The following is a 144179-nucleotide window of genomic DNA, read 5'->3' on the forward strand; positions in this document are numbered from 1 at the left end:
GTGCCAGACCGTCACAACCTCTGTCGGTCTTCGTCTCAGATCCGGCCATATTTCTGGTCCAGGGAGAGAGACTGATGATAAATTACTGCTTTCTTGTAATTAACCGAAATGATGGAGGTGGCTTGTTTGGTTAGAGGGTGGAGAGAGGAGAGGAGGCTGGGGGAGGATTGGGGAGTTTCCTGCCATGGCCCAGGTGAGGTGTAGCTGGGGCGGTCTGGACTGAGATGGAGGTGACGGGGAGGGGGTGCTGCCACTGTTTATTTTCAAAGCTTCAGCTCTAGTTGTGCATTGGATGGGGAGCCACCCAGCCTCTCCCGACTACATCCCTCCTACATCCCTCCTAGTCTTCCCACTTTCTGTAGTCTGACCCTTCTTTCTACATTGTGAGTAAAAACACCAGAGCAGGATGCAGGCGCAGACTCTCACCCTCAGGGTCAGCCCCGTACAGCACCCAAAATCAGAAGTCATCAGTATAAGAGCACATGCAGCACACACGGGAACGCACACACACACAGACTGTTGGGTCTGGGCTGAGATGACAACATTGCATTTACCTCTGCTGCACAAACAAAGACAGACAATATAAATATTTAATTAACTAATCATTTATTTGTCATTTACTATTTAAAGTCAGTGGTCACTGCATCAGAGGAAAATGTATAAGGAAGACTTCATAATAACAGAAGTGATGAAAGGAGGGTGCATGGGGCGGAAGGCAACACCCCAAGGCAGGTGGACAATGTCTGTGTGAGTAGTGCACCATACTGTAACTCTGTGGCCAGAATGTCATGAGGAGGAAGGGGGAGGCAGCATTTCACTGAATGACCCTGCTTTTTGAGCAAGATTTCACATATTTCGTAAGTAGTCTTATAAACTGGGTGGTTCTGATTGGCTGACAGCCGTGGTATACCAGACCGTATACCACGGGTATGACATAACATTTCTTTGTACTGCTGTAATTACATTGGTAACCAGTTTATAATAGCAACAAGGCACCTTGGGAGGTTTGTGGTATATGGCCAATATACCACGGCTAAGGGCTGTATCCAGGTACCCCGCGTTGTGTCGTGCTAAAAACAGCCCTTAGCCGTGGTATATGGGCCATATACCACACCCCCTAATGCCTTATTGCTTAAATAACACCTGGTGGCAGTAGGTCTACTGTTGTGGTCACAAACATTTTGGGCTTGGATATGTACCTAAATGTTGCATGTATAACCATTTAGTTTGCCTCTCTGGCTTGTTAGGTCAAGAATTGGCTTTACAAAGACAATGACAGAAAAAGTATTGGCAGTTCAGTATATATTTACATATTATACTCAATGGGCAAACGCTCTCCTTCAACCTGTTTAACCTTAACTCACTTTCCACTTTCCTCACTTTAGTATTAACATTCATCCCAAAACACATCCCTTCAAGCTCTCACACACACCCTCACTTTTCCTCACTTTCCATTTGTGTGTATATCTCATTGTTTTTAAGGTACTAAGGTATTTAACAAACACATTCATTCCCAAACACACTTTCTCTCACTCTCCCTTCAAGCTCTCACACACACCCTCACTTTCTTTCACTATCACACACACACACCTACCTGTGGACATTATAAATACTGCTGAAGGAAAACAAAGAGCACGAGTTATGACCCCGGTTCCAATACCAAGATGTTGGGCTTGTTAACGTAAAACAACGGGGTGACTCACCCTATGAAGACTGCAAAATGGCTTCACAAAGGGTACGTTTCAATTTCGAAACATCGCCAGGGTTTAATGAAGATTGTTACATTATCTCTAGTCCAATATTCAGGGTGGCACAGTTCAAAGAGGAAGAAAATGGAGACTGAGTGTAGTGATTTTTGCAATGCTGAATATGATTTATAGCCTGGTCCCAGATCTGTTGGTGGGGTCTTGCCAACTCCTATGGCAAATGACCATAGGAGTTGACAAGACAGCACAAACGGATCAGGGACCAGGCTATATTATGAAGTGTTGAAGTTCATACTTGAGCAGCTAGGCACTGTAGACAGTGCAGTATAACCCTATGAGGAAGCAGGTTAGTTATGGGTTGAGTCTGAGAGGGATTCTGGACATCCATCAAACCTGCCAATGCTATCCCCATATATCAGGCTAGGAAATAGTGGTTACTGTAGCACCACCTGTTTGACAGCTTGTCATGGACGGCAATACATGAATAATCAGACGATTTGGTTCTGCATTTTTGTGAAACTCCATCTCTGGGAATTCCTTTACTTCTACTTGGAAATGTCAGTGGTTCTGTCTGACCTTGTTACTGTTCTAAGAAATACAGTGACATATTACACCAACATTTATGGAAAACAACCTAGTTCACTTTGGTTATGTGCTACACAAATGTTGAACTAACATTGTAGGACACAAACATTGATACATACACTACATGACCAATAGTATGTGGACACCTGCTTGTCAAACATCTCATTACAAAATCATGGGCATTAATATGGAGTTAGTTCCCCTTTGCTGCTATAATAGCCTCCACTCCTCTGGAAAGGCTTTCCACTAGATGTTGGAACATTGCTGTGGGGACTTGCTTCCATTCAGCTAAAGAGCATTAGTGAGGTCACTGATGTTGGGCGGTTAGGCCTGGCTCGCAGTCGATGTTCCAATTCATCCCAAAGGTGTTTGATGGGGTTGAGGTCAGGACTCTGTGCAGGCCAGTCAAGTTCTTCCACACCCATCTTGACAAACCATTTCTGTATGGGCATCGCTTCGTGCACGGGGCATTGTCATGCTGAAACAGGAAAAGGCCTTCCCCAAATTGTTGTCACAAAGTTAGAAGCACAGAGTCATCTAAAATGTCATTGTAGCGTTAAGATTTCCCTTCACTGGAACTAAGGGGCCTAGCCCGAACCATGAAAAACAGACCATTATTCCTATTCCACCAAACTTTATAGTTGGCACTACGCATTGGAATAGGCAGCATTCTCCTGGCATCCGCCAAACCCAGATTCGTCCGTCGAACAGCCTTTTGGTGAAGCGTAATTCATCACTCCAGAGAACGTTTTTCCACTGTTCCAGAGTCCAATGGCGGCTAGCTTTACACCACTCCAGCCGACACTTGGCATTCCGCATGGTGATCTTAGGCTTGATCTTAGGCTTTCCATGGCCGGCTGCTCGGCCGGCCATGGAAACCCATTTCATGAAGCTTCCAACGAACAGCTCTTGTGCCGGCGTTGCTTTGGAACTCGGTAGTGAGTGTTGCAACCCAGGACAGACAAGTTTTACCCGTTACATGCTTCCGCACTCGGCGGTCCCGTTCGGTGAGCATGTGTGGCCTACCACTTTCGGCTGAGCCATTGTTGCTCCTAGACGTTTCCAATTCACAATAACAGCACTTACAGTTGACCGGGGCAGCTCTAGTAGGTCAGAAATTTGATTAACTGACTTGTTGGAAAGGTGGTATCCTATCATGATGCCACGTTGACAGTCACTAAGCTCTTCATTAAGGCCCTTTTGTCTATGGAGATTGCATGGCTGTGTGCTCAGTTTTATACACTTGTCAGCACTGGATGTGGCTGAAATAGCCAAATCCACTAATTTGAAGGGGTGTCCACATACTTTTGTATATAACCATTACCCATAAAACTTAGTCTAGCCAGACACAATTTGTGTGAACAAATTGCAAATCCATTCAGTTTTTTTGGACTGACAATATTTAGTAAACATTCTGCAACAACATGATCTCAGAAGAAATACAATCATACCATGTGTCTGTATGTGGTTTTTACATTTGACATCGTCTCATTTATAGACACTGAGTGTACAAAACATTAGGAACACATTTTTATATTGAGTTGCACCCCCTTTTGCTCCCAGAACAGCCTCAATTCGTCGGGGTATGGACTCTATTCGTCAAAAGCGTTCCACAAGGATGCTCGCCCATTTTGACTCCAATGCTTCCCACAGTTGTATGAAGTTGACTGGATGTCCTTTGAGTGGTGGACCGTTCTTGATACAAACGGAAAACTGTTGAGCATGAAAAACCCAGCAGCGTTGCAGTTCTTGACACACGTAAACAGGTGCGTCTATCACCTACTACCATAACCCGTTCAAAGGCACTTAAATATTTTGTCTTGCCCATTCACCCTCAATGGCACACATACACAATCCATGTTTCACTTATCTCAAGGCTTAAAAATCCTTCTTTAACCTTTCTACACTGATTGAAGTGTATTTAACAAATTACATCAATAAGGGAGCATAGCTTTCACCTGCATGGAAATGCATGTTTGTACACTCAGTGTGAAAAACTCAAAATGAAAACAAGACCTACACCACTTAAGGACTGCAGCTGACTACTGTCACTTATCTAAGACACAGAAACACACATTACAGAACAGAAAGGAACAGAGGCCTGACAAGGAGAGAGGGAGAGACACTTCTGAGGGGCTTGAAAATGTGACAAACCAAACATAGCACTGCAGCCAACCAACCGCTAGCATCACATTACTGCTCACTAGAATGACCCCTTAACAATGTCTTTACGTTGTACTCTCTTTTTAAATAAATGAAGTAAGGTCAAAGACAAACATCAGCATTAAGAGCAAACAGACGGTCCTTTGTGGTTTCGTTTCTGGCCTGATTTTCTAATTTTCTTGATTAAATTTAGAAACAGCCCGATGCATTATTGGCAAAAGAAGAGAGGGGTATGTCGGCAAGATGACTAAGAATGTTTCCTCTGGATTGTGATGTTAACATTTTGTTAATTCCTTGCTCTGCTTATTGTAACTTTTTTCTTCGTATCGGACAGACCAGCAAAACCACAAACATGCAAATGTACAAAAACAAGTAGCCTAGAAGTTTCCAGACTCAATCATTTTGTCAATAAGCTACAGTTGAAAAGGTAGAGCTAAATCCAACCTTTTTTCTGTTCTTCGTGAAATGGCACTCTTTGTTTTGAGCTCTTCTTTTGGCAAGCGATCACTAGTCCGTCATGGGACACATCGTCAAAAGTGGTAGAAAAAGAAAAAGACAGAAATAATAAACAATATTGGTCACACAATGACATGTGCAGGACCTTTTTATCAACAAATACTGGAAGACATTATGCACAATATCCTCCTGAAGTTTTGGGTATTGTTCTGTTCTGAAGCTGGCTACCTTCCACCCTGCTGGAGTCTCTCTCTCTCTCTCTAAAAAGATAATATATATATATATATATTTGAGTCAGATAACGATGCATGGTTCAATTTCCTGCTCATGGTGCAAGGGCTGGCGGGGGGGGGGGCATGGGTTCTGAGACTTCACTTAGATAGTGAGACAGTGGGTCGGTAGAAGTATAGGTTTAGAGTTAGTCAGTCTCTAAGCAGTGTCACTGTCTGCCTATGACTGGATCTGTAGAACCAGTGAGTGAGCGGTGGGGTCATTGTCAACAGCTGTAGCATGTAGACTAGAGTCTAGCAGGTGCCTCTGTCTGAAGTTATATATATACTGCAATGGCAGTGGTGGTAAAAATGAGGTTTGGAGGTGGAGAAGGCCCCTGTTGTGGTGACGATCCTCTGTGGACGAGGATGCAGCCGTTGCGGGTTATGGTCCAGAGATGCTACTGCAGAGAGTTGATGTCTACATATCTTACATATGGAATAAGAGTACAAGACAAAATGGCCTCTCTAGGCCAGTAATCTCAGTTGCGTAGAACAAGGTGGGGGTTTAGAGACAGTGAAACAGTGGTGGAGTTGGCAAACGAGCTGAGGTTGTGCTGTTTTTCTTTTCATTAGTTGCAGCCTGCATGGGGGACTTTGCGACAACACAAAAAAATCAGTCTCTCTCTCTCTCTGATTATCTGAGCTTCATAAATACTCCTGGTAAAAAAAACAGAAATGTGAGCTTTGATAGTTTCAAAACACTTAAACATGGTGGCCGGAGGGGAGACTAAAGCAGTCTGAAGGGGGGGGTTGTGAGTGGGGGCGAGAGTGGACATTTTTGCTGTCGTTGTCATTTCGTACCCTTTTTAATGGTCCCTTTTTAAGGCAGACCAATAGATAAAAGAGTCCCATGATTAAAACAGAAAATAAAAATTAAATAGTTATACAATATACACAAAGTGGTCCTTAAACAGGCAAAATGCATGCAGTCTCTGTAATGTGCAAACCCCCGGTTCAGGGTTTTTAGGGGGTCGGGGGTGGGGTCGTGTTTGTGAACTAGCTGAGAGCTAGGAAGGGGTCATGGGGGGGTAGGAGTATGGGTGGGGGGTGGTGTTGGATGGGATGTGCTGCTCTCTCTCCCATCATGCTTTGCTGCACTTGCCGTTCTTCTCTTTGCGCTGGAACTTCCGGAGGCGCCGTGTCCAAATGTCTCTCCATTGGATGACCAGGCTGTTCTTATCGGCCAGGAGCCCTATTCGCTCTGCTCCCGCAGTGACCCCTACGGCCCCTGGTCCAGCTCTGGGTCCCCCAGGCCCAGAACCCCCGGGCCTGGTCTGGCTAGTGCCCATAACCAGGAAGCGCTTGCTCATCTGGATTTTTGGACACTTGCAAGCCAGGTCCTTCATGTGGATCCACAGGACGTTGTCGCCCCGTTTGAGTGGCTCGCCACGGCTCTTGTAGACAGACACCACGTTGACAGAGAACTTGGCCCAGTCGCCCACCGTCTCCATGTCCAGCACGTTGACTTGCACCGCTGACGAGACACACAGACAAACCAACCATTACAACTGATGCAGGTACAGTACTAACAAAAATTTAAAACTAATTGAAAATACTATTCAACAAAAAAGAATAACATAATATAATATCATAATAACATATAGCTACTAACAATCATGTTTTGGAGTGCTGGGTTGGTAATTCAATGTTATAATTCACTGATCCAGTATGGCTACCTTCTTTTTTCACCATATTCACCAATCATGTTTGAAAAATAAATAGGCTGTATTCGTCTGTTCAATCACTCACCATAGTCTTTCTTGCAGTATTTCTTCATGTTGATCTTCAGATTCCCTTTCACTGGTTTGCAATATGACTCACAATCTGCTGATAAAAGAAAGAGTACCTTTTACACACCCACTAAAAGGCAGTCTCACATCTGGAAGTCCAGTCTCACATCTAGTTACACACTTACACACAAAACAGGACAGTGACACATATTGGGACTATTACGCACATAACCAGACAGTAGTTACACACTGGAGATGATAAAAAAGTGAAGATGGTGACATGGTTACATTCTCAGAACTATTACACACTTAAGGCAGTTTCACATTAGAAGTTGTAATACACATTAGGAATCATTACACGCAGCAGGCTTTTGCACACTGGAAACACACACCAAGAGTGTTTTCAATTAAATGTACATATCACACGCACGTAGCACACACACACACATACACACCAAGAGTGTTTTCAATTAAATGCACATATCACACGCACGTAGCACACACACATACACACCAAGAGTGTTTTCAATTAAATGCACATATCACACACACGTAGCACACACTCATACACACCAAGAGACACAAACATACACACAAGCACACACACACACACACGGCCGCATGCACCCACACACACAGGAACACACACACACACACACACACACACACACACACACACAGCCAAATGCACCCACACACATACAGGCATGCACACAAACGGCCGCATGCGCACACGCACACACACACCACATGTGCCGGGGTTCTGAGACAGGCGCCTGGATAGAGGAAATGTTAGGTTTGGTCAGGTTAGTTGGAGTAAAATACGACCTTAGACAAATCACATGTAAGCCCCTGCAATAACCGGTGGGGGAGTCGCGGCCGGTGAAATATTACAGAGGGGGGAAAGTGTTCCGTTTGAAATGTCTTCCTGCCTTTGTGGGGCCCAGAGAATAGACAGCGTGCAGTGGAAGTGGTCATGGTTGGATGGCTGTGAGACCACGACCAGAAAGAGACCACAAAGCTGACTGCTGTATGTATAAGGAGGAAGAAGCTGCCCTGTGGTCGATGTGTTTCTCTGGGACTTGACCATGTTTAGTGGGTGTTGCGTCATAGATGTGTAAACTAGAGAGGTTGAAAAACTTTTGCAGTTAACAGAGTTGATCGACTGCATACATACTGCAGTACGGATTTGATTAAATTGAACCCATAGTGATCTATATAGGACATTAGAAAACACATGACCATTAAAATTGCCTATTGGCTTTAATGTCACTGCAGTGGGAGTTGTGACAAAAGGACAAAGTGTCAACCATGTTCATTAAACCACCTCTACAGTACTAGTTTTGCCTACAGTTTGTGATTATAAAAGGATGGTGTACGTTAATATATGGTTTGGTTTAAAAGGTCACAGAGGGACAGAGTTGCTGACCTGACTTGTCTTCTAGTGAGCAAGCCAGGGAGCTTGGTGTCTGATCTAATTTTATTCAGGCTTTTGAAAGGGACACACTCAAAAGTCCAGAAAACACCAGTTTGCATTTGCAGCCAGCGTAAAATTGCAAAGACACTGAGCCCGGGTATCGGCGAACTCCCTGGTCTCCCTCTCTAGCTGCCTTCAAAGTGAAAACATTCAGATGTTGTAAAGGGAAGCGGTCTTGCCCTCCAAACCAAACTAAATAAAAGTGATTGCTTGCAGGAATATGGCCCAAGAAACGGTTTCTGGGTAGGTCGCATACGCTCCTTTTGCTGAGGGTTTGGAGAGAGCCGGAGCAGACTAGGGCAGGAGAAGGAGGGGGAGGAGGACGAGAGAGGAGGCCGAGGAACCAGTAAAAATGTCAGGGAAGCTTGGCCCATATATCAAAGTGATGGACCTTTTATTAGCGACAAGCAGAGAGAGAGGCCAGAGCAGCTGCCTAGTGCCTATACCTCTCACTCACATCAGCTTTCAATAAACCACAGTTAAACAAACCTGGGTTAATGTGTTAAAGTGTGTAAGTGAGAGAGAGAGAGAGGATTTGGTATGAGTGCGTGGGTGGGTGCGTGGGTTGTGGAAGGGGCGCACTGAATGAATTGATGAAGTAGGTCACACTGAATCTGTCATGGGGAAAGCTGAATAAATCTGTTGAATGTCGAACTATTGGAGTGGAGAGAAAACACACTTAGTGATGTGGGAGAGCAGTTCAACCGGCCAGTCAAGTAGAAAAGGAAGGTTCAACCTGCTCCCTGGCTTTTAACCTGTTGGGGCTAGGGGGCAGTATTTGCACGGCTGGATAAAAAAATGTACCCGATTTAATCTGGTTACTAATCCTACCCAGTAACTAGAATATGCATATACTTATTATATATGGATAGAAAACACCCTAAAGTTTCTAAAACTGTTTGAATGGTGTCTGTGAGTATAACAGAACTCATTTGGCAGGCAAAACCCTGAGACAGATTCTGACAGGAAGTGGATACCTGATGTGTTGTATTACCTTTAAACCTATGCCATTGAAAAACACAGGGGCTGAGGAATATTTTGGCACTTCCTATTGCTTCCACTAGATGTCACCAGCCTTTACAAAGTGTTTTGAGTCTTCTGGAGGGAGATCTGACCGAACAAGAGCCATGGAACGATGATGGCCCATTAGACACCTGGCGCGCTAGGTCATGCTGGGTACCCTCGTTCCAATACGTTTTAAAAGATTTTGCATTCGTCCGCCTTGAATTTTATTCATGTTCTGGTTAAAAAAGGCCCTAATGATGTATGCTATACAACGTTTGACATGTTTGAATGAACGTAAATATATTTTTTCCCCTCGTTCATGAAGTGAAGTCCGGCGGGCTTAGATCATGTGCTAACAAGACGGAGATTTTTGGACATAAATGATGAGCTTTTTTGAACAAAACTACATTCGTTATGGACCTGTGATACCTGGAAGTGACATCTGATGAAGAGAATCAAAGGTAATGGATTATTTACATAGTATTTTAGATTTTAGATCTCCCCAACATGACGACTAGTCTGTATCGCAACGCGTATTTTTCTGGGCGCAGTGCTCAGATTATTGCAAAGTGTGATTTCCCAGTAAGGTTATTTTTAAATCTGGCAAGTTGATTGCGTTCAAGAGATGTAAATCTATAATTCTTTAAATGACAATATAATATTTTACCAATGTTTTCTAATGTTAATTATTTAATTTGTGATGCTGACTTGACTGCCGGTTATTGGAGGGAAACGATTTCCTCAACATCAATGCCATAGTAAAACGCTGTTTTTGGATATAAATATGAACTTGATAGAACTAAAAATGCATGCATTGTCTAACATAATGTCCTAGGAGTGTCATCTGATGGAGATTGTAAAAGGTTAGTGCATCATTTTAGCTGGTTTTATGGTTTTGGTGACCCTGTCTTTGAATTGACAAAACATTACACACAACTCTTGTAAATGTACTGTCCTAACATACTCTAAATTTATGCTTTCGCCGTAAAACCTTTTTGAAATCGTAAAACGTGGTTAGATTAAGGAGATGTTTATCTTTCAAAGGGTGTAAAATAGTTGTATGTTTGAAAAATTTGAATTTTGACATTTATTTGGATTCAAATTTGCCGCTCTTGAAATGCACCTGCTGTTGATGGAGTGCACCACGGGGGGGACGCCTGCGTCCCACCTAGCCCATAGAGGTTAAAGACGTTCCGCTAGCGGAACACCTGCTCCAATATCCAATGATAGGCGTGGCGCGAATTACGAATTCCTCAAAAATACAAAAACTTCCATTTTTCAAACATATGACTATTTCACAGCATTTTAAAGACAAGACTCTCCTTTATCTAACCACACTGTCCGATTTCAAAAAGGCTTTGCAGCGAAAGCAAAACATTAGATTATGTCAGCAGAGTACCAAGCCAGAAATAATCAGACACCCATTTTTCAAGCTAGCATATAATGTCACAAAAACCCAGAAGACAGCTAAATGCAGCACTAGCCTTTGATGATCTTCATCAGATGACACACCTAGGACATTATGTTATACAATACATGCATGTTTTGTTCAATCAAGTTCATATTTATATCAAAAAACAGCTTTTTACATTAGCATGTGACGTTCAGAACTAGCATACCCCCCGCAAACTTCCGGGGAATTTGCTAACAATTTACTAAATTACTCACGATAAACGTTCACAAAAACCATAACAATTATTTTAAGAATTATAGATACAGAACTCCTCTATGCACTCGATATGTCCGATTTTAAAATAGCTTTTTGGTGAAAGCACATTTTGCAATATTCTAAGTACATAGCCCAGCCATCACGGGCTAGCTATTTAGACACCCGGCAAGTTTAGCCTTCACCAATATCAGATTTACTATTATAAAAGTTCGATTACCTTTTGTTGTCTTCGTCAGAATGCACTCCCAGGACTGCTACTTCAATAACAAATGTTGGTTTGGTCCAAAATAATCCATCGTTATATCCGAATAGCGGCGTTTTGTTCGTGCGTCCCAGACACTATCCGAAATGGTAAATCAGGGTCGAGCGCATGGCGCAATTCGTGACAAAAAATTCTAAATATTCCATTACCGTACTTCGAAGCATGACAACCGCTGTTTAAAATCAATTTTTATGCAATTTATCTCGTAAAAAAGCGATAATATTCCGACTGGGAATCTCCTTTTCGGCAAACAGAGGAAAATCACAAAGACGGGGGCGGCCAGGGCACGCGCATAAGCCCACAGTCCCTTGATCGGCCACTTGAGAAAGGCGATAATGTGTTTCAGCCTGGGGCTGGGATGACGACATTCTGTTTTTTCCCGGGCTCTGAGCGCCCGTGGAAGACGTAGGAAGTGTCACGTTAGAGCAGAGATCCTTTGTAAAAGATAGAGATGGAAAAGAAGTTCAAGAAATGGTCAGACAGGCCACTTCCTGAATCTCTCAGGTTTTGACCTGCCATTTGAGTTCTGTTATACTCACAGACACCATTCAAACAGTTTTAGAAACTTTGGAGTGTTTTCTATCCAAAGCCAATAATTATATGCATATTCTAGTTACTGGGCAGGAGTAGTAACCAGATTAAATCGGGTAGGTTTTTTTATCCAGCCGTGAAAATACTGCCCCCTAGCCATAACAGGTTAATTAAATATGATGAACACTAACTCCGCTGCGTTATGGTCCACTCTCTCTTCAGACAGCCGTTACAGCAGCACATATCTTCTGCCCTGGGCCTTGCAAAGTGGACCGTATCTCAAACCAACTGTGAAAGCTAAGGAGGGGTTGATGTAGTTGTGGGAGGTATATCTGTGGTCGCTGCAGCATTGAGTTATGTCGTTAAAGCCTGTGATGAATCACCGTGCTGCGATTCCACGAGGCAAAAGCGTTAAAAAACGGGAGGGGGGATAATCGACCCAAACTGTTGGTCGCCAACACTCAACCCCCCCCCCAGGTTTTAAGACAATGGAACATCTCACTTGGATAAAGAGCAGTCATGGAACATCAAAAATAGAAACACAGTTAGAAAGGGATGCCAGAAATCTTAAAAAGTTTTTTTTTCTCTCCTACACAGGTGTCAGGTGTGAAATGAGGCTGGGGGAGTAGCTGACCTGGCGGTTCCTCTGTGCTGCTGCTGACCATGGCTGTAGGGTTCACCACTGGGATCTCTGAAACACATACACAGAACAACAGAGTTTTAACAAGAGCTTTATGGAAAAAAATATATGTCCATATAGTTTATGTAGACATAGACATTGCTTTGGCCATATGCCTACTATTTGCATATGTGGTCAAGCAAATTCAGTATGCCTGAATTGAATCACAGTTATTTGACATAGGAAGAAAGAGAGGAGGGTGTAGGTTGAAAATATCAACCTAAATACACAGTGATAAAGATAGTGATATTGGCACACACACACACACACACACACACACACACACACACACACACACACACACACACACACACACACTTTGTGGAAATATACTTTGAGTCGAACTCTCTTACTCTGAAAACAGTAGCACCAAACAAACATATTGTGCAAGATATCAATGTATTAAAAAATGAAAATATCAGACAGATGGCAAAGGAGGGAGCCACCTATAGTAGTAACATCGTTAGACAGATGCAAACTCCCTCAATCCGCCTGATTAGCTCAACCAAAACCCTTCGCCGGTCTCGACCAGTCAAAACAATCCAATCCTTAAGGAATTCCCTCCAAAACAAGGGTCATTATTCAATACAAATGCTAATACTACGCAAAAAAAGGCTAATGCTAACAACAAATCCACTGCCTCAGTGATAACAAAAGGCTAATTGGATGCTGGCTTAGCATTGTTAGCGTGCACCCAGAGAGACTTGCCTTTCGACTCTGGAGTTAGAGGGACGATGAACTGGGTTGGAGTCAAACAAACAGACAGGGGGCTTCGTTGGAAAGTGTTTTGAGAGGCAAGTGGCAGTTGTCACGCTTTGAAATGATGGGCACCCCCACGAAGAAAAACAAATAGGGCATTGAGCTTTGGAGTGCTTGGTAAAGGCAGAGAGGAGAGGAGAACAGCTGGTCAAAGGCACGGCAAGCTGTGGGCGTGTCCTCTGAAGGTGAAGGGTTGAGGGGCAGATATTCAGATGAAAAAGGGATATTGAGATGAGGGGCAGTGGTATCATATTAATTGGGCATTAGCAGTCCTGGTCTCTGTGTCTTACTGTGTTAGGGGGCAGAAGGGCTTGACCGGGTACGGATGGATAGTACCAACAAAATGGAAGGCGTTTTGGGAAGAGATGCCTTGCATGCGCTGACAGACACACACACACTGAGGCCAATAAACACTCTCTCCTCATTGGGTGTCTTCAGTGGCCCTGGAAAGTGTATGGTTGGTTAGTTGGCCGTAACCACCATTGTTTTCTCCTTTTTGCCCTCCACCATCTGCTCTGTAACACCAATGTGAAACCAACAACACAGCACCATGTGGCACGACGTGGTACAGCGTAGCTTGGCATGGCACAGCGTGGTACAGCATGGTCTGTTGTGGCTGGTTCAGGGTTACACAAGCCTGGTGTGTGTGTGTGTGTGTGTGTGTGTGTGTGTGTGTGTGTGTGTGTGTGTGTGTGTGTGTGTGTGTGTGTGTGTGTGTGTGTGTGTGTGTGTGTGTGTGTGTGTGTGTGTGTGTGTGCGCGTGTGTGTATGTCATTGTGCCAAACCACATGGCAGAGCACGATGGAAAGCTACCCTCTATTCCTCCAGCCCGCAGGTGGTGGACTAGTGATCCAATTCATACATACAAACACACACTCACTCACAGAGCACGCGCACGCAAGTGCACACACAAACACACACACGTGACTGTACTAAAGCCTGAACGGTAAACAAGTACTGGGGTCTCAGAGTAGCACTGATCTACACCAGAACAGACCAGACCACCATGATCTGCCTTCATATGTGTGACTGATGCCAGCTTGGAACCGCTCTATCCCTACCTTTGTTTCACCAGGGCAGGGTAACTGAGAACACATTCTCTTTTACAACCCGGCCAAAGAGTGAGCAAATGTTTCTGGGTTATTGTCTAATTAATCCTTTTTTTAACAATTGCTGCAAAAGGCATTGAAAACTCTGACATTCTCTTTCAAACACAGGCAATGGTGTTATCTGGCTATAGAAATAAGACCGGGAATGAAACAGGTGTACCTGCCATATTACATGTGTGGCTCTAATTGGTACTTGCTTCATGGTTTTCCCATTATGTTACACACACAGAGCCACTCACAACAATCATGCACACCATAATGGATGTTTTTGAAAGATGGTTCATCAATACATGACGCTTCACTCATGAGAATGTGTTCCTGCTTTGGGGCCTCCCCTGTGTCATAAAGGCATTGACATGCACTTAACAGAAGCACATATTTACTTCAGTCATCAGTGGAAGTACTGTTTTTGCAATCAGTGGCCCTGTGTGTATGTGGCTGTGAGTATATGCAAGCAGTTTGTGTGAGTGTGACTTGTGAGTGTGTGACTTGTGAGTGTGACCCATAATTGTGAAACCTATGTGTGTGCTTGTGTGTGTATGTATGTGTGAGCTACGAGAGCTATGAGTGAACATGTGACCTGCGAGTGTATGCGAGGGTGACCTGCAAGCTATGAGTGTGTGTGCATGTGATCTACTCACTGATGCAGGGGGCCACGGGCGAGCGGCTCTGCTGGTAGCCCTTGGCACAGCGGTTACAGGTGATGCCCGTCACGCCGTCCTTACAGGGGCACTGGCCCGTCGTCTGGTTACATGTCTTCCCTGCCGCACCCACCGGGTGGCAGTCACAGGCTGGAGAGAGGGAGGGAGAGGGGGAAAAGGTGGGAGGGAGAGAGAAGGCAAGGGGGGCGGGTGGTTAGATGTGGCATTTTGAGAAACAATCAATGGTTTGTCACACAGATGTTCATTGTCAATTTCAAGGTTTATTTGTGACTCGACAAAAACACGATGGCATTTTCAACACTTTCATGAATAGGCTCTGTAGTTAACCTGTTATGGCTAGGGGGCAGTATTTTCACAGCCGGATAAAAAACGTACCCGATTTAATCTGATTATTACTCCTGCCCAGAAACTAGAATATGCATATAATTATTAGCTTTGGATAGAAAACACTCCAAACTTTCTAAAACTGTTTGAATGGTGTCTGTGAGTATAACAGAACTCATTTGGCAGGCCAAAACCTGAGAAGATTCCATGCAGGAAGTGCCATGTCTGACAATTTCTTGCCCTTCTTGATTATCTCTATTACAGAGGATCTCTGCTGTTACGTGACACTTCCTACGGCTCCCATGGGCTCTCAGAAGGCGGCAAAAAGCTGAATCGTGGCTTTGCAGGCTCTGGCTGAAAAAAAGTAGCGCGTTTGGGTAGTGGCTGGTTACAGTACTGTGAGACTCAGGCGTGTGCCCGCGTTGACCCCATGCCTTGTTTTCTTTCGTCTGTTTACCTAAACGCAGATTCCCGGTCGGAATATTATCGCTTTTTTACGAGAAAAATGGCATAAAAATGGATTTTAAACAGCGGTTGACATGCTTTGAAGTACGGTAATGGAATATTTAGAAATCTTTTGTCACGAATTGCGCCATGCTCGTGACCCTTATTTACACTTCGGATAGTGTCTTGAACGCACGAACAAAACGCCGCTATTTGGATATAACGATGGATTATTTTGAACCAAACCAACATTTGTTATTGAAGTAGCAGCCCTGGGAGTGCATTCTGACGAAGACCACCAAAGGTAATCAAACTTTTGTAATAGTAAATCGGAGTTTGGTCAGGGCTAAACTTGGTCGGTGTCTAAATGGCTAGCCGTGATGGCTGGGCTATCTACTGAGAATATTGCAAAATGTGCTTTCACCGAAAAGCTATTTTAAAATCGGACATATCGAGTGCATAGAGGAGTTCTGTATCTATAATTCTTAAAATAATTGTTATGTTTTTTGTGAACGTTTATCGTGAGTAATTTAGTAAATTCACCGGATGTTTGCGGGGGGTATGCTGTGTACGTCATATGCTAATGTAAAAAAGCTGTTTTTTGATATAAATATGAACTTGATTGAACAAAACATGCATGCATTGTGTAACATAATATCCTAGGGTTGTCATCTGATGAAGATCATCAAAGGTTAGTGCTGCATTTAGCTGTGGTTTTGGTTTTTGTGACATTATATGCTAGCTTGAAAAATGGGTGTCTGCTTATTTCTGGCTGGGTACTCTGCTGACATAATCGAATGTTTTGCTTTCGCTGTAAAGCCTTTTTGAAATCGGACAGTGTGGTTAGATTAACGAGAGTCTTGTCTTTAAAATGCTGTAAAATAGTCATATGTTTGAAAAATTGAAGTTTTCGGATTTTAGAGGAGTTTGTATTTCGCGCCACACCCATCATTGGATATTGGAGCAGGTGTTCCGCTAGCGGAACGTCTAGATGTAAGAGGTTATTAATCATCATCTGCCATAGTATTCCAGATGCAACGGGACTGAGTGTCCCTCTAGTCTATTTCCTCTATCCTCCAGATACTTAGGTCTGAGATTACTTCTGGTCACTTGGGCTACCCTGCCACTGTCGCCTCCAGGTTTTGGGACCTGGCAATACCCTGCAAAGGTGTGTTTGTGTGTGCAAGTGCATATATGTGTTTTTGTGTGTGTTTGCATATGTTTGTGTGGACAGGGAAGAAAAGCCTCCATTTGTCTAGTCTCTCAAGTGCTACGCTGGTGCCTGTGTGTGTGAAACACTATGACACACACACCCACTCTGCCGTTTCATCGCTTCCCGAAAATCCGCCCGCCGCCCGCTGAGTGCCAACAGCAATACGCCAGCCAGAAAGAGTCCCAGTCCCTCTGTCCTTTATGGTACGCTCTGGCCATCCAATGCACATTGAGCAATAGAGGGCTTTTTACGTCTACAAAGCTGCAGAATACAAGACTCGGCTTGTCGGTCAACTCTTCTCTTCCAAGAGCTCTTTACAAGGTGACAGAGAGGAGACAGAGGAGAAGAGAGAGAGAGCGAGAGAGAGAGAGAGAGAGAGAGAGAGAGAGAGAGAGAGAGAAGCAGAACAGGGGAGAGGGACAAATACAGAGAAAGTGGAAAGAGTGTGAGAGAGAGAAAGAGAAAAATGGTTTGTTAAAATTGAGAGCGAGAGAAGAGATAGAAAGAAAGAGAGGAAAGAAAAAGTAGAATAAAGACAGAGACACACAGAGGGGAGGAACAGTGAAAGGGAGAGGGTGAGAGATAACATGGTCCTGTCACGTCCTGACCAATATTTAGGTATTATTTGTATTATATTTGGTCAGGACGTGGCAGAGGTATATTTGTTTTGTATTGTGGGGTTTTTTTGTGTGGTGTAGTGGGGTGTGTTAGTTTTGGTATAGGTTCTAGGTTTGTTTTTCTATGTGTAGTTTTGGGTGCTGGACTCTCAATTGGAGGCAGGTGTTTCTAGTTGCCTCTGATTGGGAGTCCTATAAGTAGGTGTGTGTTTGTTTGGTAGGTTGTGGGTAGTTGTATTTTGCACTGCGTTTATTCTGCCTGTAAAACTGTCACTAGTCTTTATTCGTTTTCTTGTTTTTTCTCCGTGTTCTCTTTATTCAATTAAATAATAAGATGAGCATTCACATCCCAGCTGCGTTTTGGTCTGTACAACCCAACAAACTCTGTGCCAGAACTACCCACCACAACAGGACCAAGCAGCGGAGAAAGGAGCGGCAGGTTGAGTATATGGACTATGCTGATGAATGGACTTGGGAGGAGATTCTGGACGGGGCTGGACGTTGGCATCAGGCTGGGGAATACTGTCGCCCACGGGAGGAGATTGAGGATGCGAAGGCTGAGAGGCGGAGTTATGAAGCAATGAACGTGCTGGTGAGGAAGCCGGAGAGGCACCCCCAAGAAATATTTCGGGGGGGGGCACACGGGTAGTTTGGCTGGGCGTAGGAAGAGCCATAAGCCAGCTACCCGTGAGTGCAGGAAGGAGCGAAGAAATGGAGAGCGCCGTGTTTCGCCGAGGTGCGCACTATCTCGCCCATACGCACGCACAGCCCAGTCCGCCCTGTACCAGCACCTCGCTCGTGCAGGGCTACGAGTTCCATCCAGCCAGGACGGGTTGTGCAGGCGGTGCGATCACGGTCACCTGTGCGCCTCCATGGCCCAGTCTTTCCGGTACCTGCTTCTCGTAGTATCCCGGAAGTGAGTACCCTCAGTCTGGCACGACCAGTACCAGCAACCCGGACCAAGCTTCTCAAGAGTCAGCCTAGTCCTGTTCAGCCTGTTCCCGCTCCCCGCACTAGCCCTAAGGTGCATGTGCCTAGACTGGCACATCCTGTACCAGCCTCACGCATCAGGCATCTAGTGCGTCAGCCCAGCCTCGCCAGTCTGGTGCCGCCAGAGCCGACCGCCAGTCAGGAGTCGCCAGAGCCGCCCGCCAGTCCGGAGCTGCCAGAGCCGCCCGCTAGTCCGGAGCTGCCAGAGCCGCCCGCTAGTCCGGAGCTGCCAGAGTGGCCCGTCTGCCTGGAGCTGCCAGAGTGGCCCGTCTGCCCGGAGCTGCCAGAGTGGCCCGTCTGCCCGGAGCTGCCAGAGTGGCCCGTCTGCCCGGAGCTGCCAGAGTGGCCTGTCTGCCCGGAGCTGCCAGAGTGGCCCGTCTGCCCGGAGCTGCCAGAGTGGCCCGTCTGCCCGGAACCGAAGGGGTCTGTTTGTGACCCAGAACCGAAGGGGTTTAACTGTGACCCGGAACCAAGGGGGTCGGCCTGCGACCCGGGACTGAGGGAATCTGCCTGTGACCCAGAACCGGGTGAGTCTGGCTACGATCCCAAAATAGAATTAATTAACTGTGAATGTAATGAGTCGGCCTACAGCCCGGGACCGAAGGAGTCGGCCTACGACCTGGAACCGAAGGAGTCTGCCTACTGTCCAAAGCCAAGCAAGTCTGTCTACGGTCTGGAGGGCAGTAGGCCAGAACCGGAGCCACCTCCAATATAGCAATATAGGTGGGTTGGGGAGGGAGGGGTGTAGCACAGTGCCGTCGTTGACACACACACACACACACACACACACACACACACACACACACACACACACACACACTATCGGAAGATTAACCTCTCCATCAACACACTATCAAGTATCACCATTACACTTTACACTGATCCAATTTCACAGACGTGACCTATCCTGACACATAAAAACATAAACTTGAATATCCCAACTCTGTCCCCATGATTTAATAATGAAATGGTACATTTTATCTTGTCGATCAGTTCTGGCATCGAGAATAGCTTTTGGCCCAAAAACTTTGAAATGATAGGGGAGGAAGCCTCTTTTCCCCTACTTAATTAGGTAGAAAACACATTCGCTGAGTTGCAAAATGGCCAAAGCAAACTGCCTTACTTAAAGGGATACTTTGTGATTTTGGCAATGAGGTCCTTTATCTACTTCCACAGAGTCAGAACTTGTGGATACTATTTTTATGTCTGGGTGTGCAGTTTGAAGGAAGTTGCTAACTAGCGTTAGCTAGCATGCTACCAACTAACTTCTATCATACTGGACACAGAGACATAAAAATGCTATCCACAAGTTCATCACACTCTGGGGAAGTAGTTAACGGGCATCATTGCAAAAATCCCGAAGTATCCCTTTAACCGTAATGTGATAGCTGGTATTTGTCCTCTCGCTTTCATAAAAACAACAAGAAATGGCTTAACAATCATTTGGGGAAAACCCAGTAACCAAACAGTCTCTGATAGGGCCTGCCAAGGAATGGCAGCTGATAACAGGAGTTTTCTTCAGGGCCTTGCTTTGTTGTTCCCCTTAGTATGAATCTGTTTATTTATGCTGCTCATTTTGCCGTCAATGAGGAGTAAGGAGTCTACAACCTGTTGATTTGGGAGGGGGGTGGGGAGGTGGAGGAAGTCTGTACCATGTGAGCTGGTAATGAGGGAGGGTGTGGTCGGGTGGGGGGGGGTAGTGCTCTGTTCTTCAGACACAGTTCTTCGTTTGCTCCGTAAATCTAATAGCTCACATTCCGTGCAAAATCCCCACCACCTGACCCGGCTCCAAACTCACGGAAGGCTTTGAATAGCTGTGGGTTGGCAGGGTTTGTAGTACAGTGTTAGTCTGTATTGAGTGGGGTGAGGCACGGGGAGGTTGAAAGTCAAATATGGGTCCGGACTCAAGGTACTTCTGGTACGACTTAGTTCCTGTTTCGTTCCATGTCTACCATGTGACTTCTCTACTGCCAAACTCTCCGAACTTGTTCCTGTGTCTAGGTGCAGTGCGGACGGGGCCTCCATCTCTGTTTGGGACTTTTGGGCATCCCTGGGATTGGTGCCCCTTCAGACGTGTTAATAATGAAACAGAGCTGATGAGTCCAGTAAAAAGTCATTGTTTTGGAGCCCGTGGCCATAGGTAGAAGAACAACACGTAGAACGCCTCTGATTTCATATCACAACACTTCTCTATGCATGATAGCAATGCTCTACAATCCAACTGGAGGGACTATAATAATCTAGTAGTTTATAAAAGAAATATAGCAAATCATGTACAAACTGGTTTGCTGTTCTAAATGGGGGGGACAGAAGTGTAAACGTTTCGTCATTTGATCTGTCTGGTAAAGTCTGTTCCCGTCTGGATGATACCTGCATGTCTAGACCAATCCATTGTCTCACTGATTTTCTAATGACAAAGGCAACTGGTACCAAACTTAGTGTTACTAAATCAGAACGAAATGAAGGAGATGTCAGAATATGATGGTCTTATATGGGTACAATCAAAACATATTTAGCTACACGTTTATGAGTCATACGTAACACCTCATTTAAAGTAAAATATGTTGCTATAATGTACATTTATGTGTGTTCTATCCATGTAACCTCTTTAAAACAGGATTAGAGTACTCTGTAAATCTACTGTTCCATATTGTGTGTGAACAGTCTTTGCTCAGAAAACAACAGATGAGTGCCAGGATGGTGTTTTTGGAGAGGCATCCCCTCGCCTCCCGCCGGCCACTCTTCACCGTCCCCACACTGTCTTTCTAAAGTTGTATGCAGGGGCTTGGGCCAGTTAGAAAGCAGTAAAAATGTCCTTAGATGTTGATGACTTTTCAAGTCTGTGTGACTGAAGGACGTTTGCCCACTCTTGAACTCTGAATGGATCAGTAGCGCTCAGGTGTGTGTGTGTGTGTGTGTGTGTGTGTGTGTGTGTGTGTGTGTGTGTGTGTGTGTGTGTGTGTGTGCGCGTGTGCGTATGCAAGTTTGTGAGTATGCGTGTGTTTGAGCAAACAGTGCGAGTGTGTGTGGGTAAGTAAGTACAACGTCCTTTTAAAGGGGTCCAAGTATTTCACTTTTTCTAATTGGGCTGTTTGCTCTGTAGACATCTTTGTGCTTGTCTCAACCCACCCCCTCCAGGTGTCACCCATCTTCCCCATTATCCCCTGTGTATTTATACCTGTGTTCTCTGTTTGACTGTTGCCAGTTCGTTTTGTTTCGTGAAACCTACCAGCATTTGTTCCCCTGCTCCTGTTTGTTCTTGCACCTGTTTTTTAGTCCTTCCCGGTTTTGACCGTTCTGTCTGCCCTGACCCTGAGCCTGCCTGCCGTTCTATACCTTACCCCACCTGACTGGATTATTGACCCCTTGAGACTGCCTGCGGTTCTGGACCCTTTGCTCCTTCTCTGCATTACAGACCCCTGCCTGCCTTTGAACTGTCGTTTGCCCGCCCCTGCATTAGAAATACACTTTTGTTTCTTTCGACACTGTCTGCATCTGGGTCATACCTGAAACCTGATAGGCATGGGTATTTTGGTATTGGAATGACACATCTTGGATTTCCTAATTCCCTTTCTACAAAGTTATTCTATAAAAATTATTTAGCTCCACTTCAGAAGCTATTTGGAGGTCTCAATACATTCAGTATAAAGTCTATTTGTGGCATTCTGTTGAAGTGCTGCTGGCGTACTCAACGGTCTGAATTTGAATTCCATTAATTCTAGTCAACATAGATGCCAAAATTACATGTTAAGAGGCACATAAAGTGCTGACATTGAAGACCTCATAGGTAAGACTGGTTACAGTCGCACCGGTGATGGCCTGCAAGTTTCTTTAATTTGCTGGCTGTTTTTATGCACGTAGCAGCATAAAGCCGTGGATTGAGAGTGGCAGCAGCAGCTGCCCCGGCGTGCCCCGGCGTGCAGGAGCTGAGAACCCCATGGAGAGGCACTGCGGATGGGGGGTTGGGACCTGTGTGTGTGTTACCTAAGCACCAGGATGTAACTGGGAGCAGATGGGAGAGACGCTGCCACTTGACCCTCCATCAGAGTCTGGCCTGTCCATTAAACTGGCGATCCTTAAAGAGTGTGTGTTGGACACTCACTCAAGCACGCGGACACACACGCACACATTAGCACACACACACACACACACACACACACACACACACACACACACACACACACACACACACACACTGCAGGTCCGACATGGACACTTGTCCACAAAGGAGGTCTGATTGGAAGCAGGCAGACATACCGCCCCCCAACCCTCAAGACCCACCCGCCCATTCCTCACTTCCGTTAAACATTGGGGTGGCAGGTAGCCTAGTGGTTAGAGTGTTGGGCCAGTAACCGAAAGGTTGCTAGATTGAATCCCCCAGCTTTCAAGGTAAAAATCTGTTGTTCTGCTCCTGAACAAGGCAGTTAACCCACTGTTCCTGGGCTGTTATTGTAAATAAGTATTTGTTCTTAACTGACGTGCCTAGTTAAATAAAGTAAAAACATTTTATTTGTATTTTTTTGAAACACCTGTATTTTATTGCCATTACTCCACTTCAGACATGACACCGATCATATTTTAACCCCTGACCATTATCCTGGCCCTGTCACATGTGGACAAATATATAAAACACTGTGGCAGAAAAAAAGCTAGAAGGAATCAGAGGATCAGAGAGAAGTAGAGAATAGATGAGAAGAGACTTGGTCCTCGCGAGAGGGAGAGAAAGTGAGAGAGGAGGAGAGAAAGGGAAAGAGACAGGTCCTAAAAAAAGGTCTGGGATTGGTCTGATCAATCATGGTACCAGCCGCCCAGGTTGAGGGTCGTTTCCACAGGAACTTTAATTTCCGTCACATCTGGCCTTCCGAGGGGAGCGAGATAAAGTTTTTACCGCTGAGCGGGTCTGACCTGCTGCGCACTGCTCCGCTTTGATAAAAACAGATCGCACAGCCTCCAGGGCCCGAGCACTGCAGCACTCCCAGGCACGGGTTGCGTGTGTGTGTGTGATGTGTCTTGCATTGGCAACAAGGACATACGTTTCGTTACAGCTGAGTCATAGCTACCTTGTGCTATGGTCAATTGCTCTGTGAGTGGACAAATGGCATGGGTATGCCCTCCCAAAAAATCACTGTTGTGGCACTGTTGTACTGTACAGTATAATGAAAATGTATTTAATATTGATTTCGTTTATAGTTACTTGGGTCATCACCTCAGGTTTGGGTCGGCCCAGGAGTGGAAAACTGACCAGGAGCCAATGAGGGGAGATTCCCACCACAGCTTCCCTGTGGCTCAGTTGGTAGAGCATGGTGTTTGCAACGCCAGCGCGGTGTGTGCAGGGTTGTGGGTTCGATTCCCACAAGGGGCCAGTACAAAAAAAAATATAAATTATAATAAATGCGTGAAATGTATGTATTCACTACTGTAAGTCGCTCTGGATAAGAGCGTCTTCTAAAATGTAAATGAATCTCCAACAAAAGCCCTTCACAGCTGGGAGTGTTGGTAGTTCTCACCATCCACGCTGTTTTGAGTTCTCTGTAAGTATTCCTTTAACTTCTCACTCTAATCTACGGAATCAAGAAAAAATGGCAGCTCCCTCTTCTATTGATTTTCACATTTCCCCAAGCTACAAGGGCAGGAAACTGGTGTTCTTGAAATGATAAAAAGCTCTTAGTGTAAAAATTTGCAAATTCTAAACATTCCACAATTCAAACACCACTTTTTCCACGAGAAATAACTCAATCGGCTGCTAATTTAATGTGGCTTGTTGTCACAACTTCCACCGAAGGTGGCTCCTCTCCCTGTTCAGGCGGTGCTCGGCGGTCGTCGTCGCCGGCCTACTAGCTGCCACCGATCCAATTTTCCTTTTCGTTTGTGTCTGTCTGTTTTGTCACACCTGAGTTTTATTTAGTTGATTTCTGTGGGTTTATTTACCTCCGCTGCCTGCTAGTCTTTGTAAGGGATTGTTTATATGTGTACTATGTTAGGGGTGCGTGTCTGCACCATGGGGTTTTCTTTTCATTCAGTAGTGTTACCATTTAGAGATTGTAAAGGAGTAGAGGTTTCTCCTCCGTGTGTTGCGTTACTTTCCCTGTGTTTGGCGACTTCCTTTGAGCATGTTTCCCCTCATGTTGTTGTTGAGTTGGGACTCCTTTAATAAACATTTGTGCCACTGGGACTTCCTTGCTCTCCTGCTCCTGATTCCTGCACCTCCCTCCTACTTGGAGGCACGTAACACTTGTGGTCCAGTGGAATATTTTTTATGTGGGTTTTCAGGAGAACAGCTTCTGTGACAGATTTAAATGATTTACTTAAGGAGGCTTGGTATTAATTTGTTTTTACCCTAGGAGAGTGGAAAGAGCCAATGAGTTGGAAGTGAGGTTGCCAGCCTACTTCTTAGAATAGTTTTACTAATCCTGTTATAACTGTGATACATCAATTGATGTAAATAAATACCAATTTTAAATAAAACATGTAAATTAATCTCCTGAATCGACTGAATTGAAAAGGACCATTTACACTATAAACACTGTTCTGAGAGATAGAGTATTCTCCATACCTTTGCAGGCGCGGCGGTGTGTGATGGGCTTGGCCATGTCCCGGTAGAAGCCTTCCTTGCAGTAGTGGCAGTGGCGTCCAGCCATGTTGTGGCGACAGTTCATGCAGACGCCTCCACTCTTTCTCCCTGACAGCTTGTACAGCTCCATGTTGAAGCGGCAGCGCCGGGCGTGCAGGTTGCAGTTACACGCTACAAGAGGGAGGAATGAGGGAAGGGGAAAAGAGAGAGGCAAAAATAAAGAAAGTTTAGATGTGCATGTTCAGTGAGAATAGCTTTACTTATACATATATCAAAACATGTCCAAGGTACTTAAAACCAGTAATAGTTGAAAAGCATTTGGTAAATTGGCATCGCCACAGGTTGAAATCAAAGTACTACAATCAGCATTATGGGTATAGTCTGGGTATACGCCATAAATCACACTATTTCAAGGCACATTTTCAAAACACTCATTCAGATATATGATTGTAGCTTACTCAGCAGATGATGGCCTTTTGTAAGGCAGCGTCGCCTATGGGCACAAACACACCATCACTGGACCAGACAAGACAGGCAAAATGTGCTCTTCACTAAAGAGTTGCGGTTTTGTATCACCAGGGGTGATGGTCGGATTCGCGTTTATCATCAAAGGAATGAGCGTTACACCGAGGCCTGTACTCTGGAGCGGGATCGATTTGGAGGTGGAGGGTCCGTCATGGTCTGGGGCGGTGTGTCACAGTATCATCGGACTAAGCCTGATGTCATTGCAGGAAATCTCAACGCTGTGCATTACAGGTAAGACATCCTCCTCCCTCATGTGGTACCCTTCCAGCAGGCTCATCCTGACATGACACTCCAGCATGACAATGGCACCAGCCATACTGTTCGTTCTGTGTGTGATTTCCTGCAAGACAGGAATGTTAGTGTTCTGCCATGGCCAGCGAAGAGCCCAGATCTCAATCCCATTGAGCACGTCTGGGACTTGTTGGATCAGAGGGTGAGGGCTAGGGCCATTCCCCCCAGAAATGCCCGGAAACTTGCAGGTGCCTTGGTGGAAGAGTGGGGTAACATCTCACAGCAGGAACTGGCAAATCTGGTGCAGTCCATGAGGAGGAGATGCACTGCAGTACTTAATGCAGCTGGTGGCCACACCAGACACTTTTGATTTTGACCCCCCCTTTGTTCAGGGACACATTATTCCATTTATGTTAGTCACATGTCTGTGGAACTTTTTCAGTTTGTCTCAGTTGTTGAATCTTGTTATGTTCATGCAAATATTTACACATGTTAAGTTTGCTGAAAATAAACGCAGTTGACAGTGAGAGGACGTTTCTTTTTTTTGCTGAGTTTATATTGTCTTAAGAACATTTTCAGTTTTTATTATGCTCAAACACCAATTTAGGTATATCTAATTTCAAAATAGGCCACCGTCACTGTCAATCGTGAATGATAATTCTTCACGTTTTACCGGTGAAACAGCGAAGCAAACTGCATCTGCATAGCAGTCATTTGATCTTAATCAGTTTCATGGGAATATGCATTTCGATCTTCTTGAATTACTGTTTTGTGAACAAATTAGAGCAGATGGTGTTAACAAACTATAGCCTAGTCTAACAGCCTTCCTGTATTGTGTTTAAATCCAATCACTTTCGGCTTAATGGCGATCGCGTTTGAGTTTTGGCCGCATGAGAAAAATGTGTGACTGTTCAGATAACCATCCTAAAATCCCATAAGAAATTATGTGGTGTTTTTGCTGTAATAGTAACGTTATACTATGCTATTAAATTTGGTTATGTTATGTAGACTACTAATGAATAATTATGTGATCTTCCAAGGCATTGATTCAGCTTTGATCTAGCTTTAACCTGTTGGGTCTAGGGGGCAGCATTTGCACGTCTGGATAATTTTTTTTTACCCGATTTAATCTGGTTACTAATCCTACCCAGTAACTAGAATATGCATATACTTATTATATATGGATAGAAAACACTCTAAAGTTTCCAAAACTGTTTGAATGGTGTCTGTGAGTATAACAGAACTCATTTGGCAGGCAAAACCCTGAGACATTTTCTGACAGGAAGTGGATACCTGATGTGTTGTATTGACTTTAAACCTATCCCATTGAAAAACACAGGGGTTTAGGAATATTTTGGCACTTCCTATTGCTTCCACTAGATGTCACCAGCCTTTACAAAGTATTTTGAGTCTTCTGGAGGGAGATCTGACCGAACAAGAGCCATGGAACGATGATGTCCCATTAGACACCTGGCGCGCGAGTTCATGTTGGGTACCCTCGTTCCAATACGTTATAAAAGAGTATGCATTCGTCCACCTTGAATATTATTCATGTTCTGGTTAAAAAGGCCCTAATGATTTATGCTATACAACGTTTGACATGTTTGAACGAACGGAAATATATTTTTTCCCCTCGTTCATGACGAGAAGTCCGGCTGGCTTACATCATGTGCTAACGAGACGGAGATTTTTGGACATAAATGATGAGCTTTTTTGAACAAAACTACATTCGTTATGGACCTGTGATACCTGGAAGTGACATCTGATGAAGAGAATCAAAGGTAATGGATTATTTACATAGTATTTTCGATTTTAGATCTCCCCAACATGACGTCTAGTCTGTATCGCAACGCGTATTTTTCTGGGCGCAGTGCTCAGATTATTGCAAAGTGTGATTTCCCAGTAAGGTTATTTTTAAATCTGGCAAGTTGATTGCGTTCAAGAGATGTAAATCTATAATTCTTTAAATGACAATATAATATTTTACCAATGTTTTCTAATTTTAATTATTTAATTTGTGACGCTGACTTGACTGCCGGTTATTGGAGGGAAACGATTTCCTCAACATCAATGCCATAGTAAAACGCTGTTTTTGGATATAAATATGAACTTGATAGAACTAAAAATGCATGCATTGTCTAACATAATGTCCTAGGAGTGTCATCTGATGGAGATTGTAAAAGGTTAGTGCATCATTTTAGCTGGTTTTATGGTTTTGGTGACCCTGTCTTTGACTTGACAAAACATTACACACAACTCTTGTAAATGTACTGTCCTAACATACTCTAAATTTATGCTTTCGCCGTAAAACCTTTTTGAAATCGTAAAACGTGGTTAGATTAAGATGTTTATCTTTCAAATGGTGTAAAATAGTTGTATTTTTGAAAAATTTGAATTTTGACATTTATTTGGATTCAAATTTGCCGCTCTTGAAATGCACCTGCTGTTGATGGAGTGCACCACGGGTGGCACGCTAGCGTCCCACCTAGCCCCAAGAGGTTAATAGCACCATTGTAAGAAGTGGCCAAGTGACACTCCGGTGAGCTCCAGCAGCACTACACTGCTGCACCAAAGAAGCTAATTGAATTGCACCTAGCCTACTCTTTTGCCTGGCGCAAAATGTGTTGATGCAGAAACGAGAGACCACGTGACTGTTTTATGAAAATCTGGGTATCTTTGGCCAAGGAAACATTTATGTTTGGTCTCAGAGAATGTAAAACAGTTAGGAAGGGATACTTTTAAAATGGGATTGAGTGAAGTAGTAGCAAATATGTAGAATGAGCAACGAATGAGCATAGAGATCGTCACAAGTTTGACAAAATCCTTATTTCTTTCAGTCTAATATGGCTATTTACTTATGCCTACTTCTGTAGCTCTTCGTCAGAAGCACACTTTTTGTAAGAAGGTCTAGTTAGTCGTAACTGTCCTCTCCAAGTTTGGCTGGAATTTAACCTGAAAGGATTTGAGAAATGCCATTGGTTGATGATAGGCCTACCTCTCGTCTTGGGCGGAGCAGAATATCATATGTCAACAATGATTGGAGAAGTGATTCATGTCACCAGTACCACATCCTTATGATATATATCTTGTCTTAACCGCAAAGTGACTCCAAGAGACAGGCTGGAATGTCTGACTTAAATATGGGACAAATCAACTATTTTTTCTAAATGACTGTTGTTTGAATTTGTTGATCAAATGCGGAACAAAGGGCCATAATGCGGGACTGTCCCGCACAATCTGGGACATTTGGTCACTCTAGTCTGCACTGAATGTTAGCATGGTGCCAAGAAGTGTTGCCAATCACAGTGTGTGTGAGAGAGATAGACTGACTGTGACGGACTTCTTTGTTATAGCCAAGAACAGTGTTATAACCACATCCAGTACAGATATTGCCACCACGTCAAGAATGGGTTTTCAAGCATGGCTTTTAATTTGATAACAAAATTACCTTTGATGGGACCATGAGATACTTGAACAAAAAATCTCAAGGCCATATCAATAATAATGGGAATTTTAAATCAGCCGACAGTGGAATTCTGTTTCTCAAATGCAACATCCCTCGGAAGAGCAATGCCTGGCACAGGGAGATGGGAACGAAGACCTTTCTCCACCCAGTTTTCCAGGGTCGCAGGCCCCAGGAAAAGAGCACATTCTCAGACTCCTTCCCTCAATTCCATCTGCCAGTTATTATGTAGCCAATTTCCATGGAATTCTACATTTAATGAAATACTAGTTGGATTTGAATCCCCCTTGGACATGTCCTGTTTCTGAAGCTACGCTGCTGCTGGCTCTTTAGTGCTGTGTTCTGGGAGGCTGGTGGGATGGGGTCTGGGTTTGACCCTTGACCTCAAGCCATTTTAACAAAAGGGTTTGGACCATAGACATGACATCATTGGTCTGGAAACATGGATGGATGTTATTGAGGTACTGTATGAATAACTGGGACGGGTGAAACCCACATTAGGTTTAATAAAAACACTTACCATAATTTCAAAAAAATGTCCATTGAATATAACTATTGTTCCCTGGACAGCAGAAAGATGGCAGTATAGTGCAGCTGTTGAACAGAAAGGTCGAAATAGAATGTTTGCCGAACTAGAAATGCTCAGCTACAGCGAACGAGACATATCAGTTTGCTACTAGCTAATTTAGCAGTCTGGTCAACATGGATCAATTTACTGTAAAAAATAATCGTAAATCTATTAACAATGAAAATGAGGGGGATGAGCTGGAGAACAACGTGACATCAATGAACGAACAATCACCGGAGAGCCAGGAAAATCCGGAAGATGGCGGCTGGGAAATGCAGCTAGCTAATGTGGCCAATGTGGCTCCAGTGGCTAAGAGAAGGATATGGTCGATTCAAGAAGAACACAGAAAACTCCAAGAGAAATGGACAGACAAGTATTTTTTTGTACTGCATGATGGGACTAGTTCACTCTGCCAGAAGGCAGTCAATTGTTTTAAACGAGAAAATTTAGAGTGACATTTCCAGTCACACCATGCCCACTTCAACAAAACATATCCACCACAAAGCAACCTCAGAAACAACAAAATAACACAACTCAAAAAGGACAGCTCAAAGGACAACAACAAGTGATGGACAGATCTAGCACTGTTGCAGAGAAAACGACAGAGGCAACATATGAGATTGCTTGGATACTCGCGAGAAACAAACCTTCACAGACGCGGAGATTGTCAAAGAATGTTTTAAGGCCTCAGCCGAAATATTGTATGCTGATTTCACAAACAAGGAAGCTATTTTAAAGCAAATTAAGGGACTGCAACTCTCAGACTTGACCATAACAAGATGAATAGACAACATCAGCGAGGCCATCGGTAAGCAACTGATTACTGACATATCCGTGGCGCCGTGTTTTAGTATTGCGCTTGACGAAAGCACTGATGTAAGTGACATTGCCCAATTATGTGTTTGGGTCCGCTTCCCTCAAAATGAGTTGTTCAGAGAGGAACATTTCTGTTTATTGCCCCTTCAGGGACAAACACTATGAGAGGATATCTTGATAGTCCTTGTTGCATTTTTTGCTGATAATAATATTGACAGGTCAAATCTGGCATCTGTGTGCACTAACGGCACCCCAAACATGCGAGGGAAGGAGAAGGGATTCATGGGCCTGATGAGAAAGAGAGAGCATATTCTCGAATTTGTTACGTTTCATTATACACTGCTCAACAAAAATTAAGGGAACACTAAAATAACACATCCTAGATCTGAATGAATGAAATAATCTTATTAAATACTTTTTTCTTTACATAGTTGAATGTGCTGACAACAAAATCACACAAAAATAATCAATGGAAATCCAATTTATCAACCCATGGAGGTCTGGATTTGGAGTCACACTCAAAATTAAAGTGGAAAACCACACTACAGGCTGATCCAACTTTGATGTAATGTCCTTAAAACAAGTCAAAATGAGGCTCAGTAGTGTGTGTGGCCCCCACGTGCCTGTATGACCTCCCTACAACGCCTGGGCATGCTCCTGATGAGGTGGCGGATGGTCCCCTGAGGGATCTCCTCCCAGACCTGGACTAAAGCATCCGCTCCTGGACAGTCTGTGGTGCAACGTGGCGTTGGTGGATGGAGCGAGACATGATGTCCCAGATGTGCTCAATTGGATTCAGGTCTGGGGAACGGGCGGGCCAGTCCATAGCATCAATGCCTTCCTCTTGCAGGAACTGCTGACACACTCCAGCCACATGAGGTCTAGCATTGTCTTGCATTAGGAGGAACCCAGGGCCAACCGCACCAGCATATGGTCTCACAAGGGGTCTGAGGATCTCATCTCGGTACCTAATGGCAGTCAGGCTACCTCTGGCGAGCACATGGAGGGCTGTGCGGCCCCCCAAAGAAATCCCACCCCACACCATGACTGACCCACCGCCAAATCGGTCATGCTGGAGGATGTTGCAGGCAGCAGAACGTTCTCCACGGCGTCTCCAGACTCTGTCACATCTGTCACATGTGCTCAGTGTTAACCTGCTTTCATCTGTGAAGAGCACAGGGCGCCGGTGGCGAATTTGCCAATCTTGGTGTTCTCTGGCAAATGCCAAACGTCCTGCACGGTGTTGGGCTGTAAGCACAACCCCCACCTGTGGACGTCGGGCCCTCATACCACCCTCATGGAGTCTGTTTCTGACCGTTTGAGCAGACACATGCACATTTGTGGCCTGCTGGAGGTCATTTTGCAGGGCTCTGGCAGTGTTCCTCCTGCTCCTCCTTGCACAAAGGCGGAGGTAGCGGTCCTGCTGCTGGGTTGTTGCCCTCCTACGGCCTCCTCCACGTCTCCTGATGTACTGGCCTGTCTCCTGGTAGTGCCTCCATGCTCTGGACACTACGCTGACAGACACAGCAAACCTTCTTGCCACAGCTCGCATTGATGTGCCATCCTGGATGAGCTGCACTACCTGAGCCATTTGTGTGGGTTGTAGACTCCGTCTCATGCTACCACTAGAGTGAAAGCACCGCCAGCATTCAAAAGTGACCAAAACATCAGCCAGGAAGCATAGGAACTGAGAAGTGGTCTGTGGTCACCACATGCAGCACCACTCCTTTATTGGGGGTGTCTTGCTAATTGCCTATAATTTCCACCTGTTGTCTATTCCATTTGCACAACAGCATGTGAAATTTATTGTCAATCAGTGTTGCTTCCTAAGTGGACAGTTTGATTTCACAGAAGTGTGATTGACTTGGAGTTACATTGTGTTGTTTAAGTGTTCCCTTTATTTTTTTGAGCAGTGTATCATTCATCAGGAAGCACTTGTGGCTAAACTCAAAAACTGTGACTTACAGAATGTGATTCAGCAAGTTGTGTGCGTGGTGAACATTATTATTGCGAGGGCACTGAGTCACCGGCAATTCAGTGAGTTGCTGGAGGAATACCAGACAGAATACGGCGAGTTTTGAAAAGATTTCTTTCTCTCCTCCCTCAAATCCGTGAATTTTTTGCAAACAAGGGGAGAGGAGCCAGAGCTGGATGATCCACAGTGGATATTAAAGCTTTTATAACTGACATCACCTGCCACATGAACACGGTGAATCTCCAGCTCCAAAGGAAAGCTAAAACTCCGGGCAAATGCTGTGTGTGGTCACAGCATTTCAAAATAAAATCTCCACACTGTTCGTACCTGACAAACAGTTTGTTAATTTCCCAAAACTCAGAGCAGTCACCACATACCCAGACATACTGCAACATTTTAGCTATGATGCATTTGTGCATGTGTTGGAAGAGTTGAAATTGGAGTATGAGTCAAGATTCAAGGATATCATGGAGTACAAGGAGTTTTTCAACTTCATTGAGAACCCCTTTCATGTGCCAGTGTAATCTCTGACCCCAGTCATCACAGGCCTCTGTCCTGACCGTACTGGAATAGAGTGAGATAGTGGAGCTGCAGGCAAATTACACACTGCAAGGTGAACTAAGATCAGGTGTTACCCATTTCTGTAGCCTTGTGTCACACAGAGTATCCACTTCTGAAGCAATGTGTGCAGAAGGTGAAATTTTTTGTCAGCACTTGTTCATGTGAAGCCACATTTTCAACAATGAACATTGTGAAACAAAAACAGATAAACAGACTGTCACGTCCTGACCAGTAGAGGGAGTATTTGTTATTGTAGTTTGGTCAGGACGTGGCAGAGGGTATTTGTTTTATGTGGTTCGGGGTGGTGGTTTGTTTAGTAGGGTATTTGATTTATGTATTCCGGGGGGTTTTGGGCACTGTTCTTTGTTAGTGTATTTCTATGTTCTGTCTAGTCTTTTGTATTTCTATGTTTTGTTTATTGGGGTTGGACTCTCAATTGAAGGCATGTGTTTTCTAGTTGCCTCTGATTGAGAGTCCTATATATAGGTATGTGTTTGTTGAGTGCTTTGTGGGAGATTGTTCTGTGTATAGCCTTGTGCCTTACAAGCCTGTGTATAGTCGTTGTGTTTTCTTTGTGTACGTGTTTATTTTGGTAATCCTTCTTCTCCGTTTAAAATAAAGAAGATGAGTGCACATTTCCCCGCTGCATTTTGGTCTATATCCGACGACAGCCGTTACACAGACTTATCAATGAACACCTGGATTGCCTCACAAGCAACAACAGACTATACATTTAGGATGAATTCAGTCAAGGGGCAGAAGGGACATTTTAAGTAACCCTTAATATGGGTCTTATATATGTGAGGTAGCCTATTTGATATGTGTATATATATATTTGTGATGTGCTGTACATCAAATCGATTGCATGTGCTCTGTTGCTCTGAATTTTCTCTCAATTGATCATTGATAATATTGGAAGAAAAAGTTCAAATTAAAGATCTGTACGGCCCTCTGAATGATTGTCTCAACCCAAAGTGGCCCCCTTACAAAAAAATTGTGAGTAACACTGGTGTGGAGGGTGGGCGAACTGGAGGAGGGATGGAGATTGTGATCAAACGTCTCAAACACACACACAGCTGTGAGCACTTGTGTCCATTAACACCTTCTAGCAGGATCACTGGCACTCTCATTTTTCTCCAGCCTAAATCCTATACTGCCATACGTCCCTCCTTCACATGGAGGAATTCAATGTTCAATTCAATATTAGGACTTTTCTACACAAAACGGACAAATAATTTGGATCAACAGATTATCTAAACTGCCATTGTGAATAGGAATAAACTGGACAATAAAACTCCAGTTCTAGAGCTGGCATCCAATATAAGAGGAAAGCTCAGATGCTGGATTAGACCTGTTGAGAAAGGGAGAGTGCGTTTATGTGTTGTGAATCAGTTGCTTGGACTACCGGCTGGATCTGATACTTTAAACAAGACATTCCCAATATTCCTCTCTTTAAAAAAAGCTTGGGAAGAGGGGAAGGAAGAGAAATGAAAAAGAAGAGAAATCTGGAGAGAGGTGGGGGGGTGTTAACTTCACCTCAGTGCCTGCTTGAGGATTTGCTGCGGCACTTGGAATGTTTATGGGTTTGTTTTGAAGTGCTTTGTGCACAACTACTAGAACACACAACACATGCACACACACACATGCACACGCACACACACACACACCAGACAAACTCACTCTAATTAGGCTCAGCAGGGATAATTGAACACCGGAGAGGGCCATTTTTCAATCATTAACACATCAAAGCTCCACCGGAGGTCAGGGCTCCAGATAGCATATGACACGTCAAAAGCAACATATATACACTGCTCAAAAAAATAAAGGGAACACTTAAACAACACAATGTAACTCCAAGTCAATCACACTTCTGTGAAATCAAACTGTCCACTTAGGAAGCAACACTGATTGACAATAAATTTCACATGCTGTTGTGCAAATGGAATAGACAACAGGTGGAAATTATAGGCAATTAGCAAGACACCCCCAATAAAGGAATGGTTCTGCAGGTGGGGACCACAGACCACTTCTCAGTTCCTATGCTTCCTGGCTGATGTTTTGGTCGCTTTTGAATGCTGGCGATGCTTTCACTCTAGTGGTAGCATGAGATGAAGTCTACAACCCACACAAGTGGCTCAGGTAGTGCAGCTCATCCAGGATGGCACATCAATGCGAGCTGTGGCAAGAAGGTTTGCTGTGTCTGTCAGCATAGTGTCCAGAGCATGGAGGCGCTACCAGGAGACAGGCCAGTACATCAGGAGACGTGGAGGAGGCCGTAGGAGGGCAACAACCCAGCAGCAGGACCGCTACCTCCGCCTTTGTGCAAGGAGGAGCAGGAGGAGCACTACCAGAGCCCTGCAAAATGACCTCCAGCAGGCCACAAATGTGCATGTGTCTGCTCAAACGGTCAGAAACAGACTCCATGAAGGTGGTATGAGGGCCCGACGCCCACAGGTGGGGGTTGTGCTTACAGCCCAACACCGTGCAGGACGTTTGGCATTTGCCAGAGAACACCAAGATTGGCAAATTCGCCACTGGCACCCTGTGCTCTTCACAGATGAAAGCAGGTTCACACTGAGCACGTGACAGATGTGACAGAGTCTGGAGACGCCGTGAAGAACGTTCTGCTGCCTGCAACATCCTCCAGCATGACCGGTTTGGCGGTGGGTCAGTCATGGTGTGGGGTGGCATTTCTTTGGGGGGCCGCACAGCCCTCCATGTGCTCGCCAGAGGTAGCCTGACTGCCATTAGGTACCGAGATGAGATCCTCAGACCCCTTGTGAGACCATATGCTGGTGCGGTTGGCCCTGGGTTCCTCCTAATGCAAGACAATGCTAGACCTCATGTGGCTGGAGTGTGTCAGCAGTTCCTGCAAGAGGAAGGCATTGATGCTATGGACTGGCCCGCCCGTTCCCCAGACCTGAATCCAATTGAGCACATCTGGGACATCATGTCTCGCTCCATCCACCAACGCCACGTTGCACCACAGACTGTCCAGGAGCGGATGCTTTAGTCCAGGTCTGGGAGGAGATCCCTCAGGGGACCAGCCGCCACCTCATCAGGAGCATGCCCAGGTGTTGTAGGGAGGTCATACAGGCACGTGGGGGCCACACACACTACTGAGCCTCATTTTGACTTGTTTTAAGGACATTACATCAAAGTTGGATCAGCCTGTAGTGTGGTTTTCCACTTTAATTTTGAGTGTGAATCCAAATCCAGACCTCCATGGGTTGATAAATTGGATTTCCATTGATTATTTTTGTGTGATTTTGTTGTCAGCACATTCAACTATGTAAAGAAAAAAGTATTTAATAAGATTATTTCTTTCATTCAGATCTAGGATGTGTTGTTTAAGTGTTCCCTTTATTTTTTTGAGCAGTATATATATATTTTAATATACAGGAAATTTGCTGTAAAACTGTGACATTTTCTCTCAGCCAAATGGCAAAATGTGTAGAATAGCAGGAAATAGCTCACGGAAACTTTATTTTATAGATGACCCAAATCATTCTTTTGAATTATTAGATCTTAAAATGTACAGTACCAGTCAAATGTTTGGACACAACTACTCATTCAAGGGTTTTCTTTATTTTTACTCTTTTCTACATTGTAGAATAATAGTGAAGACATCAAAACTATGAAATAACACATATAGAATCATGTAGTATCTCAGAAAGTGTTAAAAATGTATTTTAGATTTTAGATTCTTCAAAGTAGCCACCCTTTTCCTTGATGACAGCATTGCACACGCTTGGCATTCTCTCAACCAGTTTCGCCTGGAAGGCTTTCCAACCGTTTTGAAGGAGTTCCCACATATTCTGAGCACTCGTTTGCTGTTTTCATTCACTCTGCGGTCCAACTCATCCCAAACCATCTCAATTGGGTTGAGGTCATGTGATTGTGGAGGCCAGGTCATCTGATGCAACACTTCATCACTCTCCTTCTTGGTCAAATAGCCCTTACACAGCCTGGAGGTGTGTTGGGTCATTGTCCTGTTGAAAATCAAATGATAGTCCCACTATGCGCAAACCAGATGGGATGGCGTATCGCTGCAGAATGCTGTGGTAGCCATGCTTGTTAAGTGTGCCTTGAATTCAGTGTCACCAGAAAAGCACCCCAACACCATGACACCTCCTCCTCCATGCTTCATGGTGGAAAGAACACATGCAGAGATCATCCGTTCACTTACACTGCGTCTCACAAAGACAAGGAGGTTGGAACCAAAAATCTAAAATTTGGACTCATCAGACCAATTTTGTTTTTGCTGTTGCAGCAATTCGACCATGAAAGCCTGATTCATGCAGTCTCCTCTGAATAGTTGATGTTGAGATGTGTTTGGTACTTATTTATTTGGGCTGCAATTTCTGAGGCTGGTAACTCTAATGATCTTATCCTCTGCAGCAGCGGTAACTCTGGGTCTTCCTTTCCTGCGGTGGTCCTCATGAAAGCCAGTTTCATCATAGCGCTTGATGGTTGTTGCGACTTCACTTGAAGAAACTTCAAAAGGTCTTCACATTTTCCAGATTGACTGACCTTCATGTCTTAAACTGCCGTTTCTCTTTGCTTTTTTGATACAGAAATATCTCATTTACATACATATTCACACCCTTGAGTCAATACCTTGTAGAAGCACCTTTGGTGGCGATAACAGTTGTGAGTCTTTCTGAGTAAGTCTCTAAGAGCTTTGCACGCCTGGATTATACAATATTTGCCTTTTTTAAATTCTTCAAGCTGTCAAGTTGATTGTTGATCATTGCTAGACAGACATCTTCAAGTCTTACCATATATTTTCAAGATGATTTAAGTCAAAACTGTAAGTTCAAAATCTTCTTGGTAAGCAACTCCAGTGTAGATTTGGTGTTTTATGTTATTATCCTTCTGAAAGGTGAATTTGTCTCCCAGTGTCTGTTGAAAAGACGACTGAACCAGGTTTTCCTCTAGAATTGTGCTTATAGCTGTATTCTGTTTATTTTCATAATAAAAAAACTCCCTAGTCCTTGCTGATGGCAAGTATTTCCTTATTTAACCTGTATTTAACTAGGCAAATCAGTTAAGCACCGATTCTTATTTACAATGAAGGCCCAGGAACAGTGGTTTAACTGCCTTGTTCAGGGGCAGAATTACAGATTTTTACCTTGTCAGCTCGGGGATTTGATCTAGAAACCTTTTGGTTACTGGCCAAACGCTCTTAACACTAGGCTACCTGCTGCCTCAAGTATACCCAAAACAAGTTGCAGCCACCACTGTGCTTGAAAATATCAAGTGTGGTACTCAGTGATGTGTTTCATTGCATTTGCCCAAAGCATAATGCTTTGTATTCAGGACAAAAAGTTAATTTCTTTGCCACATTTTTTGCAGTATTACTTTAACCTGTTAGGGCTAGGGGGCAGTATTTGCACGGCTGGATAAAAAAATGTACCCGATTTAATCTGGTTACTAATCCTACCCAGTAACTAGAATATGCATATACTTATTATATATGGATAGAAAACACCCTACAGTTTCTAAAACTGTTTGAGTGGTGTCTGTGAGTATAACAGAACTCATTTGGCAGGCAAAACCCTGAGACAGATTCTGACAGGAAGTGGATACCTGATGTGTTGTATTACCTTTAAACCTATGCCATTGAAAAACACAGGGGCTGAGGAATATTTTGGCACTTCCTATTGCTTCCACTAGATGTCACCAGCCTTTACAAAGTGTTTTGAGTCTTCTGGAGGGAGATCTGACCGAACAAGAGCCATGGAACGATGATGGCCCATTAGACACCTGTCAAGGGGGGTTCATGTTGGGTACCCTCGTTCCAATACGTTATAAAAGAGAATGCATTCGTCCACCTTGAATGTTATTCATGTTCTGGTTAAAAAAGGCCCTAATGATTTATGCTATACAACGTTTGACATGTTTGAACGAACGTAAATATATTTTTTCCCCTCGTTCATGAAGTGAAGTCCGGCGGGCTTAGATCATGTGCTAACAAGACGGAGATTTTTGGACATAAATGATGAGCTTTTTTGAACAAAACTACATTCGTTATGGACCTGTGATACCTGGAAGTGACATCTGATGAAGAGAATCAAAGGTAATGGATTATTTACATAGTATTTTCGATTTTAGATCTCCCCAACATGGCGGCTAGTCTGTATCGCAACGCTCATTTTTCTGGGCGCAGTGCTCAGATTATTGCAAAGTGTGATTTCCCAGTAAGGTTATTTTTAAATCTGGCAAGTTGATTGCGTTCAAGAGATGTAAATCTATAATTCTTTAAATGACAATATAATATTTTACCAATGTTTTCTAATTTTAATTATTTAATTTGTGGTGCTGACTTGAATGCCGGTTATTGGAGGGAAACGATTTCCTGAACATCAACGCCACAGTAAAACGCTGTTTTTGGATATAAATATGAACTTGATAGAACTAAAAATGCATGCATTGTCTAACAATGTCCTAGGAGTGTCATCTGTTGGAGATTGTAAAAGGTTAGTGCATAATTTTAGCTGATTTTATGGTTTTGGTGACTCCTGTCTTTGAAATGGCACAACATTACACACAACTCTTGTAAATGTACTGTCCTAACATACTCTAAATTTATGCTTTCGCCGTAAAACCTTTTTGAAATCGTAAAACGTGGTTAGATTAAGGAGATGTTTATCTTTCAAAGGGTGTAAAATAGTTGTATGTTTGAAAAATTTGAATTTTGACATTTATTTGGATTCAAATTTGCCGCTCTTGAAATGCACCTGCTGTTGATGGAGTGCACCACGGGTGGGACGCTTGCGTCCCACCTAGCCCATAGAGGTTAACAAACCTCCAGGCGAGCTTCAGTGCCATACAACTCTCCTTCTGTGGCCTCCAACTGCTCTTAAATACAAGTAAAATACAAGTAAAACTAAATGCATGCTCTTCAACCGATCGCTGCCTGCACTTGCCCGCCCATCCAGTATCACTACTCTGGATGGTTCTGACTTAGAGTATGTGGACAACTACAAATACCTAGGTGTCCGGTTAGACTGTAAACTCTCCTTCCAGACTCACATCAAACATCTCCAGTCCAAAGTTAATTCTAGAATTGGCTTCCTATTTCACAACAAAGCATCCTTCACTCATGCTGCCAAACATACCCTCGTAAAACTGACCATCCTACCGATCCTCGACTTCGGCGATGTCATTTACAAAATAGCCTCCAATTCCATACTCAATAAATTGGAGGCAGTCTATCACAGTGCCATCCGTTTTGTCACCAAAGCCCCATATACTACTCACCACTGTGACCTGTACGCTCTCGTTGGCTGGCCTTTGCTTCATACTCGCCGCCAAACCCACTGGCTCCAGGTCATCTACAAGACCCTGCTAGGTAAAGTCGCCCCTTATCTCAGCTCGCTGGTCACCATAGCAGCACCCACCTGTAGCACGCGCTCCAGCAGGTATATCTCACTGGTCACCCCCATAGCCAATTCCTCCTTCGGCCGCCTCTCCTTCCAGTTCTCTGCTGCCAATGACTAGAACGAACTACAAAAATCTCTGAAACTGGAAACACTTATCTCCCTCACTAGCTTTAAGCACCAGCTGTCAGAGAAGCTCACAGATTACTGCACCTGTACATAGCCCAACTATAATTTAGCCAAAACAACTCCCTCTTCTCATACTGTATTTATTTATTTTGTTCCTTTGCACCCCATTATTTATATTTCTACCTTGCACTTTCTTCCACTGCAAACCTACCATTCCAGTGTTTTACTTGCTATATTGTATGTACTTCGCCACCATGGCCTTTTTTTGGCTTTACCTCCCTTATCTCACCTCATTTGCTCACATTGTATATAGACTTATTTTTCTACTGTATTATTGACTGTATGTTTGTTTTACTCCATGTGTAACTCTGTGTTGTAGTATGTGTCAAACTGCTTTGCTTTATCTTGGCCAGGTCGCAATTGAAAATGAGAATTTGTTCTCAACTTGCCTACCTGGTTAAATAAAGGTGAAATATTTTGTATTTTTTTAAATGACAGAGTGAAAAGGAGGACGTCTGTACAGTATACAAATATTCCTGTTTGCAATTAGGCACTAAAGTAAAACTGCAAAAAATGTGGCAAAATAATTACAGTTTTGTCCTGAATATTATGTTATGAATTATGTTTGGGGCAAATCCAACACAACTGTTACGTTCCCCATTGTCTGTGTTGTTGTGGATTTGTATGTGTGTATGTGTGTATTTCAGGAAATGGCTTCCTGAAGTCCAAAGCAGCTGATTGGTCGGCCCCAGTGCAGATTGGAGCTCTGATCCCGCCCTCTTGTTAGGGGATACAGCTGTCGGCAATTACCGACTCCTTCATAGCTTTAAAATCCAATGTTCCCTTGTAGGAAGAGAGCTTCTTGGATGTCCTGTGTTGGTTGTTGATCAGAGACAGGTTTCGTTAAGTATTTTGTAGCCGCAATTTCTGACGTATGTGTGTGCGCAAATAGGACGCAATATTTTTGATTAGTGAAACTGTTCACTTTAAGTTTGAATTATTCTGTTTTTGTTCCCAGGGGGGAAGGGGAAGGCTCCTTGGGAGTGCTTAGAGAAGAGGCCTGCGGGCATACATATACCCGTAGTATTTACTATGTCTATGCACACTAGGTAAGACCTGGGCAAACCATCCCCTTTATTTTGGTAGGAGAGGGGGCTCTTTAACTTTCTTTGCTTTGGTTCCGTCCAGCCCCTTTTTCCCAAATTACTGTGTGAAGGAAATAAATTCCCTGTTAACGGTCAAATTCTCTGCTTCTGTCATCCATACCCGCACCTGCAATCTCATACGTCTTTCACTCTTCGGGGAGTTGAGTTTAGCGGGGTTTTGCGTTCCCTCCAAGAGGTGTACGTAACAACACATCACTGAGTACAATATTTTCAAGCATGGTTTTGGCTGCATTATGTTCGTCATCGACAAGGGAGTTTTTTGTTGTTGAAAAAAAAAACAGAATAGAGCTAAGCACATGAAAAATCCTAGAGGAAACTTGGTTCAGTCTGCTTTCCAACAGACACTGGGAGACAAATGAACCTTTCAGCAGGACAATAAGCTAAAAAGTCAAATATACACTGAGTTGCTTACTATGACGACATTTAATATTCCTGAGTGGCCTAGTTACAGTTTTGACTTAAATAACCTTGAAATAAAAAAAATGTTAGACTGTTTCTTACACTTTGACATTAGAGTATTTTGAGTTAATCGTTAGAAAAGACCATTAAATCGATTTTCAGTGGTTAAATAATGATTTTTTTTTCGCTGGTATTACAGTTGAAGTCGGAAGTTTACACATACCTTAGCCAAATACATTTAAACTCAGTTTATCACAATTCCTGACATTTACTCCGAGTAAAAATAGGATCAGCACTTTATTTTAAATGTCAGAATTATAGTAGGGAGAATGATTTAGTTCAGCTTTTATCACATTCCCAGTGGGTCAGAAGTTTACATACACTCAATTAATACTTGGTAGCATTGCCTTTAAATTGTTTAACTTGCATCAAATGTTTCGGGTAGCCTTGACAGAGCTGGAGTAACTGAGTCAGGTTTGTAGGCCTCCTTGCTCACATATGCTTTTTCAGTTCTGCCCACAAATTTTCTATAGGATTGAGGTCAGGGCTTTGTGATGGCCACTCCAATACCTTGACTTTGTTGTCCTTAAGCCATTTTGCCACAACTTTGGAAGTATGCTTGGGGTCATTGTCCAGTTGGAAGACCCATTTGCGACCAAGCTTTAACTTCCTGACTGATGTCTTGAGATGTTGCTTCAATATATCCACATAATTTTCCTCCCTCATGATGCCATCTATTTTGTGAAGTGCACCAGTCCCTCCTGCAGCAAAGCACCACCACAACATGATGCTGCCACCCCCGTGTTTCATGGTTGGGATGGTGTTCTTCGGCTTGCAAGTATTTCCCTTTTTCCTCCAAACATAACGATGGTCATTAAGGCCAAACAGTTCAATTTTGTTTCATCAGATCAGAGGACATTTCTCCAAAAAGTACGAACTTTGTCCCCATGTGCAGTTGCAAACCATAGTCTGGCTTTTTTATGGTAATTTTTGAGCAGTGGCTTCTTCCTTGCTGAGCGGCCTTTCAGGTTATGTTGATATAGGACTTGTTTTACTGTGGATATAGATAATTTTGCACCTGTTTCCTCCAGCATCTTCACAAGGTCCTTTGCTGTTGTTCTGGGATTGATTTGCACTTTTTGCACCAAAGTACGTTCATCTCTAGGAGACAGAACGTGTCTCCTTCCTGATCGGTATGATGGCTGCGTGGTCCCATGGTGTTTATACTTTTCTACTATTATTTGTACAGATGAAAGTGGTACCTTCATGTGTTTGGAAATTGCTCCCAAGGATGAACCAGACTTGTGGAGGTCTACCATTTTATTTCTGAGGTCTTGGCTGATTTTCTTTGGATTTTCCCATGATGTCAAGGAAAGAGGCACTGAGTTTAGGCCTTGAAATGCATCCACAGGTACACCTCCAATTGACTCAAATGATGTCAATTAGCCTATCAGAAGCTTCTAAAGCCATGACATAATTTTCGGGAATTTTCCAAGCTGTTTAACCTGTTGTGGATAGGGGGCAGTATTTGCACGGCTGGATAAAAAACGTACCCGATTTAATCTGGTTACTACACCTGCCCAGTAACTAGAATATGCATATAATTATTGGCTTTGGATAGAAAACACCCTAAAGTTTCTAAAACTGTTTGAATGGTGTCTGTGAGTATATTAGCAGGCCAAAACCTGGCAGGCCAAAACCTGAGAAGATTTCAAGCAGGAAGTGGCCTGTCTGAGAAGTAGTGTTTCATCTTGGCTCTTTTTATTGAAGACTCAGGATCTGTGCAATAACGTGACACTTCCTACGTCTTCCATAGGGTCTCAGAGCCCGGGAAAATGTTGAACGATATCGAGGCAGGCTCTGGCTGAAACACTTTATCGCTTTTGGCAAGTGGCCACTCAGAGTACTATGGGCTTAGGCGCGTGCCCGCTTCGACCGAATGGTTTCTTTTCCTTTGTCTGTTTATCTAAACGCAGATTCCCGGTCGGAATATTATCGCTTTTTATGAGAAAAATGGCATAAAAATTGATTTTAAACAGCGGTTGACATGCTTCGAAGTACGGTAATGGAATATTTAGAATTCTTTTGTCACGAATTGCGCCATGCTCGTCACCCTTATTTAGCCTTTAGGATAGTGTCTAGAACGCACGAACAAAACGCCGCTGTTTGGATATAACGATGGATTATTTTGGACCAAACCAACATTTGTTATTGAAGTAGAAGTCCTGGGAGTGCATTCTGACGAAGACAACAAAGGTAAGAACATTTTTCTTATAGTAAATCTGACTTTGATGAGTGCTAAACCTGCTGGGTGTCTAAATAGCTAGCCCTGTGATGCCGGGCTATCTACTGAGAATATTGCAAAATGTGCTTTCACCGAAAAGCTATTTTAAAATCGGACATATTGAGTGCATAGAGGAGTTCTGTATCTATAATTCTTAAAATAATTGTTATGCTTTTTGTGAACGTTTATCGTGAGTAATTTAGTAAATTCACCGGCAGTGTTCGGTGGGAATGCTAGTCACATGCTAGTCACATGCTAATGTAAAAAGCTGGTTTTTGATATAAATATGAACTTGATTGAACAAAACATGCATGCATTGTATAACATAATGTCCTAGGGTTGTCATCTGATGAAGATCATCAAAGGTTAGTGCTACATTTAGCTGTGGTTTGGGTTTATGTGACATTATATGCTAGCTTGAAAAATGGGTGTCTGATTATTTCTGGCTGGGTAGTCTGCTGACATAATCTAATGTTTTGCTTTCGTTGTAAAGCCTTTTTGAAATCGGACAGTGTGGTTAGATTAACGAGAGTCTTATCTTTAAAATGGTGTAAAATAGTCATAATTTTGAAAAATTTAAGTAATAGCATATCTAAGGATTTGAATAACGCGCCACAGGATTCAACTGGCTGTTGAGTAGGTGGGACGCAAGCGTCGCACCTAGCCCATAGAGGTTAACCTGTTGGGGCTAGGTGGCAGTATTTTCACGGCCGGATGAAAAACGTACCCAATTTCAACAGGTTACTACTCTGGCCCAGAAACTAGAATAGATTTGGATAGAAAACACTCTGAAGTTTCTAAAACTGTTTGAATGGTGTCTGTGAGTATAACAGAACTCATATGGCAGGCAAAAACCTGAGAAAAATACAACCAGGAAATTAAAATCTGGTGACTGTAGTTTTTTCAAGTCATTGCCAATCGAACACACAGTGACTAAGGATTCATTTTGCACTTCCTAAGGCTTCCACTAGATGTCAACAGTCTTTAGGACATTGTTTGAGGCTTTTGCGGTAAACAAAGACCGAACGAGAAGGCTGGGAAGTAGGTGACTCAGAAAATCACATCAGTTCATTGCATGTGAGAAGGGACCTGTGTTCCAAAACGTTTTTCAAGACATAGCAATGGTCCGGTTAGAATATTACTGAAGTTTCACGTTATAATGGCCCTAAAGATTGATGCTATACAACGTTTGACATGTTTGAACGAACGTAAATATATATATTTTTTTACTTTTCGTCGTGACATTTTCCTCAAGCGTCCTACATTTTGAGTAGCTTACTGAACGTGCTAACAACATGGAGTTATTTGGACATAAATTATGAACTTTATCGAACAAAACAACATTTATTGTGGACCTGGGATTCCTGGAAGTGCCTTCTGATGAAGATTATTAAAGGTAAGTGAATATTTCTAATGCTATTTATGCATTTAGATATTTAGATGACTCCAAAATGGCGGGTATCTGTATTGCCTAGTGTATTTTTCTGAGCGCAGTACTCAGATTATTGCAAAGTGTGCTTTCCCAGTGAAGTTATTTTGAAATCTGTCAATGCGGTTGCATTCAGGAGATGTTCATCTATAATTCTTTGAATAACAGTTTAATATTTTATCAACGTTTATAATGAGTATTTTTGTAAATTCACCGGCAGTTTTGGGGGAAATACATTTTCTGAACATCATGCGCCACTGTAAAATGCTGTTTTTGGATATAAATATGAACTTGATAGAACAAAAAATGCATGTATTGTCTAACAATGTCCTAGGAGTGTCATCTGATGAAGATTGTCAAAGGTTAGTGCATAATTTTAGCTGGTTTTCTGCTTTTGGTGACGCCTGTCCTTGCATTGAAAATGGCTGTGTGTAATTTGTTGTCTATGTACTGTCCTAACATAATCTAACTTTATGCTTTCGCCATAAAGCCTCTTTGAAATCGGACAATGTGGTTGGATTAAGGAGATGTTTATCTTTCAAATGGTGTAAAATATTTGATTGTTTGAGAAATTGAAATTATTACATTTTTGCTGTTTTGAATTTCGCGCCTTGCTATCTTGTCAAGCTATCCCGTTACCGGGATGAGAACGGGAAGGTGTCCCATAGAGGTTTATGGCACAGTCAACTTAGTGTATGTTAACTTCTGACCCACTAGAATTGTGATACAGTGAATTAGAAGTGAAATAATCTGTCTGTAAACAATTGTCGGAAATATTCCTTGTGTCATGCACAAAGTAGATGTCCTAACCGACTTGCCAAAACTATGGTTTGTTAAAAACCTCTTAGAGATCCCTTCACGCGCCAATCCCTTTAGCGGGATCGATTTGACAACATCCAGTGAAATTGCAGAGCGGCAAATTCAAACTACAGGAATATCAATATTCAACATTCACGAAAATATACGTGTAATACTTCAAAATAAAGGTTAACTTCTTGTTAATCGAGCCACTGTGTCAGATTTCAAAAAGGTTTTAACGGGAAAGCAGACCATGCAATTATCTGAGGACAGCGCCCCAAAATCATTTTTCAACCAGGCAGGTGCGGCACAAAAGTCAGAAATAACGATATAATAAATGCCTTACCTTTGAAGATATTCTTCTTTTTGCAATCCCAAATGTCTCAGTGACACAATGAATGGTCGTTTTGTTCGATAAATTCCTTCTTTATATCCCCAAAATGTCAATTTATTTGGCGTGTTTGATTCAGAAATGGTTCCAACTTGCCCAACATGACTACAATGTATCTAATAGGTTACCTGTAAACTTGGTCCAAACATTTCAAACAACATTCCTAATCCAACCTCAGGTATCCTAAAATGTAAATAATCGATAAAATTTAAGATGGGATAATCTGTTTCCAATACCCAAGAAAAATAACACGGGCGCGCTCCTGTTCACGCTCATCAAAATAGTAGGGACCTTCAGAGTGACACATGGAATGAATAGCACTACTTCTTCATTTCTCAAAAGAAAAACATCAACCAATTTCTAAAGACTGTTGACATCTAGTGGAAGCCATAGGAACCGCAACCAGGTTTCTCATAAATAGGGTTTCCCATAGACAAATGTTCCCGCTCGCTCGCTGGAGCTGAACTAGCAGGTGTCTAAACACAAACTGTTTCAGCCTATGAACGAGTTTGTCAAGTGTCCTATGACAAATTCCCTCATAAAATAGTGCTATCCAAATAAAACTCAATTGCATTGAGTGTGCAACGTCTCAACTCCAGCCCCATATGTTGGGGATAAATCTAACCTCATTTTTCCTTCGCCCGGCCCGAGCCAAGCCGGTGTGCCCAGCCATGGATGCTTGTACAAACCCAAATCCCATTGCTAAAATTGGTCCTTGAGGGCCCTCCCCCATCCTTGCTATGTGGGACCCGGCCATCCTCTGTGAGTGTGCTTTGTGTGTGTGCCACCATTTACTGGTGGGGTAATATTGAATATGTGTATATGATATTTACCCCGTATGCAACCAGTGATAAGACAATGCAATTGTATTTATTTTACTTAACCTTTATTTAACTAGGCAAGTCAGTTAAGAACAAATATTTATTTACATTGACGGCCTACCCCGGCCAAACCCTAACCCAGACGACACTGGGCCAATTGTGCGCCGCCCTATGGGACTCAAAATCACAGCCAGTTGGGATACAGCCTGGAATCGAACCAGGATCTGTAATGACACCTTTAGCACTGAGATGCAGTGGCTTAGACCACTGCGCCACTCGGGAGCCCCAATTAGCCTATTAAAATGTTTATCTTACACCATAAATAGCAATACGCAACAGAATATATTGTTGAGTTACAGTAACAGGCAATCAAGAAATGCCTGAGAATGGAATTCTAAATACAAGTGTACTTAATTACTTCGTAAAATGAATGGATTCACAGACAAGGCATAAAGCTTAAGTTACGTAGCATTAACAAGCATTACAAGGCATTATCATAAGCATGATCACAGAGGGATATAGAGAGACAAAGAAACCATGACTTGTGCCATGGCCCATAGCTCATGGGAGAGGGAGAATGAAAGAAAGAGTATCACACCAGCGCAGATCAGGAACAAAAAAGAGAGAACAATGAATCTAAGACCCTTTTATAACATTTGTTTGGATTGAAAATTGGATTTGTTGACCAATGGTATTACTGTAAAGTTAACCTCCAATCAGATACCTGACCTCCAGACCTGTAAAGACAACAGAACCTCTACTGTTTAGAAGTGTGACATTGGGGGATGGCAAGACAACACAGAGAATGCTTGCATATAGTGTAAAGAGTCACTTTGGAGGCTGCCCGACACCTGCATGTCCGTGTGTGCCAGGCTGCAGGCAGGTCCATAATTCCCTGTCCAGGGTATGACCACAGGCACGCCCCTGCCTGTGTATGGGCTCTGTTCCGCCTGGCCTGGTCCAGCCACCTGCTCCAGAGCTCTGGAGGAGCCAGGTTACTTATCTTCTCATTAGAGCCAGGTCCAGTGTACACACACACATATACGGAAACAGGAATGCACGCACACACAGACCAAAACTAATGACCACACACTGAAGACCACAGCTAATCACCAGAAAGCAGAGAGACATGAGACCATATCAGACAACCACAATGACCAGAAACTAAAGATGGAAGACTAGATTATGTGAGTGTAGACTAAGGCTAGACACCTGACACTACTAGGGCCTAAAGAACTGGGGAAACAACAGACCCCTTAAAGGATTCTCAACAGCCCCATATCTATCATATATCTAAGAGAGACACTTCTGGCCCAGTAGCACAAGGAGGGGAGGGAGGGACACACACACACACACACACACACACACACACACACACACACACACACACACACACACACACACCTGGCACGTCTCAGTTTCTCCCTTCCTCCCTCTTTACTCTCCCTCCCCTCATTTTGCGGTTAGCCACACAGCGTCGGCTTAAGAGCCAGTTCTCGGGAGTCCTTTTGAATTGGGAGACCCTCCCTCCCTCCCTCCCTCCCTCCCTCCCTCCCTCCCTCCCTCCCTCCCTCCCTCCCTCCCTCCCTCCCTCCCTCCCTCCCTCCCTCCCTCCCTCCCTCCCTCCCTCTTTCTACAGTATCACTTTCTTTTATACATCCTACTCTATCACTCACTTTCTCTTTCTCTTTCTCTCTTTACATCCTACTTCATCCCTCACTTTCCCTTTTCCTCCCTCCCTCTGGATGGCACCAACAGCTCGAAGAGTTTAACAAGATAAGGCTGGAGGGTTGCCAGATTGGGGCATGTTGTGAGTGGGAGTCTGCTAAGCTCTGGTCTTTCTAGTCCACTTCACCTCGCCACGTATAAACATTGTTATTTCTTTCCACTGGAAAGAACCAGTGATCCTCAGACAGGCAGGGAACCTATTACACAATCATGTTCGCTCCATGTAGGACTGATACAATGAGATGAGAAAGATAACTGTTTTGGAATAGCATCTGCAATGAGAATTAAGACAGCATGTAAGCAACTCTGGGTGTCATTAGTATTCACCCCCTTGGATTTTTTCACATTTTGTTGTGTGACAAAGTGGGATTGAAATGGATTTGGTTTTTATGTCATTGATCTACACAAAATATTCCATAATGTCAAAGTGAAAATACTGAAATAAACTGAAATATAGTAGTTTCAAAAGTATTAACGCCTTTTGTTAAGGCAAGCCTAAATGAGATCAGGAGTCAAATTTGGCTTAACAAAACACATAAGTTACATGGACTCTGTGTGAAATAATAGTGGTTCACATGGTTTTTGAATGACTACCCCTTCCTTTGTCACCCATACATACAACATCTTTAGTCCCTCAGTCAAGTGTTGCATTTCAAGTACAGATTCAACTACAAAGACCAGCGAGCTTTTTGAAAGCCTTATAAAAGAGGGCTTAGATTGGTAGATGGGTACCAATAACAAATCAGACATTGAATATCTCTTTAAGCATGGTCAAGTTAATAATTATGATGTAGATTATGTATTAAACCACGCAGACACAACAAAGATAGTCACCCACTCATCCTTCTGAACTGAGCTACAATAATGACCTCAATGACAGCGTGAAAAGAACAATACAAATATTCCATAAGAGGCATCCTGTATGCAAGAAGGCACTAAAGTAATACTGCAAAAAAAACACAGCAAAGGAATACACTTTTTAGCCTAAATGCAAAGCCTTATCTTTGGGGAAATCCAGCACAACACATCAATGAGTAACTGCCTCCTTTTTTCAAGCATGGTGGTGGCTGCATCATGGTATGGGTATGCTTGACATTGACAAAGACTGGGAAGTTTTTCAGGATAAAAAGTTATAGGATGGAGCTAAGCACAGTCAAAATCCTAGAGGAAGACCTGCTTCAGTCTGTTTTCCACCAGACACTGGGAGAATAATTCCCCTTTCAGCAGGACAATAACCTAATAAAAGGCTAAATCTACACTGGAGTTTTATACCAAGAAGACAGTGAATGTTCCTGAGTGGCCAAGTTAAAGTTTAGACTTAAATTTGCTTGAAAATCTATGGCAAGACTTGAAAATTGCTGTCTAGCAATCATCACCAACACCTTGACAGAGCTTGAAGAATTTTGAAAAGAATAATGGCCAAATATTGCACAATCCAGGTGTGGAAACTCTTAGAGACTCACCACACCAAAGAAGACTCACAGCTGTAATATGCTGCCAAAGGTGTTTCCAACATGCATTGACTCAGGGGGGTAAATACCTATCTAAATCAAAGTGTATTAGTGTTTTATTTTTCAATAATTTTCCTTAATTTTTCTTCCACTTTGACATTAGAGTATTTTGTGTAATGCAACAAGATAACATAAAAATCCAAGCGGGGTGAATACTTATGATACCCACTGCATTTGGCATTAGAGGACAAATGGAATGCTAAGGCTTTAGGTGGTACTGGAAATTGTTTAGGAAAGATGGATCATATTCAGAGACATGAACTGTATGCTGTGGGTCAGGTGAAGAAGTGAAGGGTTAAAGTGTTGAGGCAAATGGTAAGTTGTCAAGTAATAGTGACATGAGGGTTTATGTGTTGCAGTGAACAGAAAGTGGGACTACTAAGGACTGAGATATTCTAATGAAGAGAGAGAGAAAAAAAGAGAGAGAAAGATGGGGACTGAAAAAGAGCGGGAGAAACAGAATAATGGTGTGTGGAAACAGAGTGAGAGAAAGAGAGAGAGAACGAGAGAAAGAGATGGGAAGAGAAAAACATTGCAAAAAAGACAGAGAGAAGACTGGTGTGTTGAAATTGAGAGAGAGAGAGAGAGAGAGAGAGAGAGAGAGAGGGGAAAGAGAGAGAGATAAATTAGAAGAAAGAGAGACACAGACAGCCACATGTGGCGATGTGGTGGCGAGACCACCATGACCTCAAACAAGCAGATCGCCTGGCCAGATGGCACGAGGAAGAAAGGTGGTAAGGGGATGAAAAACAGAGAGACAGAAGGAAATTACAGATATTATTATTTTTTTAAATCTGGTAATCAGAATGTGTTATTAGGTGTCAAGTTATATGGCTACAATTTGATTAACAATTTGATTGACGGCAGGGTTGCCTAGTGACTGCAGCACTGGGCCAGTAACTGAAAGGTTGCTGGTTTGTATCCCCGAGCCGACTATTTGAAGAATCTGTTGATGTGCCCTTGAGCAAGGCACTTAACCCTAATTGCTCCTGTAAATCGCTCTGGATAAGAGCATCTGCTAAAATGTAAATGTCATTAATGTTTAAAGTGTTATTTTATGATTGCTTACTAAAAAGCTATTGTTTAAAGACCCTAAAACTATTGTTTACCTTTTATATTTCTAAATAGATCATGTCTATTTGTTCGGCCCGCAGCCCACCACTCAGAAGACGTGGATGTCGATTAAGGCAACCACCCGAACCTCTCTGATTCAGAGGGGTTGGGTTAAATGCGAAAGACACATTTCATTGAAGGCCTTCAGTTATACAACTGACTAGGTATCCACCCCTTACCCAATTGACCCCCCTATGAGCAGACCAACACCCTCCCTCCTCTCTCCACCACCTGGGTGGCATTGGAGCGGCATATGTTCACAACACCTGGAGAACAGAAAACTGAAATGAACATTCTCAATGGGATCAGGTAATATCTCCTCCATTTCAAAACCCATTCTGTGTTGTGCCTACTGAACTTGACCCTGGTTTGATCTTTTCACAGGCAGTCTTCATCAATCCATCATCTTACCTCAACAGCTAAAGATAGATGTACCCCTACTACCTTTGTGACATTCTGAGCCTTGAATATGCCAGTGTCTGTCCATCCCCTTTCGCCCACCAACCATTTTTCATAGAGACATAGAAAGCCCTGTAGTAGAGAGAAGAGGCTGACAGTTTTGCACAGCAGTCAGAGAGAAAAACTGAAAAAGCAGAACTAGGTTTGAGCGTCCCAGTGGAGCTGTTCCATGAGGAGGGGAAAAGATAAGGAAAGGGATGAGTCTTTAGCCTGAAACCTCCAGTGCTCCACATTTAAAAACCAGTCTGCAAATATCTGTATCTGTCCAGTCAAACACGACAGACACAGACACACTCGACACACATCTCAAAGATACTCTATACACCTTTATAGATACTGTAGATCAAGTATTCTAGAGTTAACTATAGACAGAGAGTGTGTACAAACATACACAGAGACCAGAGGGGTATACTACAAAGCAGGATCAACATGTTAGCCAGCTAACGTTGATAAACAACCAGAAATAACTATTGATTTTCTGGTTCATTAAGAAAGCTCAACTTTGTATTTTTGGTTGTTGAGTCAATTAGATCATTCCATGCCCATTTCAAGCTAGTCCTTCTAAATTATTTCAATTCATTTCAGAACATTAAGGCAAGTTAGCTGGCTAACTCATTGATCCTGCTTTGTAGTATACCGCTCAGCTAAAGAGTAGACTATGGACACACAGCCATCCAAAACACGGATGAAACAGCCTTGACAGCACAGGTGGACAGATCTACGTTCTTCAGACAGATATGTTCTGCTCTCCATAGACACACAGATTTTCCAGCCACGATGAACAATGGCTAGGAGCACAAACCCACATATTTTAACAGGAACACTTTAAAAGGAATACTCCACAGAGACTTCAAACAGAAAAAAGTCCTAAACTGAAACATATTAGAAATATAGTACATTTTTTGATATTAAGATGATAAAAATAAAAATATACATATTCAGCATAAAATAGTATACCCCGTCCTTAAAAAACTCAACTCCCATAGAGTATGGTCGTGATTGCAAATATCTGTGGAACAGAGTGGGATGGGGTGTCACGACTTCCGCCGAAGTCGGTCCCTCTCCTTGTTCGGGCAGCGTTCGGCGGTCGACGTCACTGGCCTGCTAGCCATCGCCGATCCACTTTTCATTTTCCATTTGTTTTGTCTTTGTTTTACACACCTGGTTTCAATTCCCCAATTACATGTTTATTATTTAACCCTCTGTTTTCCCCATGGGTTTTGTGCGTGTATGTTTTATGTATTTCGGGCCTTTTGTGTGGGCTTGGTATTACTACATGTATTTGGTAATTTTGAGTAAAGTTACTTTTATTACTCATCTCTGCTGTCCTGCGCCTGACTCCTCTGCACCAGCTACACCCAGACCTTTACATGGGGGCATGGGAGTTTGGGCGGGTGGGCACGCTAGCTAACTGGAGCCCCAGCCCGGCAGCTTGCCTTGGCACAGGGATGAAATGGCACATCTCAGATCACACTCCCAGATTATACAGTATGTGGCTCACACAGACCCATACATACACAAAACGCATGTACGCACACGCAAACACCACACACACACCCCGCTGCCAGCATTCACAGAAGGTTCCCAGGGTTCCAACATTACTCTGCTGATACTGTGGATATGACTGTCTTAAAATATTGTTTTTAGTGTTTTAGTGTGTTTTCTTGCTGCCATAAAAACAAATGCGTGGCTTAATAGAAAAATAAACACCAATTAAACCTCGACAAACCACTCAAATGAATCAGACACATCCAATCAACAATGTCAAACAATCCCAAAAGCTTCTGTAAAAACAGAGGAAAACTACTAAACTACCAAACCTATCATCAATAATAAGGGAAACCTCTACTGCATCAAGCCCTTACCTGATGCCCCACTCAGACACACACACAAAGGCACTGTCAGCTTCGCCATACATGCCCCCGGCAGTGTATCACGCTAACCACGCAAAAGGCACCATTTCATAGGGCTGATGATTTTAGAACAACATTCCTCACCCGTGTGATTTGAAAGCACAGGAGGTATCCCCACCCCACAACCCTCCCTCAACCCAGCCCAATTAATTTGGCCGTCACGCTGCAAGTAATTGAAGTGTCGGGTCCCAGCGAACCCCGGGTGACAGCAGAGGTGAAAGCAGGCACATTGCAACATACATGTAACAACAACACAGGATGAGGCACTCAGAGAAAGCCAAATGTGTCTGTCTGACACATGGACACTCACGGACACACCAGTGCCCTCTAGGGCCCAACATCAGAACTGACCCCTATAGGTCTCCCTCCAACAGTGGAATATGTAGACCTACACACACCTACATCTCATGTCTAGCAGTGACTATAAGTTATTACATTCTAATGCGCTATGTTTTTAAAATTCTATGTGACCTTGCAACCTGAACCGATGTGTTTGTGTGTGAAAATGAAGTAATTTCATGATCTGGTCTCTAAATGCCGTGTGACTAATATGTCGTGGAGCAGAAGAGGAGAGGTGACCAGGAGAGAGAGAGAAAGAGAGAAAGAAGGAGAAATGAGTTGCCGGTTTTGGCGTTTGGGGCTCCTTCAGAGTTTCCAGAGTTCAACACAGATATGTTTGCTTAGCACTTATAGCTCTGTCCCAGGGGATGTGTCTGTGCTGGGTCTGGGTCCGACATAAGTAGAGCGCAACCAGACACACACACCCTCCTGGACCGCCCTGCTCTCTCCTGCAACCCATCTGTCAAATCCCCCTAATTCCAGCTAATAGTTTTAAAAAAAACAGAGGCCCACCAAAAATACTGTGCCCCCTTTGAAGACAGAAAGATTTTGTCAATAAAACTTCAAAAATCACTACAGTCTTTCTCCTCCAAAATTCCCCTCTCTCTCTCTATAGAACACCTATTTCCAAGTCAAGCTTGCCTCAATATTGCTCTAGTGTATACTGAGTAAACAAAACATTAAGATCACCTGCTCTTTCCATGACATAGACTGACCACGTGAATTCAGGTGAAAGTTATGATCCCTTATTGATGTCACTTGGAGAAGGATTTTTAAGCCTTGTGACAATTGAGACATGGATTGTGTATGTGTGTCATTCAGAGGGTGAAAGGGCAAGACAAAATATTTATGTGCCTTTGAACGGGGTATGGTAGTACATGCCAGGTGCACAGGTTTGTGTCAAGAACTGCAACAATGCTGGGTTTTTCACGCTCAGCAGTTTCCCGTATGTATCAAGACTAACCAAGACCCAAAGGACATCCAGGCAACTTGACAACTGTGGGAAGCAATGAAGTCAACATGGGCCAGCATCCCTGTGGAATGCTTTCAACACCTTGTAGAGGCCATGCCCCGACGAATTGAGGCTGTTCTGAGAGCAAAAGTTGGGGGGGGGGGGGCAATATTGGGCAATATGGACAAAAAGTCATATTGTGATAAATGTAACCATTTTGTTGGATAACAAGAAATACTACGATTTACAGTTGAAGTGGGAAGTTTACATACACTTAGGTTGGAGTCATTAAAACTCGTTTTTCAACCTCTCCACAAATTTCTTGATAACAAACTATAGCTTCGGCAAGTCGGTTAGGACATCTACTTTGTGCATGACACAAGGAATATTTCCAGCAATTGTTTACAGACAGATTATTTCACGTATAATTCACTGTATCACAATTCCAGTAGGTCATAAGTTTACATAGACTAAGATGACTGTGCATTTAAACAGCATGGAAAATTCCAAAAAATGATGTCATGGCTTTAGAAGATTCTGATAGGCTAATTGACATAATTCGAGTCAATTGGAGGTGTACCTGTGGATGCATTTCAAGGCCTACCTTCAAACTCAGTGCCTCTTTGCTTGACATCATGGGAAAACCAAAAGAAATCAGCCAAGACCTCAGAAATAAAATGGTAGACCTCCACAAGTCTGGTTCATCCTTGGGAACAATTTCCAAATGCCTGAAGGTACCACGTTCATCTGTACAAACAATAGTACGCAAGTATAAACACCATGGGACCACGCAGCCGTCATACCGCTCAGGAAGGAGACGCATTCTGTCTCCTAGAGATGAACGTTCTTTGGTGCAAAAAGTGCAAATCAATCCTAGAACAACAGCAAAGGACCTTGTGAAGATGCTGGAGGAAACAGGTACAAAAGTATCTATATCCACAGTAAAATGGGTCCTATATTGACATAACCTGAAAGGCCGCTCAGCAAGGAAGAAGCCACTTCTCCAAAACCGCTATAAAAAAGCCAGACTGCGGTGTAAAATAGAACTGTTTGACCATAATGATCATTGTATTGTTTGGAGGCAAAAGGGGGAGGCTTGCAAGCTGAAGAACACCATCCCAACCGTGAAGCACAGGGGTGGCAGCATCATGTTGTTGGGGTGCTTTGCTGCAGGAGGGACTGGTGCACTTCACAAAATAGATGGCATCATGAGGGAGGAAAATTATGTGGATATATTGAAGCAACATCTCAAGACATCAGTCAGGAAGTTAAAGCTTGGTCGCAAATGGGTCTTCCAAATGGACAATGACCCAAGCATACTTCCAAAGTTGTGGCAAAATGGCTTAAGGACCACAAAGTCAAGGTATTGGAGTCGCCATCACAAAGCCCTGACCTCAATCCTAGAAAATGTGTGGGCAGATCTGAAAATGCGTGTGCGAGCAAGGAGGCCTACAAACCTGACACCAGCTCTGTCAGGAGGAATGGGACAAAAGTCACCCAACTTATTGTGGGAAGCTTGTGGAAGGCGACCCGGAACGTTTCACCCAAGTTTTACAATTTAAAGGCAATGCTACCAAATACTAATTGATTGTAAGTAAACTTCTGACCCACTGGGATTGTGATGAAAGAAATAAAAGCTGAAATAAATCATTCTCTCTACTATTATTCTGACATTTCACATTCTTAAAATAAAGTGGGGATCCTAACTGACCTAAGACAGGGAATTGTTACTAGGATTAAATGTCAAGAATTGTGAAAAACTGAGTTTAAATGTATTTGGCTAAGGTGTATGTAAACTTCTGACTTCAACTGTATATATCTTTTTTGGGGGATAGTTACTTTACATTAGCGGCAGGGCTCTAGACATTTTTATGACCTGCTTTCAGACAAATGCTAGGCATATTTTAGAAGTAATGTGCTCCATGCTTGGTTCATGTGCTTCATCCCCCGAGTGTCTGGTCATGTCCTGTCTGTTTCCATTAGATCTGGTGGGGTCTGGCCTGTACTGCGATTCCCAGTGTGGACATTTGGTTTACAGAAGGCCAAGCCTAGTGCAACCCAGGTATGGTGTGGAGACTATAGTCTACACCAGTGGTCACCAACCTTTTCTGAGTCAAGATCACCTTCGAAGTCGAAATGCAAGCCGAGGTCTACTGCTCAGATCTTTTTTGCAACATTAACCAATTAAACATAGTTCTGTAGCAATGAGGTTTGTGCAGTAGGCTATAGGCTCACTTTATATTAGCTATGCTTGAATTGCCTTGCCAATGTTGCTCTTCTCAAACCATTTTGAAATGATATGAAAAACATTTAGGTATAGTCACACTGGCAATAAATCATTTGTTGTATTACTTGTGAGGCACAGCTGAGTGAGCATAATACTGTTTATTTTTACTGGACTGATGGCTTACATCCGATGGTCAGTCTGAGGGGAGGAAGGGAGCAGTGGTGAGACTGCCTGTCACCTGACTCACCATCCCTCCGCTCTCCCTCCTTCCGCTGAGAAAAAAGACAGTCTTCCAGCTGACGGGATACTCAAGTCACACTGCATTATTTCTGCCTCATGCACCAATTCATGTTGTTACTCCTATGACCAGAGAAAGTTAAATATTCCTTTATATTAAAAAAGACACAAGCTGCTTGCTAATAACAACACAAGCGTATTGGAACACTTTGCTATACTCATTCATTGCAGCTGCAGTGCTGGTGGTAGCGTGAGTGGAAGTAGGAAGAACGCACATTTTATGATACGTTATAAAAGTGTTGCACAAAGCGTTGACAGTAAGAACTTAAGCATGAACTTACTCATATAACAGCAGCACTTTGCTGTATTCGTTGAGTCTCTCTAGTCAGGGTTTTAAAAGTTTAGAAATTTCACAGTATCAACTTTCCTGTCCGTTCGAGGCTTCTTTTTACAGTCTATGGCTCGAGGAAACTGGTCAGACACAGTGATGTGAGCTATCTGATTGGGCAGCGGTAGGCATATAGGTGAACTTGATTTGCTTTCTGGGCCTGCTGGGTAGGCGGAGTTCTAGCTCACAGATCACTGCACCTGTACATAGCCCATCTGTAAACAGCCCATCTATCTACCTACCTCATCCCATACTGTATTTATTTATCTTGCTCCTTTGCACCCCAGTATCTCTACTTGCACATTCATCTTCTGCACATCTACCATTACAGTGTTTAATTGCTATACTGTAATTACTTCACCACCATGGCCTATTTATTGCCTTAACTTACCTCATTTGCACTCACTGTATATAGACTTTTTGTTTTCTTTTGTTCTACTGTATTATTGACTGTATGTTTTGTTTATTCCATGTGTAACTCTGTGTTGTTGTATGTGTCGAATTGCTATGCTTTATCTTGGCCAGGTCGCAGTTGCAAATGAGAACTTGTTCTCAACTAGCCTACCTTTTTTTTAAACACACACCACGCAGAGTTACAGTGGTGCAGTACAGCACAGGTTACCCTCAGACACTAGTGAGATCAGACTATTTTTCTATTATGTCTATTTTAGAAAAACAGTCCCTCTTAAGATCTCCTACATGGGCTTCTTACTGCAAACTGCTCAGGCTCATGTTTGTGGCCGGGCAGGGAGCATTTGTGAGCTGTTTTTTGTCTGCAGATGGTTCCTGGGCCTGACAAAAGCCCAGACAGTAATCTCGGAAAGGCGCATGTCAAACATTAGCGAGACCCATAAAAACTCAAACAGGACTAGAGAGACAGCTCGGCTTGGCTTACACCACAGTACAAATTCTCGATTCAGTTCAGAACCGGGAGGTGGATTAAAAGTATATTTTAATAACCTTAACCCATCAAGGTATAGGGGGCAGTATTTTCGATTTCGGATGAAAAGCGTGCCCAGAGTAAACGGCCTAATACTCGGGCCCAGAGTCAAATGTTTGCATATTATAAGTAGATTTGGATGGAAAAAACTCTGAAGTTTCTAAAACTGTTTGAATGATGTCTGTGAGTATAACAGAACTCAACTACAGTGTACAGACACTGTAGTTTTGAAAGGGATTCAAAAGAAGAACTACAATTCTCAGATTTCCACACTTCCTGGTTGGATTATTCTCAGGTTTTTGCCTGCCATATGAGTTCTGTTATACTCACAGACATCATTCAAACAGTTTTAGAAACTTCAGAGTGTTTTCCATCCAAATCTACTAATAATACAGGGTCACGTTGCACTTCCTAAGGCTTCCATTGGCTGTCAACAGCCTTCAGAAAGTTTTTTCATCATTCTCCTGTTACTGGGCAGAAAATAGTAGCTCAGTCAATGAGTGGACTGCCTGGGACCAGTGAGTTGTTTACTGCGCGGGCACGTTTGGCGCGCCCCTCCTTCTTTTTCTCCTTGAATGAATACGCAATTGTTGGACTATTATCGCATTTTTAAGTTAAAAATACCCTAAAGATTGATTGTAAACAACGTTTGACATGTTTCTACGAATGGTAATGGAACTATTTGACTTTTCGTCTCTGGTACTGCGCTCGCGCGTTATGCCTTTGGATAGTGATCTGAACGCACAAACAAAATGGAGGTATTTGGACATAAATATGGAGTATTTCGAAAAAAAGAACATTTCTTGTGGAAGTAGGAGTGCTCGGAGTGCATTCTGATGAAGATCAGCAAAGGTAAGAGAATATTTATTATACTAATTCAGAGTTTTGTTGATGCCAGAACTTGGCGGGTAGCTGTATAGCTTGCTTCGATGGCTGAGCTATGTACTCAGAATATTGAACAATGTGCTGTCTCCGTAAAGTTATTTTGAAATCTGACAAAGCGGCATTGTCAAGGAGTAGTGTATCTATAATTCTTTCAATAACTGTTGTACATTTTATCAACGTTTATGATGAGTATTTTTGTAAATTGATGTGCACATTCACCGGGGGTTTTGGTGGGAATACATTTTCTGAACATCACGCGCCAATGTAAAATGCTGTTTTTGGATATAAATATGAACTTTATCGAGCAAAACATACATGTATTGTATAACATGAAGTCCTATGAGTGCCATCTGATGAAGATCATCAAAGGTTAGTGAATATTTTAGCTGGACTTTTGGTTTTTATGATGCATGTCCTTGCTTGGAAAATGGCTGTGTGGATTTTCTTGTGAAGTTTATGTCCTAACATAATCAAATTTTATGCTTTCGCCATAAAGCCTTTTTGAAATCGGACAATGTGGTTAGATTAACGAGAGTCTTATCTTTAAAATGGTGTAAAATAGTTGATTGTTTGAGAAACTGAAATTATGAGATTTTTGCTGTTTTGTATTTCGCGCCATGCTATTTCACTGGCTGTTGAATAGTGTGGGACGGTCACGTCCCACCTAGCCCAGAGAAGTTAAAGAAGTTTTAAACGCTATAGGGCACGATGTATGTGTCACAAAAACGAAAGGCGCGCTTTCTCTTCAGCAACATAGTAGTGCTGGCTTCCAATGGTATCAATGGCAAAAAATATTTATGTTATTATATAATAAAACACATTTACTTCATGGTAGTCAGTAAGGGGTGGTTGGATTGTTCTGTTGGTCAGTCTCTCTTTCTGCCCACCTGCTCCTGACACCCCATTCCCCTTCTTTAACTCCCCTTTAAACCCAGCATCCCCCGGGGCATCTCCTCATCAGCTTAACCTTGTCATCACCCCACAGTGGATCATGACCTCAGCACGCCCCCCCCAAACACGCCCCTAGCCCCAACGCCTCGCGAAGGGCTCCGGTGATACCTGGGGGACTCCGTCTTCTTAAAAATGTGGCAATCTCACACCTTCTCCCAGTCTAAACATACACACACACCTTGGCCAGCACCACAGACGGCTGTTGCTGCCGAGACGGTGGTGTCCCACAGGGGTTGTTGCTCGTCCCGGTGCTTTCTGGAGCACCATGAAGAAAATAAAAAAAGAACAAAGGGAGGGGACACTAAAAATGAGCTTTAGTGTGCCGTGAGGACATTTTTGACACTGTGGCAGAGACATTCTAGAATGAACCCTAAAGGGCATTTTGGAACAATGGAATTAGGGACATGTTGGAATGAAATGTGGGTTTGGTGTCCCCACTGTTATGTGATCAGGTATAGCATGCAGCTCACTTTAGGTTTTTACTGCCTGTATCAGCGCTGGGATTAGGTCATCAGTGTTTGCTGGAGCACACAGGAATTCAGTCTGAGAGTAATGGACAAAGGTGACATATCAACCCAGGCATAATGTTTCCCAAAGAGGGGTGGGGAGAGGAGAGAGGAACAGTGAGGGAGTTAGTGTTATGGGATAGAGTCGGATGTGGTGGTAGAGGGTTGAGAGTAAGAAAGAGAGTAGTAAAAAGAGATGGACAGTAGGGCGCAGAGAGGGCGAGGGGGGGTGTCAGGGGACAGAGTAGGGCGGAAATAGAAAAATACTCGATTCTTGGCCCAGCACTGCAATGGCCCGACTCTATTCCCCTGGCCCTGTCACTCTCTCTTCCCCTTAATAAGCAGATCTGGCACTGCTCAATATGATTTCAGGCCAGCAGCGCTATCACCACTGGCATACTATAACAGAATTACTTGTAGAATACTCGTGAAATACACAACATGACCAAAAGCATGTGGACACCTGCCAGTCGAATATCTCATTCCAAAATCATAGGCATTCATATGGAGTTGGTCCCCCTTTGCTGCTAAAACAGCCTCCACTCTTTTGGGAAGGCATTCCACTAGATGTTGGAACATTGCTGCAGGGACTTGCTTCAATTCAGCCACAAGAGCATTAGTGAGGTCATTGATGTTGGGCGATGAGACCTGGCTCACAGTCGGCGTTCCAATTCATCCCAAAAGTGTTCGATGGGGTTGAGGTCAGGGCTCTTTGCAGGCCAGTCAAGTTCTTCCACTCCAATCTCAACAAACCATTTCTGTATGGACCTCGCTTTGTGCACAGGGGCATTGTCATGCTGAACCAGGAAACGGCTTTCCCCAAACTGTTGCCCCAATGTTGTAAGCACAGAATCGTCTAGAATGTCATTATATGGGTTCGATCCCAGGCTGTGTCACAGCCGGCAGTGACCGGGAGACACATGAAGCGGCGCACAATTGGCCCAGCGTTGTCTGGGTTAACCTCTTACATCTAGACGTTCCGCTAGCGGATTACAAATTCCTCAAAAATACAAAAACTTCAATTTTTCAAACATATGACTATTTCACAGCATTTTAAAGACAAGACTCTCCTTTATCTAACCACACTGTCCGATTTCAAAAAGGCTTTACAGCGAAAGCAAAACATTAGATTATGTCAGCAGAGTACCAAGCCAGAAATAATCAGACACCCATTTTTCAAGCTAGCATATAATGTCACAAAAACCCAAACCACAGCTAAATGCAACACTAACCTTTGATGATCTTCATCAGATGACAACCCTAGGACATTATGTTATACAATGCATGCATGTTTTGTTCAATCAAGTTCATATTTATATCAAAAACCAGCTTTTTACATTAGCATGTGACGTTCAGAACTAGCATACCCCCCGCAAACATCCGGTGAATTTACTAAATTACTCACGATAAACGTTCACAAAAAACATAATTATTTTAAGAATTATAGATACAGAACTCCTCTATGCCCTCGATATGTCCGATTTTAAAATAGCTTTTCGGTGAAAGCACATTTTGCAATATTCTCAGTAGATAGCCCAGCCATCACGGCTAGCCATTTAGACACCGACCAAGTTTAGCCCTGATCAAACACCGATTTACTATTACAAAAGTTTCATTACCTTTGTTGTCTTCGTCAGAATGCACTCCCAGGACTGCTACTTCAATAACAAATGTTGGTTTGGTCCAAAATAATCCATCGTTATATCCGAATAGCGGCGTTTTGTTCGTGCGTTCCAGACACTATCCGAAATGGTAAATCAGGGTCGCGAGCATGGCGCAATTCGTGACAAAAGATTTCTAAATATTCCATTACCGTACTTCGAAGCATGTCAACCGCTGTTTAAAATCCATTTTTATGCCATTTTTCTTGTAAAAAAGCGAAAATCGCGCCACAGGCTTCAAGTGGCTGTTACGTAGGTGGGACGAATTCGTCCCGCCTAGCCCATAGAGGTTAAACACCATAGTGCCCCCCCAAAGCTCATCACTAAGCTAAGGACCCTGGGACTAAACACCTCCCTCTGCAACTGGATCCTGGACTTCTTGATGAGCGTAGGTAACAATACATCCGCCAACCTGATCCTTAACACGGGGGCCCCTCAGGGGTACGTGCTCAGTCCCCTCCTGTACTCCCTGTTCACTCATGACTGCACGGCCAGGAACGACTCCAACACCATCATTAAGTTTGCCGATGACACAACAGTGGTAGGCATGATCACCAACAATGACGAGACAGCATATAGGGAGGAGGTCAGAGACCTCGCTGTGTGGTGCCAGGACAACAACCTCTCCCTCAATGTGATCAAGACAAAAGATATAATTGTGGACTACAGGAAAAGGAGGACCGAGCACGCCCCCATTCTCATCGACAGGGCTGTAGTAGAACAGGTTGAGAGCTTCAAGTTCCTCGGTGTCCACTTCACCAACAAACTAACATGGTCCAAGCACACCAAGACAGTCGTAAAGAGGGTACGACAAAACCTATTCCCACTCAGGAGACTGAAAATATTTGGCATGGGTCCTCAGATCCTCAAATGTTTCTACAGCTGCACCATCGAGAGCATCCTGACTGGTTGAATCCCCGCATCGTATGGCAAATGCTCAGCCTCCAACCGCAAGGCACTACAGAGGGTAGTGCATACGGCCCAGAACATCACTGGGGCCAAGCTTCCTGCCATCAAGAATCTCTATACCAGGCGGTGTCAGAGAAAGGCTCTAAAAATGGTCAAAGATTCCAGCCACCCTAGTCAAAGACTGTTCTCTCTGCTACCGTATGGCAAGCAGTACCGGAGACCCAATTCTATGTCCAAGAGGCTTCTAAACAGCTTCCACCCCCAAGCCATAAGACTACTGAACACCTAATCAAATGGCTGCCCAGACTACTTGCATTGCCCCCCCCCCCCTCACGCTTTTACGCTACTGCTATTCTCTGTTATTATCTATGCTTATGTCCCTTTAATAACTCTACCGAAATGTATACACTACCGTTCAAAAGTTTGGGGTCATTTCGAAATGTCATTGTTTTTGAAAGAAAATCACATGTTGATCAGAAATACATTGTAGACATTGTTAATGTTGTAAATGACTATTGATAGCTGGTAACGGCTGATTTTTTTATGGGTGTACAGAGGCCCATTATCAGCAACCATCACTCCTGGGTTCCAATGGCACGTTGTGTTAGCTATTCCAAGTTTATCATTTTAAAAGGCTAATTGATCATTAGAAAATAATTTGTAATTATGTTAGCACAGCTGAAACTGTTGTTCTGATTAAAGAATCAATAAAACTGGCCTTCTTTAGACTAGTTGAGTATCTGGAGAATCAGCGTTTGTGGGTTCGACTACAGGCTCAAAATGGCCAGAAACAAAAAACTTTCTTCTGAAATCCGTCAGTCTAGTCTTGTTCTGAGAAATTAAGGCTATTCCATGCGAGAAATTACCAAGAAACTGAAGATCTCGTACAACTCTGTGTAGTACTCCCTTCACAGAACAGTGCAAACTAGCTCTAACCAGAATAGAAAGAGGAGTGGGAGGCGCCAGTGCCCAACTGAGCAAGAGGACAAGTACATTAGAGTGTCTAGTTTGAGAAACAGATGCCTCACAAGTCCTCAACTGGAAGCTTCATTAAATGGTACCCGCAAACGTCAACAGTGAAGAGGTGACTCCGGGATACTGGCCTTCTAGGCAGAGTTGCAAAGAAAAAGCCATATCTCAGACTGGCCAATAAAAAGAAAAGATTAAGATGGGCAAAAGAACACAGACACTGGACAGAGGAAGATTGGAAAAAAGTGTTATGGACAGACAAATCTAACTTTGAGGTGTTCGGATCACAAAGAAGAACATTCGTGAGACGCAGAAAAAATGAAAATATGCTGGAGAGTGCTTGATGCCATCTGTCAAGCATGATGGAGGCAATGTGATGGTCTGGGGGTGCTTTGGTGGTGATAAAGTGGGAGATTAGTACAGGGTAAAAGGGATCTTGAAGAAGGAAGGCTATCACTCCATTTTGCAATGCCATGCCATACTGTGTGAACGGTGCTTAATTGGAGTCAATTTCCTCCTACAACAGGAAAATGACCCAAAGCACAGCTCCAAACTATGCATTAACTATTTAGGGAAGAAGCATTCAGCTGGTATTCTGTCTGAAATGGAGTGGCCAGCACAGTCACCGGATCTCAACCCTATTGAGCTGTTGTGGGAGCAGCTTGACCGTATGGTACGTAAGAAGTGCCCATCAAGCCAATCCAACTTGTGGGAGGGGCTTCAGGAAGCATGGGGTGAAATCTCTTTAGATGATCTCAACAAATTGACAACTAGAATGCCAAAGGTCTGCAAGGATTTTTGCTGCAAATGGAGGAAAGCTAAGATTGAAGGACACAATTATTATTTCAATTAAAAATCATTATTTATAACCTTGTCAACGTCTTGACTATATTTCCTATTCATTTTGCAACTAATTTCATGTATGTTTTCATGGAAAACAAGGACATTCTAAGTGACCCCAAACTTTTGAACGGTAGTGTATATTACCTCAATTACCTCGACTAATCGGTGCCCCCGCACATTGACTCTGTTCCGGTACCCCCTGTATATAGCCTCGCTATTGTTATTTTACTGCTGCTCTTTAATTACTTAATTTCTTATTTTTTTGGTATTTTTCTTAAAACCTCATTGTTGGTTAAGGGCTTGTAAGTAAGTATTTCACTGTAAGGTCTACACCTGTTGTATTCGGCGCATGTGACAAATACAATTTTATTTTATGTTTTATTTGATTTGCGTTTCAGTGCACTGTAAAGTCTGTTGAGCAATGTAGGGTTGGGGATGGGTTGCATTTGGTGTTTGGCATTAAGTAACTCCACAAGAACATTTCACCTTCATCTTCACTTGTGTCAGCAGCAAGTCACCTGGTGTACATCTAGCCTTACTGTAGTCAAATCTCATTTGAACTATCTCTTTCTCTATCTGCAATGCTGAGAACATTACAGCAACTTCAGAGAGAACACAGATTGAGAATGAATCAAATGAACTTTTTAAGATAGCATTAGGGAAAGATTTGATGAAAATGAGAGAAAATGTCCTCACTTGGGGGATTATAAATAGTCATATGGAAAATGACTAATTCATGTTTTGCTTTCAAATGTTTTGTCCATAAATAAATACAAAATATTGTTATGCTACTTGTCACATAAAGGAACTGCCAAATGTAATTCAACAATTAGCTAATTATTCACGGGCTTTTGGGAAGACAATGCAGAGAAGGGAGAAAGCGAGAGAGAGAGCGAGAGAGCGAAATGGATAGAGGGAGAGAGAGAGAGATGGAGAGAGGGAGAGAGACCCAGAATCCCAGACAGACGTGTGTTTGTGTACGGCCTGTCTCGCCTCACAATTCCACTGATGGGTAGGTGTGCAATAGGGCCAAATACCCATCCCACTCACATTCCCTCATTAGGAATTCTGAGACACATTCAGGTGCTTGTCACTGGCAGAGAATAACTCCTTCACACAAAGGGAGGGCGGGAATGGTGAAGAGAGGGAGAGAGCGAGACAGGATGAGAAGGAGAGAGAGAAATAGGTCTGGATATACACAGTGTACAAAACATTAGGAACACCTTCCTAATGAGTTGCACCCCTTTTGCCCTCAGAACATCTTCCATTCGTCTACAAGGTGTCGAAAGCGTTGCACAGGGACGCTGGCCCGTGTTGACGCCAATGCTTCCCACAGTTGTGTCAAGTTGGCTGGATGTCCTTTGGGTGGTGGACCATTCTTGATACGCATGGGAAACTGTTCAACGTGAAAAACTCAGCAGCGTTGCAGTTCTTGACACACTCAAACCGGTGTGCCTGGCTCCTATGGCCATACCCCATTCAAAGGCACTTAAATCTTCTGTCTTGCCCATTTAAACTCTGAATGGCACACATACATAGTCCATGTCTCAATTGTCTCAAGGCCTAAAAATACTTCTTTAACCTGTCTCTTCCCCTTCACCTACACTGATTGAAGTGGATTTAACAGGTGACATCAATAAGGGATCATAACTTTCACCTGGTCAGTCTATGTCATGGAAAGTGCAGTTGTTCCTAATGTTTTGTACACTCATTGTAGAAAGATAATGAAGAGAGTAGACCCCACACTCAGTCGCATTAAATTGCATGGTCCTCCCAACATGATGGCAATTGAAATTAGTATTCGCACAGACCAGACAATTGAATGATGTTTCTATAACGATTTGTACAAAGTTGCAAGATACCAATGTATGGTAAATCCAATCAATAGACCATCACAAGACTTCTTCTGTTAAAACTGAGTACTGAAGAATTCCCATCCATGCTTACACAGTCATTGTAAGAATATGTATGGGTGTGTATAAATTGTATAATAAATATAATATATAATACATTTCTAGTTACGGGGGTGAGTTCCCCAATAACAAAACCTAATTCTTTAAAGATTTTTTGTCTTTCTTTATTTTCCTCCCCTTTTGTGCGTATTCATTTACCTTACTGTTAATGGATAATATACAAAATGATGTTGACACTAGCACACACAGTGCATTTGAAAAGTATTTAGATCCTTTTTCCACATTTTGTTACATTACAACCTTATTCTAAAATTGATTAAAATGTATATTTTCCTTATCAATCTACACACAATAACCCATAACGACAAAGCAAAAACTGATTTATAGACATTTTTGCAAACGTATAAAAAAAAAAAAATGAACTGAAATATAACATTTACATAAGTATTAGGCCCTTTACTCAGTACTTTGTTGAAGCATCTTTGGCAGCGATTACAGCCTCGAGTCTTCTTGGATATGATGTTACAAGCTTGGCACACCTGTATTTGGTAAGTTTCTCTCATTCCTCTCTGCAGATCCTCTCAAGCTCTGTCCGGTTTGGATGGGGAGCATTGCTGCACAGCTGTTTTCAGGTTTCTCCAGAGATGTTCGATCGGGTTCAAGTCCGGGCTCTGGCTGGGCCACTCAAGGACATTCAGAGACTTGTCCCGAAGCCACTCCTGCGGTGTCTTGGCTGTGTGTTTAGGACCGTTGTCCTGTTGGAAGGTGAACCTTCACCCCAGTCTGAGATCCTGAGTGCTCTGGAACAAGTTTTCATCAGGACCTCTCTGTACTTTGCTCCATTCATCTTTCCCTCCATACTGACTAGTCTCCCAGTCCCTGCCGCTGAAAAACATCCCCACAGCATGATGCTGCCACCACCATGCTTCACCATAGGGATTGTGCCAGGTTTCCTCCAGCCGTGACGCTTGGAATTCAGGCCAAAGGGTTCAATCTTGGTTTCACCAGTCCAGAGAATCTTGTTTCTCATGGTCTGAGAGTCTTTAGGTGCATTTTGGCAAACTCCAAGCGGGCTGTCATGTGCCTTTTACTGAGGAGTGGCTTTCATCTGGCCACTACCATAAAGGCCTGATTGGTGGAGTGCTGCAGAGATGGTTGTCCTTCTGGAAGGTTATCCCATCTCCACAGAGGAACTGTAGAGCTCTGTCAGAGTGACCATTGGGTTTTTGCTCACTTCTCTGACCAAGCCCCTTCTCCCCCGATTGCTCAGTTTGGCCGGTCGGCCAGCTCTAGGAAGAGTCTTGGTGGTTCGAAACGTCTTCCATTTAAGAATGATGGAGGCCACTTTGTTCTTGGGGACCTTCAATGATGCAGAAATGTTTTGGTACCCTTCTCCAGATCTGTGCCTCGACACAATCCTGTCTCGGAGCTCTACGGACAATTATTTTGACCTCATTGCTTGGTTTATGCTCTGACATGCACTGTCAACTGTGGGACCTTATATAGACAGGTGTGTACCTTTCCAAATCATGTCTAATCAATTAAATTTACCACAGGTGGACTCCAATTAAGTTGTAGAAACATGATCAATGGAAACGGGATGCACCTGAGTTCAGTTTCGAGTCTAATAGCAAAGGGTCTGAATACTTATGTAAATAAGTTTGTTATTTGCAAAAATGTCTAAAAACCTGTTTTTGCTTTGTCATTGTGGGGTATTGTGTGTAGATTGCTGAGGAAAATTATTTTATTTAATCCATTCTAAAATAAGGCTGTAACGTAACAAAATGTGGAAAAAGTCGAGGGATCTGAATACTTTCCCGAAGGCATGCTGATGTCATTGGCATTGAGATACCGAGTCAGATGTCACTGATTTAAGTGGGCAAAGCTGATGGCATCTCTTTGTAAAACCATACTAACATTATGAATGCTACTATATTAGGAATTACTATGTCTATTTACAGTGCACATACCTGCTAACCAACAAGGGTCAACAATAAAGAATTGATCCCAAAAATAAATAATGGAAAATAAGAGAGTGGAAAGAGTGGAAAAGTGCAGAATCTAAAAGAATAATCACAACCGATAGAAAATGCTGAATAGACCTGGGACTCACGTAAACACTCGTTGGCCTCACGGGCGCTGGCCCTCTGCCACGGCCGGTCGTAGTGGAAGGGCTTGCAGTGGTCGCACTCGGGCCCCTCCGTGTTGTGCTTGCAGTCACACACCAGCTTGCCCTCTTTGTCCTTGAGGCAGCGTGAGGCGTGCCCATTGCACTTACACCTCCCGCCCACTTGGAAGTCCCCCACCGCGTAGAAGTACGCCGGCAGAGACGTGGATGGTACCATTGGGTCCTCGTCCGGCTGGCCTCCCCTGCCCATCCCCCCCCCTTCTCCTGCCCCTATTTCGCGGGGCAGCTGGGGCCGGCTGAAGACCACACGGATGTCGGTGACTGATACCCAGTCCTGGAGCACAGGGCTGTTGTCAAAGTCTTTCCCGGAGGGCCGCCCGTCCAGAGTGCTGAAGGCAATGAGCCCTCCGGAAAGGGGGTAGAGGTCAGTGTGGCCGTCGGTACAAAGGGCCTCCTGCTCATTCTGCTTTGTGATGGTCGCCTTGTTGGGCCGGTTGTACATGCGCCGGCACTGGGACGAATAGTACTGGTAAGGCGTCCAGCTTTTGCCGTAGTCCATGCTCTTGTAGATTGCCAGTGACTCTGGGCGGGGCGAGCAGAACTGCAAGCTGACATAGGTGATCTCAAACTTCTTTCCCAGCGACAGGGTGAGGTTGACGTTGTTTGGCGAGGTGTGCAGATTCTCCGACTGCCAGCAGGTGAGGTTGTGGGCCGAGTTGAGGTCGGTGAGGTAGGAGGGCGGGTGGGCACGCCATGGGTCCGCTGCGTCGCAGATCTGGCAGGTGCGCACTGAAGGCCGCTCCTCAATGCGCTCCACCATGCTACAAGAGCGCGACGACGTCGGCCAGCCGCACACGCTGGACACGGCCACCTCCTTGCCAAAGGCGGCGTTGATGAACTCAGGGATGCAGCGGCGGGCGACGCCTGCGTCATCGTAGCAGGGGTCTGGGGGTATCTGTTGCCCAGCAAAGGGGTTGGCGGCACCGTGGGGGGAGGCGGGGGAGGCTGAGCATGCCAGGAGGCACAGTCCCAGCAAGCACCTCCAGGCTTCCCTCATCCTGCAGAGTGTCTATGCGAGGGAGTGTGTGTTTGTGAGGGGGAGTGGAAGGAGAGAATCCCAGCTCACAGACCCTTCCTTTAGGGTGACCGTGACCACCGCAGTCTGTCCTGTGAAACAGAGACAAGAGAGAGAAAAGCAAGAAAGAGATCAGTGCCATCGTTGCCATAAAAGGATTCAAAGCAACAAGCAACATTTTTGACACCTGCTTATTGATGAAAATATTTACAGTTCAGTAATGTAGTTATTCTCATGTCATTGTTGACACGTCCATTTGTCCCAAACACATCCAGTCATCCTATTGTCGTCAAGTCAATCCTACTATATGCGCAAGCTTACTCATATGAGCTAAATATCACGTTTGTGACATTTCAAAACACCTCAGAACCTTATGATGAGTAATGGAGTGTTTTCATTAACTAAAACCCTGCAAAAGAGAGAGAGAGGAGAGAGAGGAGAAGGAGGAGCGAGAGAGTGAGAGAAGGAAAGAGAGAAATGGGGGAAGAGAGTAAGAGAAGGAGAAAGAGAATAACCATATAAAGAGAGATGTTAGGGGCCGGATTGGAGCGACTGTGTCCTGAATTTTAATGGCGCCACTCTTTCAGCACCTCCATTCAGTTCGTGGCGAGGCATTCTGGTCATGCTTCAGCGGCGCACGCGGCAGAAGTCACCCAATAATCCCCCCGTTCAAAATATGCAGGCAGAGCCATCAGCCGCACGTGACCTTAGCCAATACCCAATTCAACAGTTTAAAAAAACTCTGACCTAAAAAGGAACTAAAGAGGAACAAGTAATGTGCCTTGCTTTGGAGGTATAAACCACTTATCGTTGTCAATCCAGCTTTACAGAGTTGGACTGTATAGGAATAACTAGCTGCACACAGTGTTAAACACAATATAGTATTTATTTCCCCACTTGGCAATTGCAACGTTATATGCCTATTGAACATAAAACATATACCATGGTAGCTGCTATATGTAGGCTACGATGGCGACAATAGGTTCTTTACAGACTCCATTGGCAGAGCTGGCTGTAACAAAGCCATTGGTTTGGACTGAAAGTTCTCTATAAATCTCAGCGTTTACATGCACACTAATAATTCAATATTAAACTGATTATGGCAGTAGTCAGAGTATGGAAATAGTCATGTAAACACCTTACTCTGCTTGTCTTAAATCGATGTAAGGTCAAAATCGAAATAAGCATATGCCGATTAAAACATCAGATTTTCTGAGCCATTTTTCTAATTATTAGGACACGTAAACAGCTTAAAATGTAGTTCCAGTGGGGTATTTGATCTGCGCAAGCCTCCCTCTTATACACAAGTGAAGTGAATTTGGGAAAACTGAAAGTATGCATCTTCAAAATAGTTTTCACATACAAACTTTATTTCCAACATGGTCATTGTTATAGAAAGTCACTGTGGTGGCAATTTTCTGCATTTATCAAAAGTCCCATCAGCCTGATTTTGGATGTGTGAGAGAGAGCGAGAGATGTGTGGCAGAGAGAGAAATAGAGGGAGAAAATCCACTGATCAAATTTCCAAATTGAAATGTTCCCAATGAGATTTCAACCTTTATTCACCGACTCTAAAAGTCAGCCAGAAGTTCATTGAATTCCCAATGTTTTCTATGATATAAAAGCGCAACCAAACTCCAATGGAAAACAATGTCTGATTTTTGGTTTAGTTGTCACCTAAATGTGTTATCACTGCACTTTCAACCACTTAAAAGCACAACAAAGTTCTGATGGGAATACAGTGTCAGATATTTTGTATTTATAGAACAACTTAATGTGTTATCACTGTGCTTTATCCAATAGCAACACCAAATGACCTGGATTGCAGTTGATATTACATTAAAAGTACATAGTGGAAGTGATCAATGCTGTTCGAGATTCTGCACTGATTATTATAGCAATTGTGAAGATCTCCACAGACCTGTGCCCTTTGCATGCTTTCTTGAACAGGCACACTTCCTATGATTACCGTAAAACTTAAATTAATAGCCTGGGCATTTATTTACTTAAATCACTTAATACAACAGGCGCTTATTAGAGACAGGCTTCTATTGAGGCCAGGAATCCATTTCCTTAATGCACACAGCTTTTGCTCATTTGCATAGTTAATGGTTTAACTCAAGCATTCACTTCCAGCATTTATATACATTTCTTCATTTCCTGCACTAATCTGTTATCATTTACTCACTGTGTCACATTTATTTTGTGTTAGTATGCCTGTATAAAAAATGTAAATAAACTTCCTTGACAGAATTACTATTCTCCTATGACTGCATTTGTCAGTTCTTACTTTCACCACTAGAGGACAATCAGACGATTTCTAGGGGCCTGTTGTTGCCTTGTTTTTGTGCTTGTCAGTTAGCTAGCAGTTCTCAGCTGTTAGCAGCAAATGGCTAGCAGTTTCTTACGGGCGATAAAAACGGATGATTGCCATCATTTTATCTGAGTCATTACTGAATTATTTAATATAACAAAATCAAACAAACCTCTTAACAAGTCATGGTAATTCAGGGTAACCTCGTAAGCAATTCATTTAGACCTAGCGTTTATTTAAAACAAGCATTTATTTGCTGAATGTGTGCCGTTGCCCAGCCATTAACCCTTTGATGTGTACGATCACGAATTTGTGATCATTTTTGAGCGGTCCTTGCAGCGTACGACACAAATATGTTACTGGAACAGCAGCAACAGAACCTATGATGCAACAAATGCGTCTAAACAGCATTGTTGTCAAAAAGCATCTAAACAATGTTTTGTACTGATGGGAAATAAAGGGCTTCACAACTTTATTCCTCAAGTTCACCTTTTAATGTAATGAACACGAGAGAGACAGAGAGCTGGTTTCAAGCGCAGAGCGCAGCATGTGTTTCATGAAAGGGACCATAGGAGGAGGCAGGTAGATGGGTCCAGGGGCAGGTAGAAGGTCATACACAGTAGGTCCAAAAAGGGCAACAGTACAGGCAGGGAATAGGCAAAAGGCATCGTGAGTGAGGCAGGCAAAAACTATCATACATGGGAGGAGAGAAGGATGGGGAAAAACAGCGCTCTGAAAGTGTGTCTCAAAACAAACAATACCTCACAGTGATGGGGTGCAAGGAACTGAACTAAATAGTGTGGGATGATGACATGCAGGTGTCTGAACAGGTGATTAGAATTCTGGTGATTGGGATCTGGAGAGTGAGCTGGAAAGTGGGCTGAGTTCTGGGGATCTAAGTGTTTGGGAGTGTGAGTTGGATGCAGACATAACATTTATTGTAAAAGATAAATGCGAACTTCATCATCCAAACATCACACGGAACACATCCACAGCTAAACTAATTTCGTAAACCAGTCTATATAACAGGTTGCGCTGACAAAAAAACAAAACATAAGTTAGCAACCTAACAGCTAGACTTGTTTACAATGTACCACATCTCTGGTGAACACAAGGGAGAAATGTAATATTGTTTAGAAAAGAGATGCGTGTCAGCTAAGCTAACAGCAGCTAAATTCTTCATGATGGTATCCATGTTTGTTTATGTTTGACTTGCCGCAAACTCCCTAATCCCAGAATGCCATTTTAAAAACGCAAATTAACTAAATCAAAGATGGCTGCGCCCATTGTCAAAAAAATATTAACTTAGTTTAGCAACTTTTAAGCATATTACAAACCTTCAATGTACTTGTTACAGTGTCTACAAGAACCGGAGCACATGACTTGACAAGTCGTTTACTGTTTTTGACAAATCACAATGCAAATAAAATGTTATCACCTCACAGATCATCACACCAAATACAAGCCTACTGCCTAGCCGTAGCATGAAAGCTAAACAGGGATGAAACCATTTTAGGTGGTTTGTGGGGCGTTCATGGGGTAGAAATGGGAAAGGTATCGTGGGGGGATATGATGCAGGAAATTTTACTTTGATGGGGGGATTTATCAATAAATGGGGGGCAAACACAGGAGTTTATACTCTAAATAAAAATAAAACCCTTGGAAAGGGTTTACAATCTGATGCCGCGTTCAAAACAACTGGGAACTCAAAAATCTCTGACTTCTGACTACGGTGTATTCAAGACAACTGGGAACTCGGAAAAAAACTAGCTCCGACTGGGATATATTTTTTAATGGTCATCCAACTCGGGAACTCGGGCCTCTTTCTAGAGCTTCGACTTTCCAACCTGTAGATCACTGAGGTCATAGTTTGACCTAGTATTTTTCAGAGATCACAGTTGTCTTCAAAGCACTATAAGTCAGTCGATTGAACTATCCCTTATTATAACATCTTTGGTCTGACAGACGCTTACGTGACAACCAGAATGCATTGTATGATGTCAACAAGCATGGCGCCCTACACAGCCAGCAAAAAGCTTAGCATTAGCTCATCATAATCAGTACAACCTTCAAAAAAGTATTTTACACACATCATATGTGTCCATTACAATCTATGCAAGAATCGGAATTCATGATTTGTCACCAGTACTTGAAAACATTAAATGCATTATGATCCATACACACAAATGGTGTGAAAAAGTAAAAACGAAAACACAATATACAGAAAATAAGCCACTTACTGTGATAGGAATGCATACATGTCCAAAGTCCAATTTGTAAGGAAACAATGAAGGCAATGCAAGTGCCAGACAGAAAATGTGCTGTGCAAGGCCGGTTTTGACAAGAGATGCACAATGTCTTCATACTTGATCTGGGGAAACACTGGGGTAGTGATTGGGCTCTTGAAGGCTCAGTAAAGCCTCAAACATAAATTGTCACATGTTAAGGTTAGCCTACTGTAACTATAAATGTATTCTTATGTATGAGGGCAGCACGGGTTAACTGTCCTATTGCATAACAATCACATTTTGGAACAGTGAGTGCATTCTGACATCACACGCATCAAAAAAAACTCACGCTGGGGCAACTGTTAGAGATATTTGGAACTCACGAGTGAAAAGGTTAAAAAGGGACAGGCGGCTATTTGAGACTGCATTTATTTGAAGTTATGGTACATAAGACATTTATAGTTACAGTAGATATAAGGGCACAAGGCCCAGATGCAGACACGAGAGGCAGATGGTTTGAGTCTTTGATATTTATTACATCCAAAAGGGGTAGGCAAGAGAATGGTCATGAACAGCCAAAAGGTCAAAACCAGTTCAGAGTGCAGGAGGTACAGTGTGGTAAGCAGGCTCGAGGTCAGGCAGAAAGGTCAGGCAGGCGGGTACAGAGTCCAGAAAACAGGCAAGGGTCAAAACCGGGGGGACTAGTAAAAGAGAATAGAAAAGGCAGGAGCACGGGAAAAAGACACTGGTTGACTTGGAACATACAAGATGAACTGGCACAGAGAGACAGGAAACAGGGATATTTACATCAGGGATAACAAACGACACCTGGAGGGGGTGGAGACAATAACAATGACAGGTGAAACTGATCAGGTGTGACAGTAGACTAACCTTAACATGTGGCCATGGATGTGTTACTCATTTTAAAATTGTTACATTAGCTTGTAAGATAACTTTAACATAAAGCTATTTTCTGTATTACAAAAGTAATATTGAATTGTGTTTGGTTTTCAATGCAACCAAATATCATTTAAATGATATCTAATGCTTGGATAGTTTAATCTGAGCCACTGGCTAAATCCTATTCTTTAAAACTTCTTCAGGATCGGTGTCCCGTCCACGGGACGGTTGCGCCAACGTAGGCTAATGTGATTAGCATGAAGTTGTAAGAAACAAAAAAAAATGGCAGGTATCTGATATGGGCAGAAAGCTTAAATTCTTGTAAATCAAACTGCACTGTCCAATTTACAGTAGCTATTAGAGTGAAAGAATACCATGCTATAGATTGAGGAGAGTGTACAATTATTAACTTGAAAATGTATGAATAAAACAATTAGGCACATTTGGGCAGTCTTGATACAACATTTTGAATAGATACGCAATATTTCACTGGATCACTCTAAAACATTTCACATACAGTGCTGACATCCAGTGGCCAAGGTCTAAATTGCACCTGGGCTAGAATAATTCATTACGCCCTTTCTCTTGCATTTCAAAGATGACGGTACCAAAAAAATATAAAACAAATGTTTTTTTTTTTCTTTGGATTATCTTTTACCAGATCTAATATTTTATATTCTCTTACATTCCTTTCACATTTCAGATCAAATTGTTATTAGTCACATGCGCCGAATACAACAGGTTCACCTTACAGTGAAATGTTTAATTACGAGACCCGAACCAACAATGCAGTTTTAAAAAATATGGATAAGAATAAGAAACAAAAGTAACAAGTAACTGAAGAGCAGCAGTAAAATAACAATAGCGAGACTATATACGGGGGGCGGGGGGGTACCGGCACAGAGCCAATGTGCGGGGGCACCGTTTAGTTGAAGTAATATGTACATGTGGGTAGAGTTATTAAAGTGACTATGGGTAGATTATAACAACAGAGAGTAGCAGCGGTGTAAAAGAGGAGGGGGGCAATGCAAATAGTGTGGGTAACCATTTGATTAGGTGTTCAGGAGTCTTATGGCTTGGGGGTAGAAGCTGTTTAGAAGCCTCTTGGAACTAGACTTGGCGCTCCGGTACCGCTTGCCATGCGGTAGCAGAGAGAACAGTCTATGACCAGGGTGGCTGGAGTCCTTGACCATTTTCAGGGCCATCCTCTTACACCGCCTGGTATAGAGGTCCTGGATGGCAGGAAGCTTGGCCCCAGTGATGTACTGGGCCGTTCGCACTACCCTCTGTAGTGCCTTGCGGTCGGAAGCCAAGCAGTTGCCATACCAGGCAGTGATGCAACCAGTCAGGATGCTCTCGATGGTGCAGCTATGGAACCTTTTTTGAGGATCTGTGGACCCATGCCAAATCTTTTCAGTCTCCCGAGTGGGAATAGGTTTTTTCGTACCCTCTTCACGACTGTCTTGGTGTGCTTGGACTATATTAGTTTGTTGGTGATGTGGACTCCCAAGGAACTTGAAGCTCTCAACCTGCTCCACTGCAGCCATGTCAATGAGAATGGGGGCGTGCTCGGTCCTCTTTCTCCTGTAGTCCACAATCATCTCCTTTGTCTTGATCACGTTGAGGAGGGAGAGGTTTGTATCCTGGCACCACAAGGCCAGGTCTCTGACCTCTTCCCTATATGCTGTCTCGTCGTTGTCGGTGATCAGGCCTACCTCTGTTGTGCCATCAGCAAACTTAACCTGTTAGGGCTAGGGGGCAGTATTGACACGGCTGGATAAAAAACGTACCCGATTTAATCTGGTTACTACTCCTGCCCAGTAACTAGAATATGCATATAATTATTGGCTTTGGATAGAAAACACTCCAAAGTTTCAAAAACTGTTTGAATGGTGTCTGTGAGTATAACAGAAGTCAAATGGCAGGTCAAAACCTGAGAAGATTCTGTAAAGGAAGTACCCTGTCTGACCATTTCTTCCCCTTCTTGATTATCTCTATCCATTACAAAGGATCTCTGCTGTTACGTGACACTTCCTACGGCTCAAATGGGCTCTCAGAAGGCGGCAAAAAGCTGAATCGTGGCTTTGCAGGCTCTGGCTGAAACAAAGTAGCGCGTTTGGGTAGTGGCTGATTATAGTACTGTGAGACTCAGGCTCGTGCCCGCGTCGACCGAAAGCTTTGTTTTCTTTCCTCTGTTTACCTAAAAGGAGATTCCCGGTCGGAATATTATCACTTTTTTACGAGAAAAATGGCATAAAAATGGATTTTAAACAGCGGTTGACATGCTTCGAAGTACGGTAATGGAATATTTAGATTTTTTTTGTCACGAATTGCGCCATGCTCGCGACCCTGATTTACCATTTCGGATAGTGTCTGGAACGCACGAACAAAACGCCGCTATTTGGATATAACGCTGGATTATTTTGGACCAAACCAACATTTGTTATTGAAGTAGCAGTCCTGGGAGTGCATTCTGACGAAGACAACAAAGGTAATCAAACTTTTGTAATAGTAAATCTGATTTTGGTGAAGGCTAAACTTGCTGGGTGTCTAAATAGCTAGCCCGTGATGGCTGGGCTATGTACTTAGAATATTGCAAAATGTGCTTTCACCAAAAAGCTATTATAAAATCGGACATATCGAGTGCATAGAGGAGTTCTGTATCTATAATTCTTAAAATAATTGTTATGTTTTTTGTGAACGTTTATCGTGAGTAATTTAGTAAATTGTTAGTAAATTCCCCGGAAGTTTGCGGGCGGAATGCTAGTTCTGAACGTCACATGCTAATGTAAAAAGCTGGTTTTTGATATAAATATGAACTTGATTGAACAAAACATGCATGTATTGTATAACATAATGTCCTAGGGTTGTCATCTGATGAAGATCATCAAAGGTTAGTGCTGCATTTAGCTGTGGTTTGGGTTTTTGTGACATTATATGCTAGCTTGAAAAATGGGTGTCTGATTATTTCTGGCTGGGTACTCTGCTGACATAATGTAATGTTTTGCTTTCGTTGTAAAGCCTTTTTGAAATCGGACAGTGTGGTTAGATTAATGAGAGTCTTGTCTTTAACCTGTTAGGGCTAGGGGGCAGTATTTTCACGGCTGGATAAAAAACGTACCCGATTTAATCTGGTTACTACTCCTGCCCATTAACTAGAATATGCATATAATTATTGGCTTTGGATAGAAAACACCCTAAAGTTTCTAAAACTGTTTGAATGGTGTCTGTGAGTATAACAGAACTCATATGGCAGGCAAAAACCTGAGAAGATTTCATGCAGGAAGTGGCCTGTCTGACAAGGTGTCGTTCTTCTTGTCTCTGTTTATTGAAGAGTGAGGATCTTAGCTGTCCCGTGACACTTCCTACGGCTGCCATAGGCTCTCAGAAGGCGGCAAAACGCTGAATCGTGGCTTTGCAGGCTCTGGCTGAAACAAAGTAGCGCGTTTGGGTAGTGGCTGGTTACAGTACTGTGAGACTCAGGCTCGTGCCCACGTCGACCGAAAGCTTTGTTTTCTTTCCTCTGTTTAGCTAAATGGACATTCCCGGTCGGAATATTATCGCTTTTTTACGAGAAAAATGGCATAAAATGGATTTTAAACAGCGGTTGACATGCTTCGAAGTACGGTAATGGAATATTTAGATTTTTTTTGTCACGAATTGCGCCATGCGCGCGACCCTGATTTACCATTTCGGATAGTGTCTGGGACGCACGAACAAAACTCTGCTATTCGGATATAACGATGGATTATTTTGGACCAAACCAACATTTGTTATTGAAGTAGCAGTCCTGGGAGTGCATTCTGACGAAGACAACAAAAGGTAATCAAACTTTTATAATAGTAAATCTGATATTGGTGAGTGCTAAACTTGCCGGGTGTCTAAATAGCTAGCCCGTGATGGCTGGGCTATGTACTTAGAATATTGCAAAATGTGCTTTCACCAAAAAGCTATTTTAAAATCGGACATATCGAGTGCATAGAGGAGTTCTGTATCTATAATTCTTAAAATAATTGTTATGCTTTTTGTGAACGTTTATCGTGAGTAATTTAGTAAATTGTTAGCAAATTCCCCGGAAGTTTGCGGGGGGTATGCTAGTTCTGAACGTCACATGCTAATGTAAAAAGCTGTTTTTTATATAAATATGAACTTGATTGAACAAAACATGCATGTATTGTATAACATAATGTCCTAGGTGTGTCATCTGATGAAGATCATCAAAGGTTAGTGCTGCATTTAGCTGTGGTTTGGGTTTTTGTGACATTATATGCTAGCTTGAAAAATGGGTGTCTGATTATTTCTGGCTTGGTACTCTGCTGACATAATCTAATGTTTTGCTTTCGCTGTAAAGCCTTTTTGAAATCGGACAGTGTGGTTAGATAAATGAGAGTCTTGTCTTTAAAATGCTGTGAAATAGTCATATGTTTGAAAAATTGAAGTTTTTGTATTTTTGAGGAATTTGTAATTCGCGCCACACCTATCATTGGATATTGGAGCAGGTGTTCCGCTAGCGGAACGTCTAGATGTAAGAGGTTAAAATGCTGTAAAATAGTCATATGTTTGAGAAATTGAAGTAATAGTATTTCTAAGGTATTTGAAAATCTCGTCACGTGATTCAACTGGCTGTTGCGTAGGTGGGACGAATTCGTCCCTCCTAGCCCAGAGAGGTTAATAATGGTGTTGGTCGTGCCTAGCCTTGCAGTCATGAGTGAACAGAGAGTACAGGAGGGGACTGAGCACGCACCCCTGAGAGGCTCCTGTGTTGAAGATCAGCGTGGCGGATGTGTTGTTACCTACCCTTTCCACCTGGGGGCGTCCCATCAGGAAGTTCAGGATTCAGTTGCAGAGGGAGGTGTTTAGTCCCAGGGTCCTTAGCTTATTGATGAGCTTTGAGGGCACTATGGTGATGAACGCTGAGCTGTAGTCAATTAACAGCATTCTCACATAGGTGTTCCTTTCGTCCAGGTGTGAAAGGGCAGTGTAGAGTGCAATAGATATTGCATCATCTGTGGATCTGTTGGGGTGGAATAAAAATTGGAGTGGGTCTATTGTTTCTGTGATAATGGCGTTGATGTGAGCCATGAACAGCCTTTCAAAGCACTTCATGGCTACAAACGTGAGTGCTACAGCTCAGTAGTCATTTAAGCAGGTTACCTTAGTGTTCGTGGGCACAGGGACTATTGTGGTCTGCTTAAAACATGTTGGTATTACAGACTCGGACAGGGAGAGGTTGAAAATGTCAGTGAAAACATTTGACAGTTGGTCAGCGCATGCTAGCATTACACGTCCTGGTAATTTGTCTGTCCCTGCGGCCTTGTTAATGTTGACCTGTTTAAAGGTCTTACTCACATCGGCTGCGGAGAGCGTGATCACACAGTCGTCCGGCAGAGCTGGTGCGCTCATGCATGTTTCAGTGTTATTTTCCTCGAAGCGAGCAAAGAAGTAATTTAGCTTGTCTGGTTGGCTCGTGTCACTGGGCAGCTCTCGGCTGTGCTTCACTTTGTAGTCTGTAATGGTTTGCAAGCCCTGCCACATCCGACATGCGTCAGAGCTGGTGTAGTACGATTCGATCTTATTCCTGTATTGACGCTTCGCAGTTTGATCGTTCGTCGGAGGGCATAACGGTCTTTCTTATAAACCTCGGTTTCGCTCCTTGAAAGCGGCAGCTCTAGCCTTTAGCTCAGTGCACATGTTGCCTGTAATCCACGGCTTCTGGTTGGGGTATGTAAATATGGTCACTGTGGGGACGACGTCATCTATGCACTTATTGATGAAGCCAATAACTGATGCGGTGTACTCCTCAATGCCATCGGAGGAATCCCGGAACGTATTCCAGTCTGTGCTAGCAAAATAGTCCTGTAGCTTAGCATCTGCTTCACCTGACCACTTTTTTATAGATCTAGTCACTGGTGCTTCCTGCTTTAATTATTGCTTTTAGGCAGGAATCAGGAGGATAAAATTATGGTCAGATTTGTCAAATGGAGGGCGAGGGAGAGCAATGTATGCATCTCTGTGTGTGGAGTAAAGGTGGTCCAGAGATTTGTTTCCTCTGGTTGCACATTTAACATGCTGATAAAAATTTGGTGAAACAGATTTAAGTTTCCCTACATTAAAGTCCCTGGCTACTTTTCTTGTTTGCATATGGCAGAATACAGCTCAATCAATGCTCTCTTAGTGCCAGCCTCTGACTGTGGTGGTATGTAAACAGCTACGAAAAATACAGATGAAAACTCTCTAGGTAGATACTGTGGTCTACAGCTTATCATGAGATACTCTCCCTCAGGCGAGCAATAGCTCGAGACTTCCTTAGATATCGTGCACCAGCTGTTATTTACAAAAATTCATCGTCCGTCGCCCCTTGTCTTACCAGACGCCTCTGTTCTATCCTGCCGGCACAGTGTATAACCAGCCAGCTATATGTTGATTTTGTCGTCATTCAGCCACGACTCCGTGAAGCATAAGATATTACAGTTTTGAATGTCCTGTTAGTAGTTTAATCTTGCGAGTAGGTCATCGGTTTTATTCTCCAAAGATTGCACATTTGCTAGCAGAATGGAAGGAAGTGGGGTTTTTCTCAATCGCCCACGAATTCTCAGAAGGCAGCCCGCCCTCTGACCCCTTTTTCTCCACCTCCTCTTCACGCATATCACGGGGACCTGGGCCTGTTCCCGAGAAAGCATTATATCGTTTGCGTCGGGCTCATTAGACTCGTTAAATGAAAAAAAGGATTCTGCCAGTCTGTGGTGATGTAACGGCCGTCGTTGAAGAGAGTAGACCAAGGCGCAGCGTGGTTAATGCCCATCATGAATTTATTAAAGATAGAACACTTTAAACAACAAAAACAAGAAACCGACAGCCCAAACAGTTCTGTCAGGTGCAAACCACTAAACAGAAATTAACTACCCACAAACCCCAAAGGAAAACAGGCTGCCTAAGTATGACTCACAATCAGCGACAACGATGTACAGCTGTCCCTGATTGAGAGCCATACCAGGCCAAAACAAATAAATACAAAGCATAGAAAAAAGGACATAGAATGCCACCCAAATCACACCCTGACCAAACCTAAATAGAGACATAAAAAAGTCTCTCTCAGGTCAGGGCGTGACAGGTGAGTAATCACAGTCCTGATGTCTTGAAGCGACAACATTATGCACAAAATAAGTTTAAAAAAACAAGTTACAAACAATGCAAATAAATAAACAAAAAAACACAATCGGATGTCTTCTTCTCCGGCACCATTTCCAAAAACTCCAAAGTGTTTCCTTTCAAATCTTATCAAGAAAATCCATATCCTTGCTTCAGGTCCTGGGTATGTCATTTTAGGCTAAAATTGAAAAAAGGGGTGGATCCTTAAGAAGTTTTAACTTTTGTTTTTGGTTTGGTTGGAGATGTGAATCAAACGTATAATTTAGCAACTTGTCAACAAGTTAATGTAAATAATATTTACATTATTGAATTTGAAAGTGATATTGAAAGATATGTTGTCAAGACAACCAAATATCAACATTTGAAGGAGATGAATCATTTGTGCCACTGACTTAGTTCAGTTTGTCTACAAATGAATAATTGATATGTTAGATTCACGTCTCCATCTCAAACAAGAATTCACGTTAAAGACTAGGACTAAATCAAATAAAACTTTGATTTGCTTTAGTCCTATTCTCAAACTTTGATGTTTGGTTGAGATGGAATGTTAATCCAACATATTAATTATTAACTTCAAGATTACATTTGAAATCAACCAATGCTATAGGCCTACATGTATTGTCTATTTTTAATTGAACCTTGGGTTGAATTGAAACAATAACTGTTGATGACTTTGCAAATGCTATAGAGGTCTAAATAGTATCATTTATGATATGACTTATAAAGTACTGTTACGTTTCATTTGCTCTGTTAAACTTACCCTTTTGAATGATTTCAATAGCAACTGTGACTATATTTAGATATTAAGAGATCTCTCAATGGTAGTAGTCAGTGACAAATATCAAAGCTGGGCTTGGTTAGAACCCTGGATGGGAGACCAAAGGATTGCTGTAAATAGATCAACACCCCAGTAGGAGGAGCTTCCCAGCGTACTGTTTTTTTTTCTGGTAGTGGATATAACGTTGAAGATCTGATGTTGTTTCAAAGGTACAAGCTCAACATATTTTATACATGGTTTGTATATGTTAAAAATTCATTACAATTAACATAATCCTGTAGTTGAAATTCCACCCTCAAAACAACATTGATGACTTTTCAAATCCAATGTATTTTCCACGTAGATTCCACATCACAATAGTTTAGAACATTTTGTTGAAACAACGTTGATTTAACCAGTTTGTGCCCAGTGGGAAGATATGTACTGTATATGGCCAAGGACTTTTCCTCCCTAATCAAAACAAAAGCCTACTTCTACCTTGCACTTCAGTCGAGGAGGAAGGCAGATGGAGCAAGTTAAAATTAGTCGAAAAAGTAATGTTCTGTACCTTTTCTTTTTCAGAGGGTCCACAGCTAGCAACTCTTAGAACACTGGAGAAAGAGGGGCACTCTTTTCTGCTCAAGCGCTTATTAAGCCTTGACCATTTGGCCTCTCTTCTGACTGGAGAACTGTGTGTGCGTGTGGTAAGAACGGAAAGAGATGTTGAAGGACTCATCTTAACTCTTAGGGCTAGGGGCAGTATTTTCACGGCCAGATGAAAAACGTACCCAATTTAAACAGGTTACTACTCTGTTCCAGAAACTACAATATGCATATTATTAGGAGATTTGGTTAGAAAACACTCTGAAGTTTCTAAAACTGTTTGAATGGTGTCTGTGAGTATAACAGAACTCATTTGGCAGGCAAAAACCTGAGAAAAAGTCAACCAGGAAGTGGGAAGTCTGGTGCTTGTAGTCCGTAGTCCTTTCAAGTGATTGTCTTGACTGTATACAGTGACTTAGGGTTCATTTTGCACTTCCTAAAGCTTCCACTAGATGTCAGCAGTCTTTAGAATGGTGTTTGAAGATTCTATGGTGAATTTGAAGGGAATACCAGCTGTGGTAAACTGGTGTCCCATTATAAGGCATGGGCTCAAGTCACGCGCAATGGCTTGGGAGCGAGCTGAGTTCATATTCACTACTAAAGAGAACGGAGTATGTAAGATGTTTGGGATATGTACCGGTATGTGAAGGCTTTTGAATGTGTGATTTTGTGCGTGTTCAACAATCCCACTAAGATACAAAGCTGCTATGTGCCTTTTATCATTGACATCATACCAAATACTTTGAAAAAGTTAACCTGTTAGGGCTAGGGGGCAGTATTTGCACGGCTGGATAAAAAAAATGTACCCGATTTAATCTGGTTACTAATCCTACCCAGTAACTAGAATATGCATATACTTATTATATATGGATAGAAAACACTCTAAAGTTTCTAAAACTGTTTGAATGGTGTCTGTGAGTATAACAGAACTCATTTGGCAGGCAAAACCCTGAGACATTTTCTGACAAGAAGTGGATACCTGATGTGTTGTATTACCTTTAAACCTATCCCATTGAAAAACACAGGGGCTGAGGAATATTTTGGCACTTCCTATTGCTTCCACTAGATGTCACCAGCCTTTACAAAGTGTTTTGAGTCTTCTGGAGGGAGATCTGACCGAACAAGAGCCATGGAACGATGATGGCCCATTAGACACCTGGCGCGCGAGTTCATGTTGGGTACCCTCGTTCCAATACGTTATAAAAGAGTATGCATTCGTCCACCTTGAATATTATTCATGTTCTGGTTAAAAAAGGCCCTAATGATTTATGCTATACAACGTTTGACATGTTTGAACGAACGGAAATATATTTTTCATGACGAGAAGTCCGGCTGGCTTAGATCATGTGCTAACAAGACGGAGATTTTTGGACATAAATGATGAGCTTTTTTGAACAAAACTACATTCGTTATGGACCTGTGATACCTGGAAGTGACATCTGATGAAGAGAATCAAAGGTAATGGATTATTTACATAGTATTTTCGATTTTAGATCTCCCCAACATGACGTCTAGTCTGTATCGCAACGCGTATTTTTCTGGGCGCAGTGCTCAGATTATTGCAAAGTGTGATTTCCCAGTAAGGTTATTTTTAAATCTGGCAAGTTGATTGCGTTCAAGAGATGTAAATCTATAATTCTTTAAATGACAATATAATATTTTACCAATGTTTTCTAATTTTAATTATTTAATTTGTGGTGTTGACTTGACTGCCGGTTATTGGAGGGAAACGATTTCCTCAACATCAATGCCATAGTAAAACGCTGTTTTTGGATATAAATATGAACTTGATAGAACTAAAAATGCATGCATTGTCTAACATAATGTCCTAGGAGTGTCATCTGATGGAGATTGTAAAAGGTTAGTGCATCATTTTAGCTGATTTATGGTTTTGGTGACGCCTGTCTTTGAATTGGCACAACATTACACACAACTCTTGTAAATGTACTGTCCTAACATACTCTAAATTTATGCTTTCGCCGTAAAACCTTTTTGAAATCGTAAAACGTGGTTAGATTAAGGAGATGTTTATCTTTCAAAGGGTGTAAAATAGTTGTATGTTTGAAAAATTTGAATTTTGACATTTACTTGGATTCAAATTTGCCGCTCTTGAAATGCACCTGCTGTTGATGGAGTGCACCACGGGTGGGACGCTAGCGTCCCACCTAGCCCATAGAGGTTAATTCACTGATTATTTGACATTTCCACTGTCCGATTTCAAAAAGGCTTTACAACGAAAGCAAAACTTTAGATTATGTCAGCAGAGTACCCAGCCAGAAATAATCAGACACCCATTTTTCAAGCTAGCATATAATGTCACATAAACCCAAACCACAGCTAAATGCAGCACTAACCTTTGATGATCTTCATCAGATGACACCCCTAGGACATTATGTTATACAATACATGCATGTTTTGTTCAATCAAGTTCATATTTATATCAAAAACCAGCTTTTTACATTAGCATGTGACTAGCATGTGACTAGCATTCCCACCGAACACTTCCGGTGAATTTACTAAATTACTCACGATAAACGTTCACAAAAAACATAACAATTATTTTAAGAATTATAGATACAGAACTCCTCTATGCACTCGCTATGTCCGATTTTAAAATAGCTTTTCGGTGAAAGCACATTTTGCAATATTCTCAGTAGATAGCCCGGCATCACAGGGCTAGCTATTTAGACACCCAGCAAGTTTAGCACTCACCAAAGTCAGATTTACTATAAGAAAAATGTTATTACCTTTGCTGTTCTTCGTCAGAATGCACTCCCAGGACTTCTACTTCAATAACAAATGTTGGTTTGGTCCCAAATAATCCATAGTTATATCCAAACAGCGGTGTTTTGTTCGTGCGTTCAAGACACTATCCGAAAGGGTAAAGAAGGGTGACGAGCATGGCGCATTTCGTGACCAAAAAATTCTAAATATTCCATTACCGTACTTCGAAGCATGTCAACCGCTGTTTAAAATCAATTTTTATGCCATTTTTCTCGTAAAAAAAGCGATAATATTCCGACAGGGAGTGGTGGTTTTCGTTCAAAGAGAGAGAAAATAAAAACATCTCGTGCCCTCGTGCACGAGCCCCAGTCCGATGGTCCTCTGACAGGCCACTATCCAAACGCGCTAATGTCTTCAGCCAGGGGCTGCCTCGATATCATTCAGCTTTTTCCCGGGTTCTGAGAGCCTATGGGAGCCGTAGGAAGTGTCACGTTACAGCAAAGATCCTAAATGTTCAATAAACAGAGGCAAGAAGCCCAAGGAATGGTCAGAGAGGGTACTTCCTGTTTGGAATCTTCTCAGGTTTTTGCCTGCCATATGAGTTCTGTTATACTCACAGACACCATTCAAACAGTTTTAGAAACTTTAGGGTGTTTTCTATCCAAAGCTAATAATTATATGCATATTCTAGTTTCTGGGCAGGAGTAGTAACCAGATTAAATCGGGTACGTTTTTTATCCAGCCGTGCAAATACTGCCCCCTATCCCCAACAGGTTAAAATGGTGTAAAATAGTTGCTTGTTTGAGAAAATGGAATTATGAGATTTTAGTTGTTTTAAATTTGGCGCTCTGATTTTCCACTGGCTGTTGTCAAAATCAATCCCGTTAACGGGATGAGAACGGGAAGGGGTCACCAACAGGTTAATTTTAAGATTATTACCAGGAAAGTTAGAAAACAATTTTAATTTCTGTTCTGACAGCTTTGTCTAAGATTTATTTTGAATTTGGTTGCAAAAGAATGCATTCTTGTGAAAATATAAGAAAGTGGTTAATTATAATTCCCTAACAATGTTGTAGTTCTTAAAAAGACCAAGCATTCTGATATAGAATTTCTATAGGCACCGCTAGTTTGTCCCCTTAGTTAGAATCACCCACTTTCTTAGCCAATCACATTTTAGCTAATCCTGCACCTCATTGCCCCTCCCCCTTTCTAGTCAGAGTGAGAATGTGTACAGTTTAGGAGAGTGTCCCTAAGTTTTCCTACAGCTTGACTTATTGCGTTTGCATTTCAAATACCAAACCACACACAACTGTATCTCCAGTTATTCATTAAGGAACCATTATATGTGGAATAAACCTGTTCTAAAGACATCTGGACCGGACAGACTTGTTTCGGCTGAACCATATCCATTGGCACTTACATTACTGCCTGTTATTCATGATCCTCCCGGATCAAACCTTAGTATTTTTCATGGTCCTACGAGCTAGATATCATCAGCTACCACAGCTCAAGATGTTACAGTGTCCAGGTATTGGTCACCTCCCAACTCATCCCAGTCTTCTCTCCCTTGATGAAGATGAGCAGACAAGTCTCAAGACACGAAGTGCCACTTTCCTGGTCATGGTGACCAGTTGGCAGAAGACTGGTTGCATACTATCAGCAAGAGGTCCGAAGACCTCCGCCACAGCACAGATCTCATCTTTGACCTGATGCTACTTGAGGCCAAGCAGAAGCTCAAACAGATGGATCAGTTCAAGGCTACACTTGCCAAACCACCCCACAGCCAGCTGAACCTTTAGTGCCACAGGCTCGTCCCAGCACATCCCAGAGGGCCAATGAAAAGATACATGAAATGGATCTACCACGAGGAGAAGATCACCACCATTGGTCACCAAAAGGGATGCCCAACCCGACCAAGTGGAGTCTGACCAGTCCTCACGTTCCCTTTCTCAAGCACCTTCTCGTTCATTGCAAGCTGTTGTGGCTCACCATCATGGGGGATGCTGCAGATTTACACCCTGCAGCGCCATCCACTCTCGCCAGCCTAAAGCACCTTTATCAGCATGAGCCCCTGACTACGCCCTCACTATCAGCATCAGAGTCGCCAGCTGCCCTGGTCTCTTCTAACAAAGCTACCCCTGGAGGGAGCACCCCACCACTGTGCTCAAACCTACTTCAGCCATGTGCAACGCAGGTCAACTTATGTTGAATACTAATCGTTACTAGTGAGATTCCACTAACCAATCATATTATACTATATTGCTATTGATATGTTAAAAGGGCTACTGTCCTTTTTTCAGAATCTCCGCCTGACTGACGTGCCCAAAGTAAACTGCCCGTTACTCAGGCCCAGAAGCCAGGATATGCATATAATTGGTACCATTGGATAGAAAACACTCTCAAGTATGTAGAAATGTTAACATAATGTATGAGACTATAACACAATTGATATGGTAGGAGAAAATCCAAAGAAAAACCAACCAGAATTTTTTTCGATGTCAACAGTCTTTGTTCAAAGTTTCAGGCTTGTTTCTTCCAAAACGAGGAAGAATTTTGAGTTTTGGTACTGGGAGTCACAGAGTTGGAAATCAGTCTGTAGGCGCGTTACTTTTCTATTGAACATACTACTGTCCGTATGAAATATTATAGTTTAATTACATTTTAGGGTACCTGAGGATTAAATAGAAACGTAGTTTGACTTGTTTTAACAAAGTTTAGCGGTAGCTTTTTGGATTCCTTTGTCTGCATGTTGAACTCAAATCGATGGAGCCAACTAAACAGACGTTTTGGGATATAAAGAAGGATTTTATCTAACAAAACGACCATGCATGTTGTAGCTTGGACCCTTGGATTGCAAGTCAGAGGAAGATTTTCAAAAAGTAAGTGATTATTTAATGGCTATTTGATTTTATGAAGCCTGTGCTGGTTGAAAAATATGTCGATGTGGGGCGCCGTCCTCAAACAATCTTTTGCTGTAAAGCCAATTGTAAATTGGACAATGCAGTTAGATTTGTATGTACCTAGATGTTTAATATCCATAATTTTTACGATTATTTATTTGAATTGCGCGCCCTCCAATTTCACCAGAAATTGTCGACAGGTGTCCCGTTGGCGGGACGTCTAGCCTTAAGTTGACAGCTATTACAAATCAGCTGTCAGAAGCTGCATGACGAGCAGTTTATTTTGAGCCAATCAAACTCAATATTCTCTTAGTCCCTCTCCTAACCTCAGGTTATACCCCAGTTGGCGCAAACATGCAAAAAAAAAGAGCAAGAACGGAACGTGAAGAGCTACCGCCATTCCATGGAAGAAAAACGAAGTTTCAAATCGTTGAGAAAAAGACAGAATTGAATATTAACACTCACTTATCTATACAAACGTGCTGTGAAGGGATTGAGGGAGATCCAGGATTGAAGCCAGGATTTTTTCATTTTTTTGGGGTAAGGATTCAGTTTCCACCAAGGATGGCAAGCCGCCCGAACCCAGGACATCAATAAGAAGATTTGCATGCGAAGATTTATCTCCAGTGTTTATGCTGCAGTAGTTTATGTGTCGGGGGGCTAGGGTCAGTCTGTTATATCTGGAGTATTTCTCCTGTCTTATCCAGTGTCCTGTGTGAATTTAAGTATGCTCTCTCTAATTCTCTCTTTCTCTCTTTTTCTCTCTGTCTTTCTCTCTCTCAGAGGACCTGAGCCCTAGGACCATGCCTCAGGACTACCTGGCCTGATGACTCCTTGCTGTCCCCAGCTGCTGCCCCAGTTTCAACTGTTCTACCTGCGGCTATGGAACCCTGACCTGTTCACGGACGTTCTACCTGTCCCAGACCTGCTGTTTTCAACTCTCTAGAGACAGCAGGAGCGTTAGAGATACTCTGAATGATCGGCTATGAAAAGCCAACTGACATTTACTCCTGAGGTGCTGACCTGTTGCACCCTCAACAACCACTGTGATTGTTATTATTTGACCCTGCTGGTCATCTGTGAACATTTGAACATCTTGGCCATGTTCTGTTATCCTGTTAGGGCTAGGGGGCAGTATTTACACCGCCGGATAAAAAACGTACCCGATTTAATCTGGTTACCACTCCTACCCAGTAACTAGAATATGCATATACTTAATACATATGGATAGAAAACACACTAAAGTTTCTAAAACTGTTTGAATGGTGTCTGTGAGTATAACAGAACGCATATGGCAGGCAAAAACCTGAGAGATTCCTTTACAGGAAGTGGCCTGTCTGACAAGGTGTCGTTCTTCTTGTCTCTGTTTATTGAAGAGTGAGGATCTTAGCTGTCCCGTGACACTTCCTACGGCTGCCATAGGTTTCACCGAAAAGCTATTTTAAAATCGGACATAGCGAGTGCATAGAGGAGTTCTGTATCTATAATTCTTAAAATAATTGTTATGCTTTTTGTGAACGTTTATCGTGAGTAATTTAGTAAATTGTTAGCAACCCGGAAGTTTGCGGGGGTATGCTAGTTCTGCAACGTCACATGCTAATGTAAAAAGCTGTTTTTTGATATAAATATGAACTTGATTGAACAAAACATGCATGTATCGTATAACATAATGTCCTAGGGTTGTCATCTGATGAAGATCATCAAAGGTTAGTGCTGCATTTAGCTGTCTTCTGGGTTTTTGTGACATTATATGCTAGCTTGAAAAATGGGTGTCTGATTATTTCTGGCTTGGTACTCTGCTGACATAATCTAATATTTTGCTTTCGTTGTAAAGCCTTTTTGAAATCGGACAGTGTGGTTAGATTAACGAGAGTCTTGTCTTTAAATAGCTGTAAAATAGTCATATGTTTGAGAAATTGAAGTAATAGCATTTCAAAGGTTTTAAAAATCGCGCCACAGGATTCAACTGGCTGTTACGTAGGTGGGACGAATTCGTCCCGCCTAGCCCAGAGAGGTTATAATCTCCTCCCGGCACAGCCAGAAGAGGACTGGCCACCCCTCATAGCCTGGTTACTCTCTAGGTTTCTTCCTAGGTTCTGGGCTTTCTAGGGAGTTTTTCCTAGCCACTGTGCTTCTACATCTGCATTGCTTGCTGTTTGGGGTTTTAGGCTGGGTTTCTGTACAGCACTTTGTGACGTCAGCTGATGTAGGAAGGGCTTTATAAATACATTTAATTGATTTTCCTTGGAGAACACTGAATTGGCACTGCCATACTACGCTGTGGTAGGATTGCATCATACATTGCAGTGGGATTGTTATAAGCACATGCTACACTTAAACACCTTACAGTGTTAATTGATAGGCACAATTACTCACATTTGATTCCATGTCATAGTGGTTTATAAGTCAGTATTTGTGGATTGGGTTGTGTTTTTCTGTGGATTCATGTTTATTGTATTGCTATTGAACTCCACTGTGGAGTGCTATTGAACTCCACACTGTCTCCACTGTGTTTCCATAGCCTTCTCCAGGGCCAGAGAAGCTGCCAGATGTTACCCTGGGGGAGCACCCTACCAATGTGCCCTAGTCGACTTCTGACAGAGTCCCTCACAGTGGTCCCACAGTCTTCTCCAGGGATGTAGGAGCTACCAGATCTCAACCTGAAAGAGCACACTACACCAGCCAACCTACCTCCATACCCTCCAACTCTCGCCTCGGGAGACCCTCCTAACATCCCCGTGGGGGACCCTCCTGACCTAGGTAGCCAGTGTCCTGTTGTAAGAGGCACCTCACTCTGCCCTACTATGTCTTCAGTCTATAGCCACAGTATGCCCAGAGCATCTTAGCTCTCAGTTCCCTGATCTCCTAGTCTTTACAGTCTCCTGCTTTGATAGGACCCCAGTTGTCTTTCCCAGTAGGCCCAGAGCCTTCTTGACAGGGTGGCCAGATGCCTATACTCTAAGTTTCTGACAGGGTGGCCAGACACACTCAAGGACTGGGGTTTCCCTTGTCTGGCTCCTTTACACCTATGCCTCCCTGCCCTGGTGGATGAACACACACTAGTAGTCTCATGTCATCCCCTTTAAGTTCATATTTACCCAGTATAAGTGGGCTGTTAAAAAGGCCAATCATTCCAATATAGAATGTCTCTATGCACCCTTAGCTTGTCCCTTTAATTTGACTCAACCATTTTCTCAGCCAATCATGGCTTAGCTATTCCCGCATCTCACTGCCCTTCCCCCTTTCTAGTCAGAGTGAGTCAGATCGTCTCATGAGAATGTGTACAGCTGACAAGAGTGCCCCTAAGTTTTACTACAGCTTGACTTGTTGCGTGTGTATTTCAAATACCAAACCACACTCTATCTCCAGTTATTCATTAAGGAACCATTATATCTGGAATAAACCTGTCCTAAAGACATCTGGATTTGTTCTTGCCGGACATACCTGTGGTGGCTGAACCATATCCACTGGCACCTATGGTCCATTATTTATGCTGCTCCCGGATCAGTTCTTAGTATTTTTCAGTAGGGAAATAAAGTAAAATATGATTTGCCTTTCTCGTGAACAGTGTTTGGATCTAGAAAGGTAACACAAATAAATAAACCAACTCTTTTGCTTCCCAAACATTAAACAGGACTGAAGGCCAAATTGAAGTACGGAATGGAATCCTCTCAAATAGCCATCCAAGCATCTTCCAAAAGTCCTAAAAAACCTGTAGACCTCACATGAAAAAATACAATTCCATGTTATGAAAAATGGAGAGTAGGAATGGAACCAAGGTGGTTATAGGTTATTTGGCAGGGAGGGCCGGATGGAAACGTTGATCAATGGGACATGTCTGAGGGGGAAGTCTAAAGTGGGTGTGCAGGTGGGAGTATTGGAGGCATCATCAAAGTCTGGCTGGAAGACCAGGCAGCCAGGGCAGGCCCAGAGGAGGAGAACTCTGATGGAATTAGCAACTCATTAGCGTCGCGGTCCAGCTTCCCTCAGCACTGCATCCATCAGAAAGAGGGAGAGGTAAGAGATAGGGGAGAATAGAGAGAGGGAGGGGGGCTGCAGTGACCATTACAGGGACAGACAGAGAGAGAGAGAGAGAGAGAGAGAGAGAGAGAGAGAGAGAGAGAGAGAGAGAATTTGGGTGGAAAGGCAGAGGGGTATAAAGTAGGGTGCAACTTGTCAGAGTGATAGAGCAAAACAAATAACTGAAAGAGGCAGAGAGGAGAATGGGATGAGGGGGAAGTAAAAGAGAAGAAATGAGGAAGTAGAGGGATGGAGAGAAAAAAGGAGGGAGACAGATTAAGATGGAGGAGGACAGCATTGGTCTGTGGTGGCCTGCGGATGACTAAATATGGTGCAGTCAAAATACAGCTTTGCTCGGCCTGCCGGGAGATTCTTACAGGGGTTTGGTGCTCTCAAGCACGTCTGGCAGATGAGACGCATAGGTTAAACAGAGACGGAACAGGCATGTCGCCGGTCTAATTCCACATCTACAGCCCCCTGAAAAGCACACTTAAGAAGCAACTATGTGTTAGCTTTTCAAAACATAATACGATAGTAGAAACATACGCTAATGCTAACAACTCAAGATAACCACCACATAGCCACTCTAGTCTAGCTCTGAACATGAAGCTGTGCTCAGTATGCAAACGTCACTGACTGACATTGTTCCACTTGACTGTTCTCTGTTGAACTTTCTAAGACAAGTGTACGTGCCAATTCAGCAAACTTCTCAGCCCAGATGTCAGCTAAAAGACATAGCATGTTGACCTCTATGATACACTTGGTAAGTTTGAGCTCCAGCAAGAAATTCTCTGCTCTGCTCAGCCTCGACTGCATTTTTCACAAGCCACACGTTATCCTCGACAGGGGCAGACACTCTCTCATTAAATGTGGTTGAAGTAGCAACAGCTGTGTGAATGTGTGTGGGTAGGGAATACCACACAGAAACGCTGTGCTAGCTAGCTATAGCTACAACTAACTACCGAGGAGAGGCTACTTGTTACAAAGTGGAGCACTCCACATGTCATGTACTACAGGTTAAATTCAAATCTATCATCTAAAAACACAAACATACTCAAAAGACAGCAGTTCTACCCACTTGGCTAAAGTGCCTAGTCATTCTTTAAGGACTGAAATGGCCAGTTTCAATCTTATGCTGCTCATGACAAGATGCTTTACTGGTTCGGGAAAGGAGCAAGATGCTTTACCGAGTACTGAGAGGTTAACCAATGTATTGCCCCAGGTTGATATATGCCTTTATGTGTATGTGTATGGAATGCCAAATGATCAGCCGATGACATGTAAAGTGCTGTGAAAAAGTATTTGCCCCTTTTCTAATTTTCTCTACTATTGCACCCTGGGTCTCGACCCCGCCCTGTGCAACTGGGTCTTGGACTTTCTGACGGGCCGCCCCCAGGTGGTGAGGGTAGGAAACAACATCTCCACCCAGCTGATCCACAACACTGGGGCCCCATAGGGGTGCGTTCTCAGCCCTCTCCTGAACTCCCTGTTCACCCATGACTGCGTGGCCATGCACGCCTCCAATTCAATCATCACGTTTGCAGACAACACTACAGTGGTAGGCTTGATTACCAACAACAACGAGACGGCCTACAGGGAGGAGGTGAGGGCCCTCGGAGTGTGGTGTCAGGAAAATAACATCACACTCAATGTCAACTAAACAAAGGAGATGATCGTGGACTTCAAGAAACAGCAGAAGGAGCACCCCCCTATCCACATCGACGGGACTGTAGTGGAGAAGCTGGAAAATGTTAAGTTCCTCGGTGTACACATCACGGACAAACTGAAATGGTCCACCCACACAGACAGCATGGTGAAGAAGGCACAACAGCGCCTCTTCAACCTCAAGAGGCTGAAGAAATTTGGCTTGTCACCAAAAACACTCACAAAATTTTACAGATGCACAATCGAGAGCATCCTGTCGGGCTGTATCACCGCCTGGTACGGCAACTGCTCTGCCCACAAACGTAAGGCTCTCCAGAATGTAGTGAGGTCTGCACAACGCATCACCGGGGGCAAACTACCTGCCCTCCAGGACACCTACACCACCCGATGTCACAGGAAGGCCAAAAAGATCATCGAGCCACTGCCTATTAACCACGCTATCATCCAGAAGGTGAGGTCAGTACAGGTGCATCAAAGCTGGGACCGAGAGACTGAAAAACAGCTTCTATCTCAAGGCCATCAGACAGTTAAACAGCCATCACTAACATTGAGTGGCTGCTGCCAATATACTGACTCAAATCTCTAGCCTCTTTAATAATTAAAAATTGGATGTAATAAATGTATCACTAGTCACTTTAAACAAAGCCACTTTATATAATGTTTACATACCCTACATTACTCATCTCATATGTATATACTGTATTCTATACCATCTACTGCATCTTGCCTATGCCGTTCGGCCATCGCTCATCCATATATTTATATGTACATATTCTTATTTATTCCTTTACACTTGTGTGTATAAGGTAGTTGTTGTGAAATTGTTAGATTACTTGTTAGAATTTACTGCACGGTCGGAACTAGAAGCACAAGCATTTTGCTACACTCGCATTAACGTCTGCTAACCATGTGTATGTGACCAATACAATTTGATTTGATTTGATGTCCTTGAGTGGCCCAGCCAGAGCCCAGACATGAACTCGATCAAACATCTCTGGAGAGACCTGAAAATAGCTGTGCAGCAACCCTCCCCATCCAACCTTATAGAGCTTGAGAGCATTTGCAGAGAAGAATGGGAGAAACTCCCCAAATCAGGTGTGCCAGCTTGTAGTGTCATACCCAAGATGACTCAATGCTGTTATCGCTGCCAAAGGTGCTTCAACAAAGTACTGAGAAAAGGGTCTGAATACTTATGCAAATGTATATTTAAGATTTTTATTATTAATACATAAGCAAAAATGTCTGCGGTATACCCCATTATGGGGTATTGTGTGTTGATTGTTGAGAAAAAAATGATTTAATAAATTTTAGAATAAGGCTGTTAACGTAACAAAATGTGGAAAAAGTCAAGGGGTCTGAATACTTTCCGAAGGCACTGTACTGTATATATATATATATATATACTGCTCAAAAAAATAAAGGGAACACTTAAACAACACGTTCTAGATCTGAATGAAATAAATAATCTTATTAAATACTTTTTTCTTTACATAGTTGAATGTGCTGACAACAAAATCACACAAAAATAATCAATGGAAATCCAATTTATCAACCCATGGAGGTCTGGATTTGGAGTCACACTCAAAATTAAAGTGGAAAACCACACTACAGGCTGATCCAACTTTGATGTAATGTCCTTAAAACAAGTCAAAATGAGGCTCAGTAGTGTGTGTGGCCTCCACGTGCCTGTATGACCTCCCTACAACGCCTGGGCATGCTCCTGATGAGGTGGCGGATGGTCTCCTGAGGGATCTCCTCCCAGACCTGGACTAAAGCATCCGCCAACTCCTGGACAGTCTGTGGTGCAACGTGGCGTTGGTGGATGGAGCGAGACATGATGTCCCAGATGTGCTCAATTGGATTCAGGTCTGGGGAACGGGCGGGCCAGTCCATAGCATCAATGCCTTCCTCTTGCAGGAACTGCTGACACACTCCAGCCACATGAGGTCTAGCATTGTCTTGCATTAGGAGGAACCCAGGGCCAACCGCACCAGCATATGGTCTCACAAGGGGTCTGAGGATCTCATCTCGGTACCTAATGGCAGTCTGGCTACCTCTGGCGAGCACATGGAGGGCTGTGCGGCCCCCCAAAGAAATGCCACCCTACACCATGACTGACCCACCGCCAAACCGGTCATGCTGGAGGATATTGCAGGCAGCAAAACGTTCTCCACGGCGTCTCCAGACTCTGTCACGTCTGTCACGTGCTCAGTGTGAACCTGCTTTCATCTGTGAAGAGCACAGGGCGCCAGTGGCGAATTTGCCAATCTTGGTGTTCTCTGGCAAATGCCAAACGTCCTGCACAGTGTTGGGCTGTAAGCACAACCCCCACCTGTGGACGTCGGGCCCTCATACCACCCTCATGGAGTCTGTTTCTGACCGTTTGAGCAGACACATGCACATTTGTGGCCTGCTGGAGGTCATTTTGCAGGGCTCTGGCAGTGCTTCTCCTGCTCCTCCTTGCACAAAGGCGGAGGTAGCGATTCTGCTGCTGGGTTGTTGCCCTCCTACGGCCTCCTCCACGTCTCCTGATGTACTGGCCTGTCTCCTGGTAGCACCTCCATGCTCTGGACACTACGCTGACAGACACAGCAAACCTTCTTGCCACAGCTCGCATTGATGTGCCATCCTGGATGAGCTGCACTACCTGAGCCACTTGTGTGGGTTGTAGACTCCGTCTCATGCTACCACTAGAGTGAAAGCACCGCCAGCATTCAAAAGTGACCAATACATCAGCCAGGAAGCATAGGAACTGAGAAGTGGTCTGTGGTCCCCACCTGCAGAACCACTCCTTTATTGGGGGTGTCTTGCTAATTGCCTATAATTTCCACCTGTTGTCTATTCCATTTGCACAACAGCATGTGAAATTTATTGTCAATCAGTGTTGCTTCCTAAGTGGACAGTTTGATTTCACAGAAGTGTGATTGACTTGGAGTTACATTGTGTTGTTTAAGTGTTCCCTTAATTTTTTTGAGCAGTGTGTATATTTTAAACTCAGGTTCCCTTTATCTAATATTATGTTTTGGTTGAAGATCTGATAACATTCAGTTTAAAAAATATGCAAAAATATAGAAAATCAGAAAGGGGGAAAACACTTTTTCACGGCATTATAGGTATCTGCCTCATTTACCTCATACCCATGCACATCGACTCAGTACTGGTACCCCTGTATATAGACACATTTTCATTACTGTGTATTTATTATTACATGTTTTATTTTTCTATTATTTCAAAATGTTCTTTCTCTCTGCATTGTTGGGAAGGGCCCGTAAGTAAGCATTCCACTGTTAGTCCACACCTGTTGTTTACGAAGCATGTGACTAATAACATTTTATTTGATTTAAGTGAGCGAGGAATAGGGTGGTCCCGGATAAGAGATTACGGGGAAAGTTTTTTTCAGCTTTGCCATTTTACCATGAGATCATCCCATGCTGAGTTGTATCTCTTTCAAGCGTGGCTACTCTGGCAGACTTCACGGATTAGGAAAACGAGAGGTGCTGAGAGGCTTAATTTGTCTTGGGCGTGAGGGATCGGGGAAGGAGAACCAGAGGGACAGCTGAGCCACCTCGTAGCCAGTCAGAGGCTCCCATGCTGGGGCAGTGTGCTGGGAAGGTGGCACCCTCACCATGAGGCTGAATGGAGCTCCTTGGGGATCCTCCACTCAGAAGACCCTGGGAGGAGGCCCAGTGCCCCACTGGCTGTCTGTCACAGTGCCCAGTGTACAGAAATCCCTGATTGGTCTGTTAGAAGTTGTGGCAACTGTGGAGGACTTTTAAATTGGTGAACAAGAGGGCACTGTGCACCGTCTATCATGGTCCAGAGTCATCACCCCACAAACACACATACATACACACACACACACTGGGTAAATAAACGTGACTGACAGTCCACAAGTAAAAGGGTACTAGTGGCAGAAACCAAATCCAATAATGGAGGGGGGGTGTAATGGGGGGGGGGGGGGTAGCCTAGTGGTTAGAGCATTGGACCAGTACCCAAAAGGTTTCTGGATTGAATCCCTGGGCTGACAAGGTGAAATCTGTCGTTCTACGCCTGAACAAGGCAGTTAACCCACTGTTCCCCGGTAGGCCTTCATTGTAAATAAGAATTTGTTCCGAACTGACTTGCCTAGTTAAAAAAAGGTTAAATAAAGGTTAAATAAAAAATTTTAAAATGGGGGGGTCTCAGTGTGGCTCTCTGGTATTCATTAGCAGTGAATGAGAGTGGGAGGCAAAAGGGGGTCAACTCTCACAGCTGAGGGTGTCATTAGCAGGGGCATCACTGACCAATTCAGAAAAGCCTTGAGTCTGCTCTGAAGCTGAGAGGGAACCTCCCCCCCACTGTCCCCCAGCCCTGGACTATAGCTCTGACACACAGACACATAGTGTGCCACTGAAGGTGGGTTTCAGGGGCAGAGATCAGTTTCTTTCTTTCTCGCCCGCCTTCTCATCATTCTGAGAGAGCGAGAACGCCCAGGAGAGGAATGCAGCCAGCCTGCTCTCCTGGCCAGCAGTTGTAAAACAACAGAACCTGATCCAGAACTACTAAGAGGAGAGGAAAGGAGAGGAGGCAGAACCTCAGGTCAGGCCACTTCTCATAGATCCAGACAGGAAGCTGTACTAAACTTACGGTTCTGTGTGTTACACTCCACTACAAAGGGAGGCAAAACTGCTGATATCACATGTTTGGGGTATTTTCTGTTCATTAGATATTTCTGTGAATTCGGGGTTTTTGGTCTGTGAGTAACAGTCTGTGGAGTAGAGGAGGAGGGTTTGAAGAGGAAGGGGAAGGATATGAGACCGCGAGCATGGCACAATGTCAACTCATGTGTGAAACATTAGGGGGCAAAGAAGGGGAGGTTGCATTAGACAACACAACTGACCTTAGATCAGTGTCAGGGAAATGTCATCCTACTCTCAACAGACTCCCACCAACACACACTAGTCTAAAGTGGCTTCCTCCGTTGAGCTTATTGAGATTGGATGAGTGAGTGGGTGAGTGAGAGAGAGAGAGCCAATTGAATATTGCCAGTCCAAACTTAAAATTGTTGCCAATAGGCCTACAAATCCCCCCCATCTGGGTTTGAGGACATGCAGATTTAACATGGAGTCTGGGCAAGAATAAGGGCTTAAGCTCATTGCTGAGTTTCATAGAACACATACTTTTCATATGAAATATGCTTTATACGGGAATCCTCTATCAATGAGGAGATAGAGGCTTGTTCATTTCATAACGTAGTGGCGGTTTAGACTTTGCCAAAAGAAATTATAGCCAGTGTCAAAGTGTGATCCACTTTTATATAAAGTTAACATACTGTATTTTCAGTGATGTAAAAATACTTTAAAGTACTACTTAAGTCGTTTTTGGGGTATCTGTACTTTTGGGCTACTTTTACTTCACTACATTCCTAAATAAAATAATGTACTTTTTACTCCATACATTTTCCCTGACACCCAAAAGTACTCGTTACATTTTGAATGCTTAGCAGGACAAGAAAATGTTCCAATTCACGCGCCTATCAAGAGAACATCCCTGGTAATCCTTACTGCCTCTGATCTAGCGGACTCACTAAACACACATGGTTCGTTTGTAAATGATATCTGAGCGTTGGAGTGTGCCCCTGGCTTTTCGTTAAAAAAAAGAAAATGCCGCCATCTGGTTTCCTTAATATAAGGAATTTTAAATTATTTGTACTTTTCCTTTTCATACTTAAGTGTATTTGAACAATTACATTTACTTTTGATACTTAAGTATAAAATCAAATACTTTTAGACTTCACTTAAGTAGTATTTTACTGGGTGACTCACTTTAACTTGAGACATTTTGTATTAAGGTATCTTTACTTTAGTATGACTGTCACGTCCTGACCAGTAAAGGGGTTATTTGTTCTGCTAGTTTGGTCAGGACGTGGCAGGGGGTATTTGTTTTATGTGGTTCAGGGTGTGTTTGTGTATGTGTTCATGTAAACGGGGTATTTGGTTTATATGGTTCGGGGTGGTTGTTTATGTAGAGGGGTATTTGATTTATTAGTCCAGGGTTTTGCTTATTGTTCTATGTTAGTTTAGTTCTATGTTCAGTCTAGTCGTTTGTATTTCTATGTTTAGTTAATTGGTGATGGGGCCTTCAGTTGGAGGCAGCTGTCTATCGTTGCCTCTGATTGAAGGTCCTATAAATAGGTATGTGTTTGTCATGGGATTTTGTGGGAGATTGTTTCTTGTTTAGCTCTGTGCCTGACGAGACTGTCCAGTTCATTTGTTTATGTATACGTTGTTTGTGTTTTCCTTCTTCACCAAATAAAAAGAAGATGAGTATACATTTTCCCGCTGCGTTTTGGTCTACACCCTACGACAACCGTGACAATGACAATTGGGTACTTTTTTAATTACTGTGTATTTCCCCCTATATGTGTACTCAAATGGGACTGCTGTGTGAGACTTCAGAGAGAAGACGGAATACTTCCCGTCAGGATCTTCGAAATGAAGATCTCACAATATAGTGACAACTCCATGTAAGGAATATATGGCTATTCCAGAGAGGGGTGTCGGTGTATGCTTCAAAGCCCTTTGATGCCTGGTTCTGTGGTAGGCAGAATTGCACTTTCTCCCCGAGCCCTCCGACAGGAAAACTACTTTTTCCATTGCACAAGAGACTTCTCACAGCCAGAGCTAACTGGGCCACTTTGAACTGTCGGGGGAACCCACAAATAATTTTATTAAGAGTTCAAAATACTATTAGCGTTCGCACACATGTACACGCACAAACACATAGGCGCACCACACTCAATCACACAAACACATGCGCTCTCACTCACACACATGGAGACTCATACATTATCAGGGGTGCCAGGGCTTTTGAAGGCAGGGGCTGAATCATCGGACAACCCAACCTTCCCCTTGTCTCTTCTCCTCCACCTCCTTCTCCTCCTCATCCCATTTTCTCCCTCCCTTTCCTCACAAGGCTCGATGGTGAAGTCCATTTTTCAGGCTGAAGCAGGGTAATGGTACACTGCACAGCGTGGCCGGGAGGCGAGAGAGTGGCCCTAGGGCCTCCCAGTCCATCAAGCTGGTCTGCTCCATGTTGCCATGGCAGCCCCCAGGGCCAGAGGAGAAGAGAAGATATGAGGGAAGTATTGGATACATTCGGATAGAACTAAAACACCTGCATGTGTACACTAGTAGCAATTCCTTTATCGATAGTTGAGATAAAACAACAGTTAAACCTTAAAATGGTTTAGATAGCACCCTGAGAACAAACACACACACACATGCACAGACCTCACATACACACATCCTTCTGCATCTGGAGGAAATGTGTGCGGTTGACAAATGTGGACTTGGCAGGGCATGGGGAGTGATGGGATGGGATGGAGCTTTGCAATCTCGGCATCATCTCAAGGGAAAGGGCGCGCGAGTCGTCACACTGACGAATAATGGAGCTTTGGAATCTTGGCCCGGGATCATCCTATGGGATGGGGAGCGAGGCTTCACACTGACGAATGACGAGCAGAAGTTAAACAGGGAAATCCGGCTTGCATCGACACACACCCCTCCAGACTGAAAAGTAGGGCTGTGACGTAATGGGATAACCGTGTAACTGACGGTTATGGATGAAGACCATTTCTTTTTAGGGTATATATACGTTGCATTCAGAAAGTTCTCAGACCCCTTGACTTTTTCCACATTTTGTTACGTTACAGCCTTATTCTAAAATGGATTAAATATTTTTTTTCTTCATCAATCTACACACAATACCCCACAATGACAAAGCGAAAACAGTTTTTTTGAAATTTTTGCAAATGTATTACAAGTGAAAAACAGAAATATCTTATTTACATAAGTATTTCAACCCTTAGCTCACGTGCGTCCTGTTTCCATTGATCATGCTTGAGATTGTTCTACAACATGATTGGAGTCCACCTGTGGTTCAATTGATTGGACATGATTTGGAAAGGCACACACCTGTCTATATAAGGTCCCATAGTTGACAGTGCATGTCAGAGCAAAAAAGAAAGCCATGAGGTCGAAAGAATTGTCCATAGAGCTCCGAGACAGGATTGTGTCGAGACACAGATCTGGAAAAAGGTACCAAAACATGTCTGCGGCATTGAAGGTCCCCAAGAACACGGTGGCCTCCATCATTCTTGAATGGAAGAAGTTTGGAACCACCAAGACTCCACCTACAGCTGGCCGCCCGGCCAAACTGAGCAATCGGGGGAGAAGGGTCAGGGAGGTGACCAAGAACCCGATGGGCACTCTGACAGAGCTCCAGAGTTCGTCTGTGGAGATGGGAGAACCTTACAGAAGGACAACCATCTCTGCAGCACCACCAATCAAGCCTTTATGGTACAGTGGCCAGACGGAAGCCACTCCTCAGTAAAAGGCACATGACAGCCCGCTTGGAGTTTGCCAAAAGGCACCTAAAAACTCTCAGACCATGAGAAACAAGATTATCTGGTCTGATGAAACCAAGATTGAACTCTTTGGCCTGAATGCCAAGCGTCACGTCGGGAGGAAACCTGGCACCATCCTTACGGTGAAGCATGGTGGTGGCAGCATCATGCTGTAGGGATGTTTTTCAGTGGCAGGGACTGGGAGACTAGTCAGGATCGAGGGAAAGATGAAGGGGGCAAAGTACAGAGAGATCCTTGATGAAAACCTGCTCCAGAGCGCTCAGGACCTCAGACTGGGGAGAAGGTTCACCTTCCAACAGGACAACTACCCTAAGCACACAGCCAAGTCAATGCAGGAGCGGCTTCGGGACAAGTCTCTGAATGTCCTTGAGTGGCCAAGCCAGAGCCCAGACTTGAACCCGATCAAACATCTCTGGAGAGACCTGAAAATAGCTGTGCATCAACACTCCCCATCCAACCTGATAGAGTTTGAGAGGATCTGCAGAGAAGAATGGGAGAAACTCCCCAAATACAGGTGTGCCAGCTTGCAGCGTTATACCCAAGATGACTCGAGGATGTAATCACTGCCAAATGTGCTTCAACAAAGTACTGAGTAAAGGGTCTGAATACTCAAGTAAATGTGATACTACCGTTTTTTTATGTTTTATAAATTAGCAACATTTTCTAAACCCAGTTTTTTTCTCTGTCATTATGGGGTATTGTGTGGAGATTGATGAGGTAAAAAAAACATTTTAATCCATTTTATAATAAGGCTGTGACTTAACAAAATGTGGAAAAAGTGAAAGTGTCTGAATACTTTTAGAATGCACTGTATCTGAGATATAGTAAATATCAGGATTTTTATATATATATATATAGACTGTAAAATACATGTCAACAAAAAAAAATAAGAATATATATATATATATATATATATATTTTATAATTTTTTTTTGTTGACATGTATTTTACAGTCTAATAGCCTTAACATAGAAGCTGTTGTTATTGGTAAGGCAATAATTGATTCATAAATAAAAATGTTCAGATATGAATCAAATGAATCTGCGATACTTGGGCTCGATTGCTGTTCTTCCATAAGGGTCAAAGTTCAGTCCAATGTGTGGGACTTAGTTTAACACTCCAATCAGCTTGTTTAATTTGTTAAGGATTACAAATATTTATTTCTGCAAACCAACAGCTGTCTCAGGCCCACCGAAATAAGAAAAAAACAAGAGGGGGAAAAAGAACCAGCAGCATTCCTTTCCCCCATCAAGCTGTTCAAACCAGAGAAGAAAAATATATTGGACGTATTGACTTTACTCGTTCAGGTGGACGGAGCCAAGAGTCCGGAGGAATCCTGCCTTTCAAAGCAAAGAGAAAATGATCTGCTTATGTTACGGCAACACACACACACTCCCAGAAGATTCGGCCACACACACACACCACCAGAAGGAGTTTATAAACCTGCTGGAGTAAGTTCCTGTGGATTAGTTTACACAACCGTGTGCCTGAGCCCTGGTGGCTCCTGGCGCAATCTTTGGCTGTGTGTTATTGATGGATCATAACATGATGCAACTAAAAGACCATGATTAATTTTAAAAAACAATTAAATTACGGCTATTCTCTGTGAATAAATGTTGTTGTTGCATTCGACCAGAAAATCCTGGTCATAATTGTACCACATTTAAAACCATATCAATGTTTTCTTTATCTGAGTGAACAAATAAAGGTTGCATCAACAACAACATTTTTCAGGACAGCTTCCAGCAATATTCCAGGAGAATGAGGATAAGTGGGTGAAGTGGTTGACAGTCATCTCTAATAGAGGCACACTTTAGCTCAATTAAAGCATTTAAGATAAGGAATCCATTGCAGTTGTGGTGTACCTTTCTCCCAGCAGCTTGTCTGCTTTTTACTACTAATCTGTCATATGTAGGCTATATGATTTGTACATTGATTTAAAAGGTTGGCGTCCGAATTATAATTGCAAGGTGATTTCGTTTCATAGGACTCATGCTCAGTGCCATATCAGCCAACTCAAGCTTGTCAAGACAAGACAACTTGCCAAGTAATTTCCAAGAGTCTTTTTTTTAAATGCATTACTATTTTCTAAGATACTTGGATTCATATATATACAATAATCTCATAAGCAATCTTCAATTATGACTTGTATCTCTCAACAATAAGTGGGGAACAAATCAATATTATCCTTCAATTCCTTTCACTAGCATTCTGATTGGGTTTACACTTGTTGGTATCAGCATTTAGACTTAAAAATATAACTTCCCAATCTTTCATAGGCCTAAATGCGTTTGTCTATACGAATGCAGTGGTGTAAAGGGAAAACATTAGAATTGACAAACGCATTGGGAGACTTGGCATATGGTGTACAGTCGAATGCGGGATCCGAGAAGTGCTGCTTGGCTTGGCATCGCTACTCTGCCTACATTGGAGAGCTATTAAAACACATGGACTCCATAGCCTACTAGTTGTAACCTATATTGCTTAGGCTGCTTTTCTTGCACTTTCCTCGGACCCACCCGGCAGCTGTAAACCGAGGAGAGTTCACACCGCGCGCAAAGATCTCGCGCCCCACGTTCTTTCATCGCCCACCTGTCTTCCGTGCCTTTCCATTTCAGTGCATCCAGAGGTTCTCTCAAAAAATGTAATATTACTACACTATTATGACTATAAACAATAATAATAATAGTAATCCGTTTTCATCTGAACAAATTATAGGCTGGCTGTTGCGCCATCATTTCAAGCTAATAACGATAACTTAATAATAACTATAAATCGTACTGCAAGAATGAAATAATGTTACTTGAATTCACTCAATACTTGAGTTCTTATAAATATTAAGTCGCCAACTGCGTAATTAACAGTGCTTTACACACAGTGACTCAGCCTTATAATATATCAGAAGAAAGAAAAAATCCCACAGTGAAATCCGTTTTAATAAACGCCATGAATGTGAGCTAAATAATAGAGCATGTGAAGACAGACAAACATTAAGGCTACTGGAAATGACTGAAATTGACTTCATAAACTCACCTGTTAAATGCGTAAAATTGACACTATCAAACTTACCAAAGCCCGGTGTATTGGCGAACCTTAAAACGATAACACGGTCCAATGATTGAGGTCCAAAGCAATAAAAAAATAAATGCGCATCTGTTGGAAGAAAATATAAACTTCCCAAACACAACTGACGAGTCCCGTCTGCTCAATCTCGAGCGTTTTGCGGAGGTGGGCTACATTATAGAAAGCCGTTAAGAAACAGAGGCACGTTCAGTGTTGTCCAAATAGCGACAGATATAATGAGCAAGTACACAGTACAGAGGTGAGACACTGCACTCGCCTGCGCCGTTCAGACCAAGTGAAAAGAGACCAAAGCACCCATAGTGCTGAAAAGCAGGCGAAAAGTAGACTACTCCCCATTAAAATCAATTGCAGATTTTCTCAGCCTTGCGCGCAAGAGCGTCTGGCGACCACAAAGAGCGAGAGAGAGAGTAAATATTTTTGAAATAGTAAGGCAACTTGTTCTTTGCCTCAACATAATGTGTAGTAGGCTAAATAACATAACGAAGAGCTATATCTAAACGAAACAACGTGTATCATTTTACAACCAGCATATACTGTAGGTCTACCTCAGATGCTTTACCAATTGTGCTACTGTGAGGCAGGGGCGAAAATCTGATATCAACTTTGGAGGGGACAATTACATGACATTTTCTCAAGAGCAATTCCTGAGGGGGACACCAAAGGTAGTGCTGTAACATATAGCCTACATTGTAATATGGTAAATGTATATTGAGGAACCAAAGAAATAAGGTGTTTGCCCGTACTCCTAACTACCGGTACCCAAAACTACACAACTAATCACAACAGCAATACCATTGCCTTTAACAAATCTTAGTTCAGTCACCAGTTTAAGTTGAGAGTGGGGGTATCCATGGCATTTTCCAATTATGTTCCTATTTTACAAGTCAAAAAAATTGAGAACCTTTCATAATGTTGCCAAACAAAGACTCAACAAACTTACCTGAGACTCCCTGTCTCTGCCAGTCTGTCCCTGCATAGCTGTCCCCAACTCTGCTGTCTGTGTGCCATCTGTTGCCTGCTCTGCCTAATGACATCATTGTGAAACATTTCCATTAGAATTTCATTTCTTTCTTATGAACATTTTATCAACTAGTCTGAGATATTAGGCTACTAGGGTTCTTACTTTGCGTTTTGGTGTACTGAAAAATACTCTGATGTCCGTCTTTTATTTTTCTGACATTTTTCTACCTGACTGGCTGGCTGGCTACACACACACACACAGTGTGTAGGTTATTTACAGTAGGAGATGGGCTTCTATCATCTTCTATCATTCTATTTGGGCTTCGATCTAAAAGGTAGCTAGCAAATGTGAAACGGATTAAAATGACAAGAGTTGACAGCTGTATGAGTTCACCATTTACACAACATATGCTGCAACCTTTTGTAATTTTAATAGTTTGTTTCATATTGGCTGGCTTCCAACAATAGCTGAATTTGCAAAGCTAGCGAGCACCAATTCAGTTTCAGTGGTGTTTGCTATAATCTTTGCTACCCGGGTTAAATAAAGGTGAAATAAAATAAATAAATAAAAGTTCCCTTGCGACAATTTAGCTTTTGCAACGAGACCATTAAATATATTTAAGACAATGGGAGAAGAGAGTGTAGTTCTGTTCAGTTTGGACTTCAGTTTATCGCTAACCTTATCACAGGGACTTTGAAGCACTAACTGACATCATCTGCATGCTGATCTTGGAATAAATTGACGATAGCAAAGATTCCATCTTTGACGACGCTACATAAATGGAATAGGTACTAGCTAGCTTAATAGTTAATATTTGCGCGCTAGCTCTGCATATTCAGCTAGTGTGTGTGCGCGACTGACTGGATTAACCTTACGTCAGTTACGTTCATTGAGTGCCTTTCAGACAGTAGACACGACCCCTCTGTTACCTTGCCAACTAAGGAACTGGCAGTGGATCAAACCATTGTGAGGCAAAGGGTGGGGGGGTCGCAATCTTTTGAAACTTAAAAACGCGCTATTAAGTGTCTATAATCAGCACAATTGCTTTCATTGCGTATTATTAATAGTATTTAAATTACATAGTTATGTTTCAGTGATATATCGGGGGGGACAAGTCATATTTTTCCCAGGATGGGGGGGGTCGTGTCCCCCCCGTCCGCCCTGGGATTTCCGCCCCTGCTGTGAGGGTGCTAAAAGGAACGCCAGCACAGCCACATAATAGGACATGCGTATTATGACAGTCAAGGGAACAGGGAACCTTATTAAATAAACGGGTATTATATTTTGTTTCCTGCGACGGTCTTTGGTTGAAGATCCAAGAACAGGCCTATTGTGAAAACGTTAAGATATTAGAGGCATTTTCTATAGGCCTATTCCAGATCGGTCCCTTCAGGCCCACAATGTCTCACTATGGCTAGGGCAGGGGCGAAAATCTGATATCCACTTTGGAGGGGACAATTACATGACATTTTCTCAAGAGCAATTCCTGAGGGGGACACCAAAAGTAGTGCTGTAACACATAGCCTACATTGTAATATGGTAAATGTATATTGAGGAACCAAAGAAATAAGGTGTTTGCCGTACTCCTAACTACCGGTACCCAAAACTACACAACTAATCACAACAGCAATACCATTGCCTTTAACAAATCTTAGTTCAGTCACCAGTTTAAGTTGAGAGTGGGGGTATCCATGGCATTTTCCAATTATGTTCCTATTTTACAAGTCAAAAAAATTGAGAACCTTTCATAATGTTGCCAAACAAAGACTCAACAAACTTACCTGAGACTCCCTGTCTCTGCCAGTCTGTCCCTGCATAGCTGTCCCCAACTCTGCTGTCTGTGTGCCATCTGTTGCCTGCTCTGCCTAATGACATCATTGTGAAACATTTCCATTAGAATTTCATTTCTTTCTTATGAACATTTTATCAACTAGTCTTTGAGATATTAGGCTACTAGGGTTCTTACTATGCGTTTTGGTGTATTGAAAAATACTCTGATGTCCGTCTTTTATTTTTTCTGCCATTTTTCTACCTGGCTGGCTACACACACAGTGTGTAGGTTATTTACAGTAGGAGATGGGCTTCTATCATCTTCAATCATTCTATATGGGCTTCGATCTAAAAGGTAGCTAGCAAATGTGAAACGGATTGCAGTGACAAGAGTTGACAGCTGTATGAGTTCCCCATTTACACAACATATGCTGCAACCTTTTGTAATTTTAATAGTTTGTTTCATATTGGCTGGCTTCCAACAATAGCTGAATTTGCAAAGCTAGCGAGCACCAATTCAGTTTCAGTGGTGTTTGCTATAATCTTTGCTACCCGGGTTAAATAAAGGTGAAATAAAATAAATAAATAAAAGTTCCCTTGCGACAATTTAGCTTTTGCAACGAGACCATTAAATATATTTAAGACAATGGTAGAAGAGAGTGTAGTTCTGTTCAGTTTGGACTTCAGTTTATCGCTAACCTTATCACAGGGACTTTGAAGCACTAACTTACATCATCTGCATGCTGATTCCATCTTTGACGACGCCACATAAATGGAATAGCTACTAGCTATCTTAATAGTTAATATTTGCGCGCTAGCTCTGCATATTCAGCTAGTGTGTGTGCGCGATTGACTGGATGAACCTCACGGCAGTTACGTAGCAAGCTAAGGAACTGGCAGTGGATCAAACCATTGTGAGGCAAAGGGCGGGGGGGTCGCAATCTTTTGAAACTTAAAAACGCGCTATTAAGTGTCTATAATCAGCACAATTGCTTTCATTGTATATTATTAATATTATTTAAATTACATAGTTATGTTTCAGTGATATATTGGGGGGGACAAATCATATTTTTCCCAGGATGGGGGGGTCGTGTCCCCCCCGTGATTTCCGCCCCTGGGCTAGGGGTAAGAATAACTGCATTGTATCAATAAAGACCCCCTCTAGGTCATTCATTATTCCTCGTGGTTAATGTGTTAATAGGCCATGTATTATGTGGCATGTGCTTTGCCAGCGAGAGTAAGCGTTCATTATTTCATTGAAAACCGGGTTGGTTAACGGCGCACAATTGCGTGTTTGGTTTCATTCTAAATCGTTCATTTACACCGCACACATAATATTCCGTCAGGTGTGTTATTGCAGGTGTACTGTAGCAATTAATAATTACACACAGCGTTATTTTGTGGGCCTGCACCCCATGTGGTTCGTTCAAATCCTTAGCGTCTCCTAACTCCATTGTAAAATGATCAACATTCCTACTGTATTTAATGTACCATCCACTGGGGGTAACAGCACTAGGTATCCCACTGACTCATTTGTTCCTTTTTAACTTATTGAACTAAAACAATGGCTCTTTTAATATTCTCGAATATGGTTCTTAGCCCTGAAAAAAAATCGTACATTATAAAAGTTTGTACATGAGTTAAAGAGATAGCTCTGTGTATCTGCGTGTGGTGTGTATGCATCAGTCTGTCTGTCTGTCTGTCTTAGGAAGGGTCAAACAGTGCTGGTGTAAAGGGTTAAATCAGAGAGTGGAATCCATGAATCCTAGAGCCATAATACACCTGATGTATGAGCCTCAGGTCTACCTCTAGACAGCTTCTCACACAGAGAGGAGAAGATCAATGGGCAACAGAAAATATTCACCTTTAAAGTAAACAACACAGAGAGACAATTATTTTCACACTATTGTCCTGAATTACACAAAAACAGTGGAATAGAGTACAGTGGACAGGTTTAGAGGGGTGGATGAGAAGTAAATAAATAAATACAGAGGGCAGAAAAAGTGTATCTTCTTTCCTATTTTTCTTGCCCTGCAGAGAAGTTTAAACCCAGTCTCATCTACATCCCCTCCCCTGCTCTCCTAAGCCCTATCTTTTCTTCTCAGGGTGAGAGGCTCATAGTTAACAACTATAGGTGAATGCATGAATAACCTCCATTCTATTTAAGCAATATTGTCCATAAACCACAAACCCCTGGGGTGCCTTATTGCTATTATAAACTGGCTACCAACGTAAATAGAACTGTAAACAAGTATATTTACGTCATACCCGTCGTGCATTGTTTGATTTTCACACGGCTGAAATGCTGTTTCAGCCAATCAACATCCAGGACGATTGTAGGGCTGGGCGATATATCAAATTGACTTGATTAATTAAAATGTATGTTTTAGCGCAATATTCCAAATGCTTACATGCAAGAATCTTTATTTTTATTTATTAGCGTTTACAGTATGTCCGCTTGTTCTCATGTCGTCTTTTTGGTCTCGTCTCCTTCACTCCTTCTGTGCTGTGTGCACCTTCCCATTTACACATGGCCAAGCCCCTCCCCTGCCACTCAAAACAACAAAGATGAGAGATCACTTCTTCCTATCTGACAGGTGGTTTCAACTCACTATTTGAGGTTTGGTCCAACATAATTGGTCATATGGACACCGAAAAACAATTTTACTTTATTTTACTGTAATAGGGGAGAAATTAACTTTTCTGACGATACCCTTTTCATGTCTCAACTCCTCAAAGTGTGTGCAGAGCAGACACTACTAAATGGGAGTAGGCCTAACAATGAACATTGATTCTGGAAAATGTATGCTCTACTCAGTTTGTTGAGCGTGTCATTGTGGTCCCACATACCGCTAGCAGCATTTTAGCCAAAGACGGATTATACTATGCGTCTAGTCTGTGTTTTATAAATGTGCAATAAGCATAAAACACAATTATAAAAGGAAATGGCAACTCATTCTCATTCTGAGAAATAAGGTAAGCCACTTGATTTTTATATCTGAACAAAGTAGACAGGCTAGCATGCTGTTCAAACAATAGGAAATGGACAGATGGGTGTGTTCAAAACAATTAATCTGTTATCTAGCAAATATATCCAAGTTGGCTAAACTTTAAATATAAAGATTAACTGGTTACTCAGTAGCACCTGGGCTTGTGCTTGAGAGATTGTTTATGAGACCTGTGTTAATTTTCTACAGTGCCTGTTACAAGATGTTAGTCATTATTAGTCCATGTGAATTATGCATGCTTCTGGTTAAATTTGTAACAAAAATGGCATTTTCAATGATAGACTTGAAAGCCAGATCAGTGATTATTGACAAAAGGCAGGTTAAACTATTTTGATCAGGCCTCCTGAATGGTGCAGAGGTCTAAGGCACTGCATTGCAATGTTGCATTGTCACTACAGCCTGGGGTTCGATCCCAGGACTGTGTCACGACCGGACGTGACTGGGGGTACCATATGGCGGCACACAATTGGCCCAGCATCGCCGGGTTAGGGGAGGGTTTGGCCGGGGGGTGAGCTTTACTTGGCGCATTTAGATCTAGCGACTCCTTGTGGCAGGTCGGACGCCTGCAAGCTGACTTCAGTCGTCAGTTGAACGGTTTTTCCTCGAACACATTGGTGCAGCTGGCTTCCAGGTTAAGCGAGCGGGTGTTAAGAAGTGCGGCTTTGCGGGTCATGTTTTGGAGGATGCACGACTCAACCTTCGCCTGTCCCAGGCCCGTTGGGGAGTAGCAGCGATGAGACAAGATCGTAATTGGAAATCACGAAATTGGGGAGAAAAAGGGGTAAAATTAAAAGCATTAGATTTAGCCTTGGTATGCTTTCACAAGCCCTGATTATTGCTGACTGTTTGAAATGCAGTGTATTTGACCTTTTATTGTACATCAAAGCTTATTTACAGAAAACATAAAAAATCAAGATATATATCATGAATCTTTGAAAAAATGAAAACAGTATTTTTAAGCCATATCACCCAACCCTATCTATGACCCAAACTACCCGGTTTATAATGTGTTATAAACAATTGCTATATAATGTGACACTATTTCAGATGATCTTTTCCTTTCCTTCCATGGTTAATATTTCCTCATTCCTCTTCCTCTCCATGAAGGCCCCTTTGCTATTCATCTCCTCTTTTCAGTAGTCCCTCTCCCTTCTGCTTTTGCTTTCTTTGCTTCACTCTACAATACCTTCACATTTGCCTCTCTTTTATCACTCCCCTCTTCTCCTTTTTGTTAGTTAACTAATCTAAATACTTTCGCTCTCATCATAATGGAAAACTTGATACAGTTATTAATAAATTATACATTTAAAGCTGTATATTTGTTATATAGGCCCTTAATCCATAAGTTTTATCAATATTTTGTTTTAAATACCCACATCTACAAAACCATGATGAAGAAAAAGGCCCATCTACTTTTTGCACTTACTAATTTGACCTTATCTCTGTCATAATAATATGATCTCTTGCAGTGTATTTGTTGAGGTTGTTATTGTAAAAATAATATAGTTTTAAATCTACTTATATCTGTATAGGGCTGTAATCATTTGAAAGCACTTAACACTAAACCCCTGACTCATCAATCTGTCCACCCCAATCATTACCTTATGATGGAACAGCAATTTGATTACATGGGTGATCATGCCAATGATTTAAACCAAGCAGTCATACACTGAATAGGAATTTGGCTACTAAACGGTGTGCCATGATGTAGTTTAGCCTGGTCTCCATGCAGTAAACATTTAACAAGCAGTAACATTTTAATACTGTACATAAGTAGGCCTATGAAGCGATGCATGCTCACAGCATGAAACATGCACCACTCAAAAATCTCCATCCCACTGTAACTGTCCCATTTGTCCAGGACAATGCAACTGAAACTAGGCAGGCACTAATCTAGGTAGATTTTCACTCTAATTACAACTGGGGACAGATTAGGCTGCATTAAAGGAGGAATGAAAGAGTAAGAACAGGCAACACACACTCACTTTCTGTCAAAGGGAATCCAAGCGGGGGGCACTCTGCAGTCCTTTGTATTGCTGCACTTGGATTACTGAATGTGTCTCAAAAACAATCTCCAGGGACTTTTCCAAAGCTTCGTTGTCCAGTGTTGGGTTCCCTGCAGCAGACACCTTTAAGAAAATGTCAGCCTCTGGCTTTTACCTCGCTTCTTTTTTGGCACCTTCCTCTGAGTGAAATTCCACAACTGCATGCACGTAGGTAGAGTGCGCCCTCTTCTGACCACACTTCGCACTTGCAACAGTAGGCCATTCAATAAGAAACCTTCCTTAATAATGTAACTAATTAAACAAACTCAAAAGTCAACAAAATAGGCTACAAACAATGCAAAATACACAGACAAATTGGACACCTAAGACCCACCTAACTGACTCTGTCAAGAAACAGTGAAATAATAGCAAAACTTCTTACAAATGTCCTGCGTCTAATGGAATAGGTGATTTGATTTGTGGAAACCACTGATGATATGTGGTGTGCTCATAATAGAGCTGGAAAATAATTTGTAGGATCGTCGGTCTGTAGGTAGTAACACAAAATAGGATTGCAATTAATCTACTGGACAGCTGATAACATTAGGCCTATGAAATCTTCAAACATAAACTAGTAGGCCTAATCCTAGTGAGATTCTCGTTTGGGCAAAAGACCGTCCTCTCTCCTTCATTTTTTTGTTTCTAGTAAGTGAATATCTCAAATCAAATGAAATTGTATTAGTCACATGCACCGAATACAACAGCATCTCACCTTACAGTGAAATGCTTACTTACGAGCCCCCAACCAACAATGCAGTTTCAAAAAATACGTACAAGAATAGGAGATAAAAGTACCAAGTAATTAAAGAGCAGCAGTAAAACAACAATAGCAAGACTATATACAGGGGGGTACTGGTACAGAGTCAATGCGCGGGGTCACCGGTTAGTTGAGGTAGTATGTACATGTAGGTAGAGCTATTGAAGTGAGTATGCATAGATGACAACAGAGTCAATGTGCGGGGTCACCGGTTAGTTGAGGTATTATGTACATGTAGGTAGAGTTTTTGAAGTGAGTATGCATAGATGACAGCAACAGAGAGTAGCAGCGGTGTAAAGAGGTTTAGGGCAATGCAAATAGTCCGGGTAGCCATTTGATTAGATGTTCAGGAGTCTTATGGCTTGGGGGTAGAAGCTGTTTAGAAGCCTCTTGGACCTAGACTTGGCACTTCGGTACCGCTTGCTGTGCGGTAGCAGAGGGAACAGTCTATGACTATGGTGGCTGTAGTCTTTGACTATTTTTAGAGCCCTCGTCTGACACCGCCTGGAATAGAGGTCCTGGATGGCAGGAAGCTTGACCCCAGTGATGTACTGGGCCATTCGCACTACCCTCTGTAGTGCTTTCAGTTGGAGGCTGAGCAGCTGCCAGTGATGAGACCAGTCAGGATTTTTTTTTTAACCTTTATTTAACTAGGCAAGTCAGTTAAGAACAAATTCTTATTCACAATGACAGCCTAGGAGGAGTGGGTTAACTGCCTTGTTCAAAGGCAGAACAACAGATTTTACCACGTCAGATCGGGGATTTGATCTAGTAAACTTTTGGTTACTGGCCCAACACTCTAACTACCCCATCTCTCGATGGTGCAGGTGTAGAACCTTTTGAGGATCTGAGGACCCATGCCAAATCTTTTCATGTTAATTTGTTGGTAATGTGGATACCAAGGAACTTGAAGCTCTCAACCTGCTCCACTGCAGCCCCAGCGATGAAAATGGGGGCGTGCTCGGTCCTCTTTTTCCTGTAGTCCACAATCATCTCCTTTGTCTTGATCACGTTGAGGGAGAGGTTGTTGTCTTGGCACCACATGGCCAGGAATAGTTAAGGAATAGTTAAAGAATTTATAGTTAAAGAATAGTTGGGGCTAGGGGGCAGTATTTTCACGGCCGGATAAAAAACGTACCCGATTTAAACTGGTTACTACTCTTGCCCAGAAACGAGAATATGGATATTATTAGTAGATTTGGATAGAAAACACTTAACATGGACTTAGTCTTTTACCAAATAGGGCTATCTTCTGTATACCTTGTCACAACAAAACTGTTTGGCTTAAAATCATTAAGAAAGAAATAAATTCCACAAATTAGCATTTAACAAGGCACACCTGTTAATTGAAATGCATTCCAGGTGACGACCTCATTAACCTGTTGGGGGTAGGGGGCAGTATTGACACGGCCGGATAAAAAACGTACCCGATTTAATCTGGTTACTACTCCTGCCCAGTAACTAGAATATGCATATAATTATTGGCTTTGGATAGAAAACACCCTAAAGTTTCTAAAACTGTTTGAATGGTGTCTGTGAGTATAACATAACTCATATGGCAGGCAAAAACCTGAGAAGATTCTGTACAGGAAGTGGCCTGTCTGACAAGTTGTTGTTCATCTTGGCTCTTTTTATTGAAGACTGAGGATCTTTGCTGTAACGTGACACTTCCTACGGCTCCCATAGGCTCTCAGAGCCCGGGAAAAAGCTGAATGATATCGAGGCAGCCCAGGCTGAAACACATTTACGCTTTTGGCAAGTGGCCGATCAGAGGACAATGGGCTTAGGCGCATGCCCCAGTCGACCCCGTGCTTTATTTTCTTTCGTCTGTTTACCTAAATGCAGATTCCCGGTCGGAATATTATCGCTTTTTTACGAGAAAAATGGCATACAAATTGATTTTAAACAGCAGTTGACATGCTTCGAAGTACGGTAATGGAATATTTAGAATTTTTTTGTCACGAAATGCGCCATGCTCGTCACCCTTCTTTACCCTTTCGGATAGTGTCTTGAACGCACGAACAAAACACCGCTGTTTGGATATAACTATGGATTATTTGGGACCAAACCAACATTTGTTATTGAAGTAGAAGTCCTGGGAGTGCATTCTGACGAAGAACACCAAAGGTAATAACATTTTTCTTATAGTACATCTGACTTTGGTGAGTGCTAAACTTGCTGGGTGTCTAAATAGCTAGCCCTGTGATGCCGGGCTATCTACTGAGAATATTGCAAAATGTGCTTTCACCGAAAAGCTATTTTAAAATCGGACATATCGAGTGCATAGAGGAGTTCTGTATCTATAATTCTTAAAATAATTGTTATGCTTTTTGTGAACGTTTATCGTGAGTAATTTAGTAAATTTTTTGTAAATTCACCGGAAGTATGCTAGTTCTGAACGTCACATGCTAATGTAAAAAGCTGGTTTTTGATATAAATATGAACTTGATTGAACAAAACATGCATGTATTGTATAACATAATGTCCTAGGTGTGTCATCTGATGAAGATCATCAAAGGTTAGTGCTGCATTTAGCTGTCTTCTGGGTCTTTGTGACATTATATGCTAGCTTGAAAAATGGGTGTCTGATTATTTCTGGCTGGGTACTCTGCTGACATAATCTAATGTTTTGCTTTCGTTGTAAAGCCTTTTTGAAATCGGACAGTGTGGTTAGATTAACGAGAGTCTTGTCTTTAAAATGGTGTAAAATAGTCATATGTTTGAGAAATTAAAGTAATAGCATTTCTAAGGTATTTGAATAACGCGCCACAGGATTCCACTGGCTGTTACGTAGGTGGGATGATTTCGTCCCGCCGGCCCTAGAGAAGTTAAACTGGCTGAGAGAAAGCCAAGAGTGTGCAAAGCTGTCATCAAGGCAAAGGGTGGCTACTTTGAAGAATCCAAAACATAAAATATATTTTGATTTGTTTAACAATTTTTTGGTTACTACATGATTCCGTATGCGTTATTTCATAGTTTTGATGGCTTCACTATTATTCTACAATGTAGAAAATAGTAAAATAAAGAAAATCCCTTGAATGAGTAGATTTCTCCAAACTTTTGACTGGTACTGTATATAAAAAATATTCTTTAAGGAAATATTTATATATAAATACATTCCTTAAATATTTATTTTTTTAGATTACTAATGTTACTGTCACCACTATAAAAAATAGTTAAATACATGTTATTTTGTCCTTAAAACATTTAATTCATTCTTATGGAGGACCGCTCCTACTGGGGTGCCAATATGCTTCAAAGCCTCTCAATGGCCAGCATCAGCAATCCAGTGTTTATGTACAATACATCATTTTTGTTAATTCCAGTGGTGTAAAGTACTTAAGTAAAAATACTTTAAAGTACTACTTAAGTAGTTTTGGGGGGTATCTGTACTTTACTTTACTATTTATATTTTGGACAACTTTTACTTCACTACATTCCTAAAGAAAATAATGTACTTTTTACTCCATACATTTTCCCTGACACCCAAAAGTACTCGTTACATTTTGAATGCTGAGCAGCACAGAACATTTTCCAATTCACACGCTTCTCAAGAGAATATCCCTGGTAATCCTTACTGCTTCTGATCTGGTGGACTCACTAAACACACATGCTTCATTTGTAAATTATGTCTGAGCGTTGGTGTGCCCCTGGCTTTTCGTAAAACTTAAAAAAAAAAAATAAATGGCACCATCTGGTTTGCTTAATATAAGGAATTTGAAATGATTTGTACTTTTCATTTTGATACATAAGTATATTTTAACAATTACATTTACTTTTGATAATTAAGTATATTTAAAACTAAATACTTTTAGACTTTTACTCAAGTAGTATTTTACTGGGTGACTCACTTTTACTTGAGAAATGTTCTATTAAGGTATCTTTACTTTTACTCAAGTATGACAATTGGGTACTTTTTCCACCACTGGTCAATTCCTTAGTAGGCAAACGGTAGTGTCCTCCCCTGCTCGATAGTGACCTTTCATCGAGGATACTCATGTATATCCTACTGCAGAATAATTTTGAAATTTGCCAAAGCCCTTTGAATCAGCTTTTATTTTGTCAGAGGAAAAAAACATGCAAAAGTTTAAAAACAATATTCTACTTATTGTTCTACCCATAAAATGTCTTGCACAACTAACTTAATTTGTTTTTAGAACTTTAATCAAATCAAATGAAATTGTATTGGTCACATACACATGGTTAGCAGATGTTAATGCGAGTGTAGCGAAATGCTTCTAGTTCTGACAGTGCAGTAATATCTAACAAGTAATCTAACAAATTCACAACGACTACCTTACACACACAAATGTAAAGGGATGAGTTAGAATATGTACATATAAATATATTGTTGAGCGATGGCCGTGCGGCATAGGCAAGATGCAGTAGATGGTATAGAATGCAGTATATACATATGAGATGAATAATGTAGGATATGTAAACATTATTAAAGTGGCGTTATTTAAAGCGACTAGTGATACCTTTATTAAATTAATTAATTAAAGTGGCCAGAGATTTGAGTCTGTATGTTGGAAGCAGCCTCTCTATATTAGTGATGGCTGTTTAACAGTCTGATGGCCTTGAGATAGAAGCTGTTTTTCAGTCTCTTGGTCCCAGCTTTGATGCACCTGTACTGACCTCGCCTTCTGGATGATAGAGGGGTGAACAGGCAGTGGCTCGGGTGGTTGTTGTCCTTGATGATCTTTTTGGCCTACCTGTGACATCGGGTGCTTTAGGTGTCCTGGAGAGCAGGTTGTTTGCCCTTGGTGATGCATTGTGCAGACGCACTACCCTCCGGAGAGCCTTGCAGTTGAGGGCGGTGCAGTTGCCGTACCAGGCGGTGATAGAGCCAGACAGGATGCTCTCGATTGTGCATCTGTATAAGTTTGTGAGTGTTTTAGGTGACAAGCCAAATATCTTCAGCCTCCTGAGGATGAAGAGGCACTGTCTGTGTGGGTGGACCATTTCAGTTTGTCCGTGATGTGTACGCCAAGGAACTTAAAACTTTCCACCTTCCCCACCACTGTCCCGTCGCTGTAGATAGGGGGCTTCTCCCTCTGCTGTTTCCTGAAGTCCACGATCATCTCCTTTGTTTTGTTGACGTTGAGTGAGAGGTTATTTTCCTGACACTATATTCCGAGGGCCCTCACCTCCTCCCTGTAGGCCGTCTCGTTGTTGTTAGTAATCAAGCCTTCCACTGTAGTGTCGTCTGCAAACTTGATGATTGAGTTGGAGGCGTGCATGGCCACGCAGTCGTGGGTGAACAGAGAGTAGAGGAGAGGTCTGAGAATGCTCCCTTGTGGGGCCCCAGTGTTGAGGATCATCGGGGTGGAGATGTTGTTTCCTACCTTCACCACCTGGGGGCGGCCCGTCGGAAAGTCCAGGACCCAGTTGCACAGGGCGGTGTCGAGACTGAGGGTCTCTAGCTTAATGACAAGTTTGGAGGGTACTATGGTGTTAAATGCTGAGCTGTAGTCAATGAACAGAATTCTTACATTGGTATTCCTCTTGTCCAGATGGGATAGTGCAGTGTGATGGTGATTGCATTGTCTGTGGACCTATTGGGGCGGTAAGAAAATTGGAGTGGGTCTAGAGTGTCAGGTAGGGTGGAGGTGATATGATCCTTGACTAGTCTCTCAAAGCACTTCATGATGACAGAAGTGAGTGCTATGGGGCGATAGTCAATTAGTTCAGTTGCCTTAGCTTTCTTAGGAACAGGAACATTGGAGGCCATCTTGAAGATTGTGGGAACAGCAGACTGGGGTAGGGATTGATTGAATATGTCTGTAAACACACCAGCCAGCTTGTTTGCGCATTCTCTGAGGACGCGGCTAGGAATGCAGTCTGGACCGACGGCCTTGTAAGGGTTAACCTGTCTGGGCTAGGCGGCAGTATTTTCACGGCCGGATGAAAAACGTACCCAATTTAAACAGGTTACTACTCTGGCCCAGCAACTAGAATATGCATATTATTATTAGATTTGGATAGAAAACACTCTGAAGTTTCTAAAACTGTTTGAATGGTGTCTGTGAGTATAACAGAACTCATATGGCAGGCAAAAACCTGAGAAAAAGTCAACCAGGAAGTGGAGGATCTGAGAATTGTAGTTCTTCTTTCTAGTCCCTTTCGAAACTACAGTATCCATGGGGTTACGTTGCACTTCCTAAGGCTTCCATTGGATCTCTAAAGCCTTCAGAAAGTGGTTTGAGCAGTCTCCTGTCACTGGGCAGATAATAGAAGCTCAGTTTCTGACTGGACTGCCTGGCAACAAAGGGATTGGATATGTGTGGTCACGCGAGCACGCTGTTCCAATCTTACATTAAAAATACCATAAAGATTGATTTTAACCTGTTAGGGCTAGGGGGCAGTATTGACACGGCTGGATAAAAAACGTACCCGATTTAATCTGGTTACTACTCCTGCCCAGTAACTAAAATATGCATATAATTATTGGCTTTGGATAGAAAACACCCTAAAGTTTCTAAAACTGTTTGAATGGTGTCTGTGAGTATAACAGAACTCATATGGCAGGCAAAAACCTGAGAAGATTTCATGCAGGAAGTGGCCTGTCTGACAAGGTGTCGTTCTTCTTGTCTCTGTTTATTGAAGAGTGAGGATCTTAGCTGTCCCGTGACACTTCCTACGGCTGCCATAGGTTCTCAGAAGGCGGCAAAACGCTGAATCGTGGCTTTGCAGGCTCTGGCTGAAACAAAGTAGCGCGTTTGGGTAGTGGCTGGTTACAGTACTGTGAGACTCAGGCTCGTGCCCGCGTCGACCGAAAGCTTTGTTTACTTTCCTCTGTTTAGCTAAATGGACATTCCCGGTCGGAAAATTATCGCTTTTTTACGAGAAAAATGGCATAAAAATGGATTTTAAACAGGGGTTGACATGCTTCGAAGTACGGTAATGGAATATTTAGATTTTTTTGTCACGAATTGCGCCATGCGCGCGACCCTTCTTTACCATTCGGATAGTGTCTGGGACGCACGAACAAAACGCCGCTATTCGGATATAACGATGGATTATTTTGGACCAAACCAACATTTGTTATTGAAGTAGAAGTCCTGGGAGTGCATTCTGACGAAGACAACAAAAGGTAATCAAACTTTTATAATAGTAAATCTGATATTGGTGAGTGCTAAACTTGCCGGGTGTCTAAATAGCTAGCCCGTGATGGCTGGTCTATGTACTTAGAATATTGCAAAATGTGATTTCACCAAAAAGCTATTTTAAAATCGGACATATCGAGTGCATAGAGGAGTTCTGTATCTATAATTCTTAAAATAATTGTTATGCTTTTTGTGAACGTTTATCGTGAGTAATTTAGTAAATTGTTAGTGAATTCGCCGGAAGTTTGCGGGGGGTATGCTAGTTCTGAAAGTCACATGCTAATGTAAAAAGCTGTTTTTTGATATAAATATGAACTTGATTGAACAAAACATGCATGTATTGTATAACATAATGTCCTAGGGTTGTCATCTGATGAAGATCATCAAAGGTTAGTGCTGCATTTAGCTGTCTTCTGGGTTTTTGTGACATTATATGCTAGCTTGAAAAATGGGTGTCTGATTATTTCTGGTTTGGTACTCTGCTGATATAATCTAATGTTTTGCTTTCGTTGTAAAGCCTTTTTTAAATCGGACAGTGTGGTTAGATTAACGAGAGTCTTGTCTTTAAATAGCTGTAAAATAGTCATATGTTTGAGAAATTGAAGTAATAGCATTTCAAAGGTTTTGAAAATCGCGCCACAGGATTCAACTGGCTGTTACGTAGGTGGGACGAATTCGTCCCGCCTGCCCCAGAGAGGTTAAACAGCGTTTGACATGCTTCTAAGTACAGTAATGGAACATTTTGACTTTTCATCTCTGGTTCCGCGCTCGCGCGTTATGCCTTTGGATAAGTGATCTGTACGCATGAACAAAATTGAGGTATTTGGACATAAATATGGATTATTTGGAACAAAAACAACATTCCGTGTGGAAGTAGCAGTCCTGGGAGTGCATTCTGACGAAGATCAGCAAAGGTAAGTGAATATTTCTAATACTAAATCTGAGTTTAGGTTGCCCCGAACTTGAATAGCTCGCCGTGTTGGCTGAGCTATGTACTCAGAATATTGAAAAATGTGCTTTGTCCGTAAAGCTACTTTAAAATCTGACACAGAGGTTGCATCCAGGGATAGTCTATCTATAATTCTTTAAATAATTGTTATATATTTTGTCAACGTTCATGATGAGTATTTTTGTAAATTGATGTGCACATTCACCGGAAGGTTTTGGTGGGAATACATTTTCTGAACATCACGCGCCAATGTAAAATGCTGTTTTTGGATATAAATATGAACTTTATCGAACAAAACATACATGTATTGTGTAACATAATGTCCTAGGAGTGTCATCTGATGAAGATCGTCAAAGGTTAGTGCTTCATTTCGCTGTGTTTTGGGTTTTATTGACACATGTCCTTGCTTGGAAAATGGCTGTGTGATTATTTTTGTCTATGTACTCTCCTAACATAATCTAATGTTTTGCTTTCGCTGTAAAGTCTTTTTGAAATCGGACAATGTGGTTAGATAAACGAGAAGTGTATCTTTAATATCGTGTAAAATAGACGTATGTCTAGCGTCCCACCTAGCCCATAGAAGTTAACACGTTTAAATGTTTTACTCACGTTGGCCACAGAGAAGGAGAGCCCACAGGCTTTGGTAGCTGGCCATGTCAGTGGCACCGTATTGTCCTCAAAGTGAGCAAAGAAGTTGTTTAATTTGTCTGGGAGCAAGACGTCAATGTCCGCGACGGGGCTGGTTTTCTTTTGTAATCTGTTATTGACTGTAGACCCTGCCATATAGGTCTCGTATTTGAGCCATTGAATTGCGACTTTACTTTGTCTTAAAAGCAATGGTTCGCACTTTCAGTTTTGCGCAAATTCTGCCATCAATCCACGGTTTCTGTTTAGGGAAGGTTTTAATAGTCACAGTGGGTACAACATCTCTGATGAGTATGCGTCAATGTTATTGTCTGAGGCTACCCGGAACATATCCTAGTCCACGTGATCGAAGCAATCTTGAAGTGTGGAATCCGATTTGTCAGACCAGCCTTGGATAGACCTGAGCATGGACATTTCCTGTTTTAGTTTCTGACTTTAGGATGGGAGCAACAAAATGGAGTCATGGTCAGATTTGCCGAAGGGAGGGCGGGGGAGGGCTTTGTATGCATCGTGGCAGTTTGAGTAGCAATGGTCCAGAATGATACCAGCTTGTGTCACACATTCGATATGGTGATAGAATTTAGGAAGCCTTGTTCTCAGATTAGCTTTGTTAAAATCCCCAGCTACAATAAATGCAGCTTCAGGATATATGGTTTCCACTGGTCCAGTGAAGTTCTTTCAGGGCCGTCGAGGTATCTGCTTGGGGGGATATACATGTCTGTGACTATAATCGAAAATAATTATCTTGGGAGAGAATGCCATCGGCATGTGATTGTAAGGAATTCTAGGTCAGGTGAATAAAAGGATTTGAGATCCTGTATGTTGTTATGTTTACACCATAAGTTGTTAATCATAAGTCATACATCCCCGCCCTTCTTCTTACCAGAGAGATGTTCTGTCGGGCGCGATGCATGAAGAAACCAGGTGGCTGTACCGACTCTGACAACATATCCAGAGTGAGCCATCTTTCCGTGAAACAGAGAATGTTACAATATCTGATGTCTCTCTGGAAGGCAACTCGTGCCCTAATTTCGTCCACATTGTTGTCTAGAGATTGGACAATGGTGAGTAATATGCTAATATGCTCGGAAGCTGTGGATGGTGTGCTCGCCTTTTAATTCTGACCAGGCCGCTCCGACTACCTCTCCTGTGGCGACCGCATTGTTTTGGGTTGGCCTCTGGGATTAGATCCCATGTCCAGGGTGGAGATCCGAACAAAGGATCCGCTTCGGGAATGTCGTATTCCTGGTCTTAATGTTGGTAAATGAACGCTTTTATATCCACTAGTTCTTCCCGGCTGTATGTAATAACATTTTAGATTTTCTGGGCTAACAAACTTTTAGTCAAACTGAACGCACACATTTATTTTGGGATCCACCCCTGTAAATGTCCTTTGCCTAATAACGCACGTGTGGAGAAGGACCGTTTAATTTGAAGCAAGCGCATTTCCATCCAAGTTCACTCTCCTCGCCAACTATCCTCGATTAGCTTTGACCTTTTTCAAAAGTAAGCGAGAGAGGACTGAGGAGAGAGGACGCAGGAGGTGAGCAAATCTAATTGATCAAGGCCCTAGAACACTTTTCAAGTAATCTTGTTCACCAAATACTTCCGCTCATGCGCAACCAGCCTAAGGATGAGGATACTTTTCACTGTGGGTTCGTTCAGTTTTACTAAAAGTTGCTACGTTTCGTGACGGTTTGTACCCTTACCCTTACCTACTGTAACCCTAACCCTAACCTTTACCATAACCATCAACTTCAATAGGGTAACGACGTCCCAAGGATTCCGGATAGCATGGAACCTTTTAGGTACGTTTGCTCAGTTTGGTAGGTGTAGCGGGGTGTGGCTTGAAGAAATTAGTGACGTAATTAAAGGGCAGAGGAGCGTTCCCCAACCCACAATCCAACCCCTCCCTGTTTTTCAACTGGTCATTCAGAACAGCAATGTTTCTGTTTAATTAAAAAAAAAATTGTAACGAATACAGCCCAGGTTTCAAGGTTAGGGAATGTAGGAGGCCTTGGCCTATGCCATTTCTATAATCATGTGTTACTTGTACATCTAAAAAAAGATTGCTAGGCTACTATTCAAGTCTATATTAGGCTATTGATAAAACTAAAACAAACAAACAAACTTCCTAATTAAAATACTTTTACCCTACTAAATTTCAACATGCAAATAGCTAGGCTATAACCAGCATATATTTACTGTAGGCCTACACATGGGAGAGAGAAATGCCAAACTGTTTCTAAAACATTTAAGTAGTGTGAGTAATCTGTGTGACTAAGAGACTAATCAATTTCTAAAGGAACTAGGGGCCCGTTTCCATCCTCTGGAAATCATTATGCAGCATTAGAAATGTCATCCATCAGGCGTATGCAGGAAGAGCCAGCCCCAGAGAGTGATCCCATTTTAATTGTGTTGCTCATGTTTGTTTGGCCCAGAATGCCAGAGCATCATCAGATCCGGAGTTTATCCACTCACAGACAATTCCCAAACCGCAAGGTTCCTCACATCCTTGACGGCTGCCAGCTATTTTCCATCCCTGGGTGGAGAAATTATGAAAACCTCGCCCCATATCTCTTCCTACCCATCACTTTGATGGGTACTCATCACTGGGTGAGTATGAACAGCAGAGGTGGGCTTAATTGCATTTCAATAACACCAACCTACAAGTTTCAGACTTGGAACCTTGTTGTAGAAAGATGAGTTCTGAGTTTCCCACTTGGAAAGTATCGGAATCAACCAATAGCAAGCTCTACACAACCTAAGCAATTTTTAACTCAGAGGATCAGAGTTTCCGAGTTTTCTTGAAAGCACCATTACACTTACTCCTCTTTGCTTCCTGTTGGAGCATAAGGTCGTAACAAGCCCACACCATGCCGGCCAGCCCTTTGCAAAGTAGACTGACTTCGTCCCGTTAATAAAAACAGTAACACAGTGACAAGTCATGATTTACAAAGCCATGCTAATATTTCTGGACTAGAGCTATTTATTTCATTTCAAATTTAAAAGTAAAATGTAGTTTGCAGATGAGGGCAATATTGAATGTAAGCTAACAGGTTTAGGCTAAAATATGCAATTTCCATTTTCGTCCACTGATGCATTCTAAAGAGAAAGGAGGGTGAAATTAAGAAACAAAGAAGTCTAATAAACTCCAACATAGTGATATTGGGGGCTGTTGGCAAAGATCAACCAGTATTGAGCATATAAAGCCTGAAGACCGCAAGGCACTTCAAACACCATAGAGGTCCATTATAAAATAAACACAGTCGGGCCCTTCTCAACACATCTACTGTTTATATCCAAGCCTCTCTGGGAGCCGACCCTGTTTACTTTCCCCGCTTGACTCATCTTAAGTCAAGGTGGCACGCTGACATTTTTGTATACATCCTCTCACACACTCACTCACTCATGGGAAAAAGAGGCCCAGTTCAAAGGATTGCTGACGTGGTGAGAGCAAGAAAGTTATTAAAAATGATAATGGTGATAAGACACGTGCACTCACACACACACACACACGCACACGCGCACGCGTGCACGACACACACACACACACACACACACACACACACACACACACACACACACACACACACACACCATGGAGAGAGAAATAGGAGATTTTCCACACACAATCAGTGCCACAATCAGTATCACTTAAGTATGCTCTTACATGTGTTATTGTCTCTCTAGTGATGTTTCCAGACTCTTAACTTGTTATGGATAGGGGGCAGTATTTTCACGGCCGGATAAAAAACGTACCCGATTTAATCTGGTTATTACTCCTGCCCAGAAACTAGAATATGCATGTAATTAGTAGCTTTGGATAGAAAACACTCCAAAGTTTCTAAAACTGTTTGAATGGTGTCTGTGAGTATAACAGAACTCAAATGGCAGGCCAGAACCTGAGAAGATTCTGTACAGGAAGTACCCTGTCCGACCATTTCTTGGCCTTCTTTGTCATCTCTATCCAAAACAGAGGATCTCTGCTGTAACGTGACACTTTCTAAGGCTCCCATAGGCTCTCAGAAGGCGCCAGAACGTTGAATGATGACTCTGCAGTCTGACTGAAAAACAGTAGCGCATTTGGATAGTGGTCGATCTGAGAACAATGAGACGGGCGTGCGCATGCACTTGAAGAGGCCATTTTACATTTTCAGTCTTTGAACGAAAACAACGACTCCCGGTCAGAATATTATCGCTATTTCACGAGAAAAATCGCATAAAAATTGATTTTAAACAGCGTTTGACATGCTTCGAAATACGGTAATGGAATATTTTGACATTTTTTGTCACGATACGCGTCCGCTCGTCACCCTTCATTAACCTTCGGATAGTGTCTTGAACGCACAAACAAAACGCCGCTATTTGGATATAACTATGGATTATTTGGAACCAAACCAACATTTGTTGTTGAAGTAGAAGTCCTGGGAGTGCATTCTGACGAAGAACAGCAAAGGTAATCCAATTTTTCTTATAGTAAATCTGAGTTTGGTGAGTACCAAACTTGGTGGGTGTCAAAATAGCTAGCCTGTGATGGCCGGGCTATCTACTCAAAATATTGCAAAATGTGCTTTCATCGAAAAGCTATTTTAAAATCGCACACCGCGATTGTATAAAGGAGTTCTGTATCTATAATTCTTAAAATAATTGTTATGTTTTTTGTGAACGTTTATCGTGAGTAATTTAGTAAATTCACCAGAAGTGTTCAGTGGGAATGCTAGTTCTGAACGTCACATGCTAATGTAAAAAGCTGGTTTTTGATATAAATATGTACTTGATTGAACAAAACATGCATGTATTGTATAACATAATGTCCTAGGAGTGTCATCTGATAAAGATCAAAGGTTAGTGCTGCATTTAGCTGTGGTTTTGGTTTTTGTGACATTATATGCTAGCTTGAAAAATGGGTGTGTGATTATTTCTGGCTGGGTACTCTCCTGACATAGTTTGTATTTTGTATTTCGCGCCACGCCCTATCATTGGATATTGGAGTGGTGTTCCGCTAGCGGAACGTCTAGATGTAAGAGGTTTTTAAGCTGAAGTGGTCATCCTTATGCCTTCACAAGCCAGTCAGATGAGTGAGACTGGGGTTAGAGTTAGGATACCTGCTAGTGCTCTTTTGTGTAGGGTGTAGACCAAAAGGAGGTTTAGACTAAAGCTAACCCAGCTAGCACATACCGTTCTGAGAACCATCTGTTTCTTACTGCTTGGTGAGAGCGTAGTTGTCCATATGGTTATTTTGCATACAACCTTCCCACAACTTTCTGGGAATGGTGCAGGATAGTTGCTTGTCATTTGAACATTCTCAGCACATTTATTAAGGAACTTGACAAAAATACTTTATTTTCTCCGAATTTCATTACTTTAACAGAACGTTTCCTATAAGTTCAAACTTGGTGACCTTTAATTTCAATTTTGGTAATTTTCTAGGAATGTTCTCCAATTGGTTTGACATTGGGAATGTTCAAATAGTTAAGAGAACGTTAAGAAACAATTTTCTTCTGTGGGAATTTCAGTACTACAGCATCAAATAAAATTGTATTTGTCACATGCGCCGAATACAATCTGGATACTATCTGGATGGAAAATTACTGAGGATAATAGCAGACGATATTGCCACTCCTATTTGCCACATCTTCAATTTAAGCCTACAAGAGAGCGTGTGTCCTTAGGCCTGGAGGGAAGCTAAAGTCATTCCGCTACCCAAGAATAGTAAAGCCCCCAGTACTGGCTCAAACAGCTGACCAATCAGCTTGTTACCAACCCTTAGTAAACTTCTGGAAAAAAATTGTGTTTGACCAGATACAATGCTATTTCACAGTAAACAAATTGACAACAGAATTTTTGCATGCTTATAGGGAAGGACACTCAACAAGCACAGCACTTACACAAATGACTGATGATTGGCTGAGAGAAATTGATGATAAAATAAGTGCTTGGGCTGTCTTGTTAGACCTCAGTGCAGCTTTTGACATTATTGATCATAGTCTGCTGCTGGAAAAACTTATGTGTTATGGCTTTACACCCCCTGCTATAATGTGGATAAAGAGTTACTTGTTTAACATAACACAGAGGGTGTTCTTTAATGGAAGCCTCTCAAATTTACTCCAATTAGAATCAGGAATTCCCCAGGGTAGTTGTTTCGGCCCCTTGCTTTTTTAAATTTTTACTAACGACATGCCACTGACTTTGAGTAAAGCCAGAGTGTCTATGTATGTGGATGACTCAACACTATACACGTCAGCTATTACAGTGACTGAAATGACTGCAACACTCAACACAGAGCTGCAGTTAGTTTCAGATTGGGAGGCAAGGAATAAGCTATCCCTAAATATTTCTAAAACTAAAAGCATTGTATTTGGAACAAAACACTCACTAAACCCTGAACCTCAACTAAATCTTGTAATAAATAATGTGGAAATTGAGCAAGTTGAGATGACTAAACTGCTTGGAGTAACCCTAGATTGTAAACTGTCATCGTCAAAACATATTGATGCAGTAGTAGCTAAGATGGGGAGAAGTCTGTCTATAATAATGCGATGCTCTGCCTTTTTAACAACACTATCAACAAGGCAGGTCCTACAGGCCCTAGTTTTGTCGCACCTTGACTACTGTTCAGTCGTGTGGTCAGGTGCCACAAAAAGGGACTTAGGAAAATTGCAATTGACTTCTACACTACTTTTATTTATGAGAGGTATTTACATGTTGAATGCACCGAGCTGTCTGTCTAAACTACTGGCACACAGCTCAGACACCCATGCATACCCCACAAGACATGCCACAAGAGGTCTCTTCACAGTCCCCAAGTCCAGAACAGACTATGGGAGGCACACAGTACTACATAGAGCCATGACTACATGGAACTGTATTCCACATCAAGTAACTGACGCAAGCAATAAAAGTAGATTTAAAAAGCAGATAAATAAACACCTTATGGAACAGCGGGGACTGTGAAGCAACACAAACATTGGCAGAGACACATGCATACACACACACACACACACACACACACACACACACACACACACACACACACACACACACACACACACACACACACACACACACACACACACACACACACACACACACACTATAAGATATGCACTATACAAACACATGGATTTAGTACTGTAGATATGTGGTAGTGGTGCAGTATGTGAAATGTTGTGTTGTGAAATCTGTGAATGTATTGTAATGTTTTTAAAATTGTATAAACTGCCTTAATTTTGCTGGACCCCAGGAAGAGTAGCTGCTGCTTTGGCAGCAGCTAATGGGGATCCATAATAAATACAAATACAACAGGTGTAGACCTTACTGTGAAATGCCCTTAACCAACAATGCAGAGTTTTTTTTTTAAGTAAGAAAATATTTGCTAAATAAACTAAAGTAAAAAAAAGTAACACAATAAAATAACAATAACGAGGCTATATACAGGGGGTAGTGGTACCGAGTCATTGTGCAGGGGTACAGGTTAGTCAAGGTAATTGAGGTAATATGTACATGTACTGTAGGTAGGGGAAATAAATAGTAAGTAGCAGCAGCGTAAAAAAGGAGGTCAATGCAAATAGTCCGAGACGCAATTTGATTAACTGTTCAGCAGTCTTATGTCTTGGGGGTAGAATCTGTTAATAAGCCTACAGGTGTCCTCATGGTTCTATTTAAAGTCATGTTCTGAAATTGTTCAGAGAATGTTAAGAAACAATGTTCTTCTGTGGGAATTTCAGTACTTCAGCGTAACATTTCCTACAGCTTTCCTCATGGTTCTATTTGAAGTCATGTTCTCACATTGTTCCGAGAACCTTAATTAAGAAATAGTGTTCTTCTGTGGGAATTTCAGTACTTCAGCATAACGTTTCCTACAGGTTTCCTCATGGTTCTACTTAAAGTTATGTTCTCAGATTGTTCCGAGAACGTTAAGAAAACTTTCAATAGAAACCACAAAATAACTTTAGTAACGTTCAGAGAATGTTCTAAGAATGTTGTTTAAAAATATATAAGTATTCATTCCATTTTCAGCCTCAACAAAACTCTCTCTATCCCCTTTCTTGTTAAGTGTGTTCAGGTGTGTAGGCCACGCACACTAATTGGCTACACCTGATCTTACTGATGGGTTGTTTCCTTTGAAATGGGGTCTGTTTGAATAGAACAAAATAAACAGCTTTGTATGAGTGAAAAACAATGGCATGCTAGCTCTGTCCCGGTGGACCACTGGACTAATTCCATGGATAGGGAACAGAAGATTATTGGTTTGGATCACACTGACACCATCCCACAATAAATAAAAAAAGAAATGTGTTTGCATGATTTCTAAGCAAATAAATGTCCATGTGTCTTATCTGTGCTTGGAGTTCTACTAAACGAGCAGTGCTATTAGCAGTCTTATTGATACGATCTCAGAATATTATTAACCTGTTGGGGCTAGGGGGCAGTATTTTCACGGCCGGATAAAAAACGAAATGAGAATATGCATATCATTAGTATATTTGGATAGAAAACACTCTAAAGTTTCTAAAACTGTTTGAATGGTGTCTGTGAGTATAACAGAACTCATATGGCAGCCAAAAACCTGAGAAGATTACAAGCAGGAAGTGGCCTGTCTGACAATTTGTGGTCCTTCTGTTGCATCTCTATCGAAATTACAGTATCTTTGGGGTTACGTGACACGTTCTAAGGCTTCCATTGGCTCTCTGAAGGCGCCAGAAAGTGGATTGGGGCGTCTGCTGTATCTGGGCAAGGTACAGGAACTCTGTTTGAGAGTGGTCTGCCTGGTGGCTCAGAGACAGGAGATGCGCGTTCATGAGACTTGGCCATTTATTTCTTAACCTGTTTGAATGAACACAAGGTTGTCCGGTTGGAATATTATCGCTATTTTATGAGGAAAATCGCATAAAAATGGATTTTAAACAGCGTTTGACATGCTTCTAAGTACGGTAAAGGAACATTTAGATTTTTTTTGTCACGAAATGCGCCCGCGCGTTACCATTTGGATAGTGACCTGAACGCACGAACAAAACTGAGGTATTTGGATAATAACTATGGATTATTTGGAACCAAAACAACATTTGTTGTTGAAGTAGAAGTCCTGGGAGTGCATTCTGACGAAGAACGGCAAAGGTAATCCAATTTTTCTAATAGTAATTCTGAGTTTACTGAGCCTCGACGTTGGCGGGTGTCTGAATAGCTAGCCTTGATGGCCGAGCTATGTACTCAGAATATTCCAAAATGTGCTTTCGCCGAAAAGCTATTTTAAAATCTGACACCGCGATTGCATAAAGGAGTTCTGTATCTATAATTCTTAAAATAATTGTTATGTATTTTGTAAACGTTTATCATGAGTAATTTAGTAAATTCACCGCAAGTTTTGGGTGGGTATGCTAGTTCTGAACATCACATGCTAATGTAAAAAGCTGTTTTTTGATATAAATATTAACTTGATTGAACAAAACATGCATGTATTGTATAACATAATGTCCTAGGAGTGTCATCTGATGAAGATCATCAAAGGTTAGTGCTGCATTTAGCTGTGGTTTGTGTTTTTGTGACATATATGCTTGCTTTGAAAATGGCTGTGTGATTATTTCTGGCTGGGTACTCTCCTGACATAATCTAATGTTTTGCTTTCGCTGTAAAGCCTTTTTGAAATCGGACAATGTGGTTAGATTATCGAGAGTCTTATCTTTCAAATGGTGTAAAATATTAATATGTTTGAGAAATTGAAGTTATAGCATTTTCAAGGTTTTTGTATTTCGCGCCACGCTATACCACTGGCTCACGTCCCACGTTTCCCATAGAAGTTAAATTACCTTCAAATATCCTATAATTTCCATTATTGGAAGGTTCATAAAACCTTCCAGGAACTCTTTCAGGGAACTAAAGTAAAACTTTCTCAGAACCTCCCTGCAACCTAAAAATAAATGTTCCCAAAACAGCTGAAATTTCTCAGAACGTTCTCAGAACGTTTAAAAAAACTTTCCATTTTGACAGTTGGGAAACTTATGGCTTCATTCCTAGAACCAACGGGAAACCAAAAACTTACTTTCACACAACTTACAAGGAACTAAATGTGCTAGCTGGGAAGGGCAAGCGTGTAGGGTAGAGTGAAGTTTAACCTGTTAGGGCTAGGGGGCAGCATTTGCACGTCTGGATAAAAAAATTTGCCCGATTTAATCTGGTTACTAATCCTACCCAGTAACTAGAATATGCATATACTTATTATATATGGATAGAAAACACTCTAAAGTTTCTAAAACTGTTTGAATGGTGTCTGTGAGTATAACAGAACTCATTTGGCAGGCAAAACCCTGAGACATTTTCTGACAGGAAGTGGATACCTGATGTGTTGTATTACCTTTAAACCTATCCCATTGAAAAACACAGGGGCTGAGGAATATTTTGGCACTTCCTATTGCTTCCACTAGATGTCACCAGCCTTTACAAAGTGTTTTGAGTCTTCTGGAGGGAGATCTGACCGAACAAGAGCCATGGAACGATGATGTCCCATTAGACACCTGGCGCGAGTTCATGTTGGGTACCCTCGTTCCAATACGTTATAAAAGAGTATGCATTCGTCCACCTTGAATATTATTCATGTTCTGGTTAAAAAAGGCCCTAATGATTTATGCTATACAACGTTTGACATGTTTGAACGAACGTAAATATATTTTTTCCCCTCGTTCATGACGAGAAGTCCGGCTGGCTTAGATCATGTGCTAACAAGACGGAGATTTTTGGACATAAATGATGAGCTTTTTTGAACAAAACTACATTCGTTATGGACCTGTGATACCTGGAAGTGACATCTGATGAAGAGAATCAAAGGTAATGGATTATTTACATAGTATTTTCGATTTTAGATCTCCCCAACATGACGTCTAGTCTGTATCGCAACGCGTATTTTTCTGGGCACAGTGCTCAGATTATTGCAAAGTGTGATTTCCCAGTAAGGTTATTTTTAAATCTGGCAAGTTGATTGCGTTCAAGAGATGTAAATCTATAATTCTTTAAATGACAATATAATATTTTACCAATGTTTTCAAATTTTAATTATTTAATTTGTGACGCTGACTTGACTGCCGGTTATTGGAGGGAAACGATTTCCTCAACATCAATGCCATAGTAAAACGCTGTTTTTGGATATAAATATGAACTTGATAGAACTAAAAATGCATGCATTGTCTAACATAATGTCCTAGGAGTGTCATCTGATGGAGATTGTAAAAGGTTAGTGCATCATTTTAGCTGGTTTTATGGTTTTGGTGACCCTGTCTTTGACTTGACAAAACGTTACACACAACTCTTGTAAATGTACTGTCCTAACATACTCTAAATTTATGCTTTCGCCGTAAAACCTTTTTGAAATCGTAAAACGTGGTTAGATTAAGGAGATGTTTATCTTTCAAAGGGTGTAAAATAGTTGTATGTTTGAAAAATTTGAATTTTGACATTTATTTGGATTCAAATTTGCCGCTCTTGAAATGCACCTGCTGTTGATGGAGTGCACCACGGGTGGCACGCTAGCGTCCCACCTAGCCCATAGAGGTTAAGCTAAAATATGGGGACCATTTGTAGAAGTGAGAGTCTGTATTCCTTTCCTTCTTTTTCCTGGAGATCACTGATCTAAAATATATACTGAACAGAAATATAAACGCAACATGCAACAATTTCAAGATTTTACTGAGTTACAGTTCATGTGCACTACCGTTCAAAAGTTTGGGGACACTTAGAAATGTCCTTGTTTTGAAAGAAAAGCACATTTTTTGTCCATTAAATAACATCAAATTGATCAGAAATACAGTGTAGACATTGTTAAAGTTGTAAATGACTATTGTAGCTGGAAACGGCAGATTTTTATGGAATATCTACATAGGCGTACCTAGGCCCATTATTAGCAACCATCACTTCTGTGTTCCAATGGCACGTTGTGTTAGCTAATCCAAGTTTATACTTTTAAAAGGCTAATTGATCATCAGAAAACCCTTTTGCAATTATGTTAGCACAGCTGAAAACAGTTGTTCTGATTAAAGAAGCAATAAAATTGGCCTTCTTTAGACTAGTTGAGTATCTGGAGCATTAGCATTTGTGGGTTCGATTACAGGCTCAAAATGGCCAGAAACAAAGAACTTTCTTCTGAAACTCGTCAGTCTATTCTTGTTCTGATAAATGAAGGCTATACCATGTGAGAAATTGCCAAGAAACTGAAGATTTCGTACAACGCTGTGTACTACTCCCTTCACAGAACCTCGCAAACTGGCTCTGTGACATTGTGCTTTGCGACAAAACTGCACATTTTAGAGTGGCCTTTTATTATCTCCAGCAAAAGATGCACCTGTGTAATGATCATGCTGTTTGATAAGCTTCTTGATATGCCACACCTGTCAGGTGGATGGATTCTCTTGGCAAAGGAGAAATGCTCACTAACAGGGATGTAAACAAATTTGTGAAATTTTTTGGGGAGAAATAAGCTTTTTGTGGGTATGGAACGTTTCTGAGATCTTTTACTTCAGCTCATGAAACACTACATGCTGCGTTCATATTTTTGTTCAGTATAATTATCTCGTCGGTGAGGGCCGAGGTCTTTCATCATGTTGCCTTCACTCATCAAACTTGAGCATATTCTGGTTTTTTTATCGCTTTGATACTGTTTTCACAAGCTTGTGATAAAATTTCACAAAAGTCTTAGTACAAAACTCAAAACAGATCATCAAAAAGGCTGTTTTTCCAAAAATGTAAGCACATTTTCAATTGACTAAGTACAACACACAATCACACAGTAAAGTTTTTACCAAACCTAATCGGTGTTTCATCTAAAAATACCTTTCATATAAAGCACTTGCCTTTCACAATGCAATGCTCACAATACTTTAATATGATTCTCTTCTCATTTGTTTAATTACATTTTTATAAGGGCACAGGGCGAGACCCAGATGCAGACACAGGAGGTAGATGGCTCAAGTCTCTGATAATTATTATAATCCAAGGGGCAGTCAAGAGAAAGGTCGTGGACAGGCAAAAGATCATAACAAGGTCAGAGTCCAGGAGGTACAGCGTGGCAGGCAGGCAGGCTCAAGTTCAGGGCAGGCAGTATGGTTAGGCAGGCGGGTTCAGAGTCACGGCAGGCGAGTGTCAAAATCAGGAGGACTAGCAAAAGCGAGATAAGAAAAAGCAGGCACATGAAAAACCACTCTACTTCACTTGACTTGACAAGACAAACTGGCAACAGACAAACAGGGACCACCGGAATAAATACCCAGGGACTAATGGGGAAAACGGGTGACACCTGGAGATGGGTGGAGACAATCACAAAGACAGGTGAAACAGATCAGGGCGTGACAATTTTACCATCACTGCTTTTAATGGTTAATCACTTAACTGTTTGGTAAACATATATATTTTTTATTATTATTATTTTTTTATTATTTTGTGTAAGTCTTGGTGGGGCAAACTCCCCCAATTAATTTTTTATGCATGCCAGCAAAGCCACTACACAACACTAAACAATACATTAGTTGCACCATAATGGTGACAAACGGTGCCCTCAAACTATTAGGGCCTACATAAAGCTGTCCCAACAGCAGAGCTTTCTTTTCAGCACCATGGAGTGAATCCTTACCACTGGCTGTCAGCGGAGCCTTGTCTGGCAGCGAAACAGTTCATTTAGCCTCATTTACTGCCTTTAAAAAACCATAGCTGTTATGGCTGACTTGCTTAAACAAATGTGGTTTCTAGTGAAAATTGAGATGTACAAACTATGACATAAGTGTTCGACAATCGGATAAGAGGCAATCTGTCATTTCGATTTTAAGACATTAAGAGCGAGCTAGGATGGGTGCAGTATATTTTTTATCACTTTTGAAATGTACCGCGACAGAATTCAGAACATGGGCCGTTCTTACAATATTCTCCCTGTACACCAAGTCAGAACCGTAGGATAAATAAAGGGGGCATATAAGCAGACAATGAAGCTCTTACAATATTCAATGATTACATTTCTCTAAAACAGGCTATAGGCTACATGTGCACCACCAAGTCAGAACAGTAGGCTAAGTTATGTGGGGAAAGGGACCAAATTATTAGGGTGAGGCACATGGGCTACTAACAGCTTACTACACAACATACACTTAGTATTACTTTTTTAGCTAGAGTATACATATCTCTGTAGCATATTACAGAATTTATACAGCAGCATACAATATGTTTTTGGACTCACCTTGTTGTGCTTTGCTCACTTGAACAAATTCTGTCATCAAAGTCTGTCATTCTCTGGATTTATAGTGCTTTCTTGACAACTGGGAACTCGGGGAAAAAAAACAAGATCGAGTCATGACGTCAGTGTTCTTCAGATCGGAGCTCTAGAAAAAGGCCTGAGTTCCCGAATTGGAATTCCGAGTTGGATGACGGTTGAAAACGTATTTTCCCAGTCGGAGCTAGTTTTTTTTTCAGAGTTGTCTTGAAGTCTGAGATTTCCTAGTTCTGAGTTTCCAGTTGTTTTGAACACGGCAGAAGTCATGCTGGACAGCATGGCCAATGTATTCAAACTTTTCTGGCCCATGGTGTTGAATGTTTATCCTTTAATGTTGGAAAAGAGACACTTTAACCCAGACTTGGACCACACACCCACTCCTCTGAATAGCAGGCTAGTGATTGCTTTGCAATGCTTGCAGTTAGCCACTGATTCCTTCCAAACCACTTACTGTTGAATTTCCAACTTGTTGTGTAGTGTTTATGTCCAATGGCTGTTGAGCACCAATACGTTTTATCTATAATTTATCTTCATATGACAAGGATTGAAAAGGATTTTTGCCTGTAGATTGTTGACATGAGTCATGTGATGACTGCTTGTCTAGCTTGCTAGCTAAGATTTAGAAATCATGATGCTATGATCAGTCCAATCAAAGCTACGGTAGATATAACATGATTTGACGTAATTTAATCTGTGGCCAATGACCTGGTGCCTTCTTGGATGGGCACTTCTAATGTAATTCTCTGGCAGCACCCAAGGGGCTTGAATTTCCAAACTCTCCCCGTAGATTTTGAAATGACGTAGTCTCCATGAGTAGCAGAACACTGAGCCAGTCACGACGCGACTAGAGAACATTGCCAATCCCGATGCTCTGTATTTTCTGCTGGCTGCCCTACCACCACAGAAAGCACTGAGCTAGACTGAAACACCTGCATTTTGGAGCTGCCTTACTCAAGAAATCAAAAAAGAGACCATGTTTGTCTGCGGAATTATTAACTCAATGATCTGTTGACAGTATACTCTATTCTACCCTCAGAATTGACAGAACACCCCGTGGTGGCCGTGGCCATGTGCTGACCGACCAGCAGATGTGGGCAGTGGTGGAAATGGTGAGGGACAGGAATGACATATGGCTGTCCAAAATAAAGCAGGCCATTTAGGAGAACGATGACACTTTTGCCCATGTGGCATTCATCAGTCTACCAACAATCGCCTGCCTGCAGAGGTGGTTCAGGCATGGTTTTGGGCCCATCCCCGATTCGTTGATTTGCCATCCCCATGAGCGTGCCACCCTCCTTCTGGCAATGGATGAGGCATGTGACTATGACGACATCAACGCAGACCAATATTAAGCTTGGATTCGCCATGCCAAAAGGTTTTTCCTGCAGTGCATGAACAATGAGTACATTCACTGTGATGGGGATGAGAATTTATCACCAAATGCTAAAGACAGGCTTGATGCAAATTAATGTGTGCTAAAAGTGATTTTTTATTTTCATCAATTTAATTTGTTTCATGTAATTTCTTACATTTGATTACAGATAGTACACCTCAGTTTTTTTTGAATGAATGATTGTAGAGGATGTCGTCATTGGTTACACATTGGATAGATATTATGGGAATTATAGATTTTGTTGGTTAACTGACTTGCCTAGTTAAATAAAGGTAAAATAAATACAATTGTTTGCTATTGGATTAACTGGTAGTTACAGTAAAATGACTACATTGAAAATATATAATTATGTTTTGTTTTGGTGATTAAACCAATGTTTTCATTACATTTCACAATAAACTTAAATTTTGAATCAATGGTTGTGTGGTGAGAGATGTTGAATGAATGCATAATGACAGGTTTTGAATGAAAGACTGGCTGCGTTACAAGTGTGACCAGTTTTGTACTAAGAGTTGTGAACATGTACCACATACTTTTAAAAATAGTAACAAAGCAATTAAAAAAACTATAGTGATTACTAAGGAAGGAGGAAAGAGAGGATGCAGTGTAAAAAGATTGGATCAAGGCCCATTTGCAAGGCTAAAGCATCAACAAATTGGCTTGTAGGGGAGGCTACAGTGAGGCCAGCAGTTTGAAGATCAAGATTTAGGTGTGTGTGTGTGTGTGTGTGTGTATGCAGATGTGTGTGTGTGTATGCAGATGTGTGTGTGCACATGTTGTGTATTTGTATTTGCATACGTGTGTGTGTGTATGCAGGCGTGTGTGTTGTGTGTTATTATTTGCATACATTTGTGTGTGTGCGTGTGTGCACCCATATAGATACTGTAAGTGTGTGTGCGTGCATGCACGTGTAAACGTACGTGCGTGTGTCCACGCTGGCATAGACAGAGTAGAGGGCAGCATACATGTTCACTCAGGTACCCCTCCGGTGGTATTTAGCCCTCTTCATTTGTGTGGAATCCAGCGTATTACCCCAAAGTGTTTCCATCTGGAAGTGCTTTGGAGTTCCCATTTGAACTCAATGTGTGTTCTGAGAGAGTGCTAGAAACTCTAACCAAAGCTCATGTTCTGTTTCTAATTCTGCTTTGATATTCATGAGCTCTGAATTTGGAACAATTGTGATCAGTTGGCTGATGTATGTCAAGGAAAATGCCACCCAAGGCTTAAAATCCTTTGGAATACAGTAAGTTAGAAATGCTGCTCCTTGATGATGGAATACCTTGTATGTTTGTGTCTGCTTCGGTTGGATACAATCGGTCTTTTGCAGTGTATATATTATGAACAAGATCTGGTTTGAAGTGGATGATGAGTTGTGCTTTGTAATGCTACTTCCACAGCATTTATCAAGACTGAATAAACTGTGCACATTGTCACCTAAAATGTATTACCAGGAGTTTGTTCGGGATGGGGCAACGTTACAGAATGTTCAGATAATCTGTTGTACAACGTACACTACAGTTCTAAAGTTTGGGGTCACTTAGAAATGTCCTTGTTTTTGAAAGAAAAGCACATTTTTGGTCCATTAAAATAACATCAAATTTATCTGAAATACAGTACAAGACATTGCTAATGACTATTGTAGCTGGAAACGGCAGATTTTTTTATGGAATATCTACATAGGTGTGCAGAGGCCCATTATCAGCAACCATCACTCCTGTGTTCCAATGGCACGTTGTGTTAGCTAATCCAAGTTTATAATTTTAAAAGGCTAATGGATCATTAGAAAACTATTTTGCAATGATGTTAGCACAGCTAAAAACGGTTGTTCGGAATAAATCATGAAATAGTACCCACAAAACACCAGTCTCAACGTGAACAGTGAAGTGGCTGGCCTAGGCAGAACACTTTTTTCCAATCTTCCACTGTCCAGTGTCTGTGTTCTTTTGCCCATCTTAATCTTTTCTTTTTATTGGCCAGTCTGAGATATGGCTTTTTCTTTGCAACTCTGCCTAGAAGGCCAGCTTCCTGGAGTCACCTGTTCACTGTTGACGCTGAGACTGGTGTTTTGTGGGTACTATTTAATGAAGCTGCGAGTTGAGGACTTGTGAGTCGTCTGTTTCTCAAACTAGACACTCTAATGTACTTGTCCTCTTGCTCAGTTGTGCACCGGGGCCTCCCACTCCTCTTTCTATTCTGGTTAGAGACAGTTTGTGCTGTTCTGTGAAGGGAGTAGTACACAGCGTTGTATGAGATCTTCAGTTTCTTGGTAATTTCTCGCATGGAATAGCCTTCATTTCTCAGAACAAGAATAGACTGATGACAAATGCTGATGCTCCAGATACTCAATTAGTCTAAATAAGGTCAGTTTTATTGCTTCTTTAATTAGGACAACAATTTTTAGCTGTGCTAACATCATTGCAAAAGGGTTTTCTAAGGACATTTCTAAGTGACTCCAAACTTTTGAACGGTAGTGTATATGATTCTTATACAATATGGAATCATTTCAGCGAATTTTGGGGGTACAATACATTGCATTCATTACATGTCTGTAATGTTCTGAACATTTCATCTTACTGAACAAGCCCATGATTTATGCTAATGTTGCCCGGGGTGGAAATTCAAAATAGAGTTAAGTGGAGTTCAATGATTTGTGAGTGAAGAAAAACCAACTATAGATGCATAATGCCAGTGGATATTATAGGGATATTGAGTTATTGAGTTGTCAGTTTCAATG

At 42.3% G+C, this 144179-nt stretch overlaps 1 protein-coding gene across 3 annotated transcripts; it reads right to left on the bottom strand.

Annotated features, from left to right (window-relative positions):
• Window positions 1–5021: 5021 nt before the first annotated feature.
• LOC106578325 (netrin-3) lies at window positions 5022–109083 on the bottom strand. Of its 3 annotated transcripts, none has more exons than XM_014157016.2 (7): window positions 108549–109083; window positions 70723–71904; window positions 25207–25395; window positions 15045–15194; window positions 12491–12547; window positions 6932–7006; window positions 5022–6656 (listed from the first exon to the last, which is right to left on the bottom strand). In XM_014157016.2, the coding sequence occupies exons 2-7, from the start codon at window positions 71792–71794 to the stop codon at window positions 6265–6267; spliced, it is 1935 nt and encodes a 644-aa protein (XP_014012491.2). In that variant the 5' UTR covers window positions 71795–71904; window positions 108549–109083; the 3' UTR covers window positions 5022–6264. The 3 variants fall into 3 exon arrangements, with proteins under 3 accessions (XP_014012491.2, XP_014012486.2, XP_014012487.2); XM_014157011.2 differs by having other exon boundaries at window positions 6932–7009; XM_014157012.2 differs by lacking the exon at window positions 108549–109083 and adding an exon at window positions 82052–82092 and having other exon boundaries at window positions 6932–7009.
• Window positions 109084–144179: the final 35096 nt, after the last annotated feature.

The sequence above is a fragment of the Salmo salar genome, chromosome ssa19, assembly GCF_905237065.1.
Source record: "Salmo salar chromosome ssa19, Ssal_v3.1, whole genome shotgun sequence".
Classification (NCBI taxonomy): Eukaryota; Metazoa; Chordata; class Actinopteri; order Salmoniformes; family Salmonidae; genus Salmo; species Salmo salar.

Bases quoted from the DNA above. Each gene is read 5' to 3' on its own strand.
- LOC106578325 (XM_014157011.2), bottom strand. From the start codon at position 71,794: ATGAGGGAAGCCTGGAGGTGCTTGCTGGGACTGTGCCTCCTGGCATGC. The intron at 7,010-12,490 runs GTCAGCTACTCC...TTCTTTTATCAG, and splicing joins CAGCACAGAGGAACCGCCAG to CAGATTGTGAGTCATATTGC. The intron at 6,657-6,931 runs GTGAGTGATTGA...GTGTCTCGTCAG, and splicing joins ATACTGCAAGAAAGACTATG to CGGTGCAAGTCAACGTGCTG.